General features: G+C 43.8%; 5 protein-coding genes across 6 annotated transcripts in view; 2 read left to right on the forward strand and 3 right to left on the reverse strand.

The window, feature by feature from the left end:
* SLIT1 (slit guidance ligand 1) overlaps window positions 1–2223 on the reverse strand; it is a 164365-nt gene extending 162142 nt beyond the window's left edge. Inside the window, exon 1 of the mRNA XM_059398257.1 lies at window positions 1925–2223. Within this exon, the coding sequence (XP_059254240.1) occupies window positions 1925–2121 (197 nt within the window). The 5' untranslated portion in view covers window positions 2122–2223. The remainder of the gene's footprint in view (window positions 1–1924) is intronic.
* A 32303-nt stretch (window positions 2224–34526) lies between these two features.
* Window positions 34527–101279, reverse strand: ARHGAP19 (Rho GTPase activating protein 19). Of its 2 annotated transcripts, XM_059398255.1 has the most exons (12): window positions 101200–101279; window positions 73859–74124; window positions 72688–72768; window positions 70809–71018; window positions 68239–68465; window positions 65202–65288; window positions 57727–57792; window positions 55156–55347; window positions 48243–48341; window positions 43116–43226; window positions 42541–42619; window positions 34527–38348 (listed from the first exon to the last, which is right to left on the reverse strand). In XM_059398255.1, exons 1-12 carry the CDS (start codon window positions 101253–101255, stop codon window positions 38338–38340), a joined length of 1485 nt encoding a protein of 494 aa, XP_059254238.1. In that variant the 5' UTR covers window positions 101256–101279; the 3' UTR covers window positions 34527–38337. The 2 variants fall into 2 exon arrangements, with proteins under 2 accessions (XP_059254238.1, XP_059254239.1); XM_059398256.1 differs by lacking the exon at window positions 48243–48341.
* On the forward strand, window positions 61927–62611 carry LOC132015349 (ubiquitin-conjugating enzyme E2 L3-like). Its single transcript, XM_059395911.1, has one exon. The coding sequence runs from the start codon at window positions 61941–61943 to the stop codon at window positions 62403–62405; it is 465 nt and encodes a 154-aa protein (XP_059251894.1). The 5' UTR covers window positions 61927–61940; the 3' UTR covers window positions 62406–62611.
* Window positions 101280–117602: 16323 nt separating the features above from the next.
* Window positions 117603–120422, forward strand: FRAT1 (FRAT regulator of WNT signaling pathway 1). The gene has a single exon (XM_059395912.1). The coding sequence runs from the start codon at window positions 118016–118018 to the stop codon at window positions 118847–118849; it is 834 nt and encodes a 277-aa protein (XP_059251895.1). The 5' UTR covers window positions 117603–118015; the 3' UTR covers window positions 118850–120422.
* An 8767-nt stretch (window positions 120423–129189) lies between these two features.
* LOC132016662 (proto-oncogene FRAT1-like) overlaps window positions 129190–130921 on the reverse strand; it is a 9139-nt gene continuing 7407 nt past the window's right edge. Inside the window, exon 2 of the mRNA XM_059398259.1 lies at window positions 129190–130888. Coding sequence (XP_059254242.1) covers window positions 130593–130888 — 296 coding nt within the window. The 3' untranslated portion in view covers window positions 129190–130592. The remainder of the gene's footprint in view (window positions 130889–130921) is intronic.

Genomic DNA, 130921 nt, shown 5'->3' on the forward strand with positions numbered 1-130921 from the left:
ACCAGAGACTTTAGTATCAGCACCCCCATTTTCTGCATGGAAAGCAACTAAGGCTCAGAGAAGTTAAGTAACTTGCCCAAGGTCACACAGCAACCTAGGCAGCTGGACCTCTTTCTTTTGCACCAGGAAATTTAACTTCCATTCCACTCTGATTGCAAGAGAGCTCATGAGTTCCTGAACATCAAAATAGACACTGTCCTCAGAATTAAAGATGGAGAGAAAGAGCAAGGCATGAGATGACTTCAAGATTCAGATCCAAAAGCAAAGGCAAGGGGCTGCTGTGTCTCAGACATAGGCTGCTACCAGGGTAACAACTGCAGGAGAAACACCCTGTGGGCAAAGGAACAGAGAATAGATCCAGAGTGAACAGGTATAGAAAATGACCCTGCAGCCTCAGGGGTCCTCTGGGCGGATTTCAGACCCTCAGTCCCTCTCTACAGCCACACAGCATAATGCACAGGAAATGTGACTTGGTCCACCCTCTCTCCACACCAGCATCTCTCCCCAGCCCCACAACACACAGTGTACTCACACACACACACACACACACACACACACACACGTTCCCATCTAGATTGCATCTAGATTGCAAATTCTCTGAAACCTCCACGGGAATTTTTCAGACTCAGCCAAGAAGAGTCTGGGGCAAATGTGTGCTCACTAATTGCTGACCTTGGTACAGAGTTTGATCCAAGAGACAGCTCTCCCCAGGGTCAAATTTCTGCCTCTGGCCAGCTGGAAGCCATGAAAATGTGCTCAAGTTATCGAAATCTGTATGCCTTTCCTGAGAGCCACTGCAGTCGCCCAGGAGTGTGGGAAGGAGCATGCAGGTTTCAAAGGAGCCGGCAGCCTTCTCCGAAGTCCAGTTCAAAAATCTCCTGAGGCAGTCAGCACAAAGGCCCAGCATGTGACCAAAAATCACATACAGGGACTCGCACAACCTCCCATTACTGAGGTGACACCACAGATACTAGGAATTCACACAGATGTACATTCTGCAGGAGAATCTAGGAAGGCAAATTATATTGGTCCATAAACACACACACACACACACACACACACACGGTAAACACACACACACACACACACACACACACACCCTACAAAGCTCGGAGGGTCTGGAAAGAGCCGAGTTTCCTCCAGAATTTAGAAGTGGGAGAGAATAAGAGAAGAAAAATTATTTTTTAATGACTTTTCATGGTCAGTGTCTCCACTCCAGGCTCCTGACCGCTCGGCATGATCCTGGGGCTCCCAGGCAGGATCACATCCACCCCTTCCTGGTGTCCATGTAACATACCCCAGGCCCCGAACCCAAATCCCTCAGGTCCCATTGTCTGCCTGGGTTGGGGACGGCTGGATGTGAGTTGGGGGACCAATGCCTGACACCTGCAAGAGAAGAATTCTTAAGGCTCTGGGGCAAACAATGGGGAGGAAGGGGAAGACTGGAAACTTCAACTCCATTCCATCTGGCTGCCCATCACCTGCCTGCTGGCCCTCAGAGTCCAGTCCACAAGCGCTGCTCAGAACACTGCCCAAGATCATGCCCCCGAAAGGAGATGTGGTGCCTGGCAGTGTGAGGAGTTTCCCCACCCTGGGTGCCAGGAAGGCTTTCTGGCACCAATACACAGCACCCTGGAGGAATAAAGTGCTGGCGCAGTGGGAACGACCTGTCAGGGCTGAGTGCAGGGTGCAGGTGTGAGGCTAGGAGCTGACAGCCCCACCAGGGCCCTCTGAATCTCAGCAGAGGGAAACAGTGATGCTGCAGGCTCCTGGCTCCGGAAGGCCCCTGGCAGGCACTGACCCCTCTATTGGCTGCAGAGCCCGGGGCCCCAACGGTCCTGCCCCCACCCCAGCCCCGAACTGCGTCTGGGTAGGAGGGCAACCTCGGGGGCTCCTTGCGCACTGGGGACGGGGCCATACTCACAGGCGCTCGGTGTTCCGCGGGATGTTCTTTGGGATGGCCTGCAGCCCCGTGCCGTGGCAGTCCACCGTGGTGCCGGTGCAGGTGCAGAGGGCGGGGCACGCGGTGGCACCCAGGCGCCACGCGGCTGCCCACAGCAGCAGCCAGAGCTCGGGCCGGACGAGCCCCGCCGAGGGCCCCCTCCGGGGCGTCAGCGCCATGGTGCCCTCACCGCGTCCCTCTCGTGTGCCAGACGGCGGCAGCCGCTTACCATCCCCGTCCGGGGCGGCCTCCAGGTGCAGTCCCGGGGCAGCGCCGCCGAGCAGGCTCGTGCGCGGCGCCCTTACGGGCCGGGAGGCACCTCGCTCCTCCAAGCGACGGCGCTTGTGTGCGAACCGAGGGAGGGCGCCTTGGGCGGAGGGCGCTGGGCTCCTCTCCGGTTTCTCGCTGGCTGCGTCTCCCTCACTCCCTCCCTCCAGCTCCCAACTGACTGCTGCGAGGAGGAAAATGGGCAGGCCCCGCGCGCGCACGCACCCCGCGCACACACACACACACACACACGCACAATCACACACTCACACCCCCACGCTCGCTCCCACCCGGCAGTCATCCATCAATCGAAAAGCACACATCCAGAGCCAGACTCCTCCCCGCCCTTCCCCAGCATCCCCCTCCCCCGCCTCCCGACGACCCCTCGGCGGCTGCAGCGAGTCGCGTACAGTTTCAAAGGTGGAACCTTCGAGGCGCCAGGCGCGGGCAGGGGACTGCGCGGGGGATGGGAGGATGGCCACGGCCCGACCTGCCCAGTCTTGGCCCTGGCCGGTTGCAAACACACACACACACACACACACACACACCACGAGTATGTGCACACTGAGACTCCCGTACTCAGAACGCCGGCCCAGGCAGTTGGGCCAGAGTGGGGAGGGAGATCTTATTTGGCCACCTGGACCCCTTCCCTGGGGCCAAAGACCTGCTTTCCCCCCCCCCCCCCCCCCCCCCCCCCCCCCGACGGCAGAAACTTTTCCCCCGGCCCACCAGACTTGCTTTGTCAATACTTGGTGAAAACAAGCCCCCTGCCCCAGGACTCCAAGCCGCCTGCTTTACTGAGCCTGGGACCTGGAAGACAGAGCTTGGGAGTGGGGAGGGAGGAGTGTATAAAAGCCCTAAATCGAGTACAGTCTTCTCCCCTCTGCCACCAAGATGGCAACAACCCCACTTGTCAGAGAAGACTGAAGCTAGCTGTACCGAGAAGAAAATGACCCTGATTTGGACATTTGCCCCGTGGAGAGATGTCATTTCTGCCATTCGGCTATACTGGCTTCCCAGGTCAGGGTTAGGGGGTTGGCAGAGTAGCAGTGGGGGATGGAAATCCAGCAAATACCTTCTTCCACTCGCACCAGCATTCTCCCATTTCTGCAGGTGCAAAGGAATATTCATTCCTGCCATCAAAAGACAGCAGAGACAGCTGGAAAAGGGCACAGTGGCCTGCTTGGGAGAGTAGCTCCACGAACCACCACTGTCAGACCCCAAGATTTTACCCTCCTTCCGGCAGGGACTCTTCTTACTCTAAGGAAGATGTAGACATAGAAGTGGGCGTGGGTGTAAACAGGAAATCCAGATCGGGAGAGAACCACCCTCAAGCCCAGAAGAGATGAAGGACCTCCCCAAAATCAAGAACAGCAATGGCTGGCCTGGGCTCTGTCGGACCCAGACGTCCTCTGTCCATCCGTCCCCTGATTCTGGGCCGCCTACAGGCTGGCAAGAAGAAACACTTGAGCAGCTCAATAAGCATCTTCCTTCCGAGGAGTTGGCTACCTGGGTTTCCGCGTGGGAGAAACCAGGAAGAATGGTAGCTGGTCCAAGAGATGCCAGGAGAAGGCACAGCATGGATACCGCTTGTCACAGGGGTGGTGGACACGCTCCACAGGATTAAAACCTTATCCACCAGGTCTCCAAGAGTTGGGGGTTTTCTTTGTTTTTCTTTTCCATCTTGATGGAAATCTTACAGTTTTTTATCTCTACGGTCATAGCGCAGAGAGAACTGTGGCCAGCATCTCACAACTAATGTGGCTGGTCTTATGGGCTTTTGACAGTTCTTTTTTATTTAAAGTTTTTACACACTTCTGGCATGACCTCCATCCAAGGCCATGGGTTCTTCAGCATCAATTCAAAGACAACTGAGGAGGAAGGGGCTTTCTCACGGGTCCCCAGGGGGTGTGATCTTAGAGAAACTTTCCACAAATGAAGCCAGAGCTCCTCACTCCTCTCCCTCACAAATTTCCACTGCTTCTCCGCAGGATGCTCAGCCCCCCTCTCCTCACGGGCCCTCCCCAGCTGCCTCAGGCAGCGTTAAATCCTCATTCCTCAGAGCCTGCTGCTTTGTTTATCCCCTCTTAGCTGGAGCTGTTTACACATGTGGCTCCTTCCCTGACACTCCTCCGGGGGCAGAACCCGCCCCTTCCCCCAGAGCTTACTCTTTTCCTCACTTTGGAGATTAACCAACCCAGCACCTGGCACTTAGTAGGCGCTCAGATTATTGAAGCTGTCCGGTTTCCAACCTTTGGCTCCAGCGGTGTCTCTCCAGCCCCGTAACCTCAGAGAGCTCTTCAGAAGCCAGGACCCATGTGGAGAAGAGAGAGAGTGTTGATTAACTGGGCCACATGCCCTGGGGGCTGCAGAGTAGTCCGGTGAAGCAGCGGAAGGAGGGGTGGGGTGGGCAGGGGGGCGGCAAGATCACCCCTGCCTGTGTCTCCCAAGAGTCAGCCAGTGCCCGAGAAGCTTCCAGACTAGACTGGACAGTGAAGCCCAAATGGTCACCACCTGGCAAAGTCTGCTCTTTCCTATAAAGGGGAGGGAAGGAAGGAGGGCTCCCTCAGATCCAGGACAAAGACTCCCTACGCCAGCCTAGTCATGAGAGGCCCTGCCCCAGCAGCCAGGCAGCTCCCCAGCTTGGCTCCTAGCCCCAGTTCCTCCACCCCAGAACCTGGCTGGATCCCCAATTTGGGAGGCAGCTAGCCATGAATGAACGCAGCTCATTAGCGTTCCTAGCACATTTACTCGGAAACTACCGCCTGGCCAGCAGCTCACCCTCCACCCCCCACACCGCTTTGCCGTTCAGTTTCCTCTCCCAGGCCCCTCCCTCTGTTGGATCTCCCTACCCCCTCCCTACAGCAGGGCCACCTGCTCCTTCAGCACGGGTGGGGAAGAGGTAGCCCTGTCACATTGCTTCTGCCAAAGCCCACTGGCCACCATCAGGGCAACCCCTGGGCGGAGGGGGGAGCGGGGGAGGGCAACTTGGGACTGGGTCTCCCCACCCTGGTGGCATGAATCTTCTCCAGTGCCCTCAGGCACGGATGCTCAGTTTTGAGGGCCACCACCTCCTGCCTGTGACTTGGGGAGATTTGGGGGAGTGCCTTGTTCCAGCTTTCTGCACAGGGCCCTGTCCTCTGCCTCCAATAGCCCTTCTGAGACACCAAGAAGCAGAGAGGCTGGGTGAGACTGCAGAGCCCAGTGTCTTGGATCTCTGGGCTGCAAAATGCAAGAATGAGACAAAATGCCTGCTGAGCATTGATTAAACACCATTTATTAAGTATCCATGTATTATGTGCCCAGAACCGGGACTGGGCGATTCAACAGGGCGTAAGAGCTGCCCGGGCCTGCACTGGGCTCACAGTCCAGTGGGGAACAGAAAGAGGAAAGCCCACTCTGCATGGTTAGTTTGGTAACAGGGAGTGTGGAATTGCAGGGAAGGCCCAGAGTGCGGGGCTCAGGGATGCGCCCGAAGGGTCCCTGGAAGAGGAATCACTTGAGCTGAATCTTAAAGGATAAATAGGCATTGACTGGGCAAGAAAATAGCAAGAAATGTTTTCCTGGGCAGAGAGAAGTACAGAGGTAAGGCACACAAATGATAGCGGTGTTCCTCAGTGGCTGAGCTAGGGCAAGTTCAGCAAGGCTAGAACATGGCAGGGGTTCATGTAGGCAGAGGTCAGAGAGGTGTGGGGAAGGAGAGGAGGAGCACATTCCAGATGCCCTGGTGCAGCCATTCTGGCTTTACCGGGTTTGCAGAATTACTCTGGGTGCCAGCAGAAGCCCATATACGCATGCGCCTGCAATGCACTATCTCGGGACCCAGTGGCTGTGGTTGCTCCCATGGAAGGGCCTGGGATGATGGCAGGGAGACAGTTTCAGCATATGCTTCTACTGCTAGGATTTTTTAACCTATATAGTATGACTTAACCTCTCCATCACCACCAATGCATTTTTTTTTTTAAATCACCAATACATTTTTAAATCCCCTTGGATGCTTATTATAAATGCCAGTTCTCAGGACCTTCTTAATCAGAATCTTCACTATTAGCACAGAGGGGGCTGAGGCAGTATGATTCTGATGCAAGATGCCCCAGAGACCATGGTCTGGAATCAAGGCCTGGTGTGCTGGATTAATGAGTTTGAACTCAGACCTGAAAACTCTGGGAGCCACTCAAGGAAGGGGCCCAGCAAGGACAAAGGGTCTGAGGCCTGTCTGCCTCCCTCCTCTTCATTTTCCACATGTTCTTAGCAAGGATGAGACATCAAAGAAAAAGATAGCCACAAGGGACTGGAGGGGAGGGAACAGAGCCATGTGACACTGGTACATCGCGGAGACAGTTTCAGCATATGCTTCTACTGCTAGGATTTTTTAACCTATATAGTATGACTTAACCTCTCCATCACCACCAATGCATTTTTTTTTTTAAATCACCAATACATTTTTAAATCCCCTTGGATGCTTATTATAAATGCCAGTTCTCAGGACCTTCTTAATCAGAAGATTAAGATGTCAGCGCTGCAAGAGGATAAAGAAATGATCAAATCCGGGGCGCCTGGGTGGCTCAGTGGGTTAAAGCCTCTGCCTTCGGTTCAGGTCATGATCCCAGGGTCCTGGGATCGTTGGGCTCTCTGCTCAGCGGGGAACCTGCTTCCTCCTCTCTCTCTGCCTGCCTCTCTGCCTACTTGTGATCTCTGTCAAATAGATAAATAAAATCTAAAAAGAAAAAAAAGAAAAAGAAAAGAAATGATCAAATCCAAACACCACCATACAGCTGGCAGCCCAGAGAAGTGAAACTAGCAACCTAACCTCACATGGCAAAGGCAGAGGTGAGCCATGAATGAGACTGGATCTTGCTCTGCTGGGCCATGCATCTGGGGAGAACCCAGCATTCAATCCAACCTGGGCACTCCTCCTGACCCTGCAACTCCCACAGGAACTGAAAAGCCAGGGGTCTCTGGGAAGTAGTGCGAGCGGTGCTCAGGATATTTTACCTTTAATCCCTGAACGCCTCAGCTTTGAAGGAGGCTGGCTGGATTGCTTGAGGCTTTCAATGAAAAAGCCTAAAGCAGAAAGAAACTATTACTAGACTTAAGATCAGTGGCTTTTACAGAGGCTACCATATGCATGCAGGACAAATCTGACAGATAAGAAGCAAGAGAGAAGCAAAGAGGGGAGAGAAGAAAACAGGAGAGAAAATGAAGGAAGAAAGCAGTGGGGAGAGTCTGCAGGCAGCAGTTTGCTCATTCATTTATCAGACATAGATTGCATGCCAACTAGGAGCCAGGCATTGGAATATAAGAGATTTTTTGCTTGGGATTCATTGGGCTTCTTGTATCTTGCTCATGGCTTTCATCAAATGTGATATTTCAATCATTATTTCTTCAAAAGTTTTTTACATCTCCTTCTCCCTCACCTCCGGGCACCCCACTTACGCATATATTAGGCCACTTGAAGTTCTCCCAAAGCTTACTGATGCTCTGTTCATTGTTTTAGTCTTCTCTGTGTGTTTCATCTTGATGAGTTTCTACTGCTGTGTTTTCATGTTCATTATCTTTTCTTCTGCAGTGACTCATCTGTGGGTAAGCCCATCCAGCGTAGTTCTATCTCAGATATTGTAGCTTTCATCTTCAGAAGATCTATTTAGGTGTTTCTTTCTCTTCCATGTATCTTCTTAATGTGTTTATGTTTCCTCTGCCTTCTCATGCACAGGGAATATAGTTGTAATAACTACGTCTATGAAAGCTAATAACAGCATCATTTCTGGGGGTGCCTGGGTGGCTCAGTGGGTTAAAGGCTCTGCCTTTGGCTCGGGTCGTGATCCCAGGGTCCTGGGATCGAGCCCCACATTGGGGTCTCTGCTCAGTGGGGAGCCTGCTTCCTCCTCTCTCTGACTGCCTCTCTGCCTACTTGTAATCTCTGTCTGTCAAATAAATAAATAAAATCTTAAAAAAAATCATTTCTGGGTCAGTTTTGATTGTTTGCTTTTTTTTCTTCATTTTGGGTCATATTTTCTTACTACTCTGTATCCTGGTAATTGCAGATTGGATGCCAGACTTTGTGGATTTTACCTTATTGGGTGCTGGATATCCTTGTATTTTTAAAAAATAATCTTGTGCCTTGGTCTAGAACAAAGTCAAGTTATTGGGAACAACTTGATCTTTTCAAGGCTTATTTTTATACTTTCTTAAGCAAGACCAGTGGAGCCTTTAGTCTAGAGCTGATTTTCCCACTACTGAGGAGATACCCTTCTGAATATTCTACCCAAGGCCCTGTGAATTCAGAGGCTTTCTCCTCTAGCTGGTGGGAACATCAAATCTGTGGGAGCGCCAAGGATTGTTTCTGCCTACTCCATTTGGGTGGAACTTTCCCCATCTTCAGGTGGCTTACAGTATTCCCTGATTGGTGCTCAGCTGAAGACTAGGGGTGGGATGGATCACAGGAAGGAACCATCTGCAGATCCCCGGCTGCTCTCTCCGCAGCAATTTCCTCTCCCACCTCCCTGAGAACTCTAGCCACCCCGACCCTCCCAAACTCAGCTTCAACTCTTCCACTCAGCTTTGTGCTGTGCTACACTTGGGCACCCCTCTTGCCCTGTGTCCTGGCAACTCTAACCTATATGCCAGGTCAAATATAATGTTCACCATACTTGTTTTCCCTCTCGAAGGAATCACCATCCCACATTACCAGTTATTCAACGTCAGAAAACAGTTGTTTCATTTGTTTGTTTGTTTGTTTTAGTTGTTTAAGATAGAAGGGTAATTTGGCCCATTACTCCATCCTGCACAGAAGCAGAAGTTTGTAAGAGATTTTTAGCAACACTTTGTACCCTTTAAATATTCCTAGCATGCAAGGGAGCTACAGCCAAGCAGTCACTTGACTCCGACAAGTACCATGAAACTGGCCAGAGAGGAAGGGGACTCAGCCACACGGGGCTTCTCTCAGTTCATAAAGCACCTCACACTCCTTGCATAGCACAGTGCCCATGACAGCATGTTCTTTCTGCCGTTCTCGACCTGGCTTAGTCCTTTTCACCCTAAGCAGCACCTCCTCTGGGAAGACTCCTCTGACCCTGGGTTGAGTCCACCTTCTCCCCTGTCATGCAGTCTCCTGGCTCCCTGTGACCCCTTCAGAGCACTGATACTATTGCTTGTAATGACTTTGTTTATACAAGATCTCTCCTCCCTCTGAGGTGGGAGCCCCACAAGGGCAGATTCTCATTGATCTTGTTCCCTGATGCCAGGTTTAGGGACTGGGATGCAGAAAATGCTGAAAAAATATTTTTTACGGAAGCATAAGGAAGGGCTCATTCAGGGGAGGTGTATCTTGAGAATAAAGGTGCAAAAAAGGCAGGTCTCCTGTCAAAATCAGGGCAATGAAGAGTCACATTTGTCTTGAAAAATAATTCCCCAGGGAGCAGTGAGTTAGGGTGTTGGGGAGAGACCCGGATGCTGAGGGACCCAGAGGCCAGGCTGAGACCCTTGTATGTTATTCTGGAGGCCTTAACGAGCCAGTGGATGGATGGGAAGAGTCAGCACAGAGCACAGATTGGGTTCCCTAGGAAGAGCCTCTGGGATGAAGAAGAGCTTACAGAGCATTTATTAGGGAATGCTCTCAGGATCAAGGTTGTGGGAGGAAGGGAAAGGGCAAGATTGCACAGAGGTGATGCTGACCTACAATGCCGGTTCAATGGCAGACTTGATAAGCTCTACAGAAAGTTCTGAAGAAAGGCTCCTTTGCAGCCGTCCCAAGTTGTGGCAAGAGTGCTGGACCTTTATCCCGTGGCATTGACTAGTCACTGGACCAAGGCTGCTCCTGAAAGGAGATGTAGCCTTGTATGAGGCGGTTTTTCAGCTAAGGGCAAACACCAGAGAGGACTGACAGCTGAGAACCATCCTCAGGCAGCTCTTCCTGCAGCTGGGGGAGAAGTCCTTCATTCCTGAATGTAGATCGGGGAACAGGGTAGGAGAAAGCCCAGAGGCAAAAATAGGTACGGGGGCCTTTGGCATGACTGGGAGTAGCTTTCCAGGATGGAGATGAGACTGGAGTGGTGGTCAAAGAGGGACAGATCTTAAAGCGCTGAGTAGATCTGTTGAGGTGTTGGGTCAAATCCCAAGAGGAATAGGAAGCCATCTGGGGGGTTTAAGCTGAGGAGTAAGCTATGATCCATTTCTCTGCTCTACTTCTCCTCTGACTCAGCCCCTCTGCCTCCTTGGCATGTAAGAAAGGAACAGCCCTGCTTCAAAGCCCATCCTGTACCCATAACCATCCATGAAGAGGAGGAGGTATTCTCTATTCTCTCCAAAACTCAAGAAGATGGCAGACACTGTCACCAGGGAGCTCATTAATCCTCCCAAGTTTCAGGGCCATCATTTGTTAACAGCTAACCTAAAACTTCCATCGTGCCTGTACATTCTAAGAGTTTATACTATTCCAAGAGTTGTACATCTTAAATCATTTAGTCTTCCCAAACAAACTTATGAGGCAGGGACTATTTTTACAAACCAGAAGCTAGAAGCACAGAGAGGTTTAGTAACTTGCCCAAGGTCACACAGTATTTAAGTGGCAGGGGCAGGATGTAAAATGGGGTAAGTTCTACCTTCTGGAGAGGAAGTGGAATTGAATGAAAGGTACATATGAAAGTGCCTTGTGTGGTGTGCAGACCCATGGTAAGTGTGTTCATTTTTTTCAGAAAACCAAAACTGGTAATAATGACAGCTTAGAGAAAAAGTCCATCTAGAGGAAGTTCTTTCTGATAAACATTGTATGGTTAATTTTAGAGGATTCCCTCCTCTCCTTTTTCCTCAGCTGCTGCAAATGATTGCCCTCTGAGTCTGCTTGGCAACATAACCCACACAAAGACCCGATATCCTCAGATGTGGCCGTCCTTCTCAAACTGGCAAAGTCCCAAGTATATAACCTGGGGCTCGATCCCAGGTTATAGCCTAAGAACACCAAATGAATTAAATGTAAATCTAATTTTTTTGCATATGACATAAACTTTTTTAAAATTGTAGTTGACATATTATTTTAGTTTCAGATATATAACAGTGATTTGACAATTATATGCATTACAAAATGCTCACCATAATTAAGTACAGTTGCCCATCACCATACAAAGTCATGACAATATTATTGACTTTATTCCCTATATTGTACTTCTCATCTTCGTAATTTATTTTATAACTAGAAGTTTGTCCCTCTGAATTCCCTTCATCAATTTCACCTATTACCCTCTGAAAATCACCAGTTTGTTCTCTATGTTTATGTTTTTCTTTTTGCTTGTTCATTTGTTTTGTTTTTTTTAGATTCCAATATAAGTAAAATCTTACGGTATTTTTCTTTCATCTAGCGTGAATGTTGCCATCAATGGCAAGATTTTATTCATTTTTATGGCTGAATAATATTTGATTCCATATATGTATGGAATGTATGTATGTATACACACATATGTATGTGTGTATGTATGTATGTGTGTGTGTGTGTGTGTGTGTAGCATCTTTATTCATCTACTGATGGACACTTGGATTGTTTCCATCCCTTGTAATATATTGTAATAATTGCATTGTAAATAATTGTAATTTAATTGTATTGTAAATAATTGCTGCAATAAACATAGGGGTAAATATATCTTTTTGAATTAGGGTTTTTTGTTTTGTTTTATTTTCTTTGGTAAATATCCAGAAGTGGAATTACTGAATGGTGTGGTATTTCTATTTTTAATTTTTTGAGGAAACTCTATACTATTTTTCATAGTAACTGGGCCAGTTTACATTCCCACCAACAGTGCATTTGGGTTCTTTTTTCTTCATATCCTTACCAACACTCGTTCTTTTCTTTCTGGTACTAGGCATTCTGACTGGTGTGAGGTGATACCTCACTGTAGTTTTGATTTGCCTTTTCCTGATGATTAGTGATACTGAGTATGCTTTCATGTATGTATGTCTTCTTCAGAAAAATGTCTATTGATCCCCTGTCCATTTTTATTTTTTGTAAAGATTTTATTTATTTGACAGAGAGAGATCACAAGTAGGCAGAGAGACAGGCAGAGAGAGAGGGGGAAGCAGGCTCCCTGCTGAGCAGAGAGCCAGATGCGGGGCTCAATCCCAGGACCTTGAGATCATGACCTGAGCTGAAGGCAAAGACTTAAGCCACTGAGCCACCCAGGTGCCCCTCTCTATCCATTTTTAAATCAGATTGTTTGTTCTTTTGGTGTTGAGTTGTAGGATTTCTTTATATTTTTTTGGATAGCAATCCCTTATCAGATATATCATTTGCAAATATCTTCTCCCAACCAGTAGGTTACCTTATTTTTTGTTTATATTTTCCTGTTATGCAAAAAGCTTTTTAGTTTGATATAAGCCCAACTATTTATTTTTGCTTTTATTTCCCTTGTCTGGGGGAGACAGATCCAGAAAGGTATTGCTGAGTCTGATATCTAAGTTTATTGCCTATGTTTTCTCTAGTTTTATGGTTTCAGGTCTCACACACAGGCCTGTAATCCATTTTTAATTTTTATTTATTTATTTGAGAGAGAGAGAGAGAGAGTGGAGAGGGGCAAAAGAATCCTAACCAGGCTCCATGCCCAGTGAGGAGCCTGATGTAGGGCTCTACCTCACCACCCTGAGATCATGACCTAAGCCAAAGTCAAGAGTTGGTCACTTAACCAACTAAGCCAACCAGGAACCCCCACTTTGAGTTTATTTTTGCATACAGTGTAAGAAACTGATCCAGTTTCATCCTTTCACATGTAGCTGTCTAGTTTTTCCAGAACCATTTGTTGAAGAGACTCTTTCCCATTGCGTACTCTTGCATCCTGTGTCACAGAATAATTGGTCATATAAATGTAGCTTTATTTCTGGGCTCCCTATTCTATGTGTCTATTTTTACACTAGTACCCACTGTTTTGATTACTATAGCTTTGTAGTAGATCTTAAAATCTGGGATTGTGATACCTCCAGCTTTGTTCTTTCTGAAGATTGGTTTGGATATTCAGAGAGGTTTTTTCCATACCAATTTTAGGATTATTTGTTCTAATTCTGTGAAAAACACTGACATTTTTTAAAGAGATTGCATTGAATCCATAGATTGCTTTGGATTGTATGGACATTTTAATAATATTTCTTCCAATCCATGAGCATGGTATATCTTTCCATTTATTTGCATCATCTTCAATTTTTTTCATTAACTTCTTATAGTTTTCAGAGTACAGATTTTTTACCCCCATGGTTAAATTTATTAAGTACTTTATTCTTTTTGATGTAATTGTAAATGAGACTTTTTCTGAATTTTTCTTTTTGCTAGTTCATTGTTAGAACTAGAAGAAATAGTGCATAGAGGAAATGCACAGATTTCTATATATTCATCTTGTACCCACAAATTTACTGAATTCATTTATTATTCCTAATAGTTTTTTGGTGGAGTCCTTATGGTTTTTTATAAAGTATCATGTCATCTGCAAATAGTGAGAGTTTTACTTCTTCCTTAGCAATTTGGATGCCTTTTATTTCTCCTTCTTGTTTAATTGCTCTGACCAGAACTTCCAGTACTATGTTGAGTAATCATAAATCTAATTAAAAAAAAAAAACTTTCCAAACATTAATGTTATTGGGATAGCCTCTTCTTTTATACTTTTATATTTTCCATATTTTCTACAATAAAAAGGCTGTAACAAAAAATATTATTTTAGAAATAAAGATATAATCACTAAATCTATAATTACTGCCTAAATAAAATTGCCACTAAACTTAATATTCCAAATTTATTTTATAAGCAAACTAAATACTGAATAAATACATTTTACACTCCTGCATTGAAGAGCTGTTATAAATCTGTAAAGGATGCTTTAAAAATAAGTGATGTCTTCTATGAAATATCTAGAATAGGCAAACTCAGACAGAGAATAGATTAGAAGTCAGCAGGGGTGGGAGGGAAGGAGGAATGGAGAGTTATTGCTTAATAGGCACAGAGGTTGTTTGTTTGAAAATTGGGTGATGTTGCACAATACTGCAAAAGTAATTGATGCCACTGAATTGTACACTTAAAAATGGTTAAAATGGGGACGCCTGGGTGGCTCAGTTGGTTAAGCAGCTGCCTTCGGCTCAGGTCATGATCCCAGCGTCCTGGGATCAAGTCCCACATCGGGCTCCTTGCTCCGCAGGGAGCCTGCTTCTCCCTCTGACTCTGCCTTCCACTCTGTCTGCCTGTACTCGCTCTGCCTGTACTCGCTCTCTCTCTCTTACAAATAAATAAATAAAATCTTTAAAAAAAAAAAAAAAAAAAAAAATGGTTAAAATGTAGATAGATAGAAAGATAGCACAATAACAAATAACAAGTGATGGGGCCGTTAAGGGAGAAGCTGTGTTATAGAATGTCTGTCCAATCACTGGTCTGTCACCAGCTGCCCAGAATGGACCCAATAAATGAAAACAGCAGTTATCACTAACAATAAGCAACTGCTACCCAGAGGTAAATAAGCTGATCATCCTCACTCACAGACAGGGACAGGGGACAGAACCCAGGCAAGGTGACTCCCGATGTCACACCTTTAACCCATCTCCCTGCACTCCGCAACGGAAAAATGTCTGCTGAAGATTTCATTGGACATGAATCATCTGTAGGTGACCCTGCAAGGGAGGTGTGCTCTTTGCAGACAGAAGTCGGAGGCTCAGAGCCAACTGCTTGCTAGCTTATTTGGCTGGTGGGGTCAGGGTCCTATTCTCAGGCCCAGGCCAATGCCTGCAAAGGCCTGACAACGGTGTAAAATGACTGCAGATTAAAAACAACCCACCCAGTATTTAAATTGAGTTGGGGAGGGATGCCTGGGTGGCTGAGTGCCTTAAACCTCTGCCTTCGGCTCAGGTCATGATCTCAGAGTCCTGGAATCGAGCCCCCCATAGGGCTCTCTGCTCAGTGGGGACTCTGCTTCCTCCTCTCTCTCTCTGCCTGCCTCTCTGCCTATTTGTGATCTCTTTCTGTCAAATAAATAAAAATAAAAATTTTAAATTGAGTTGGGGAATGGGGCGGGGCTGGAGCTGGAGGAGGCTTGGAGGGTTTCCAGGCAGGGCAGAAGGAATTTTTTAAATCAACTGTTAGGTTGTCTGGGGCTCTGCCAAACCAGGTTGGATCCTTGCAGTGTCTCTCGTCATCAATGAGTGTTCACCAACTGGCCCTGGGTGGCCAGGGCAGCGTCCCAGGAGCCAGCGTCCTGAGCAGGTTCGCAGACACTCGCTCCTGCAAGCTCTGTCTGTCAGGGCACGGATGGGGTGCTGCTGCGCGTTCCCCGGAGAGAGGGAGGCAGGTCAGGGTGGCAACATGAGGACGTGGGAGGGCGGGGTGAGGCCATCTGGACCTGCCCCCTGGGGTGGGCAGTGTCTGCTAATGGGGGGGCTCCCAACACAAGGAAAACACGTACTTTTCTCGGATCAATCAGGACAGCACCCCTGGACAAATGGTGATGGGCTCTGCGCAGAGGCCCTCTGGGTGGTTTCAGGCACCATCTGTGAGGAGCTGAGGGCAGGGAACCCTCAAGGAAGCACCGAGCTGGTTCAGCTCTGTGACCAGTCCTGACTCCAGCCACCACATCTTCAGTTTCCCTCTGTGAAGACAGATGCATAGCACCTCAGCATAGCATAGCCCAGTGCTTCTCCAGAGATAAACACTGCAATCCTCCGGCTTCAGGACCATTTTACAGATAAGGAAATAGAGCTCCTACAGGAGAAATAACTAAACCAGGGTCACAGAGCTTATTGGCTATCTATCAGCTTGTGCACTGTTCATGTGTGCTGTCTAGCACCTTGCCCAGTACCTGGGACCTAGCAGATTCTCAGTAATGATTGTGAAACCAAAATTAACCTGAATGGGAACTGAAAACACAGGTCCTCAATCCTTGAGGAAAGACAAAATTTAGAAATCCAGTGATAATGACAGTTCAGAGACAAAGCAGCTAGTGGCTGGATAAATGGGCCCAACCAGGGACCCTGGACTGCTGCCCAGACATCTCCACTCTATTCTGCTGTGAAAATTAGTTATTTACCCTTCTCCAGCGGCCTACTCCAGGGGCTTAGGGTGAGGAAATCACCTGAGGGCTTTGCCTTAAAAACTTCGAGCGGGGAGGAACCTTCCACAGCCTCCAGTTACAGTTCTGTATAATGTTTTCTTAAATGATTTTCACTAAGTTCGTTCAATAAATATTTATTGTGCATCCACCATGAACAAGCCTCTGTGTTACTGAAACAAGAAGTGTGATCTTTGTTAAAATTAGACAGAAGTTTGTAAGTCGATTTTCTCCAGCCAACGGTATTTAGTGAGCAAACGTAATCAACATTCAATATAAATGGTATACACAGCAGCTCATCGTTCCAAAAACAAAGCGTTAAAGTTAAAAAGAGGTCGTTTTTTTAGAGAAACTACTGCTTTCTGGATGCAAAGAAAATCATAATTTCCAGGCATAGAGAACTGATCAGTGGACCCGGGAAGTATCCCAAGGCTTTTTCAAGCAGATATGGGCAAGACCTACTCTAGGACAACAACTCAAGAGAGCTAAAGATTTGACATCTGGCAAAGCAAAACTAGACAAAGCCCCTGAAAAGTCAAGGAAGAATTAGAGGTAATTCCAGATTTATGCAAGCCTGCAGAAAACCAAAGTTTAATCATGTGATTGAAAGTATGAAATATTATGGGGCGCCTGGGTGGCTCAGTGGGTTAAGCCGCTGCCTTCGGCTCAGGTCATGATCTCCGGGTCCTGGGATGGAGTCCCGCATCAGGCTCTCTGCTCAGCAGGGAGTCTGCTTCCTCCTCTCTCTCTCTGCCTGCCTCTCTGCCTACTTGTGATCTCTCTCTGTCAAATAAATAAATAAAATCTTTAAAAAAAAAAAAGAAAGTATGAAATATTATAAAAATATTAAAATAGTGAAAGTTTAGAAAAGGAGCTGCCTGGTTGTATAAGTGTTTGCTTTTAAGTCTTGTGCGAAATTGATGTCCAATCTCAGAGTCAGAGTTCAACAGTTCCACGTGGACTGAGAGCCCAGCACCACATCTGATGTGCACAGAGGCTGGGTTCACATTTGATGCAGTTCAGTGCTTTGTGAGTAGAAATCCAGCTAAAAATTCACCCACCTATGAACCAGCTAGTTCTCTTCTAGGTAGAATTATAGATATAGATATATCTACAGATAGAGATATCAATAGAGGTAAATTAATGTCTTAGCTTCTGGCTGCTATGATAAAATATCACAGACTGGGTAGAGTGGGTGGCTTGAACCACAGACATTTATTTTTCATCATTTTGGAGGCTGCAAAGTCCAAGACCAAGGTGCCTGCATGCTCAGGTCCCTTTTCCTGGCTAGCAGACAGCTGCCATCTTGCTCTATCCTCACATAGCAAGAGAGGAAGGTCTGGAGCTTCTTCCTCTTCTTGTAGAGACACTAATCCCATCAGGGGCTCTCTGTCCAGTCTTCATCTTAACCTAATAGCCTCCCAAAGGCTCCACCTCCTTATACCATCGCATCAGGGGTTGAGGCTTCAATACAGGAATTTGGGGGAATAGAAACACTCAGTCCAGAACAATACCCAAAAGAAACAAGGGGGTTGGTCAACCAAAAGGCACATAGAAGAATAGTTGCAGCCGCCTCATTCATAACAGCCCAGACTTGGAAAAGATTCCAGTGCTCATCATCAATGGGGAAATGGATAAACTGTGGTGTGTCCATACCGTGGAATAATGAGTAAGAACATTAATAAATCACACAGGCATTATGCTGAAAGAAAGTTTGACACTAGAAGACTGTTTAATTTTTTTGTTTGTTTGTTTAATTCAGTTTATAAGAAGTAAAACACAAGCAAAAGTAATCTATGGTGATAGAGGTCAAAATCATGGTTGCTTCTGAGGGAGGAGTGGCAAATTCTTCCAGGCTACTGGAAATACTCTGTTTTGATCTAGATGTAATAACATGTGCGCGTGTAAAAGACACCAAGTGGTGCACTTAAATTTAATGTACTTTATGGAGGTTATGCCCCAAGAAAAAAGGAAAAGGATGTTTCTATCAGGGATGACAAGTACATGGTTGGCGGGCTGCCCTTATCCCCTCCCTGGGGATACTGATTAACCACCGAACTCCTTCTTCTCGCTGAGCTCAGTTCAGAACCGTTCTCAGTCCCGCACTCTGGCCAGATCGTGCTGACTCAGAAACTACTACCTTCTCCTGGTGTGCACACACGGGCTCCTTAATTAAGATAGGCCATCCTCTTTGATTCGTTTGGCCATGCTTTGGAGAAGCCTGGCTTCTACTCACTGACTTGTGGCAACCACTCCCTTCCAGGTGCAGTTCCCAGGAAGAAATGGCTTCGGAACAGCAGGCTGGGAAGCTGGAGAATGAGAGCGGGAGGGACCACAGCTATCCCAGGCCGAGGTGATGACTCAAAGCTACAGGTTAACACCGGCACCTGGCAAAGGCTACAGTCCGACGGGGGCCGGCATTCTACTATGTAGAACAAACTGGCTTTTCTCTAGTAGCAGAGAACAGAGAGGGACAAGATGGAAGAAAAGGCTGGACTGCGGGAAATGACAGCCTCGTGATTTGTGCTAAGTCTTCTAGCAGCTGGAAATATAGCCTCCCTGTCAGATCTTATCAGGGATGCTAACTTCCTGTGGTTTCACGCCTCACGGTTCCCCAAATCCCCTCCATCCTCCATCAAACAACCACGTGATCTGGACAGAGTGGGAATCTCCACCCCATTTTAAGTAAGAAAACTGAGGCTCAGAAGCAAAGATGTATGACCCACAAATACCCTCTTAGGCAAGTAAAGGATTCAGGATTCATACACAGGTCTGTCTTCCCCCAAAGCCCATGCTCCTTCTTTGTCTTCTCTTTTTTTATTTTTACATCAAAGTGGTACATGCGCCAAAATGGCCAAGTCATCCTGTAAGATTGGTTTTGAAAATGGCAGGTGTCCCCACCCCCTACCACCACCACCACCATTTCCCCTCCTGAGAGCTACCAAATTCACCTCTTACGACTGGTCTTCTTGGAACTTATCTCCACAATCTAAGAAAACAAATCGACACCAAGCTAAGCCACTTGTAACATCTCAGCATCCTGAGAACACAAAGAAGATCCCACAAGCTTCCAGAAATAGTAAAAACAACATCCCCTACAAAGAGCTAGGGATGAGAATGGTCTCAGATCTCTCGACAGCAACAACACTAGAGCACAGAAGGCAAATTGTGAAGGAAAAGGATTCCCAACTTAGAATTCTATACACAGCCAAACTATCCATCAAATGTGAAGGTAAAATAATGACATTTTCACATATTAAATGTCTGAAAATATTGACTTCTCGTGTACCTTTTTCTCAAGAATCTCTGAGGATGACGAACCAATTACAGTGGATCCACAGTTGTGTTGCTATTATCCCTCTTTTCTCTGTCTTGCACCTTCAAAATATCCTTTTTCTGTCAATTTAGTAGAATTTTAAGAGGGTGAAAATGGACATATTCAATCAATTTTCATTACCCATCATCTCTCTCATTCTTTGTTTTTAAAGCAGTGGACCCTTTCTTCAAACAAACCCTCATCCAAAAGACAAATATCTAAAACACACCAAACCAATATCACATTGGTTGCAGTATTGTTTCTCTCCAATGGTTAACTGTTAAGAAAGTTGCTGCAGCTAATTAATGAAAAAGGAATGAGCAAATTAGAACAACAGTATTTTGTGCCCACAAATTAATTAATGTACCCAAGTATTGAATATCAGCTGCTGTTAGCATCCCCCCTTATATGCACACACATAAAATGACAGCACAACATTGTGAGCACCTTTTTTTTTTTAAAGATTTTATTTATTTATTTATCAAAGAGAGAGAGTGAGCACAGGCAGGCAGAGTGACAGGTAGAGGCAGAGGGAGAAGCAGGCTCCCTGCAGAGCAAAGAGCCCGATGTGGGACTCAATCCCAGGATGCTTAACCAACTGAGCCACCCAGGCATCCCTGTGAGCACCTTTTGATGGAAGAACACGCCACCTATAGTGGCCAAAAAATCACAACCTGAATTGATCAGGCCTCTGTATCCCACTACCCACTGATTGGAAATACAGATGCTGAACTTCATGCATCACCAGTATGCAGTCAGCAAAATCCAGACTGGGGAAGGCCAACTGGTCCAATGCCCTGGGATCGTCACCATATAATTAAAAGAGGGGGGTAAGGGATGATGGGAGAATCTTTGGGTTAAAAGAGACTTTGAAGACATATCAAATAAAAAAGTAGCTAAGTATACACCCGTGTTCACAGCAGCCTCATTCACAATGGCCAAGCGGTAGGAGCTACTCAAGTATCCTTCACACAGATGAACGGATAAACAAAATGCGGTCTATAAACAAACGGATAAACAAAAAACGGCCTATGATGCAGCCTTAAAAAGGAAGGAAATCCTGTCATGTCACATGCAGCAATGTGGATGAACCCTGAGGACAGTAATGCCGAGTGAAAAAAGCCAGTCACAAAAAGACAAACACTGTGTGATTCCACTTATGTGAGGTAATCAAATTCATAGTAGAATGTAGAATGGAGGTTCTCGGTGGGGAGGGGAAGGAAGAGGGGATAGAGAGTTGTTCAACGGGTGCAGAGTTTTAGTTCGGCGAGATGCAGTTCCGGAGAGGGACGGTGGTGATGATCGCACAACGTGAACGTTCCGCGGTGCTGCACGCTTGCACGCTTGAAATGGTTAAGATGGTGAATTTTAGGCTGTGTGTTTTTTACTACAATTTTTACTACTAATTTGCAAAAGCAGGTAAAACTAAATGGTAGAGTTTAAGAAGGTGCTCTTGGGCGATGAAGTTATAGAGAAATGCAAGGCAATGATCAGCATAAAAGTTGGGATGGGGAGCCACTTTCTGGGGACAGGAAAGATGTGCCTTCAGGACAGAGCACAGAGAGGTTGCCGTGGGCCCACTTCTTGATCTAGGTGCTGATTTACCAGAATGGTCACCTTATACAAATTCACTCTGCCTCTGTCTTCTGTGGTTTTCTCTATCTGTTTCAAGTATAATTTAAAAGTAAAGGGGGTTAAAAAAAAAAAAAAAAAAACACCACGAAGAAAGAAACCTGCTACAATCCTGTCAACCAACACCAGTAAGACAACCACTTAAGCTGAATTAACAGAGGAGGATTTGGGAGTGAGGCCGCCTGAAGCCAGGCCTACCAGCTCTTCCTCAGCTCCCCCTTGCTGAACATCTGTGACAGCCCCGTGTGTTCCCTGTCCCGTCCCTGTATCTGAGTCCCTGGTCCTGCGCACCACCTGCTTCTGCCCCTGGGGACTTGCTCACAGAGCTTAAACAGCTGAGCTCTGCCAGGGGTCACAGGGAAAGGACTCAGCACCACGACAACCAGGGTCTTCCCCAGAGGAGCGCAAAGTTTTAAGACTCGTACACCTCTGTTGTCAGCTGTCAAATTCCATTTTCTGGTTCCCAAATTCTCTAACGTGAATTCCAGTAACATCTTTGTGCCACCATAATGTGCCGTCACAGGGTCAGGATTGGAACAGCTTCCTGTCAGCCTGTGGTGAGGAGCAACCCAACACGGGGTCCCTGAAGCTCAGGCAAATGGTATGGTGGGGCAGCGGGTAATGCAGGGTCCAGATCTGGGCTCTGCCACCTGACCTCACACAACAGGCTACGTAGGATCTCTGGGCCTCTGTTTCCCCATAGATGAAGTGGGTGGTTACAACAGTGTTTATTCTCTGGGGTTGGTACAGGGCCTCGATACGCTGAAATATGTCAAGTCTTTAAAAAAGAGAGCCTGGTTCTGGGTAAGTGCTCAGTGCCTGTCCTTACTTCACTTAAGGACCAAGCCTCAAGCTCACAAGGGCCAGGGACAAAAAACTGGCAAGAGTGGGATCTACCCATCTACAGAACTTCCCCGTGTCCTGGGGATGGGAGGGCTGGAGAAGTCTAGCTGCTTCCAGACCTATTCATCCAGCTGGCTGACGCATAGCTCAAACTCAACAGGACTGAAAGCCCAGTGCATGAGCTCCCCCTGCTCCTCTCCTCTAGCCTGACCCTCTTCCAGTGTTTTCCATCTCTCTGAATAGCAGCCGTATCTATCCAATTCGATGAGCCAGAAACCTGAGGGGCGCCCCATACTCTTTCCTCTTTCTCACCTCACTGCTGACCTGTCTCCAGGACCTTACCTTCTGAGCACATAACAAAGTCTTTCTCCTGTCTCCCTCTCCCTGCCATCTCCCCCGGGGGCTCATGCCGCTCACCTTGTCACTCCTATGGCCACCATTTAAATTCTCCCCTTTGGTTGTTTGACTAGGATCTGCTTCCCCCACTAGACTAGCAGTTCCAGAAGGACAGGCACCATGCTGGTGTTACTGACCTTTGAGTACTCACCAGATTTCAGCACATGCTGGGACATCGCAGGTGCTCGGTGAAGATACATGGAATGAGCTAAATACTGGAGTAAAAAAGGAGCAGGTTTCCCCCATTCACATGCTGTGGCCCAAGGGAGCCTGCTATCTCTGCAGCCCTTAGGGCCTTCCCTGGAGGAGCCACCTTCACCTGCTCCCTCCTGTCCACCCGCCTGGCCTGCCCCTCGGAGCCTCCAGACCAGAGTGGGTGGACCTAGATTGTTTCCTTGAACTGAGGCAGCTGTGGAAGCCTGGCCCCTCTAGCCCTACTGCAGGCCCCACCCCCATCCGTGGCAGACCAATGAGTTCGGGTACCTCCCCAAAGGCAGGAGGAAAGACACGGAGCCACAGTCATCTGAGGAACCTTGCTCCATGGCAGAACCTCATGGAGCTGCTCTGCTCCTGCTCTGCTCTGACAGCTGGAACAGCCGGCTCACAGAGTCACTTGCTCAGTGAGTCCTTACTGAGCACCTACTATGGCCGGGCGCTGTGGATGACAGTTGGGGCGTCTCAGTGGACAAACACAGCAGACGCAGCCAACGGCCATTCTCCTCTTCCTCCTCACTAACAAAACCAACGGTGTTCAGTCCCCTGCCCCAGATCCCTAGGGTGGGGTTACTCTATTCCTCTTGTAGATGCTGGTGTAACAAAGGGCATATGACAGTTTCAGCCCACCGAACTTGAGGGGGAGTCCACTGGGGACCTGCTAGGAAAGTCTCCTCGCACGTACAAGGGGAGATAAACAGAAACGCCTCCTCCTCAGGCCTCCACCAGGTGATGCCTGCAGCTGGCTGGCCACCTCGAGACCCTGAGGGAAGTGGACGACGCTCCGAGAATGGCAGGCTGAAAGACAGGAAGAGCCTAGACCCCTCACGACTCTGCTGAGCTTCTGAATCCACTGCTCTGGGACTGCCCAGCCCCTGGTCTATCACATGGTGATTAAAAGCCTTCATGGTTTAAGCTACTCTCCCATGAGTCTTCTGTCCCTTGCAGCCAAAAGCCACCTAGAGGGGCAACACAGGCCCACAGGCCCTTCCTGAGGCCTTCCCTCAGGAAGCCAGAGCTTCCTGAGCAATTGCGGGAGGGCAGGCACGGAGAGCTCCTCTCTCAGCACTTCCCACTCCTGCCGGAGAGCTGAAATCAATCATGCCCATTGCACAGCTGAAGAAACTGAGACCCAGAGGTGGAAGACAACTTGCTCTGTCACATACCGAGGGCCAGTGCCGGTGCACTTGGAACCAAAGCCCAGGAGGTTGGCTCTTGCCGCCACACCAGCAGAGCAGCTGAGTTTGACTGCCATGTTGGGTGGAATTCTCCATTACAAGTATGACGAGTGGGAGCCAGCCAGCCTAAGCTCTAGAGACATGTACGGGCTCCGTTCCCACCTGCAGACAGGGCAAAGGGATGGCTGGATCCAGGAACTCAGACCATTCCCTCTCATCTTTGCTTCTCTCTGACACCATGCCTTCAGACCAGCTCCCTGCTAGACTGGAATCATGACCACCAGTAGACTTGATCTCACATGCCAACGGCCAAGGGCCAAAAAGGACAGGGGCCTCCCTTTCCCCAGTTTGAGTTTTATCAGCTCCAAACTTGGGCCCCACACCTTCACTGTAAGTCTGGATGCTGAGTGCCACCTTTGGGTTCCATGGCTTGGCCCCTCCAACCTCTCTATGCCTCGGTTTACCTGTCCTGAACTAAGCAGAGTAGCAGCAGCACCTGCTCTGCCAGGAAGGTCATTCATGTGTCCAGCAAACACCTCGTGCATGCCAGTTACCAGTCAGGCGGCATGGGAGGTGCTGGGACCCAATCCCTACCCTTGTGGGACCCAATCCCTGCCCTCAGGGAGTTTATAGTCTAGCAGGAAAGACAGATATTAAATCAACAAACACAGGAAATGATATCTCTGTTTTAACTCTGCTAAGTGTTCTAAAGGACAAACACAGAGCACACTAGGAGTGAAAGAAAAGAACTGAGCTCAGATTGAATGCGTAGCCTTAGAAAGACTGACTCCGGGCATGGAGTAAGCATTCAAGTCTAGGGTAGCTATTACCTAGGTTTTCACTTGGCCTCTTTCCTGTCATCTCCCGCCCACAGTGACTTACTGTGAGGAGAAGAGCTAGGTGACCTGGTGGCCCCGCTCTCCATCGCTGCAACCAATTACAAGCCTCCTAGGGGCTGGAGCGCAAGTGTGACGCACGCACTGGGACAGCAGGAGCACAACAGGTCCCAGGGCAGCCTGCTCCTGGTGGATGGCACACACCCAGCTCTCGGCAGCCCCTTCCTGGCTCCGGCTGAGGCTCCAGGGGCTTCTCAGGCTCCTTCCGCTGGCTCCGTGTCAAACCCTAAATGAAGGAGTGCTGGAGAGAGATTTACTGCTTAACAAGCCAACTTTCCATTCACTATTGCCAGGCTCTGCTGTCCTCACAGCTCCTGGCCATAGGGACAAGGGCCCTGCCCCTGTTCCAAGCCTCGGGGCCGTCTAATCATGTCCTGGTGACTGCCTCTGGAGGGACCATTTGCGAAAATCTCTTTGTGATCAAAGGAACACACTCAGGCCCCTCTGGGTTTCCACTGCCCCCTCTCTCTCGTACAGACATACTGTTTTTTCAGGGAAGAAGAACAAAGAGCTGCTAGGTTAGATTAATTGCCACAAATGCTAACTCTATACCTATATCCAGGACCCTAATCAGGATGGTGGTGCCAGCCCATCTGACCTCCCGGCCCCCAGCTCTTCTTTTGCAACCATGGAGACAGACAAAGGGGTTGACTGGCACACACATCACTCCTCCATTTGCCACCTTCTGTGGTTCTCTGGATCTGAACAATCTGAATCATCCCCTGTGATCCGGTCCCCCTAACATTTCCAATTCTGTGTTCTCAGGAAACCAGGAGGGGTTTTCCCAGAACATCATACACTTCTTTCATCCAAGATGTTTCCAGCACATGCCTTCCTCTTATATGAATCTGTCCATTGAATAATGAATGCTTCCTATCTGCCAGCCTCGGTGCTGGCTCTGGGATGCGACAATAAGTCATACGGAACATCCCTGCCCTCAGGAAGACCATGATCTCGTGGGGGCAACAGACATCAGTGAAAAACAAAGAATCGCCAGAGATTATAATTCCCAAAAGTAGCAAGAGCTGTGACAGAACCACGTAGGATGCTGGGAGCCCAAGAAGGCTTCTGTGAGATGACGTTCAACCTTCAACCTGCCATGGGATGACACATAGGTCCCTCTGGGTGGGGTCTGGGGGAGGGACAAGTCCTGATTATGGGACAGACAAGTCCTGAGCCAGAGGGCATCTGCAAGCTCTGGGATCCAAAAGTCTGGGTAGCAGATGGGCAGAGAATGTTCAGATGGGCTGGAGAAGAGAGTGGGAAGAGCCCCGCAGATCATGTTAGAAGACCTTCCTGACACAGAGGACCTGGGGGATCACTGAGCTGTTATAAGGAACTCAAACAGGGCATGAGTCCTCTGGACTGGAAGGGGGTAAGAATGACAATAAGGAAGGCTAGGGTGATATGTCGGGGACTGGACTGACATCACCACAGTTGAAATGCTGCGTCAAAGAGGACTTCATTTTTTTTTTTTTAAGATTATTTATTTATTTATTTGACAGACAGAGATCACAAGTAGGCAGAGAGGCAGGCACAGAGAGAGAGAGGGAAGCAGGCTCCCTGCTGAGCAGAGAGCCCAATGTGGGGCTTGATCCCAGGACCCTGGGAAGGTAGAGGCTTAACCCACTGAGCCACCCAGGCACCCTGAGGACTTCATTTTTTAACTCTGTATTATATACAGAGATTTTCTACTGTGTATGTGGGGGTGTGGGGGTAGCACCCCAGTCCCCACATTATTCAAGGGCCAGTTGTACTCAGAGGTACCCTAAAGTTGCAGATATAGCTCTTTTGCCCCCACTTTGTAGCAGCAACCCAACTTCCTTTGGTTCAGAGGCACAAGGAGCCCAGCATGGCTGGATGGTGGTCTCAGTTCAACAGACTCACTGTTGTGTTCCCTGATGGAAGCATACCTCCCTCACAACTGAGGCCTTCAAACCAGCTAAGCTGTAAGTTTCTGCAGGTAAGTTAGAGGAGTGACTTGCCTCAAGGTAACTCGACTAGCTTAACTAACCTTGACTGAGGGTATATTAGAGGGTAAGGATAGCCCTCCCCTTCCCACCCCTTGACAGCTATGGGAGACAGTCACAGATTTAGAGCATAGAGTGTGCATCCCTTACAGCAGAACTCAACCTTTCGGGACAACTGGTCCCGTAAACAAGCCTTTAGAGCATCAACCCACGTTCCATCAGGCCAACTGCTTCCGGGTTACAGGGCATGTGGCAAGACTAGTGAACTCCTGTGAGCACAAATCTGTTGTTCCCCTTACACTGCTCTGGGAGGAGACCCCCCTGGTCAGAAGCAACATCATGTAGAATATCAGGACAGTGAATGGGATTCTGTGAGCACACAGATGGTTAAGCTGGTGGAAGCATTTCAGGAAAGGGTGGAAATCCACATCCAGAATAAGTGTTTATTGCAGTGATGACCAAACCGATGCCTTCCATGATGGGAGGAGTCCAATGTGATCAGTCTGCCACCAGATGACGGGTCCCTGTCACCTTCAGGAAGGATGAGCTTCTAAAGTATCTGGAGGGCATTTCTTTCCTTCCTTTCCTCATTCATACAATGATTTTCTGAGTGTCTCCCTGCACCATTGGCCCAGCCTTAACTAACCTTGACTGAGGGTAAATTAGAGGGTAAGGAATAGCCCTCCCCTTCCTACCCCTTGACAGCTATGGGAGACAGTCACAGATTTAGAGCATAGAGTATGCATCCCTTACAGCAGAACTCAACCTTTTGGGACAAGTGGTCCCATAAACAAGCCTACTGGCATCTACTGATGAGATGGCACAGCAGGGGCTGGGCTCTTGGCCATGGTGTGAGGCTCAGGGTTTTTGTACACAGACACAGAGAAACAAGATGGCTGCAGCTGCCACCGCTTCTCAGATGGAATGACATGATGGAAAGAGCCCTAGACAAGGAGTTGGAGTGCTTGACTTCTAGTTTTGACCAGCCATCAGCACTCCTCTGATGTGGAGAGAGGCACATTGCCTTGTCAGCCTCCGTTTCCCCATTCTTAAAACAGAGTAAGGGGCGCCCGGGTGGCTCAGTCAGTTAAGAGTTGACTCTTGATTTCCGCTCAGGTCGTGACCTCAGGGTCATGAGATCAAGCTCCACAGCAGGCTCCGTGCTCAGCAGGGAGCCTAAGATTCTCTCTCTCCCTCTCCTACGGCACCTCCCCCCTCTAAAATAAACAAATAAATCTTTAAGAACAAACAATGAAAGCCCCAGAACAGCAGGTACCAGTGGTACCAAGTGTGGGATGGTGGGATGGTCAGATTGGTTCCCCTTGGGTACAGGCAACAAGGGAATCAGTTGTTTATGGAGAGTTTTTTTGTTTTTAATAATGAACTAGGAGTTGGTCTGCTTTTTATTATCACCAAATACCTGCAATTCTAAAGTGAAAGAATACTCCTCACCCAAAAAAGCCTTTTGTTTGCCTAAATTCTAAACAATTGCTACTGTTAGTAATAAATTGTAGTTTTATAAATTTTATATATGTATATATATTATGTATTTTATATATATAACTTATTTGTAAATAAACACATTTTTTACTACCTGTTTTTTCTAATGAACACGGCAATTTACATGGTTGTCATTGTGGAGAAATCCCAGTTATATAACTGGCCCCAGACGTACACAGATCCAGCTGCAGATGTTTATTTCTAGAGTACGTTCATAATGGTTTGCAATCTTTCAAGCTCACTTCTGACTAAAATATAAACAAATAAATTAAAGACAGGGAGATTTAAGAGAGGTCCCCGCCCACCCAACCTCTAAGGCCGGATGCATTAACTGGGGGAAGATCACCTGCGCCATCTAGTGGTAGAGATGGTGATTACAGGTACACACTCTTCATAGGAAAAAAAAAGAACAAAATGGATTGCACGTGGAAATGATAGTATTTTGGTGGGGGTGGGAAACAACCAGGAGACTTAATTAGTCAGCCCCAGGGCTGACAGTATCATAGCTTTGCCTAGATAACAGTGAGCAAGTTCCTTCACTTCTCAGGGCCTTCCTTTCCTCATTCTTAAAATGGATTAATGATACCTTTATCATGGAATTGTGATGATTAAATGTGATAAGGTGTATAAAATTCCTGAGATGCAGTAGGTGCTCAGAAGGTGGTTCCCTTCCTCTCAGAGCTGATCAAAATGGGAGAACTAGAGCAGACGGTCTCCCCAGGTACTGTCAGAGGCTCTTGCCTTACTTCCCTCGTCCCACGCTCTCATTAAGCTGTGGGTGCCACGGCTGGGGACCAGCTCCAGCAGTAGCCCTCCTGGGCACCGCGCCAACTCGCTCCCCACTCCACCAGGCCAGGCTGAATCTGCCTCTGCCTGGCTGTCACCACATCCATACACCTGCTTGTCCCCTCCCATACAGCTGCCCCCTGCCTCTCCAGCCCCCATATTCCACACCTATGACTGGTCCCAAATTTCTCACCCAGTGCCACCTCTCCATTAGCAGCTTTCAGGGTGGTCCCTAGACCAAAAATATTAGCCTCCCCTGGGAACCTGTTAGAAAAGCAACTCATCAAGCCTCAGACCAACTGACTCAGAAATGCCGGGGGGTGGGCCCAGCAATGTTGTTACATATCCTCCAGGCGACTCTGACATGCGAAGTTTGAGAACCGCTGCTCTACAAACTCCCCCCCACACACACACCAGGCCTATTCCTCTCAGATTCCTGAGGTTAGGTCCCACCTACTCCTTGGCCACCCCCTCCATCCGGTGACCCCCTATCCTATTATGGAGAAACTCTCCCAGCACCTAAAACCATCCTACACTCTTCCCCTCGCCCACTTCACCTACAGTAATGTTGAGCAAACCTGTCATTAGCAAACCTTCAATATATTTATCACACAAGCAGACCACTTTCTTATTTCTTGCTCAACATTTTAAAATTTGACACTAATTCAAACATACACCTTACCCTGGTCCTAAACAATCTATAAATTCTGGTCCTAAACAATCTATAAATTCGGATAATATGTGAATTATATTTTTGTTATGCATTGCAATACACACTATTAAAAATTCGAGCAGTTCATCCAAAGTACCACCTAAATGTTACTTGGGGGGAAACAATGCCTTAAGTGTAGGCTCTCTCAGAACACACAAAGACCCACCCTGCCCAGAACTTTCTGGAAGGATGGCAATGCCCATCTTAATTGGGGTGGTGGTTACAAGGATGTATACATCTTATCAAACTGTATGCTTAGAATTAATTGCTTTAAAAGGAAACAGGTTCAAGTCCACACACAGGGACTCGCAGCCACTCATTGGGTGTATCACCTCATTTCTATTTGTAAATCTCCATTTCTATCTGTAAACATGGTTTGTGAGCTAGTTCGATGACTTTCGGGCCCCTTGTTTAAATAAATTCTTGCTGTGAACCAGAGACAAAGGAGCTAGCTCCCTGGCTGAAGTGGGCAGGGGCAATCTGATGGTGTCCTTCCAACCCCTTCCCCTCCTCACAATGAGAGGGCGCCATTGTCTTCAAGTCCCACCTAGCTCTGACAGGCACTGCTTCTGTCTCTGCTGGGGATTTGCCTCAGGCTAAATATATCCCTTCTTTCTCCAAACCATATGGTTTCTAGATTCCTCTGGAAAGAGTAGGCTTTTATGCTCCCATAGAAGAGGGAAGCAGGGACAAGAGAAGGGCTATGCCTCTCTTCTCCCTTCCCCTCCTCTTCCTGGTTCATTCCACACAATACCCGTAGCGAGTGTTCAAGAAGTGGCTGCAACACGAGACCTCTCATTAATGGTCAATTCCAGTTACATTAAAGTACTTAATAAAGCCTGGATTACTGGGTCATTAGGTTTCTCGTAATCCCAGTGGTCTTTCAGCAGGGAGAGGCAGAAGGCCTGGCCCTAGGCCTCTAAGCTGAACAGAAAAATTAATGGGTCTTTATGCCCAAGGTAGTTGGTCATGGGGAGGGAGGTCACATTTTTAATGTTTCTCTCCTGCTCTGACCAGCCCAACTTCTGCTCATTTTGCTTTTAGAGAATTTATCACTAGTTCCCTGCATTTGGGAATATGAAGATCCTTCTTAACATCCACAAAGCTCAGTTTCTACACTTTAACAGCTGCATTTTGATCCATATTGAAACTTGAGGACACACACACCCCCCCCGATTATTAGTTCATTAACTTAAAAAATATCTTGATGGATCACAACATGGATAAACACTGAAGGACAGAGTCACCTCTGGAAGAGGCAGGCCGTGTTCAGGACACACCTTGACTTGAAGTCCCCAAGTAGCCATCAGCGCCCGGGACCACGCACACCCACCAGCTGGATCTCACAGAGGCACACTCCCATAACCAGCCATGGTGGGCAGAAGCCAGTCCCAGAAAAGCCAGTGGATAAACCTTTCACCACTTTCCTTGCGACCTTCGTCCCCTCTCCAGGGTGGTCTGTCTCATGGCTAAAGGACAAGAGAAGACGTGGCCATAAGTGCCAATGGAGTTGAGGAGTAGGTTGGCGGTGGGGGAAGGAAGGATAGCCTAGGATTAGAGTCCCAGATGTTCTAGAACATACCAGTCTAACATGAGCCATTTATGTATTTAACATTTTCTAATGTTTAGGTTTCTAATGTCTAATAACATTTTCTAGTGTTAAAAAGGTAAAAAGAAACAAGTAAAATTAGTTTTAATAATATAATTTACCCAGTATGTCCAAAATATCTTTTTGATGTGTAATACTTACAAAAATTAAGACATTTTAACTTTTTTGTTTTTCCTAAGGCTTTGAATTCAGGAGTGTATTTCACATGGAGAGCACATCTCAGTTCAGGCTGCCACATTTCAAGGACTCAGTACCCACATGACTAGAGGCTACCCTATTGGTGAGTGTGTACGAGAAAGCAGGGAAATGAGGATAGACTCACCCTCACAGTTCCCAGCAGCGGCAGGCGTGGGTGGAGGGCAGGTAATAGTTGTGGCGGACGCCACCCTCCTGTAGTTCATCACCACTCCCAACAGGCACACCTACTGTGTCCCAGAGCCAGCACTGAGCAGCTCAGGAGCACGGCCTGCGCAGACCTGGAGCCCAGCCAGAAGATGTGTAGCACAGTGTCCTATAGACAATGCCGAGTGCAGCTTGTGGGCAGGCCATGGAGAAGCTGCATTTGGCTCCCCCCAGTGTTTTTCAATCTCTTGAAGTAGTTGTTGTATTTATAACCTTGTATTTCCTTCTTGACTCTTGCAAACACTGCTGTTAAGGCCACAGTTCTTGAAGACAGACAGTCCTGGATTAATCTTGACTCTCCCACTTTTTAGCTGACATTGGATACATTGAATTCTTCATGTGTCTCCTACTATAAAACTGGAGATCACGATACTTCACAGATGTTTGACTTTGGTGAGATGAGGAATTAATTGGCTAGCACAAAGCTGGGTAGTAAGTACTCAATAAATGATGGTATTAGTTTTCACTCACAGGAGGCTTGAACTCCATAGAGCCCCTACCACGGTCCTATTTCAGTATGGGAAAATTGGGAAGTATGTGCACAGCAGTTCTCAAAAACAACCCCACTTACACACACAGATGTTGGCCAACGGTTCCTGTACTCACAATTTTTAGTTTGTTTCCTTTCTCTGTTGCCCCCAGGTATGGTTCAACTGAATTAAGCAATCTTCACTACTAAGGCACTACAAATTTTAAAAAGCTTATTTCTGGGCGCCTGGGTGGCTCAGTGGGTTAAAGCCTCTGCCTTCGGCTCAGGTCATGATCCCGGGGTCCTGGGATCGAGCCCCGCATCGGGCTCTCTGCTCCGCGGGGAGCCTGCTTTCTCCTTCTCGCTCTCTGCCTGCCTCTCAGCCTACTTGTAATCTCTGCCTGTCAAATAAATAAATAAAATCTTTTAAAAAAAAAATAAAATAAAAATAAAAAGCTTATTTCTGGGAAGGAAAGGGGAAAGCTAGCAATGACATCAGCAGCCCCTCCTGCTAACCTCCTTCCTGCTTCCAAGGTGGAAGACTCTTGGAATTGGCACTGAATGCTGCTGGTGAAAGATATTAACGACCAACCTGGACCAAGACTTAGCCATTGTTCGATCCCCATTTTTGTTTTTTGTTTTTGTTTTTGCTTTTTATGGGGGAAATTAAGAGTCAGGGACTTTAAAACATCTAAACCAATCATGATAAACTCTATCATGATATAATCATGATAACCTCTAGCCTGAGGTTCAGCCTTCCTGACCGTCTCCACCGCCATATGCTTTAAATTCATAAAGGTAGGTAGGAACAAAACATGGGCAGCCAGTCACAGGGAACAGAGGCCACAGAACTGGCCCATGAGGGAGACTAAGGAAAACTCTTCCCAGGCAAACTGTTTTCCCATCTTCCCTTTCTGCTCTTTAATGCAAATTTGCTTCTTCATTCCTTTCTACAATTCACTTATTGACTATGTGCTCAGCCCTGTCCTAGGCATTTTGATCCTCCTATTTTTCAAAATAACTCTTGTCCCCTCTACCACTTTTTCTTTTCTTTTGCATTACTCAGTTTCCTGTGTTGTTGGTTTTTTTTTGAGTCTCCATGCTTCACTCTCAAGAAAAAGACATGGCTCCTTTCTTTACAATAAATGAGTTGCTCCTGGGGGATTAGAAGAGGGACAGACAGTCTGAGCAGCACCTAGAAAGCCAACATAAGAAAAAAAAAAAAAAAAAGGAGCACGTGGGTAGATAATGGAGCAAAGACAACTGCAGGGTTTTTATCTGTGCTCCAGATTTAAGTAACTCTTTTGTTATCAAAAATAACTATGTCAGCATCAATAACCTGCTGATTACAAAATGCATTCTTTGCAGAGAGGGGGAATTAACATCTAATGAACACTTGCCATCTGCCAGGCACTGTGCAAGGCTAGTGATTCTCAGTATTTTAGTGGTCAAGGACTCCTCTGGGATTCTTGTGGAAACTATAAAATCTCTCCCTTAGAAAAACTCAAATGAACACAAAATTTTACAAAGAATCACAAGGGCAAACAATGTTCCAAAGCATAATCACAGACTCCAGATTAAAACCCTTTGTGTTAAGCCCTTAGGATCCCAGAGCATGTCATTATTGAGACAAGATACCATTATCCCTACCTTACAGATGAGGGGCCATCCCTAAGGTCACATACTAAACATCAGAAACATTTCAGACAGAGTTGTCTGAACACTACTTGCTGTCCTAGATAAAAATGTCATTTGATTTTTAGTGTTATTATAACTGTCACTCCTTATTTTTAAACAAAGATTATGTGAGAAACTGAAATCTGTGCAAAATATTCTAGACTCAGCCACAGCACATCAGAAAGCTCAGAATTCCCAGGGGTTCCAATCCCATATCCTATCAGCCAAAAGCCCCACTCCTCCTGAACTCACCTGCCCAGAAAGGAAACAAGCCGAAGAGGTGCTTTTCTTAGCCAGGTTTCATAAGCCTCAGAACAGAAGCAACCTGTCAATAATATCTCAATAAAACTACAGGGAAATTTTTTAAAGAGGCAACCTCTCTTTAAGACAATCTATCAGTCAAGGGCGCCTGGGTGGCTCAGTGGGTTAAGCCGCTGCCTTCGGCTCAGGTCATGATCTCAGGGTCCTGGGATCGAGTCCCGCATCGGGCTCTCTGCTCGGCAGGGAGCCTGCTTCCCTCTCTCTCTCTGCCTGCCTCTCCATCTACTTGTGATTTCTCTCTGTCAAAAAAATAAATAAAATCTTAAAAAAAAAAAAAAAAAAAAAAAAAGACAATCTATCAGTCAAAATGGGAATTGAGAGACCAGTCAAAGCCTATGGATATGAAACAAAAGAAATTTAATTTCAGAGTATTACATGAATAACAAAGACAATGCATAGGATTGTTTCTTTACAGTTACATATATATATATATGATATATAGTCAAATAAGAATGAAAGACAAAAAATGGTGAAATAGTTAAGAAACCTTGTTTCGCTTGCTGAGCAAGCTCAGGGAGAGCCAAGGGCGACCCCTGCTACGAAAGGCCCTAGGGCGGGAGTGTTTTTCCCAACAGGCTCTGCCAGTCTCCAAGTCTGGGGGAGTGCTCAATGGCTCTTCAGCACCCCTGGCTGTGGCCTCGCATACTTTAGTTTCCATGGCAACCCAAGCACTCAGGCTATTATGTACTCACCTCCTCACTAGCCCCTCCACTGACTCTCCATGAGTGGAAAGATGTCGGTTGGCACTGGCTGCCTGGGAAAACTAGCTTTTCCGTGGGGAGTTTTAGATTGGGTTAATTACCACTGGTTTGAAAAGCTTGTCCATTTTAGGGACCCAAATTTTCCCCAAATTCTACAGCAATCTTGCCAAATGCCAATACCCAGGTTTAGATCAAGGTCCTGTCTTCAGTACAAAAGCTTCAGGGTGGAGGGGACAGGGATGAGGATCTCCCTGGGAAAAGGAGTTCTGTTTAGAAAAGACCTTCCAGCATTTGTGTGAGGCCCTGTACAATGCAAGGAAGCAGCGAAGAGTCTAGAGAAGTCTGTTGCCAAAGATGGCTTCCCTGGCTATGCATGGGCCACATGGCTGGTCACTGCAGGGCACAGGTGCAAGGACCACAGGTTCTCTGTATCCAGAGGCTCCTGGGAGGGAAGCTACACAAAACCACCATTGTCCAGGCGGAGAGAAGGGATTTGCTGGCTTCCTTACAACCCAAGAAAATCCACCTCTGGATCACCCAGCAGTCACCAGAGTCAACTGCCCTGTACTACTCCATTTCCCAAAGTGCTCCTGAGAAGGACATTTAGGGTGATGAGTTGGGGAAGGAGCGGCTGCGGTTTGTTTGTTACAATTTGTTAAGTACCAGCTCCTTGAGCATGTTCTGGCACTCAGATACAAAAAAAGTACATGGCACTCAGATACAAAAAGGTATAATCAGTATCTTCTAACCTTTCACTGTGACACTGGAGTTTTTCAAACCAGATTCCCTGGTCCCAGGGCAAAAGTCTATCACACTAAAAGGTTAGAAACTCCAGTGTCTATGGTTTTCCCGGTGATCTGAATCGAGGAGGTGCTCTTGTCTTCACGTTTACGCCCGCTGGCACAAAAACACTGCCCTGTGCTGACACCCCATCAGAACCATCACAACCGCAGAAAGAAATGAAATGTTAAAAGCCATAAAAGGAGGGATTTCCAAAGAGACTGTTCCAACATGAAAAACAAACAGATCAGATTAAAAAAAAAACTTATAGATTAAAAAAACTGTTAAATACTGGCTCAAAAATACCCACCCACCAAGTCAAAAGGGAGACAGTACCCTGCTGTGGCAAATGATAAAGGGCTTTTGTCTTGTAGTTAGTTCTCTGTAAGATTCCACAGGATAGGAACACTTACATATTGCAAGGCAGAAAGTTATACTGTTTATTTCTCAAATTTGGATTCCAACTGGATCACAGCTTCAACTTAAAAAATGACCTATCACACCCTTTAAGCAAGGGAAAGTATATTTAATAAATAACTTAAATGAAACACACATGCCCAAATTCACACACAAAGTGCCCAAGGGGGCGAGCTACACAAAATCATGTGTGCGTGGCAAGCACCTCTCCCACCACTCTAGGCCCGGCACACTTCCCTGGGGTACCAACCCATTCAACCAGTGAAAGTCTCCTAAGTCTTAGCTGCCTCCTCAGATAGAAGCCCAGGACAAAGCTGGTGACAGGAAGGTATCAGGTCACTGCTCTGCACTCTCCACCTGATGCCACGCCATTCTGGGAGGAACCACTTAGTAAAGAAAGGAAGCTTCGGGTTAGGGAGAACACTATTTCAGTCTGGTCCTATCAAAAGCAGTCTCTGTCTGCATTCACTCGTAGCAGGTGCTTATTTTCTTAATAAGGAAAAGCTAACTGGAAACCTACACAAATAAATTTGCTAACAAGTATTTTTAAGAAAGACATATAAATGCTCTGAGAAAGGGCCTTATACTCCTCACCATCTGTTGTTCACAATCCATCAGGCTGGAAGGTCAAATCTTACACTTCTCTTCACTATTGTTGGAGTAGCCAGTGAGACAAGTACGGAAGAGAGGACTGACAGCTGGACACAAAACCAAACCGTGCTCTGCCAGCATCATCCTCCCATTTCAGCAGAAATGCAGCTTTTTCAAGAGTTCAAAGATAACAAGTCCCACTTTGCAGGGCAGCCACTCCCCAGGAGCCTGACTGGGCTCTGGCACAGGGTGAGGGCAGCTCAACGGCTCCACAGAGCAGGCCCACTCAAACGCTCCCGCCTCTGGCCACACGCCCCCAGGCAGTGAGTTTTTACAACAGATCAAAGCCACGCTGCTGCTTACCTCTAACACACATGAACATCCTCAACCCTGTCAAAGCCCCAGCCCCACCTCCAAACTACCCTTTGCCCACCTTGACAAGGAGAGGGGCGGTGCTGCAACCCCCCTCCAACACTGGTGATCAGCCACAACCGCTTCTAAAGGAGAATGTGCTCTTTCAAATCCTCTCAGCCCTGCAGAGTGACGCGCCCTTCCTCCCGGGACTCCAGCTTGCCCTCAGCGGACAGTCTGACCTGCACACCTGATCCCTTAGAAGGATGCAATATAATCCCACCCACCAGCAGTCACCCTGGACACAAAACCAGCTGGTCCCATCCTAGTCACACTCCAGAGTTTCCAGTACATTCAGATATTTCAGCAAATCTCTATCGAGCCGTCAGTGACTTCCCTTGAGTCACAGGGATCTGGCACAGAATATTGGCACCAGAGATGTTTTAGGCGAGGGGAGGCTGAATGAAAGGCGACGAGTTTGGCAACCGCACAATCACTTTGGCACCACGGAAGAAAGGGGAAGAGAGGGAAGGAAGGGAGAAGAGACAAAGTTTAATAACTGACATTTGTTAAAATATGGTATCATTCTGAATTCTCCTTTTTCAATAACGCAGGTCAAATATCCTATACCCTCAGGTCCAAGAAATTATTTTTGTAATTCCAGGAAAGCTCGAAGTTCTTTGGACAAACGGTATTGAGGAATACGGCCTCATGAGATTAAGAGCTTTCCCAAAGCTTATGGTGAAAAAACAAGGGAAAGTTATCTGTCTTAGGCATAATTTAGAAGACCTATCCAAAAAATGGCTTTAAAAAAACAAACAGCAAATTAACAAGAAATAACCAAAATAATACCTGTACTATCAAAACAGAGAAAAGCCCCAAGTATCAGTTAAAAATAATATCCATCCACCAGGACTGACAGCACTTAAAAAAAAAAAAAAACTGGTAGTTGAGAGAACTTTCAGATTTTTAAAAATAATATCTGCTAAAACAAATTCATGGAATGAGCACTGGAGCCCAGCTGGTTCTGCCCATTTACTGCGCTGTGTGAGCAGGCTGACTGCTTAGTGGTTTCCCCAAAATGCTTTCAAAGACAAGAGAAAGAGAGATGCCAGCACCCAGTCAGTAGACAGAGTCTGCAGACATTATCCAGTGAGTGCGGTTAGAGGTATCAGTCAGGTCACAGGATTAGTTGACTTTCACGATGCTAAACACAGCAAGCTGCAAGTCCAAGCTTCTCTGTGAGCAGTAATGACGTCTGGCCCACTAAAGAGGAAATTCCGGGTGGACAACAGGAGCACTCTGGATCCTTCAGAGGAATCCTAGGTTGAAGAAAAAACAAGAATATTAAGCACATTCATAAATATTTCTTTTTGCAATCATCCCACCTGAAAGCTAGCAAGGTTGTACTTAATATATTCTACAAACTGAGGATTAAACAGCTTAATTGAGAATTTGTGAGTGTGACTTCTACCAAGTAAACATTACTTTGTCTATGTGCTTTAATCTCAATGCATTAAAACAACTTAATGGCAATAACAGCTACCGCTGTACTAAGTGCACATTTTGCACCAGACTCTGCTCTGAGTTCCTGGTGTATATGATCTCATTTATCTTCACAACAATCTGTACATGAGATAAAGCTCTTGCCATGTTACAAGTGAAGAATCTGAAGCCTACACAAATTAACTTTCCCCAAGATAAATAGATACAAGCAGAAAAGCTGGGAGTTGAACCAAAGCCTAAGTGAATGCAGAGCTCCTGGCCTTCCCACCACTATGCCTCTTGCCAGCAAATGTTTACTAAATGCCTAGTTCACGCAAGGTACTGTCAGCACCAGGAGGAAGAGAAGAACAGAAAACAGGAAGTCACAAACCTAGTCTTAAGTCAGGCCCTTGTCTTCCAGAAGAGAAACTAGCTATAGATACCAGACAATACATGTGAAGTCAATAACTATAATAAATCATACTAAATATCAACGTTTCAGTACCATCAATAAGCAATGGAAAAGGTACATCTGGCTGGATTAGCTAAAGAAGGTTTCAAAGAGGAGGTATGGTTTAGGTTGGGCTTTGAAGAATGGGCTTCTCACTACTGCATACTGAAATAATGCCCATTAATAAGAAAATAATGAAAATAATGCCCATTAATAAGAAGGTGCTAAATGGGGAGTTCTCATCTGGGAGTAAGGTTTCCCTCTCCTCCCCAGGAGATACCTGGCAATGTTTGGAGGCATTCCAGTTGTCCGAACTGAGGGAAGAAGGGTGCCCTGGCATCTAATGGGTAGAGACCCATGGGAAGCTGCTAACCATGGTACAATGTATAAGGCAGCTCCCCACGACAAAGATCTGACCCAAAATGTCCACAGTGTCACATCAAGAAGCCCTGTGCTAAAGAAATGCCTTTATGGAGTATGTGCTTGATGATGATAATAAAATTACATTATTGCCTTCAAATAATATTGCTTTTACAAGATCACCATCAAAAACCTCCAGTTATAGGGGCGCCTGGGTGGCTCAGTGGGTTAAGGCCTCTGCCTTCGGCTCGGGTCATGATTCCAGGGTCCTGAGATCGAGGCCCGCATTGGGCTCTCTGCTCGGCAGGGAGCCTGCTTCCTCCTCTTTCTCTGCCTGCCTCTCTGCCTACTTGTGATCTTTGTCTGTCAAATAAATAAATAAAAATCTTAAAAAAAAAAAAAAAAACCTCCAGTTATATTCATTGCATAAAAGAATTAGATGGCAGGTAAGTAGATCTCTGGCCTTGGAAACTGGAAGAGAGTTCAGATCTGGAGATTCTGGTCTGGGAGCAGTTACCCTACAGAGAAAATAGAGCTGTGGGTTAGCCCAAGTTGCTGAGAGGTAAAAGCAAGAGCAAAGATAAGCAGAGAATTCAAGAGAGAACACAAAGAGGAGGGGCGCCTGGGTGGCTCAGTCAGTGGAGCGTCCAACTCTTGGTTTCACTCAGGTTGTAATCCTGGGCTGGGGAGAGTGAACCCTTCATTGGGCTCTGGGCTCTGCACAAGGTCTTCTTGTCTGTCCCCTTCTCCTCCTCAACCCCATTCACGTACTCTCTCTCTCAAATAAATAAAATCTAAAAAAATTAATAAAATGAAGAGGGGAGGGGTAGGCCAGCAGTAGTAAGCTACGACAGAGATGAAAAAGTCACAAGGAAGAACAAGAATAAGGTAGCATCATGACAACCAAGGCAAGCCTTTCGGGCTGTAGGTGACCAAGGTGAGAACAAAATGGAAATGTCACTGCCTAATCTAATTCCAAGTGTTCGTTATCTGTAGACCCCCACTTTTCTGAATCACTAACATTTTTTTTTCTAATTTTAAAGTAGGCTCCATGCCCAACGTTCAGGGCAGGGGGACTGAACTCAACCCTGAGATCAAGAGTCACATGCTCTGTTGACCAATCCCTGCTGGGCGCTCCTGATTCACTAACATTTTTGAGAATCTAATAAAACTATACATTCTGTCCTCCAAAAAGGTACCTACACATAAAACGACATCAACAATATCAGGAACTTGAGGGGTGCCTGGGTGGCTCAGTGGGTTAGGCCACTGCCTTCAGCTCGGGTCATGATCTCAGGGTCCTGAAATGGAGCCCTGCATGGGCCTCTCTGCTCAGCAGGGAGCTTGCTTCCCTCTCGGTCTGCTTCTCTGCCTACCTGTGATCTCTCTCTCTGTCAAATAAATAAATAAAATATTAAAAAAAAAAAAAAGAAAAAACAATATCAGGAACTTGATCAGAGCCCTTAGGAGGTCCACACAACAGCTCAAGAATCCCAGCTCTAAATCTTTTTTTTTTTTTTAAGATTTTATTTATTTATTTGGCAGAGAGAGAGCGTGAGCACGAGCAGGGGGAGGGGCAGAGGGAGAAGCAGGCTCCCTCCTGAGAAAGGAGCCCAGTGTGGGACTCGATCCCAGGACCCTGGGATCATGACCTGAGCCAAAAGCAGATGTTTAACCGACTGAGCCACCCAGGTGTCCCTGCTCTAAATCTTCTTGCTAAAATGAACTTGGCTTATTTCCTTAATACATTTCCCTCTCCTCAAAGTATAACTGTCAATATAAAAAGACTTACCATTTCTTGATTATTTTTTTTTAAGATTTTATTTATTTATTTGAGAGAGAGCATGAGTGAGAGAGATCATAGAGGGAGAGGGAGAAGATTCCCTGCTAAGCAGGGAGCCCAACACAGGGCCCGATCCCAGGACCCTGACATCATGACCTGAACTGAAGGCAGATGCTTAACTAACTGAGCGGAGCCACTCAGGCTCCCTTTTTATTATTTTCAAAAAGGAAAGGTATATATGTCTGATACAAAACAAAGTATACTTTAAAAATAACTTACGCTTAGGTTTAATTCACCGACACCCATGTAGAAATACTTAGACACACATAACTCAAACACCCAACTCCCCTCAATCGGACAGCCCTGCCTACAAGTCAGAAGCAAGATGGAAAGAAAAAAGTGCTAAGATCATTCATTCAAGGATAAGGACTGAGACCCTACCAAAATCTAATCTTCTAGAGAAGAATAAAGATTTCTCCATAAGGACTGGACTTTAGTTCTCTTCCAACTGCTAATGTCTCAAATCATAATTACGTTCCTGTCTCAGCAGTAAAAAGCACATGTCAAACCCGGGATCACTTCATCTGCCATGTTCTTGCTAGTCCTAACAATTGCTACTTGTTAATGCTTCTAAAACATTATTTCAATTAAGACTCATAAGAAATCTGTGAACTCTTATAACTATTATCCTTATTTTCAGAGGAGGAGACGGGCTCAGAGAGAATGAATGGTTTTCCTGGGCCAGAGGAATGATGACTCAAATCAGGTTTAACAGCAAATCCCCTGGTCCTCCCCATGGACCACACGGCTTCTTCAGAGGCAAGTACAGCAGCTACTGCCTTTTACCAGAAGAGCCTGGGGCAACTGGCACTCTCCACGCCAAATAATCTTTTTTGTCCTAAGTATCCTCAAAAATATGTTGGAAAAAGTATCCTCAAAATACGTTGGAAAAAATATGCTGGAAAAAGTATCCTCAAAAATATGTTGGAAAAAAATATGGAAAAAAAATATGTTGTACGATATGATTTCCAGGGTGCGTCAGCTGTTTATTAGCTAGAAAGCCTCACTGAAGTCTACACAGAAAAAGAACATAGCTATTCCATGTTTATGGAGCATATTCTTAGCACTTCTGTACTTGGTTTCACAAATTAGTTTACACTTGCTTTTAATTTGCTTAACAAGTGTTCTTAAGATCTCTTTCACATGTGTCCCATCTGTCCAAGAATGCAGGGACTGTGTGGGTCTGTCTTCACAGCTCTACCCCTCAGCACCTGGGACAGTGCCGAGCAGATGATCAAGAACCATCTGCTGAAAAAGACCCAGGCTGGCAACCTGATGTTGCTTCTGACACTGGGAATTCAAACACTACGACTGACGGACTAGACGCAGAAAGGACTTACGCTCGGTAAGAACACAGAATAAGTAAAATCAATACCTTTTTTCCCTTCTTTCTTCCCCTCAGGCCATTTCAATCTTGTTGGTGTCATCGTGACAGCTGGAGAGCCAGAAAATAACTGTAACAAGAACATTTTATAGTGGCTTAAATCTGCTAATGTCATTCCTACAGACAGACTTTACTAACAGAATTATTCACTTGTTCAATTTCCATGTGAAGAGTTTTACTGAGCTGATTATATTTATATGTCATTAGTCTTAACTGATTTTATTGCTGGCTTAATGAAGCCACATGTGTGGGGCCCCTAGAAGGACTACCCAACAGATACCACAGTGCCAGCCAGGCCCAGCTCAATGGTACCGGCCCCACAGAGTCTCCCAACAGGAACTATTCCCTTCAGCACTGTTTGTGGAGGTCCTTCACTGTATTTGGCATCGCTGCATATGACTGGCTATATCCTTCCGGAACTCTGCGTGTTTGTTTTGACCATCAGCATAAATGAAAGGATTTAGAAAAAGGCACCAGAGAAACACAGTAAAACAGGCCACAGTATATCAATATTTCTCCTTTCTACAAATGTGCACAAAGAGGAAGGCCAAAGAATAGTATCTTACTAAGTTCATATTTTCTTTGCTGGCTCTCTTCATTTCACCAATGGCTACAGATTCCGGAGTAGGATACTTGTTTTTCTTTTCTGACATCATCTGATTTCCCAGGACCTTCCGCTGATTTAGGAAGAGAAAATATGTGATTTATAAAGATCTACTATATCTGTATTGTAGCTAAACTGGCTGGTCTTTAAATCTATAGTTTCTTAGTTTAGAAAAATTTCAGATTTCAAATAAATTTCAGATTTCTGATAAATTCTCCCAGGCCGTCTTATACAAGGGAGGCCAAAGCATGTTCCAAAAAATTCTGAAATCATTGCCTTCCTTTAGGTGATCCCTTTTCCTCTACATTTGAAATACCTGAAATATAAGAAAGTTTTACAGTTGATTTAAACTAGCTAATGCAGGCAAGTTACAGTGTGCTTCTAAGACCATTAAAAAAAAACAGTTATTTAGCAGTATAATTTTTTTAAAGTTTTATTTATTTGACAGAGAGAAAGAGCGCAAGCAGTGGTAGCAGGAGAGGGAGCAGCAGCCTCCCCGCTGAGTAGGAAGCGAGATGCAGAACTCGATCCCAGGACCCTGAGATCATGACCACACACAGCCAAAGGCAGATGTTTAACCAACTGAGTCACTGAGGCGTTCCTAGCAGTATAATTTTTTTCCCCAAAGATGTGTTGTCCCTGGCAGCTGTTAAGAGCCCCCTCCCGACAGGGATACTTCTGCTAGGTCCACTCTAAGTCTGCTTCCCTGACATGTCTTTGTACAGGATTAGAAAACTTGGAGAAATCTTTAAGAGTTTCTAATATAGCACAAGAGCGTACAGGCCATCTTAAGGGGCTCACATGACTATACTGTCATTCAGAGCACAACTAAAATCGCTTTCATCTATGAACAGCTTAGAAGCTGACATAACCTACTGTAATAGCTGATAGTGACAATTCTACCATCTTTAGGGAAATCTTCCCTTTTTTCTTCTTAGAGAATAAGTTTAAATCCCCAGAAAAGAATTTAACAAAGCTAGAAGATGAAACCCTGCAATATAAATCTTAGCAATTTTTTTAAAGATTATTTACTTATTTATTTGACAGAGAGAGACAGCGAGAGGAACACAAGCAGTGGGAGTGGGAGAGGGAGAAGCAGGCTTCCCGAGGAGTAGGGAGCCCAAGGCAGGGCTCGATCCCAGATGCTTAATGACTGAGCCACTCAGGCACCCCTCTTAGCAGCAATATTAAGAATATTCCAATATAGGGGCACCTGGGTGGCCCAGTGGGTTAAAGCCTCTGCCTTTGGCTCAGGTCATGATCCCAGGGTCCTGGGATGGAGCCCCGCATTGGGCTCTCTGCTCTGCAGGGAGCCTGCTTCCTCCTCTCTCTCTGCCTGCCTCTCTGCCTACTTGTGATCTCTCTCTGTCAATTAAATAAATAAAATCTAAAAAGAAGGGAATATTCCAATATAATAAATTATTTACATGAGAGAAATTCTGGAGGAAAAACTTTAGCCCAAAAAAGGGATCAAAGAAGAATATAAATTGAATAGCTAAAACACAGAAAAGCTGGAAAAATGAGACTACTACATCTTCCTTTCAGAAATCAGCTATCACCTCAGTAAGCTGAAATGGGGATGCCAGGAGCCACAGGACCGGCTGTAAAGCTTCTAATGAACATTTTTTTTTTTTAAAGATTTTATTTATTTATCAGAGAGAGAGGGAGAGAGAGCGAGCACAGGGAGACAGAATGGCAGGCAGAGGCAGAGGGAGAAGCAGGCTCCCCGCTGAGCAAGGAGCCCGATGCGGGACTCGATCCCAGGACGCTAGGATCATGACCTGAGCCGAAGGCAGCTGCTTAACCAACTGAGCCACCCAGGCGTCCCTCTAATGAACATTTTTTAAAAAGATTTTATTTATTTATTTGCGAGAGAGAAAGAGCAAGAGAGAACACAAACAGGGAGGAAGGAGAATAAAGAAGGAGAGGGAGAAGTGGGTTCCCCACCTGAGAAAGGAACCCCATGTGGGGCTCACCCTGAGATCATGACCTGAGTCAAAGGCAGCCGCCCAGCCAACTAGAAACCCAGGAGCCCCTCCAATGAACTTTCACTTTTTTTCATTTTTTTTCCATTTCTTTGTTTTAAATTTTTTTTATTATGCGATGTTAGCCACCACACAGTACATCATTAGTTTTTGATGTAATGTTCCATGATTCATTATTTCCAACAAACTTTTAAAAAGACATTTCGGGGGCGCCTGGATGGCTCAATTGGTTAAACATCTGACTCTTGGTTTCGGCTCAGGTCTTGATCTCAGGGTGGTGAAATCGAGCCCCAAGTCGGGCTCTGCACTCGGTGCAGAATTTGTTCAGTGCAGAATCTGTTGGAGATCCTCTCCCTCTTCCCCTCCCCCAGCTCTCTCACTCTCTCTCTGAAATAAATAAAATCTTTTTAAAAAGGGGAAAAAAAGGAAACTATCTCCTTAAAAAAAAAAAAAAGATATTTCATTACTCTATCACTATTGAGCAAAAACAATTATCTATTAATAGCTCAAAAGTCTCTTCATTCATAATGAAAATATCCTGTTTCATAAAATTCGGTAACATTTATATTTAAAATTACTGTTCTAAAATGTCTTATACTGAAAGATTGATAAGCTCTTTTATAATTCTAAAGTCCTAAATTCTCTCTCCACAAAGAAATGGGCAGCTGCCAAGAGGATACTCCATATTCACATTTCAGGCCACACTAAGCAATACATCTAGAGCCACTGCAGAACTTTCTTTCACTAGGATGAAAAAACTACACCCCTCTAGCTTCAGTTAAAGAAATATTTGACTAATAACTTTTTAGTTTATTTGACTAATAGCTTTTTTGTTATCAATCAGCTCAATGACAGGAAGTCAGAGGGAATGACAGACTTCCAAGTAAAATGAACCAACAAGGATATTCATTTTATGAACTACATGTCGCAGGTGAATATACTGCTAGGGTTCTAGAAAAATAAATGAATTTTTAATTATAATATATATAAGACAAAACTTACCATTTTAGCCATATTAAGTGTATAGTTGAGCAGCATTAATTCCATTCATACTGTTGTGCAACCATCACCACCAGCCATCTCCAGAACATTTTCATCTCCCCAATAGAAGCTGGATACCCACTAGACAATAATTCCCAGTTCCCCCCATACTCTTAGCCCCTGACAACCACCATTCTACTTTCTTTCTCTATGAATTTGACCATTCTAGTTATCTCATATAAGTGGAATCATATAGTACTTGTTCTTTGTGACTGGTTTATTTCATTTGACATAATGTCCTCAAGGCTCATCAATGTTGTAGTATATGTTAGAATTTCCTTTCTTTTTAAGGCCAAATGATATTCAATTTTATGTATATACAATATTTTGTTTATCCATTCACCTGTCAATAGATACTTGGAGTGGCTTCCACCCTTCACTTACTGTGAATAATGCTGCTACAAACATAGGTGTGCAAACATCTGTTTATGTCCTTGCTTTCAGTTCTTTTGGGTGCATACCGAGAAGTGGAACTGCTGAATATTTAATTTTTTGAGGAACTGCCATCCTGTTATCCATGACAGGTACACTGTTTTACATTCCCACCAACAGCGCATGAGCGTTTCCAATGTCTCCACATCCCCACCAACACGTGTTATTTTCTGGCTTTTTCCATAATAGTCATCCTACTGTGACTTGCTATCTCACTGTGGTTTTCATTTGCATTTTCCTAAAGATTAAGTGATACTGAGCATCTTTTCATTTGCACATCTTCTTGGGAGAAATGTCTAAGTTCTTTGCTTATTTTTTAATTGTTTTCTTGTTTTTGTAAAAGTTCATTATATATTCTGGACCTTAACTCCTTCTCAGATATATGTCTTACAAATGTTTTGTTCCATTCTGTGAGTTGCCTTTTCATTCTGTTGATCACAAAGGAAATTTTGATGGTAAGCAAGACTAATGCCTCAGAGGCTACTGGCCCCCACAGAATTGAGAGTGAATTCTAAATTTCTATTAATGATAATAGCTAAGACCAAAATGAGATTTAGATACTGTAGCAATGGTTAATGACTGCAGCTTAAAGAAAAATATATATATTTTCTTAAAATATATATAAATATATATTAATTTTATTTTTCATTTTAATCAGAGCTCCTTACTCTTGCTGGATTTATAGATTTTAATAATGTTAAAACAATTTTTTTAAAGATTTTATTTTTTTATTTATTTATTTGACAGAGAGAAATCACAAGTATATGGAGAGGCAGGCAGAGAGAGAGAGGGAAGCAGGCTCCCTGCTGAGCAGAGAGCCCGATGTGGGACTCAATCCCAGGACCCTGAGATCATGACCCGAGCCAAAGGCAGCGGCTTAACCCACTGAGCCACCCAGGCGCCCCTGTTAAAACAATTTTAAAAAGAAAAACAGCAGAACACAGAACTGTGCTTAATCTCTCTCCAAGTTAACCAGAACCTTGCTTTAGTTTATGCCTGAAAATTCGAACCCCATTATCATGTTATCTACTGCCATCTGATGGCAATATGCAGTAGCTACAAGTTCAGATCGTCCACAAGGATGTGTAAATCAAACAAGCATAACGATGACATCAACAGCACAGAAGCAGATATTGTACTTGTTTTAAAAAATATATTTTTAAGTAATTTGATACAAAGGAAGAGAATATACAACTGGATTAAAATGTTAAGCTTACAAAAATTTCAGCTACCTAAAACTCACTAGTCTATTGGAAAATCCATTTCCTAACCATTTCTGTAAGACTGTCAACTCCCTCACTTCTCCATAGCTTCTACAAATTGTGCAGTGAACTTTGTGGCACAAAGCAAAGAACTCTCCACACTGCTCAGGAATGGGGACTCTGTCCTCAGTCCCAAAGAAAAGGAAGGACCTTTCTTTTACTCTCTAATCGTACAGCCCCTTCTCCAATTTGAAACACAGCAAAATGCTATAAAAATTAAAAGTTTTTCCAAATTCTATCTTTATCTTCTTACAAATGAACCCTTTACAGGGTCCCAAAGAATAGAAGAAAATTGTTTATGCCTAAAAAAAGTCAGACTGTTAAGCTTTCTCAAAGTCAATGCTAAAAATGACAGCATGGCATACCAACCTTAATAAGGCCACTGAAGGAACGTGAACGGGCTCTTTTCTGTACCTGAGGAGTAGAAGATTCTCGCCCTGGCGTCTGGGTCACAGACTGTTTATTAAACTAAGAGAAAACAAACATTTTATTATTATTTCCCCCCATCAAGAGCTAGGATTCTATGACAACAGCTAAGTGTAAATATCCAGACAAGACCAGGAATAAGTAAGTCTGTACACATATGGATTAGTAGGTTAGAAAGCAAATCTCAAAGGCAGAAAATATGTTGCCAAAAAGTCAAAATTTATTAAATTACTCTAAGGAGATGGCACTTTATTTTCCTTTTTCTTATGTACTACGAAGTTGGAAGTATTGCCCCTATTTTACAGATTAGGAAACCAAAACCCAGAGAGTTATGTAATTTGCCCACGATCTCAGCTGGTAATCAAGATTTTTTGGCAGAAAGTATCTTGGACATAGAGAGTGACTAGCACAACAAAAACAGTTCTTAATTTAAAATAAATTGCATGCATGGGATGCCTGGGTGGCTCAGTGGGTTAAAGCCTCTGCTTTTGGCTCAGGTCATGATCCCAGGGTCCTGGGATCAAGCCCCACATCCGGCTGTCTGCTCAGCAGGGAGCCTGCTTCCCTCTCTCTCTCTGCCTGCTTGTAATCTTGTCTGTCAAATAAATAAATAAAATCTTAAAAAAATAAAATAAAATAAATTGCATGCAGAATAAAGAAGTTACTAAAGCTCTTTAAATGGACATCTATCATGATTGCCTGCCAGTATTATCAGAGGAAATACATCAAAATAAAAAGTGATTAATTTTATCAATATCAGCTGTCTGTTTGATAGTATCTAACATGGAGAAATGCAAGATATAAAACACTGTATTGTCTCTATGTGGAAAACACAGAAGTCTCCACCCCCAAATTACTAGAATTCGTATAGCAATTCAGTAATGTGGCAAGATACAGTATCAATGCACAGAAATCAGCTGATTTCTTACACACTAACAATGAAACCATAGAAAGAGAAATTAGAAAATTGATTCCATTTACAATAGCATTAAAAACCCTAAGACACCTTGGAATAAACCCAACCAAAGAGGTGAAGGATCTATACTCTAGGAACTTATGAAAGAAATTTAAGAAGACACAAAACAATGGGAAAACATTCCATGCTTGTGGATCAGAAGAAAAAACATTGTTAAAATGTCTATGCTGCCCAGAGCAATCTATACTTTCAATGCCATTCTGATCAAAATACCAATGGCATTTTTCAAAGTGATGGAACAAACAATCCTAAAAATTGTATGGAACCAAAGAAGACCCCAAATCGCCAAGGAAATGCTGACAAAGAAAAACAAAGCTGGGGCATCATGCTGCCTGATTTCAAGCTCTATTACAAACCTGTGATCACCAAGACAGCATGGTACTGGCACAAAAACAGACACATAGACCAATGGAATAGAATTGAGAGCCCAGATATGGACCTTCAATTCCATGGTCAACTAATCTTCGACAAAGCAGGAAAAAATATTCAGTGGAAGAAAAACAGTCCCTCTTCAATAAATGGTGCTAGGAAAATTGAACAGCTATATACAAAAGAATGAAACTAGACCATGGGGCGCCTGGGTGGCTCAGTGGGTTAAGCTGCTGCCTTCAGCTCAGGTCATGATCTCGGGGTCCTGGGATCGAGTCCCGCATCGGGCTCTCTGCTCAGGAGGGAGCCTGCTTCCCTCTCTCTCTCACTCTCTCTCTGCCTGCCTCTCTGTCTACTTGCGATCTCTCTCTGTCAAATAAATAAATAAAATCTTTAAAAAAAAAAAAAAAGAAACTAGACCATTCCCTTACACCATACACAAAGATAAACTCTAAATGGATGAAAGACCTCAATGTGAGACAGGGATCCATCAGAATCTTAGAGGAGAATATACACAGTAACCTCTTTGACATTGGTCACAGCAACTTCTTTCAAGACACATGTCCAAACGCAAGTGAGACAAAAGCGAAAATGAACTTCTGGGGCTTCATCAAGATAAAAGGCTTCTGCATGGCAAAGGAAATAGTCAACAAAACAAATAAGCAACCCACAGAATGGGAGAAGATATTTGCGAATGACACTACAAAGATCTATAAAGAACTTCTCAAACTTAACACCCAAAAAACAGATAAGTCAAAAAATGGGCAGAAGACATGAGCAGACACTTCTCCAAAGAAGATATACAAATGGCTATCAAACACATGAGAAAGTGTTCTCATCATTAGCCATCAGGGAAATACAAATCAAAACCACACTGAGATACCACCTTACACCAGTTAGAATGGCAAAAATTGACAAGGCAAGAAACAACGAATGCTAGAGAAGTTGTGGAGAAACTATTACACTATTGTGTAATAGAGAAACTATTACACTATTGGTGGGAATGCAAATTCGTGTAGCCACTTTGGAAAACAGTGTGGAGGTTCATCAAAAAATTAAAAATAGAGCTCCCTATGACCCAGCAATTGCACTACTGGGTATTTAGCCCAAATATACAGACATAGTGAAAAGAAGGGCAATATACACCCCAATGTTCATAGTAGCAATGTCCAAAATACTCAAAATCTGGAAAGAGCTAAGATGCCCTTCAAAAGACGAATGGATAAAGAAGATGTGGTCCATATACACAATGGAATATTACTCAGCCATCAGAAAAGATGAATACCCAACTTTTGCATCAACATGGATAGGACTGGAGAAGATTATGCTAAGTGAAATAAGTCAAACAGAGAAAATCAATTATCATATGGTTTCACTTATTTGTGGAACTCCTAGTGTCCTCCATTTGTCCTCCACAAATGGAGGACACTAGGAGTAGGGAAAAATATAGGGAGAGAAATCGGAATGGGAGACAAACCATGAGAGACTATGGACTCTGGGAAACTGAGGGTTTTAGAAGGGAGAGGAATGGGAGGGATGGGTGAGCCCGGTGATGGGTATTAAGGAGGCATGGATTGCATGGAGCACTGGATATTATACATAAACAATGAATCATGGAACACTACATGAAAAACTAATGATGTACTGTATGGTGACTCACAATACAATTTTTAAAAAACCACTGTATCGTCTTATTTAATGCTTTGATTCGCCATTCATCTCCCCAGTTAAAAAAATAATGACCTAGTACTTAATTCTTCTATATATCTGCTTTTTCTAACTATAGTTTTTAAATACGTGAATTGTAATTTTGCAAATTTTTATCCATTCAGATTCAGTTCTGGAGGTTTAAAAAAATGATCATTTTCATACATATTATATGAAAAAGTTCTCAAAGTTAATTATCAGAAAATTTAGTCACTTCTAAAGAGCTTAGAAAGCAAGCATCCCTCCTGGATATATTGAGACAACTGACAAACCATCATTTCTGATAATGTTGGCCAGGTAAAATAAGAGGGGCTCTCTTGTATCCAGCTGGCTGGAGCATCCATAGTTTCCTAGGAAGCTGTTTATCAATGTGTGTCCAATGTCTTTTCAAAACACATACTGTAATCCCCCTTTATTCATGATTTGCTTTCTGAGGTTTGTTACCATAATCAACCACAGTCCAGAAGCAGATGGTCCCTCTTCTGATGTATTTTCAAAAGGTCAGTAGTAGCTTAATGCTATGTCACAATGCCTATATATCATTCAGCTGACTTCAGCTAATCACATAAGCATTTTACCATTTTTTTTAAAAGATTTTATTTATTTATTTGACAGACAGAAATCTCAAGTAGGCAGAGAGGCAGTCAGAGAGGGGCGGGGGAGGCAGGCTCCCCGCTGAGCAAAGACCCTGGGATCATGACCCAAGCCAAAGGCAGAGGCTTCCACTGAGCCACCCAGGCGCCCCAAGCATTTTATCATCTTACATCATCACAGGAAGGATGAGTATAGTATAGTAAAATATTTTGAAAGAAAGAACACATTCACATAACTTTTATTATAGTATACTGTTATACTTGTTCTATTTATTAGTTACCATTGTTAATCTCGCATTGTGCCTAATTTATAAATTATACTTTATTATAAGTATGTATGTATTTAAAAAATCATACATCCATGGTTTTCAGGCATATACTGGGGAGTCTTGGAATGCACCCCCCACAGATAAGGGGCAGGAACGACTATATTAAAAAAAACACACCACCTATGAAGTCCTTACTCAAAAACTAACTAAATAAATAAAACTAATTGGTATTCAGATCAAGTTTGTAGAACTGGATCTAACTACAAATTTCTCATAAATACAGTGAACTGAGGAACATGTTCAATAACACCACAAGGGTGCAACCAACAAAATCTAGACTGTGGAAAACAAACTATATGGTTTCTTTCACAAATAAAGGGCAGAGAGAGAGAGGGAGAGAGAATGTGAGAATATGTGTATTTAAACGTGATGTAGTAACCTGGATTAGATCCTGGCACAGAAAAAGGGCATTAGCAAAAAAAAACTTCTAAAATCTGAATAAAATCTCTAACCTTAATAGTAATAGACCAATGTTAATTTCTTAGTATTAACAATGTTAACATTAGGAGTGAAGGGTTCCTTGGTAAAGGATACATGAGAATTCTTTGTACTATCTTTGCAATTTTTCTCTAAACCTAAATTATGTCAAACTTAAGATCATTCAAACAGGGGCGCCTGGGTGGCTCAGTGGGTTAAAGACTCTGCCTTCAGCTCAGGTCATGATCCCAGGATCCTGGGATCAAGCCTCACATGGGGCTCTCTACTCCGCAGGGAGCCTGCTTCCTCCTCTCTCTCTCTGCCTCTCTGCCTACTTGTTATCTCTGTCTGTCAAATGAATAAATAAAATCTTTAAAAAAAAAATCATTCAAAAAAACTTTGGCAATTTTTTAGGGGGAAAACAAAAACAGGGGAGAGGAAGAAGCACCTATACATTAACAGGGACCCAATAGCTATATCCAGCAAAAAAAAAAAAAAAATGCATACCCTTTGGTCATGCAACTTCTAGGAAAACTCTGCAATGAAAATGCCTATGAAAATTTATAAGCTAAAAAATAATCTAATTCCCAAATATGTCCAATAGTAGGCAAACTGTATACACATTAGGTTATATGTGATGAAATATTACACAGCATTAAAAATGTTCACAGCCTTTTGGGGCACCTGGGTGGCTCAGTGGGTTAAGCCTCTGCCTTCGGCTCAGGTCATGATCCCAGGGTCCTGGGATCAAGCCCCACATCGGGCCCTCTGCTCTGCGGGGAGCCTGCTTCCTCCTCTCTCTCTGCCTGCCTCTCTGCTTACTTGTAATCTCTGTCAGATAAATAAAGAAAAAATCTTTAAAAAAAAAAAATGTTCACAGCCTTTTAACAACATGGGAAATGATCATGATATAATGTTAAAAGGATGGGAATTTTAAAAACTGAATATATATTATGACCTCAAACAAAAGAAAAAAATGTTAAATACATATATTCATGGAAAGAAAATACTCCAAAACTTTTATCAGTGGTTATCTCAGGATGATTACAAGTGATTTTTCTTCTTTATACTCTTCTGGAGGTTGCACTGCTTCTATAGTGAATATTTACTATTCTTATAATCACAGAGAGAAAAATCAGGAAATAGTAAAATTATAGTTTCACCAAGACAAAGTGACAGTATTTTAAATGTAGGCAAGGAGTTCACAAGGAAGCATGAGAAAATGTTTATGCTATAATGTTTAGTGAAAAAGAGAGAGAAAAGAAAGTATGTGGTATGACCCAAACTATGTAGAAATTTATTGACAGGAAAAAGTCTGAAATACCGAAAAGGTAAACCCTGGTGGGATGAATGATTTATTCTCTTCTTAACCTTCCTCATGATGTCCTATTTTTCTAAAAAGAGCAAAAATGATGTTAGTTTTTCCTTTGTATTATCTCTAACCCTCTGCTTTCTTGATGACAAAAGTCATGACACTTGGCCCTGAACTGTTGTCTTAGTTTCCAACAAGAATTAAATCACTTCACCACTTTGAAACTGCAATAATACTCAGCCAACACCCTTGAAAATTCCAGTCATAACACGATTTACTAAATCTCAAAGTAACTTCAAAGAACGTAACAGAAAACTTCTCTTGAAGGACTCTATCAATTGTTAAGAACAGCTCAGTTCAACATTTTTCTGAGCACATGGTTTTGTCTGGCCCTAAGCTTCAGATTAGGCATAAAAAAAATAAAAACACAGATTTCCCTCAAGAAGGTCCAGTTGAATAAGAAGCCAAGAGGCTGACTATGCCTGTTCAGCTAAAATTCAAGAGGGACTGAGACAAAACAAATTTCCCAAGAAAGAAACTAACGAAGTCACGGGGATTTACTCAAACTACACTTTAGTCTCAAAATGGCAAATGAGAGACCTAATTTTGCTTCCATTAGCTCCAAAATAAACAAACTTAGCTACCAGAATTTCTACTTTCTAATATCGAACTAGGTCCCTGAATTTACCACTTTTGCTCTACTGTGCCAGCCACTTTACATAGACTCTAATCCTTATATAGTCATGAAACATGGATATTTCAATTACTATTTAAAAAACAAGGAAATTGAAATCAGAAAGATTAAATTATTTGCCAAGAAAATCTGAAGGATTTAAACTTTGGAACAATATATTGCAACTGCTGGTTCTCTCTCAGCATGCTTGGTACATGACCAAAATTAGAGAAACTCTAACCATACTTGGATCCTTCTGTTTAACTCTAAAAATCCAAGAGCCTCCACTCCTTTCTTTAATGGGACAGTAGTTCAGAGACGGCCATTGAGGTTCCACTGACAAGTCTGCTTTCCTGACCAAGCCAAGCTTGGGCCAATAAGAGCCAAAAATTAAACGAGATTCTTAGCAGTATTCATTAGTGATTCCACAACCTCGATCACATTCCAAAGCCCCACCACTGTTTCCCTGCCTTCATGTACCTGTCTAATAAGTTGTTTCTTCTTTGCTGACTCTGGCATATTGTGAACATGTTGGAACAACTCTCTCAATGCCTCTTCCGTACGCTGCTGGGTCTCCTCCTGGTGAGAGCAAGAATCTACCCAATTCCGTTTCTGAGATTTTGTCAATTGGAAGGACTTGGTAGGACATGAAGCTATCAGATCAAGATCATCCTAGAGAAAATTTAAAGAAAAGCAAATTAATATATCCTGCCAGCTTTGTTTTCAGGTTTCTACAAACCTGAAATAAAAAAGGAGAAAGAAGTGGGGAGCATGTTATGTTCATACCTAGGAATAAGAAAAAATTTAAATAGAATTATCACATGAAAAGAAATCTATTAATTACAGATGATATTAATAGCCCACTCCCAAAAATCTGCCTAGAGAACCTAAATTTATTTAGCATATTGCTATTCTAAATAGCAATGGTGGCTCAGTTGGTTAAGCGCCTGCCTTCAGCTCAAGTCATGATCCCAGGATCCTGGGATCGAGTCCCACATCGGGCTCCTTGCTCAATGGGAAGCCTGGTTCTCCCTCTGCCTGCCTCTTCCCCTGCTTATGCTCTCTCGATCACTCTCTCTCTCCTCTCTTTCTTTCCCTGACAAATAAATAAAGGCTTTAAAGAAAAAAAGAATATTGCTACCAAAAATTATATTTATGTAAGAGTACAATTTTCAGGGATGCCTTGGTGGCTGAGTGGGTTAAAGCCTCTGCCTTCGGCTCAAGTAATTATCCCAGGGTCCTGGGATCGAGCCCCGCATCGGGCTCTCTGCTCAGCGAGGGAGGCTGCTTCCCTTCCTCTCTCTCTGCCTGCCTCTCTGCCTACTTGTGATCTCTCTCTGTCAAATAAATAAATAAAAATCTTAAAAAAAAAAAAAAAAAAGGAGTTCAATTTTCAAAGCATCTTTTTATTACATGTAACTCTCACTGCTTTCCTATAAGGTAGCAGGGAAAGTATCATTTCCATCTGATAGAAGAAAAAACTGAAGTTAAGCCCTAAGTTTAAAGTCATTTAGATACTAACACGATGGAGCCATCTGGAGACCAAGTGCAAAGGCTCTTGGCTGGTGCTCTTTCCTCCCTCCAGAATATGATGGGATAACTACATAAGAGTGGTTGGTGGGAAAGAAACAACTCTCTAAGAAAAGCTACACTCCAGTTAAACTAGTTGACTAGTTGCAGTATAACTGTTTTCCTGGTCACACCAAATATTTACTGAATGAAAAGCGGAAAGAAAGAGGAGCAGACACAAGAGCATAAGATGACAGCGTAAGTTCCTAACCAAGAAAGGCTAAATAGAGATCATCAAAAAGTACTTGTGAAGTTTTTTAAACTGCTCAGTTTTGAAGCTTAATAATTATACAGTCTTATTTTTTTAAAAAAGATTTTATTTATTTGACAGAGAGAGAGTGAGAGAGAGTACAAGCAGGGGGAGCAGCAGAGGGAGAGGGAGAAGCAGGCTTCCCGCTGAGCAGGGAGCCCAATGCAGGACTTGATCCCAGGACCCTGGAATAACGACCCGAGGCGAAAGCAGAGTTAACCATCTGAGCCAACCAAGCACCCCTATAGTCTTATTAATAAATACCACACATTTGCTTTCTAAGCCCTTGTGGTCTCAAGTCTTTGAGACATTTGATAGAGTGTTACCACTGAACCTGAAACAAGAATGTATTATAGAAAACTGTGATTTATTGCTGTAAAATATTTAATACATTTGCTATTTACAGCCTGTTTATATCGTATGCTATAAGAATGCACAGGGGGTGAGGGGCACCTGGGTAGCTCAGTCATTGGGCATCTGCCTTCGGCTCAGGTCATGATCCTGGCATCCTGGGATCGAGCCCCATATCTGGCTCCCTGCTTGGCGTGCAGCCTGCTTCTCCCTCTCCAGCACCCCTGTGCTTGTATTCCCTCTCTCACTATCTCTCTCTGTCATAAATAAATAAAATCTTAAAAAAAAAAAAAAAAAAGATGCACAGGTGCTTTATGGAACTCTTTAAGCAAGCAGTCTACACCATCACTCATATGTACAGGATACCATCCAGCAGTGGTGTATCTCTGAGAGGAAACAAGATGACTATGTGGGGGCCCTCTTATTTCAACATGTAACTTTCATCTCAGTCTTTCACCTTATCTCAAACTGAGTAGATAACTTTGAACTATAACAGTAACAATATTTTGGGGTCCCTGGATGGCTCAGTTGGTTAAGCATCTGCCTTCGGCTCAGGTCATGATCCCATGGTTCTAGGATCAAGCCCCACATCAGGCTCCCTGCTCAGCAAAAAGCCTGCTTCTCCCTCTCCCACTCCCCCTGCTTGTGTTCCTTCTCTTGCTGTCTCTCTCTCTCTCTCTGTGTCAATTAAATAAATAAAGAAAATCTTTAAGAAAAACAAAAAACAGTAACAACATTTTATTTTCCATGTTCCAAAAACATTTATTTTCCATTTTTACTTTCCATTTGCCTTTACTCTGATTTCACACTTCGTTTTAAAACTCCACTAATCTTAATTAACTCTCTCATTGTTTGGGCTAAGATCAATTTCCTATTCTTACCTTTGATGCTTGAGTTCTGGAGCCCAAATAGTGCAATCTGGCACATTCCCGAATATAAACAGGAGCCTGGGCAGGATATAAAAAGAAAACCAAGAACAAGTAGTTAGCAGTATCTAAAATTCTTTCAGACCACAAGAATAGTGATTCTTGAAATAATCTGACTGGCAATCCTTAAAATGCCCTATTCCATAGCTTCCTTTCTCTTGCCACCAAATGGTATCTCAACAGATTTCTGATAGGAAAACTGTTTTTGAAAAGATAGTACTATAGTTTAAAAAATCAAATATGGCATGTATATACTCAAATGAGCCAGAAACAAAAATACAGACATTTGTAGTAATGTTTATCTTTGACAAAAACTACCCCAAAAGGGGCACTTTGGTGGTTCAGTCAGTTAAGCAGGCAGCTCTTGATTCCAGCTCAGGCCACGATCTCAGAGACCTGGGACTGAGCCCCATGTGGGGCTCCAAGTTCAGTGGGGAGTCTGCTTGAGTTTCTCTTCCACTGACCCTCCACATTCACACATATGCTCTTTCTAAAGAAAGAAATCTTTAAAAAAAGAAAAAGAAAAAAAAACCTTACAAATTACAAGTGGTCCCTAAGTCACATTTTAAAATCACTGTACAGAAAATACCATTTAGAATTACTATGGGGTAACAAGAGAAAAGAAAGAATTTAGTTTATTGATACATTGCACAGAATTCTATGACACCATACCCTGAATCAATCCCAGCAGAACTGTCAAATAATACAACTGCTATGGGAGAGAATTCGGTAACATCTAAGAAAATTACATTTGCATTTACCCTTAAACCCAGAAATCTCACTTTTGGAAAACCATCCTGATGATATATCTCCAGAAATCAAAAACATACTTGGATGATATTAATCGAAGATTAAATACAACCTAAACGCCTATTAATAGAGAACTGGTTGAAGTGAATTTTTACACATCCATATAACATATGACTATCTAGTCATTAAAAATGAAAGAAGAGGGGCTTCTGGGTGGCTCAGTGGGTTAAGCCTCTGCCTTCGGCTCAGGTCATGATCTCAGTATCCTGGGATGGAGCCCCGCATCAGGCTTTCTGCTCAGCAGGGAGCCTGCTTCCTCCTCTCTCTCTCTCTCTGCCTGCCTCTCCACCTACTTGTGATCTCTGTCTGTCAAGTAAGTAAATTAATTTAAAAAAAAAAAGTGAAAGAAGAGGGCAGCCCTGTCGGGACCCTTCTCACTCTTCAGAGCTTTTTCTGTATATTCACTTAATAAACTTCTATTGCTTTACTCATAAATAAATAAATAAGAAAGAAGAGAGGGAGTAAGGGACAGAAAAAATACTTTATGAACTAATAGGAGTAATTTCCAGTATCTACTGTTGAGTGAGACAAGTTAGAAACAGTATATAAAGTACCTGTGTAAGAAAGAAGAGGAAATAGGAACATACATACACATACACACTTATTTGTTTTTACAAAAAGAAACACAAGGGGCGCTTGGGTGGCTCAGTGGGTTAAGCCTCTGCCGTTGACTCAGGTTATGATCTCAGGGTTATGGGATCGAGCCCCACATCAGGCTCTCTGCTCAGCAGGGAGCCTGCTTCCCCCTCTCTCTCTCTCTGCCTGCCTCTCTGCCTATTTATGACCTCTGTCTGTCAAATAAATAAATAGAATCTTTAAAAAATTAAAAAAAAATTTTTTTTAAAAAGAAACACAAAGAGAACCAGGATATAAATGAGAAAATCATGAAAATGGTTAGGACAATGACTGAGATTTATCTAAGTACACCTTTTTGTGAAGTTTAGACTTTTGAACCATATAAATATTCTAGAGATTCAAAAAAATACAATTAGGGGCACCTGGGCGGCTCAGTGGGTTAAAGCCTCTGCCTTTAGCTCAGGTCATGATCCCAGGATCCTGGGATCGAGCCCCGCATTGGGCTCTCTGCTCAGCAGTGAGCCTGCTTCCCCCCATCTCTCTCTCTCTGCCTGCCTCTCTGCCTACTTGTGATCTCTGTCAAATAAATTTTTTTTTTAAATCTTTAAAAAAAATGAACTAATCATTTCTTTTTAAAAAGAATTTTAATCTACTTCTTGCCCTCACAGAGACTAAATGCAATGATACTCCAGAAACAATGAGTGTAACTAGTGTCACTCAAAGAAACCAGGGCTCCTTGAAGAAAATAAGTGATTCCAGGCCCAGGGCAGAGCAAATGCAAAGTGAGCTGGGGACATTTTTATGCCAGGAAGGAAACAGACTAATGGAATCCTGTCAAAGAGACAGAGCAGGAAGAGCTTGCCAGGGCTCTCACTGGCCAAATCTGAGACAAGTTGAAAATTAAAATGAACTGAAATTGACTTAAGACTTTGAGTAACTACAAGCCTATGAGTCTATAGAAACAGAAGAAAGGAAAGCTCTCTTCCAAAGAAAAAAGTCAACTAATAAAGATTAAACAGTAGAATTAGAAAGCAACTATTTTGTAATACCGAATATAATCATAGATTCCAACAGGATTATCAATGGATGCTAAAATTATTACATTAGGTAATCACCCTCCAGGTTACTTACTAATTGCGAAGAGAGAAGTATACCTTTATAACTGAGAGATGTGGCAGTTAGCAAAATTAGCATCCCTGAGAGGGAGACAATCCGACATCCTGTACCTCCTAATGTGATGCAATCTGACGCAATACGATGTACACAAACACCAGCTGTGAAGCTTCCCCAAATACCTTTAACGTGAATCTAATCAAGCCTCTAGACCTAACTTACAGTTTACAGGAACTACAAAAAAAAAGGGACAGAGAACAAGTCAAATAACCTTGAGAAAACAAAAAGACAAATTTAGGATATGGAATATTCTATAACTCAATTGGCCTGTATGCGTCAACAAATCAATGACATGAAGGAAAAGCATCAGGACTGTTCCAGATTAAAAGTGTGAAAATCAGGGGTGCCTGGGTGGCTCAGTGGGTTAAAACCTCTGCCTTCAGCTCCGGTCATGATCTCAGAGTCCTGGGATCCAGCCCCACATCAGGCTCTCTGTTCAGCAGGGAGCCTGCTTCCTCCTCTCTCTCTCTGCCTGCCTCTCTGCCTACTTGTGATCTCTGTCTGTCAAATAAATAAATAAAATCTTAAAAAAAAAAAAAAGAAAAGTGTGATAATCAAAAGCAATATATAAACCTCCATTACCTTATGTTATTAAAAACAGCAGCTATGAAATACACTCTTAGGATTTACTGGGGGAATTTGAATCTAGACTGAATATTAGCTAATACGCAATTCTTATTAATCTTCTTAGGATAATGGTACTGTGACTATTAGGAGAATGTTCGCAGAAGATGCATGCTTCAGTATTTTTTTTTTTTTAAGATTTTATTTATTTATTTGACAGAAATCACAAGTAGGCAGAGAGGCAGGCAGAGAGAGAGAGAGGAGGAAGCAGGCTCCCTGCTGAGCAGAGAGCCCGATGCGGGGCTGGATCCCAGGACCCTGAGATCATGACCTGAGCCGAAGGCAGCGGCTTAACCACTGAGCCACCCAGGCACCCCATGCTTCAGTATTTATATATGAAGTATTACGATGTCTGCAATTTACCATCAGGGGTTCAGCCAAAAACAAAACAAACAAACAAAAATGAATATATGGAATAAGATAAAGCAGATATGGCAAATGGTAACATTTGTTGAACCTCAGAACAGTGAGTGTTCAATGTTTTACAACTTTTATCTATATTTGAAAAACTTCAGAATGAAGTTTTAAAAAAAGAGTCTTGAGACAAAAACCTTAAGACACCTACAGTTCAATTTTCTTTTTAAGATTTTATTTATTTATTTGACGGAGAGACAGCAAGAGAGGGAACAAAAGTGGGGGGAGGGGGAGAGGGAGGAGGCTTCCCGCCATCAGGGAGCCCTACGCAGGGCTTGACCTGAGCTGAAGGCAGACACTTAAAGACTAATTTAATTTTTACCTTGGTAAACTATAAAGACAGAGCTCAAAACCAAAAGAAATTTCCTCCAAACAAGACTATGACAGAGCCCATACCCACTTATTCTACGAAATTCACTTTTAAAAAAAAAAACAGGTGTCTGGTGGCTCAATCAGTGGAGCATGCGACTTTTGATTTTGGGGTTGTGAGTTCAGGCCCCGTGTTGGGTGTAGAGATTACTTTTTAAAAAGTTAAAATTAAAAAAAAAAAAGAGAGCAGCACCAGATCCAAGATGGCGGCCAGCAGGAGGCTGATGAAGGAGCTTGAAGAAATCCGCAAATGTGGAATGAAAAACTTCCGTAACATCCAGGTTGATGAAGCTAATTTATTGACTTGGCAAGGGCTTATTGTTCCTGACAACCCTCCATATGATAAGGGGGCCTTCAGAATCGAAATCAACTTTCCAGCAGAGTACCCATTCAAACCACCGAAGATCACATTTAAAACAAAGATCTATCACCCAAACATCGATGAAAAGGGGCAGGTCTGTCTGCCAGTAATTAGTGCTGAAAACTGGAAGCCAGCAACCAAAACCGACCAAGTAATCCAGTCCCTCATAGCACTGGTGAACGACCCCCAGCCCAAGCACCCACTTCGGGCTGACCTAGCTGAAGAATACTCTAAGGACCGTAAAAAATTCTGTAAGAACGCTGAAGAGTTTACAAAGAAATACGGGGAGAAGCGACCTGTGGACTAAACTCTGCCGCGACCGATTCCAGCGAGTGTGAGCGGAGACCCTGAACAGCGCATTCAGACACCCCGCAAAGCAGGACTCTGTGGAAAATTGACACGTGCCGCCGCCTGGCGTTTGCTTGTGGCAGTTACTAACTTTCTACAGTTTTCTTAATCAAAAGTGGTCTAGGTAACCTGTAAAGAAAGGATTAAAAATTTAAGATGTTCTAAAAAAAAAAAAAAAAAAAAGAAAAAACAAAAATAGTTCTGCCCCCAAAAGTCACTCTCTCTAAAAACAAAGCAAAACATGGGGTGCCTGGTGGCTCAGCTGGTTAAGCATCTACCTTCAGCTCAGGTTAGGATCCCGGGGTCCTGGGATCGAGCCCCACATTGGGTTCCTTGCTTAGCCAGGAATCTGCTGCTCTCTCTCCCTCTGACCCTCCCCCCACTCGTGCTCTCTTTCAAAACCTTTAAGAAAGTAAAATATAATTATAAAAACAAAATAAAACAAAAAACATTCTTTGTCCTGTTGTCCTTTATCTACTGTTCTAATCCACTTATCTAGATCTTGACCTCTAATGGATGAAAATCTTTGACCTGAGCACCCAAGCCTGTGATGCAGCCCTCTGTTTGCCAGCCTATTAAGATTCTGATTTTTCATTTCTAAACTCTAGACTCTGGATCACTCACCATCCTACAGTCAATAAATCCTAGGATGGCCTCTATGTTCACACCCTGCATTTACTACAGAACTATAGTCATCACAATAGTATGCTACCAATATACAGACAAACATATAGACTAACTGTATAGAACAGAGAGTCCAGAAATAAACCCTCACAGATATGGTCAAATGAGTTTCAATAAGAATGCCAAGACTATTCAATGGGAAAAGGACAGGTTTTCAACAAATGATGCTGGGAAAACTAGATATCCATAGCAAAAGAATAAGGCTGGACACTTACTTAATACCATATAGGAAAATTATCTCAAAATAGATTCATAACCTAAATATAAGACCTAAAACTAAAAAAACTTTTTTAAAAGCATACAACAAAAAGTTTTGCAGCACTGGATTTGGCAGTGATTTCTTAGATGTGACACAAAAGGCAGAGTCAACAAAAAGAAAAAAATAAACAAATGGGAGACTTCACTAAAAATTTCCAATTTTGTGTACCAAGACTCTATTAACTGAGTAAAAAGGCAACCCACAGAATGGGAGGCAATATTTGCACATCATATATCTATCCAGATATATATGAAGAACTCCTACAACTCAACAATAAAAGAGCAACCCAATTTAAAAATGGGCAAAGGCCTTGAACAGACATTTCTCCAAAGAAGACAAGCAAACAAGCAATAAGCACGTGAAGATGCTCAACGACTCACAAATCATTAAGGAAATGCAAATCAAAACTACAATGAGATACCACCTCATAACTATCACCAAAAAAAACCACAAAATAACAAAATAACTGTTGGTAAGGATGTGAAGAAATGGGAAATCTTGTACATCACTGGCAGGAATGTAAAATGATACAGTCACTATAGAAAACAGTATGGCAGTTCAGTGAGAATTACCATGTAATCTAGCAATTCCACTTCTAGATACCCAAAAGAATTAAAAGTAAAAGCAGTGTCTTGGGGCACTTGGGTGGCTCAGGGGGTTAAAGCCTCTGCCTTTGGCTCAGGTCACGAGCTGGGATCCAGCCCTGCATGAGGCTCTCTGCTCGGCGGGGAATCTGCTTCCTCCTCTCTCTCTGCCTGCCTCTCTGCCTACTTGTGATCTCTGTCTGTCAAATAAATAAATAAAATCTTAAAAAAAAAAAAAAAAAAAGGAGTGTCTCAAAAAAGATATTTGTATACCCATGTTCATAGCAGCATTATCCACAGGAGCTAAAACATGGGAGCAACCCAAGTGTCCTCAACAGATAAATGATAAGCAAATGTGATATATACAATGAAAGGGATATTACTGATCCTTAAAAAAGGAAGGAAATTGTGACAAATACTACAACGTGGATGAACCTTGAAAACATGCCAAGTGAAATAAGCTAATCACAAGAAGTGTGATTCCACTTATATGAAGAACTTAGTCAATTCTCTCTCAATTCTCAGCTTTTCCAGATGGCAAGACACTACAATTGAGAAATTCACTATCAGGAAAGTTTGCTCTACATAAAAGACCAAGACTATGACTGTGCAACTTTTTGTTTGAATCTTAGAAACATCAAAAGGTCAAAATTTCCAGTCATACAAAGGGCCCATTCAAGAGAATAAAGATTGTCTCAATCAAATGAGAGGGCCTCTAGGAAGCAGAAAAGGTACTATTCCTCAGTCTTCTCACCAGGAGACCATGGTAGAAAAGGGTTTGTCTTCAAAAGATCTGTATATGTGGGTTTTGTATAATGGAGTGACTCCCTCTGAAATCCACAGAACCACAAAGTTGAGAAAATTATGTGGCCAGAAATATTGACAGTTTGGACTAAAAGGGACAAGGTACAAAATGAAAAGAGACTGTCAGAGCCTCAAAATCCTACTGACAGGAAGCAGGCAGGATAAATTCACCCAACTGCAAATACACACCGGCTTTCATGAAAAAGGAAAAATGACTCAGTGGAGCCAATTAACCTACTCAGCCTCCAGATACCTTCCTATTCCTCCTCACCTTGGCTATTTTCTCTGGGTTTTGCCACTGTCCAACCTGGTTTCAAGTCCCAATCAGGACCTTTTTGGTTGTCATCCTTACATCCCTGATGAGAATCCCACCATGCTTCAACCTCCTTATCTTGTTACCACCCAAATCCCAGCCCTTACTTACCTTAAAAAGTTTCTGGGAGTGTTTGATCATAAAAGCCATCCCATTGTTTAACTTTGTGATATTTTCTTGAAGGTCATTTGCAGTGACCTATTCAGAGGAAAAGAAATCAAAAGAGGGGGATTAAGAGCTGGGAAATGGGGGCACCTGGGTGGCTCAGTGGGTTAAAGCCTCTGCCTTCGGCTCCGGTCATGATCCCAGGGTCCTGCGATCAAGTCCCACATCAGGCTCTCCACTCAGGGGGGAGCCTACTTCCTCCTCTCTCTTTCTCTGCCTGCCTACTTGTGATCTCTATCTGTCAAATAAATAATAAATAAAATCTTAAAAAAAAAATTAAAAAAGAGCTGGGAAATGGAAGAGATACTCCATTTACTTACCAATAAGCTTATTTTTTCAAAGATACAGTGGCTTTTTTCCCTAACAACAGTGCTTCTAATATAATGTTTAATTCTGGAAAGGCCTTTTGGTTCAGCAGGGTTTCTACTGAAAATGACATAACCTAAGAGAAACCAGGTATCCCTGAAGTTACCAAAAAATCCTTGAAAAACAATCTTTGTTTCCTAATTCTGCTCGAGAATTATACATGCAAGCAGAGCTGCTAAAGAGCATCTAGTCTGGGGGATGCCTGGGTGGCTCAGTTGGTTGGACAACTGCCTTCGGCTCAGGTCATGATCCCAGAGTCCCGGGATCGGGTCCCGCATCCGGCTCCCAGCTCCAGAGGGAGTCTGCTTCTCTCTCTGACCTTCTCCTCGCTCGTGTTCTCTCTCACTGTGTCTCTCTCAAATAAATAAATAAAATCTTAAAAAAAAAAAAAAAAAGAGCATCTAGTCTGGGATTCAAAATGGGCAGGAAGAATGGAATCTATACCAACCATCAAAGACACTGCCTCTTCAGAGAAACTGGAGTTTCTCCAAAAGGTGAGAGAACTGTCACTACTAGTTGATACCAAAGGTGACATCTGTTTCTTAAAAACACATAAGTTCATTGATTTTCTTCTTGTTTCTCCTGCCTCTAAAAAAGAGCACTTGAGCATCTCTACTATCCCAAAGCCTCATATCTCTGTTACTTAATCTGTTTGCTTTTACCAAGATCTCTTAATATTTTTTTATAGGCAGAGATTACTCACTTTTTTCATAATTTCAGCTGGCTGGTTCTAAAATTCTTTCATTAGGAGGCTTGACCTCCTTAATACAGACAAATGTTGGTGTGTCCTTTTATTCTTACCCACCTCCCCCGAAACCTTTGTCTGGGCAGAGGTTCTTCCTGGCCTAGAAGATCACATTTTTTTCACTCGTTACTTGTTATGTAAAATATTGGATACTACTCCTTTCCCTTTTTTTTTTTTTTTTTTGGTAAAGTAAACTCCATGAGCCCATTGTGTGGCTGGAACTCAGGACCCAAGATCAAGTTTCAGCAAGCTCTACTGACTGAGCCAACCAGGCATTCCACAACTGCTCTCCTTAATCTTCCTTTTCTCATTTTTTATAATCCCAAAAATCTTTTATAAGTCACCATACCCTATCTATTTCTAGTCCAACAACCTTATGAGGTAAGTGATAAAGTACTAATTTATGCCCAGTTTACAGAAGAAGAGCCTAAGTATAAAAAAGGCAAAGGATGGGCACCTGGGTGGCTCAGTGGGTTAAGCCTCCGCCTTCAGCTCAGGTCATGATCTCAGGGTCCTGGGATCAAGTCCCGCATCAGGCTCTCTGCTCAACGAAGAACCTGCTTCCCCCTCTCTCTGCCTACCTCTCTGCCTACTTGTGATTTCTCTGTGTATGTGCCAAATAAATAAAATCTTAAAAAAAAAAAAAAAGGGAAGGGGCAAAGACACAGATAATATAGCTGGTTTACAGCTTCTAACCCAAATATTCTGGCTTCCAATTCCATCATGCAATAAAACCCACATTATGAATGGGCCGGAACAGGGGCACCTGTGTGGCTCAGTCAGTTGGGCATCTGCCTTGGCTCAGGTCATGACCCCGGAGTCTCAGGACTGAGCTCTGCATCAGGCTCCCTCCTCAGCTGCAAGTCTGCTTGTCCCTCTGCCCCTCACCCTGCTCATGTTCCCTCCCTGCCTCCCTCTCTGTCAAATAAACAAATAAAATCTTAAAATATATTATATATTTATATATATCATATATATATATATACATATTATTTATATATATATATATATATGGGCAGGAACATAAAGGAACCTAAAGCTACATGCCTCCAGGTCAAAAATTAGTTCAAAAGACTTTTAATAATTTATTTCTCACTTAAGTCACTGAGAAAGCCATGGTCTCAATAATAAAAAACACATTCAGCTTTTTCCAAGGAAAGCATATCTACAAGAAACAGAAAAGTCAGGATAAGGCAGGACTGTTCTATATCATCTTACCTAAAAGCTTAGTGACATTATCCTGTAAAACTATATGGTTCTTGGGACGCCTGGGTGGCTCAGTTGGTTAAGCACTGCCTTCGGCTCAGGTCATGATCCCAGTGTCCTGGGATCGAGTCCCACATCAGGCTCCTTGCTCGGCAGGGAGCCTGCTTTTCCCTCTGCCTCTGCCTGCCTCTCTGTCTGCCTGTGCTCGCTCGCTCTCTCTCCCTCTATCCCTGAAAAATAAATAAAATCTCAAAAAAAAAAATTTTTTTTTAAAAGAAAAAAACCAAAACTATATGGTTCTAGTCTAAATTTATACTACACAATCTTCAGAAATTAACCTAATTTTTCAAAAGCCCTTCCTGTTAAGAAGGAATATGACCAGCCAAAATGAGTATTCTAGTTTAGTTAGTAGCTACAATTTTCTACTAAGAGCTTCCATTAATAAATTATCTTTCAAGTTTATCAGAGATTGATTTATACATGAGGTTACAAGAATTGGCCCCTTCAAGTTTAATGACTCCCAAATGAACTAACAAAGTATGTTCCTAACATTGTAAAGCTGAAGAGTAGACCTTGGACCCTTGATAACCTCACCAAGGTACAGCCCCAGGATGAGGCCAACCCCAAGAAAACCAAGCAATCTTTGCTCTTCCCCTCAACACTCACATTTTTCGGCCACAGGACATGGGGTGCAAACATAAGGGCAAGGTTATAGGCAGACATCTTATTCTTGTCTTGTTTCTTTGCTGTCTGGTACAGGAGATCAAGCAGTAACTTCAGCAAGTTACGATTGGGTGGAGGGAGAATGAGGAAGAGCAACTGGAGAGCCTCAATTTGCCGCTCCTTATCTGGAACATTGGTCTTGTTTCCTTTATCATCAAACTGCATCAAATCTTGAGGACAAAAGAAATGATTGCAAAGGAGGGAGAAAATACAAGGAAGAAAAATCAACATGCCTACTATTATCCTCCCCTCAACTCCAATCCAAAAAAGGATGAAAAAAAGAATCAGGCATAAACACAGATTATAACAAAATATAATAGTGTCAGTATTCAATAATAAAAAAAATAATAAAAATTTTAAATAGGCACAAGACTTGAAAAAACATTTCTCCAAAGAAGATATACAAACGGCCAATAAGCATTTGTATATTCTATATCACTAGCTATCAGGGAAAAGTAAATTAAAACCACAATGAGATACTACTTTATACCCACTAGTATGGCATAACCAACAAACTGAAAATAACAAGTGTTGGCAAGAATGATGAGAAAATTAAACCCTCCAACATTGCTGGTAGGAACGTAAAATGGTGCATTTCGGAAGACAGTTTGGCAGTTCCTCAGAAAGCTAAACATAGTGTTACCATATGACCCAGCAATTCCATTCCTAGATAAATATTCTTAGGGATACAGAGAAACAAAAACATGTCCACACAGATCTTTGACAATGCCACCGCCTCACTTTTCCTTACCCAGATATTTTACTGTTAGAAGAAATATGACAATGAATTATGTGGGAATAGGAGGATGATCCACACAGCTCCCCCATGGAATCAGAATCACTGTTTCTCCCCAAAGAAGCTACACACATTATCAATAAAAACAATCCCCTTGATAATCAGAACTTCAAAGGTCACAAATAACCATTTGGATATAATTCTAAATCCTGAAAATGATTATGCTGTGTTGTGTTTTAAACTATTTAACTTCAATAATAATTCCAAGTTTAGGAAAGGCAGACAATATTTCTAAAAACTATTCTCTGTTAACATGAAACTGAAAACAAAAATCCCTTCCAGTTATCAGCAAGGCATACCAAATGCTACAATTGTGCCACACCTCAATATGATCACAAGGAACAGTGAGTCATGGGGTGGGGGAGCAGAGGATTTCAAATATTGCACTAAATTAACTCAACAGAAAAGTGAACAGAATAAGCATTCTTCATGTTAACACTTATAAAAAAAGTATCACATTTTCTATATCTTTTTCGAGATCCAACTTTATTTCTCTCCAAAATAATTATAAAGTTATATAACATTCTAATAATATTTATTCATTTGTATAATTCAGATTGCCACTGAGAGTGCTAAAAAAAAACAAATCTACCCTTATGAGATTTTACAAATTCAAAGCTAGTTTTTTAAGTAGTAAAAATTAGAGACACCTGGGTGGCTCAATCACCTGAAAGTCTGCCTTCAGCTCGGGTAGTGATTCCAGGGTCCTACGATGGAATCCCACATCAGCCTCCTTGCTCAGCAGGAGGTCTGTTTCTCCCTCTGCCTGCAGCTCCCCTGCCTTGTGCACTCCCCCTCCCTCCCTCTCTCTCTCTGACAAATAAATAAATAAAATCTTAAAAAAAAAAAAAAGTAGTAAACATTACTCAACAGAAAAACTTATATTTTCCTTAAAATTAGAAAGAAAGAGGAAAATGGCCAAGGGCAGAAACCAAGTGAATGCAGTACGGATTTTGATGCCCCGTGCTCTGAGTGCCTATAGCAACCTAAGAGCTGTGCAGTCTAAGAATGAATTCCCCACCGCACAGACATAAAAGAGAATGAGGGAAATATGAGCTGAAAATGGAACATCCACAAGAGAAAAAGAATATATGCAAGTATTTGTTTGTAAATGTGTAAAATACCTCTGAAAGGATACACTAAAAATCAATTGCCCTGGTTGCCTCCAGGAAGAAAAACTGGGTATTGGGAAACAGAGGTGGGAGAGGGGCTTTTTGTTCTATACTTTTATGAATCTTTTTGAATTTTGAACCGTGTGAATGTACTGCTTATTTAGAAAACAAATAAAATTATTTTCACGAAACAAGTTTCCAAGATTACAGATGATCTCAACTGAGCCATATTAAGACTTAGCTAAAGCCCCAAACCACTGCAAATATAACAAACCTGCAACCACCTCAGGTACGTGAATCAATCCACAGAAAAGCATTCATTTATTAAGCAACTAAAATATTCAAAGCACAATGCTTTGTGACTCATCAGGGATACAAGAATAAATAAAACCCAGAATTTATCATCAAAGAAGCTGATTTAACAAGAAAAACACCTGAAAACCTAATTAGCCAATACTACCCAGAAAGCCCAAAATACCATGAAGTCTTAACCAATTTTGGCAGAAGTACTGCTATGGGTTACAAACAACAGAAAATGCCAAACAACTTTACTCAATCCAAAGAAATGTATTCATTTACACCTCCTTCTCACCCCCTATACTCACCAGCAATTTTGAGGTGTGCATGGAAATGTTTATGAGTCAGCAGGGGCTCAGGTAGCTCTCCCAGAAACATCTTCAGCAAGGTAGCAACGTCATTTGAATGAAACTCTCCTGATTCCAAGTCAATATCAGTTCCATTATTGAGAGCATCTCTTAAAATCTGCTGTCGGACACTATTCCCTGGAACTCTAAACAAACCCTCTACTCTCAAGTCTGTTTAGCATGGAAAAAACAGAGGACATGCAAAAAGAAGTCACAATTAAAATAAGTCATCTAAAAGACTATGCTTATAAAACCTTTTATAAAGACCTTGAAGGAGGTTTTCTCCCCATTTCCCAGAAAAGTTTTAAATCTACTGGCCTATAAGGAGACTTGTCTGAACATCCCTGAGCCTTGGGGACAGTATGCCCAGGACTAGGCACATTCAGAGACTGAATTTTACCTAAACAGTGACTGGAATGAGCTTGAAAAATAAGTTGGAAGAAAGCCAAATCTCCTAGAAGGCTCCTTCCCTTTGGTTATCTCAGATTTTGTCTGGAAGGAATGAATTCATCTGTGGTAGTCTGTTGCTCCTATAAATGGTTTCTCAGTCCAAAATGAATCTAGAGTCTCTGCACTGCCCCAGAAATCAGAATTCTAACCTATCAGATCACCTTTCGGACTGAGACTCCCAGAAGCTTAGGATCGCCAACTGAACTGTTTTTCCGTTCCAACTAGGTTCTAAACTAATATAAGAGGATTAAGAAAGATGAGAATTAGAGTTTTGGTTCAATCTGGAAGAACCATGAGAGTTCATGTTTTCAACTTAGGTACATATTTATTTTTGTATAGCCCCCTAATTCAGGGGTTCAAGTTCAAATGCCTTTAGAGGGCCAGACAGATAATAATAAATGAATGAATGGGAACCAGAACAAACTAGAGAGTACATACTTGTGCTCCAGCTGATTGTGCCCAAGGGAGGGTCCCAAGATACTAGATCTTCTTATCACCCAAAGAATTAAAAAACCTGGACATTCCCCATTCCCCACTGATAACTGATTTGATTTTTACTTTAATCCTTTCCCAACCAAACAAAATGTGAATGTAAAGGACTCAAGTCCTTACCCCATCAGTTTGCAACCTCTGCTCTAGCTCCTACCAGAATGCCCCACATAAAAAAGTCAAAAATAAGCATTTGTATTGAATTTGTCAAAGTATCACATACACCACACATTTCACAACACTCAACTGTACCAACCACTTACAGCAAGACATAACCAGCATGACCACAAAATAAATAAGCATTAAGCAAAGAATATATTTTAATTATAGAATTCCAGAGATGAAAACTATCTTTAGTGATAAATCATAGTCCCTTGAGTAAAGATCATGATTCTTTATAATTTATTTTTCCAGAAAAAAAAAAAGCCTGAGTCTAGAAGAAAATGTGATTTTATAGATACTATCTAATTTATCTACATCTTTGAGAGTATAAAACAAACCAATATATGAGATGAAATTTAAAAGGGAATATATTTAGGGGAGCCTGGGTGGCTCAGTGGGTTAAAGCCTCTGCCTTCAGCTCAGGTCATGATCTCAGGGTCCTGGGATAGAGCCCCACATGGCGGGGCGGGGGGGGGGGGTAGTCTCTGCTCAGCAGGGAGCCTGCTTCCCCCTCTCTCTCTGCCTGCCTCTCTGCCTACTTGTGATCTCTCTCTGCCAAATAAATAAATAATAATCTTAAAAAAAGGGGGGGGAATATATTTAGAAACATGCCACCTAAAATTATCATTGGTTAGTATCTTTTGTTCATTGGCACCTACTTACTCAAGGAAGTTAGCTTTCAACAGAAAACTGACAATTCTTCATTAACAAAGAATAATAAAATCTTGAGAACTCTTACTTTTGTGTAGATACTCAATTAGTTGGTATATCTGGGCAATGCCTTCCTCCGTCAATGGGGATCCAAATACCACTCCTTTTTCTAAAAAATCATACAACAGGAGAGAGCTATATTTTCCATATATAGTATAAAATCATCATTCTTAAAGCCACTCACGCATCCTATATTACAGTTCAGCAAATGCTTTCACAGATTCAATAAACAGAACCTTAAAGCTAGAAGTACACCCAAAAATTCAACAACTCTCAATCAACTCTCCACAAGTTTAATATTAGTCATAGCTTCCTTAAAGGCAAAGACCATCTTCTTAGTTAAGTAACAATACCTAGTGTGTTGATATTTAACTTAAAAGAAAAAGTGAGGTGCCTGGGTGGCTCAGTCAGTTGAGCATTCCACTCTTGGTTTCAGCTCAGGGCATGATCTCAGGGTCCTGAGATCAAGCCCTGCACTGGCCTTCAAGCTCTCACAGAGTACATGAGATTCTCTCTTTCCCTCTCCCTTTGCCACCTCCCCCACTCCAGCCCATGCATTCTAAGATAAATAAATAAAACCTTCAAAATAGAATAATAAATAAACAAAATTTAGAACCAGGACTGTCGAAGTATGACAGAATAATAAATAAACAAAATTTACAACCACGACTGTCAAAGTATGACATATACATTGGTATATGCGTGATCTGTTATAATGTTCAAACTTTTTTTCTACCATAAATGATTTTCTTATACTTAATAAAATAGTACCTCTTTAATATCTTATCAAAAGCAGTCCACAATTTATTTTCTAGGAAGGCTTTTATTTTGGATGACTCATAGGTATCTGCCTTATCAAAGCAGTCCATAGAATGAAAACATTCGAAAACTGCAGTAAAGAAAGTTCAAACTTTCTTTACTGTACTCTCCAGCTATGTCATAGGGCATGAAAATCAAGGTAACTACCTAAACTGAATCATGTCACCTTTCTCAGGGACTGATATACTTGCTTTAGTTTAGCTACTTTATAAATTTTTATTGCTAACCTGAGATTTTACTACTTAAGAAAATGAGAAAAATGCCCCCCCCCCCAAAAAAACATCTTTACATAATAGCAACTCAGTGAAAGTACAGATATGAGGAGGTGAAGCCCAGGGAGCAGCTGCAGCCTGCCCGCCCTTCACAGACACGTGCCCTACCCTTTCGCTTGAGAGACATTAGAGACCGGAAGAATCCTGACGCTGGGCCGGCCCCACCAGGCAATTTAAGGTCCACTTCCCCCATCAGCTGAGCCAGCTCAGTTCCAGGTAGGTCAATGAGCCTTGTGATATTGCTGACCACCAACTCGGTGAACACCTCAGGTTTCTCATGTCGGAGTTTCTCCACAAAAAAGTCAGGATTGAAGATAATGGGCTGCCCTCGAAGGGAAGAGTCATTGCAGATAACAAAATTGCAGATGGCATCACTGAAAAAAATGAAACAAGAAACTTTAGGGGATCATTTGTGCATGTTTCTCATGCTCTGTAAGTCATACAATTATTCACTGTTTCTGTGGGTTAACCTACAAATTGGTTTAAAAAACCTAATCCTTAGTCTGGTTCACTGTACAAAAGAAGACAATTTGAGCTTGTTGCTATTTAGGTTATACCCACCTAGATACTTAGGAATTTCATTTAATGAAAAGATACTAAATAACCTCTAAATACAACTTGACTCCCTGCTCAATGGGTCCGCATCTCCGTCTCCCTCTGCCCCTTCCCCTCCTCCTGCTCCTGCTCATTCGTGCTCTGATAAATAAAATCTTTAAAAATAAATAAATAAATACGTAAGACCCGATTCTGCCCCTTAATTTCAGGTGTACACCATAAGACATAGATCCTTAGAGCCTCCCAAGCCCAGTGGTATATTAAATTTGGTAGTCACACAGAGCACATTTCCTTATTAAAACAGCAAAACCCTAGGGGCACCTGGGTGGCTCAGTGGGTTAAAGCCTCTGCCTTCGGTTCGGGTCATGATCCCAGGGTCCTGGGATCGAGCCCCGCTTCAGGCTCTCTGCTCAGTGGGGAACCTGCTTCCTCCTCTCTCTCTGCCTGCCTCTCTGGCTACTTGTGATCTGTCTGTCAAATAAATAAGTAAAAATCTTAAAAAAAAAAAACAAAACAGCAAAACCCTGAATTTTTACTGTTAAATACTAGTAAGATGCCAGACTTGCCGCTGTTCTTCCTAACACAGCATGGGTAATAGTTAAGACCTTGGGACTGTAGCCAGTACCGTACAGTATTTCCCATGCAGTGTCCCAACTGTTGACAGTACTACATTTAGGCCAGTCTCAAATGCCACGGAAATCACATGACAGCAAGCATGAAACTATTCAAGAGCTAAAACTACATCTAAATAGTGTAGTAGACATTTTGGAGACATTTACTTGACCCATACAGTTCTTTGGTTCCTGGGTCCATACACAGGTGTCTGTTTTGTTTTGTTTTCTTCCTTTCTTTCTTTCTTCCTTCCTTCCTTTCTTTCTTCCTTCCAGCCCGCCTTTTTTTTTTTTTTTTTTTTAAGATTTAATTTATTTGACAGAGAGAGATCACAAGTAGGCAGAGAGGGAGAGAAAGAGAGAAGGAGGAGGAAGCAAGCTCCCTGCCTAGCAGAGAGCCCGATGTGGGACTCGATCCCAGGACCCTGAGATCATGACCTGAGCTGAAGGCAGAGGCTTAACCCACTGAGCCACCCAGGCAGCCCCTAATCACCCCGCTTTAATTGAAACAGCTGCCCTTGGATTCTTTTCCTCATAATCAAAAAGCCTTCACCAGAATGGAAGGCATTTACAAGTACATAAAACAGATATTAATTCCACCTTACCCGGGTCCAGAAATAGATTTTATTTTAAAATCCTTCAACTCTGGATGCCTCTGCCCCTCATCTAAGTCCAACCTTTATTCAGGCAGGTTCTTCTCTCTAGGCACTTGGAAAAACTCTGTATCTTGCTCCTAATTTCACTTCTCTGTCACTGAATAATGCTAAGCAGCTAAGTTCTATTGGCCTCTGATCCTAGCTGATTTTCCACTCCTACACTACCTGGACTATATTCCTGGCAAAGCTCCTTTGACTCTCAAGAAATATTTTCTTCCCCATTCACTGTTTTCCAATGCCTAACTACTATACTGCTTTGTACTTTTAACATGTTATGTTAAAGTACACAACACTAATTGTTTGTACCCATTATCAATCATCTCTAATAGCTTATTCTAATCCTTATTATATAAAGTCATCTATTATATAACCAATGAGTAGACAGAACACAAACCAGAAAGAACAAGTCATCACATCTGTCAGGCAAAGTTGAAATTCACCTGACACATATAAATATTCCACGATAAAAACAACAAAAAAAAACAATTACAACTTAAAAGTCTTCCACAACATCCTAGGTACCGAAAAACTGTTCCAGGAAAAATGACACTCTAAATATTAAATATTAGTAATCTATAATCTACTTTGTCAACACTACACAGATAATTTCTAATAATGATATAATGAAAACAAGGCATGGGAAAACTTCAAAGTTCATCACTTCTTCCTTGAAAAATTACTACATAAGGGCACCTGGATGGCTCAGTGGGTTAAAGCCTCAGCCTTCGGCTCAGGTCATGATCTCGGGGTCCTGGGATCGAGCCCCGTGTCGGGCTCTCTGCTCAGCAGGGAGCCTGCTTCCCATCATCTCTCTCTGCCTGCCTCTCTGCCTACTTGTGATCTCTGTCTGTCAAATGATAAATAAAATCTTTGAAGAAAAAAAAAAGGAAAGAAAAATTACTACACACGGTCCAAATTTTCAAAAGATAGCTACTAAATTTTCTTTTCTCTGAAATGATAATAAAAGAATTCACATAAAGATTTAAAATTATAAACATGTATTCTTAAGTCAAAAAGTAATTAAGAGGGGCACCTGGGTGGCTCAGTGGTTTGGGCTGCTGCCTTCGGCTCGGGTCATGATCTCAGGGTCCTGGGATCGAGCCCCGCATCGGGATCCCTGCTCCGCAGGAAGCCTGCTTCCCTCTCTCTCTCTCTCTGCCTGCCTCTCTGCCTACTTCTGATCTCTGTCTGTCAAATAAATAAATAAAATCTTTAAAAAAAAAAGGTCATTAAGAAAGAGATCTAAAACTGCTTACCGACTTAACATTTTTATATACATGGAAAGGTTATTTTCCTTATTAAGGGTGCAAATGATTATAAGGCAATTACAATCAAAAGCAAGTGTATCCTAAACCAATGACAAAACCTCTTTTTCTTTTAGTGTACGCTTATTTCAGTGAAGAAACATGAGTCAATATAAAACTACTGTTTATAATCACTGCCAATGAGAAATCACTACTCTGAGAGAGCCAGAAAAATCACGAAACGTGTTAGCACTGAAAAGAGTCTTATAATTTACTGAGTCTAAACTATCATTTTATGGACTTCAGATCCCTTTTAATTCTGAAAAACAGATTTCAGATCAAATTAGTTCTAACAAATAAATATGCATAAATAGCATCCATTAGGGGCGCCTGGGTGGCTCAGCCAGTTAACTGGCTGCCTTCTGCTCAGGTCATGATCCCAGGGTCCTGGGATGGAGCTGTGCATCAGGTTCCCTACTCAGCAGAGAGCCGCCTTCTCCCTCTCCCTCTGCCTGCCCCTCTGCCTACTTCTGCTCTCTATCTCCCTGTCAAATAAATAAATCTTACAAAAAAAAAAAAAAAAAAAAAAAAAAACCACAGCATCCAGTACATTCCTAAAGCAGAAACACACAGAGACATATACCTTCAGACTTTAATTTTACTACATTCCTGAAGCAGAAACACACAGAGACATATACCTTCAGACTTTAATTTTATTAATATCCCAGAGCAATATTCAGTTAAGATCCTAAAACTTGCATCACAGGGATGCCTGGGTGGCTCATGGGTTAAGCCTCTGCATTTGGCTCAGGTCATGGTCTCAGGGTCCTGGGATCAAGCCCCGCATCAGGCTCTCTGCTCCGCAGGGAGCCTGCTTCCCCCTCTCTCTCTGCCTGCCTCTCTGCCTACTTCCGATCTCTCTCTCTCTGTGTCAAATAAACAAATAAAATATTTTTTAAAAATTAAAAAATTAAACTTCCATCACAAATGACACTCCAGCACTAAACTGGATCAAATACAAAAATGAGAAAGGAGCTAGAAGCACAAAGCCCTAGCTACATAGTTTCTCAACAGAGTCCTCCCTACCTGACCATCACCTTCAAGTCTGTCCCCTCCTAAACAGGTAGAACAGATAGAAGAATAAGTAAGTTCAAGTCTCCCTCTACCCATTCACAAAGAATACCAGAAAAAGTTCCCTTGAAAGTCCTAACCCACAGGTAATAAGCAATCTGTTTCTTTTCACCTTCTGCTTTTTCTCCCCTTCCTTCCCATGACCATTCATCCTTGTTTTGCCCCACTTGAAAATCTTTAACCTAGTTTTTTATTTCTCCTTTTTCACTTTTTCTGAGTGGAGCACCTATCTGGTAAGATAGGATGTAAGAGAGAAAAATGATTAAAAAGGAAGTAAAATGGAAGATGGGAGATGGAAAAGACAGATACACAGTGGGTTACATTTTTTTAATTACCCCCATACCACATAGCCTGCTAATCCCTTTCCACAGAACACACAGTATCACAATATAAAGTTGAGAATATCTAGGAACATGATTAAGAACTTAAGAGATTTCTAGGACTAAAGAAAATACATTTAAGTAAAAACAACTTCCTACTCTACAGTATCTTATTTTAAAACTAAGTCTAAGTTTGCTCAAGTTCAAGAAAAAAAATTTAATTTCTTACATAAGTGCTGAAAGCTTCTGATGAGGCATTGGTAAAGCGAAGAGACTGGAAAAAAAATTTTCTCCTTGTTTGTTGTGACAAAGGAACCCTCCTTTCCCTGCCCCATTACAGCCTACACAAATTCCAGACATGTTAGAGGACACAAGGACACATTATGGGGCCTGAAAGGCAGTACTTATCAGGACTCTAAGCACTCATTTGCAAGCAGGAACAAAACAGAAATAAAAAATTGGACCAGTTCATTGTATTTGCCAACGTGTAGATAAAGCTCAACAGTAGTCTCCCATCACACTAAAAGTTGTATTAGACAAAACAATCATATAATGTAAGAGTATAAGGACAAGTACTCTTGGGTCCCTGGGTGGCTCAGTGGGTTAAGCCACTGCCTTCAGCTCAGGTCATGATCTCAGGGTCCTGGGATCGAGTCCCGCATTGGGCTCTCTGCTCGGCAGGGGTCCTGCTTCCTCCTCTCTCTCTGCCTGCCTCTCTGCCTACTTGTGATCTCTCTCTGTCAAGTAAATAAAATAAAATAAAAAAAAAAAAAAAAAAAAAGGACAAGTACTCTTATAGTATGGAGGGGAGAATGATCCCTACCTCACATCATACACAAAAAATACAAAAAAGATCAAAATATGAAAAGCCAAACTTTAAACAGTTTAGAAAAGAAGAATGAATAATAAATGAGGCAGAAGAAATGTGTCTTAAACAAGGCATAAAAAGTACAATCCACAAAGAAAAGACTGACACATTTAACTACATTAAAATTTTAAATGTGTGTACAACAAATGACATTATGAACAAAGTTCTTTAAAAATGAAGTCAAAATGCCTCTGGAGAGAGATGAAAAAACAGGAGTGGGAGAAAAACTTTTTACTATATGTTCTTTCATATTTTCTAGATTTTTTTTTGAAGATTTTATTAATTTATTTTACAGAGATCACAAGTAGTCAGAGAGGCAGGCAGAGAGAAAGAGGGGGAAGCAGGCTCCCCACTAAGCAGAGAGCCCAATGGGGGGCTCGATCCCAGGACCCTGAGTTCATGACCTGAGCCTAAGGCAGAGGCTTAACCACTGAGCCACCCAGGTGCCCCCATATTTTTTTGAATTTTTGATTCCTGTGAACATAGTGCCCATTCACAATAAATACATAAATAGATTTAAATTTTAAACTAGAAAGCCATAAACTGGGGGGAAAAACTTGTCATGCATATAAAAGAATTAGTATTCAGAATTTATCAATCTAAAAATTTATATCTAAAATTTAGAAGAAAAACACACTCAAAGAAAATTAGACAAATGATCAAGTAATTCATAAAGGAGGAGCCCTACGTGACTAACAAACATGAAAATAATCTCAACCTTAAAAGTTACAAGAGTTGGGGTGCTTGGGTGGCTCAGCTGTTAGGCGCCTGCCTTCAGCTCTGGTCATTATCCCAGGGTTCTGGGATTGAGCCCTAGATCAGGCTCCCTGCTCAATGGGAAGCGTGCTTCTCCCTCTCCCACTCTCCCTGCTTGTGCTCCCTCTCTTGCTGTGTCTCTCTCTGTCAAATAAATAAATAAAATCTTTTAAAAAATAAAAATAATTAAAAGTTACAAGGTCAGGGCATACTGAGTGAGCATGGAAACTAGTTAAGATTCTCTCTCTCGCTCTCCCTTTGCCTCTCTCCCTGTCATGCAAGCACGCACACTCTCTTTCTCTCTCTCTCTCTTTCTAAAAAGGGGGGGGGGGAAGTTACAAGTATAAGCAAACTGAAGAATGGTGTCTTTCCCCATCCATCATTTTGGCAAAAACTATCAGATTCAGGCAATATCTTTTTACTCCTAGTTTGCTGAGGGTGACTTACTATCATGAGTCAGTTTAATTTTATCTATTTGTTGTGCAGCAGTTGATATGATTTGATTTATTTATTTGACACAGAGAGAGAGAGAGACAGTAAGCGAGGGAACACAAGCAGGGAGAGTAGCAGAGAGAAAAGCAGGCTCCCCACTGAGCAGAGAGCCCAATGCAGGGCTCCATCCCAGGATCCTGAGATCATGACCTGAGCTGAGCAACCCAGGTGCCCCAATCTTGCATTTCTATAATGCTGTTATATTATCATCTTTATATATTGCTGAATTTGGTTTGCTTATAGTCTGGGTTTCCATATAGATTCATAAGTTAGACTGTCATGGAATTGCTTTCTCAAAGTAGAGAGTTCCTGTGAAATCTTTCATGAGCCAAAATGGCATTAAGTGAAGAAGCCATTACCATTAACTTACATGGAAAAAAATTTTTGCATCCCCAGACCCCAAAAATAGCCCCTCTTAGCATTTTTTGACCCTACATTCCTGGTGGATGTACAAAATAAATCAAGATAAAGTACAGATACCCACAGACACAGTTCAAACTCATGACAGCTTGCTGCTGAGATGCTGAGTATAGTTCTCCGGGAAGGAGCTTGGGGGTGCCGCTCGCAGGGTATGAGCTGCCTCTATATTGGCTCGCTGGAAAACAAACGCTAAATGCTATTCTCACTTTTTATCTTGCTTTGTAAAAGTGGAAATCCTCTCTGGGTTTCTTTCAGTTAGTGAAAACAAGCTCTAATGTAGGTCCCTCCTAAAAGCAAAGAGGTCTAACACAAACGTTCAAAAAGCAGGAGGATACCTGTACAGAGCGCGACCTCCTCTTCCACAGTTTCACTTTCTGTGGTCCACAAGCAGATAATCCCCCTCTTGACCTACCATCAGAAGGTCAACAATAGCCTGACAATGACCAAAGATCCCTACATCATTCACCTCACTTCATCTGATAATATAGGCATTTTATCATTTCACATGATCACAAGAAGGGGGACTATAGCGCAAAAGGTATTTTGAGAAAAAGACCACATTCACCTAACTTTCATTATATTGTTTTTTTTAAGAGTTTATTTATTTGACAGACAGAGATCACAAGTAGGTAGAGAGGCAGGCAGAGAGAGAGGAAGGGAAGCAGGCTCCCCGCTGAGCAGAGAGCCTGATGTAAGGCTCAATCCCAGAACCCTGAGATCATGACCTGAGCCGAAGGCAGAAGTTTAACCCAATGAGCCACCCAGGCGCCCCGATTTTATTTATTCATGAGAGAGAGAGTGCATGCGCATGAGATCACAAGAAGGTAGAAGGGCAGAGGGAGAGCTGAGCAGGGAACCTGACACAGGGCTTGATCATGACCTGAGCTGAAGACAGATGCTTAACCCACTGAGCCACCCAGGTGCCCCTCACTATGTAACTTTGTAGTTTTCTTTTCTTTTCTTTTTTTTAAGATTTTTATTTATTTGACAGATCACAAGTAGGCAGAGAGGCAAGCAGAGAGAGAGAGGAGGAGGAGGCAGGCTCCCTGCTGAGGAGAGAGCCTGATATGAGGCTCCATCCCAGGCCCCTGGGCTCATTACCTGAGCCGAAGGCAGAGGCCTTAACCACTGAGCCACCCAGGCGCCCATAACTTTGTAGTTCTTAAGAGAAACCATTAAAAAGTTCCTAAGAGGGGTGCCTAAGTGGCTCAGTTGGTTAAGCTTCTGCCTTCAGCTCAGGTCATGATCTGAGTCTGTCTTAGGTTCAGGGTCCTGAGAAGGAGCCTCCCCTACTTTTCCCTCTCCCTCTCTCTGCCACTCCTGTTTGTGCGCTCTCGCGCTCTCTCTGTGTCAAGTAAATAAATAAATAATCCTTTTTTAAAAAGTTATCTCCTCCTCTTTATTCATGATGTTGACAATTTTTCTCTTTTTATTAATTTATGAATCTTATTAGAGGTTTATCAATTTTATTAGCTTTGTCAAGTTTCCAGCTTTTGATTTTGCAGAATCCCTCTATTACATGTCTGCTGTTTACTTGATTAATTTCTGCTCTTATCTTTATTACTTCCTTTCTTTACTGGATTCAGGGTAAAGGTGGTGCTGCCACTCTGTGGAATGGATGACCTTTTCACTATGTGGTGCTGGAACACTTGTGATACATACAGAGGGGAAAAGTGAAATTTGATTATCTACCTCACACTATACACAAAGATCATCAATTCCAGGTAAATGGAAGATTTAGAGATGAACAGAACGATAAACCTACTAGAAGGTAATATAGAAAAATACACTCTTGAACTGAGGCTGGGGAGATTTTTTAAATAACTTTAAAATAACACATTAAAAATATTAACCACAAAAAAGATTAATACATTTGAGTTCATTAAAGTAAGAACTTGGGGTGCCTGGGTGGCTCAGTGGGTTAGGCCCCTGCCTTCGGCTCAGGTCATGATCTCGGGATCCTGGGATCGAGTCCCACGTCGGGCTCTCTGCTCAGCAGGGAGCCTGCTTCCCTTCCTCTCTCTCTGCCTGCCTCTCTGTCTGCTTGTGATTTCTCTCTGTCAAATAAATAAATAAAATCTTTAAAAAAAATAAATAAATAAAAATAAAGTAAGAACTTGTGCTTATCAAAAGACATCCTTAAGAAAGCCACAGAGTAGGAATACAGCCCAAAAAGGGGCTCACCTTAATATACTAAGCATTCCTACTATCAGTAAGAAAAAACACAACCCACTAGAAAAACAGGCATGAAATTTCAAAAAAAATCTCATAAAAAAGAGTAGCCAAGGGGCACCTGGGTAACTTAGTAGGTTAAGCACCTGACTCTTGTTTTAGGCTCAGATCATGATCTCAGGGTCAGCATGGAGTCTGCTTGAGAACTCTCTCTCCCTCTGCCCCTCCACAGGCTAGCAAACATGCACACATGCTCTCTCACTCCCTCTCAAATAAATAAATAAATAAACAAAATATTTTTAAAAAAAAGTAGCCAAATGCAAAAAAAAAAAAAATGCCCAATATCATTAGGTATCAAGGAAATGCAAATTTTAAAACAATGACATACTACCACCCAACAGAATGACTAAAATTAAAGAGAATGACCAAAGTTTAGAGAAACTAACAGTTAACTCTTTTATACTGATAGCAAAGCTATAAAACTGGTACAACCACTTTGGAAAACTGTTTGGTCTTATCTACTAAAGCTGAACAAAAGTGTGTCCTATGACTCCATCAGTTCTAAAATATGCTTAATGTGTGTAGCCACAGGTGCACCAAAAATCACAAACAAGAATGTTCACTGAGGTGCCTGGGTGCTCAGTGGGTTAGGCATCTGTCTTCATCTGTCTTCAATCATATCTCAGAGTCCTGGGATCGAGCCCTGAATCCAGCTCCACGCTCAGTGGAGAAGTCTGCTTCTCCCTCTCCCTCTGCCCCTCACCCAGCTCATGCTCACTCACATGCTCTCATTCTCTCTCATTCTAAAATAAATGAAATCTTTTAAAAAAATTAAAAAGTTCACTGAAACATTAATTTATAAACAGCAAAACATCCAGCAGAATGCTTCTATTAGGGGCGCCTGGGTGGCTCAGTGGGTTAAAACCTCTTCGGCTCAGGTCATGATCCTGGGTCCTGGGATCGAGCCCCACATTGGGCTCTCTGCTCGGCAGGGAGCCTGCTTCCTCCTCTCTCTCTGCCTGCCTCTCTGCCTACTTGTGATCTCTGTCTGTCAAATAAATAAATAAAATCCTTAAAAAAAAAAAAAAAAAGAATGCTTTTATTAAATTGTGGCATATATAATGGTATATTTTACAGCAACAAAAATGGACATACTCCAGTCAGATGAGCCATCATGGATGAATCACATAAAATGATGAGAAAAGAAGTCTCACACACACCCACCCGCCCACACACTACTTACTAAGTATGTGCTGACATTTACATCAAATTTTAAGAACAGACAAAAGCATATCATTTAGCAATACTTGTTTAAGTGGTAAAATTGTAAAGAGAAGCAAAGATAGATTTACTATAAAATTCAGGATAACGGCTACCTTTGGGGGACAGTGATTAAGAGTAGGCAAGAGGGCATGAGGGGAATTTCCACGGTGCTAGCAATATTCTTGTGATAAATCACTGAGCTATGGAAAAAGGGAGATTCATTGGAAGTAAATATGGCAAATGTTAAGGTATGTTGAAGCTGAGCAATAGGAAAATATTAACTATATTATTCTACATACTTGCATGTAGAATCACATCTTTCTAGACACATTTTTTTTTAAAAGAACAAGTAGCTTTGACCTAAATCTTGCTACTACTTGATGTAAATATCCTAGTTAATCAAAATTAAAAGTAAAGGTTAATTTCCTCATCAAAGAAGTTTTTGCATAGGTGACCAGAACCAGGAGAATTAGTAGTGAGGTATGTAGGCATACAGAGATAGCAAGGACTCTAGTATTTTTTTTTTTAAAGATTTGATTTATGTATTTGACAGACAGAGATCACAAGTAGGTAGAGAGAGGCAGGCAGAGAGACAGAGAGGGAAGCAGGCTCCCTGCTGAGCAGGGAACGTGATGCAGAGCTTGATCCCAGGACCCCAGGATCATGACCTGAGCTGAAGGCAGAGGCTTAACCCACTGAGCCACCCAGGCGCCCCAGGACTCTAAATGCATGTATTAGGTAACCATCCCAAAGAAGGATAAGAGGCAAAGCTGATCAAAAAGAATAATTTGGTAGGCGCCTGGGTGGCTCAGTGGGTTAAGCCGCTGCCTTCGGCTCAGGTCATGATCTCAGGGTCCTGGGATCGAGTCCCGAGTCGGGCTCTCTGCTCAGCAGGGAGCCTGCTTCCTCCTCTCTCTCTCTGCCTGCCTCTCTGCCTACTTGTAATCTCTCTCTGTCAAATAAATAAATAAAATATTTAAAAAAAATAAAAAGGATAATTTGGGTGCAGGATAATTTGGGGGGAGCTGGCTGGCTCAGTCAGTAGAGCATGCAACCCTTGATCTCAGGATCATAAGTTCAAGCCCAACGCTGGCTACAGAGCTTACACTGGAAAAGAAAAAGAAAGAAGAAAAGAAAAGGGTAATTTTTATTACCTACTTGACTGCTATGATTACTCTTAACCACTAGATGGAACTCTACATGCAAGGCGATCTGTGATTAGTGAAAGGACCAGAAAGAGAATCCACAGCTGAAAAATCAATTACAGAATACTGAAATTCAAGTGCTTTTCAGGCATGTTGAACCCATGAATCTGCAAAACTGAAGGCAGTGGGGGAAAAAAAAAAAACAACTTATCCTGCAGATGTATCTTTTGGCTGACTGCTACCAAAATGCTACTGCATACCCACAAAACTAAATGTTTCCTCCCTAGTGAATTGCTTAACTCGATTTGTTCTCCAAGAACCACAACCTTGGCAACATCTATCAAAATAGGAGCTATATTTAAAGCTGTCTAAATCTGACTTACCACCCTAAGAGAAGTATGCACTCTCTTACTACTTTTTCAACCCTCTGGCTCTGAAACATGGCTTTCATTGTGTTGCTTTCTGGGAGAGCTGTTAATAAAAATACATATAAATATTAAAGAAGTTATTATTCTTCCTTTTTCTAAATATGTCATATATATATATATATATATATATATATATATATACACACACACATATATATAAAATTTAAACTGTTATCATGAAAGTTGTATATAGAGAGAAAGGATAAAACAGGTCCCATGTGCAAAAGCTGGTAGAATTTCTAAGTAACAGAAACAGTTCAAGGTTGATTAGTATCACAAGATTTCTGGAAATTATACCCAATTTCTTATACAAAAGTTTTGAAACATTTACATTCTAAGGGCTGCCCTTTGAGTAGTTGTCCACGGTTTTGTAATTAGGATATCTTATCTCTAATTTAGACTCCAAAAGTCTGCAAAAGCATATCTGACCCCTATATTTGATCTCAAACTCATTTCAAAGTACTTAATTTCAAGGCAACTTAATCTGAATTAAACTAGTTAGAAATTAAAGAATTCCTGATTGCTTATCTTTTCTTAAATTATTTTATTAACATAAAATGTATTATTGATGGCTTATCTTCTTAACCTTAACATTTTTTGGAAACCTGACCTAAGATTTTGTCCTATGGAATGACAACACAATGTCCTCAGTCAAGAAAGTGAATTATACTTCCTCCAAGTATCAATAACACAAATTTATTGTTATCTATTTACTTGTCAATCTTTATCCTTTTGGGTGTCAAGAGAATTGGTATTAGTTCTTTTTTCTTTTTAAAATTGTATTTATTTATTTGATAGAGACATAGAGAGAGAGCACAAGTAGGCAGAGAGGCAGGCGGAGGGAGAGGGAGCCCGATGTGGCGCTCAATCCCAGGACCCTAGGATCATGACCTGAACAGAAAGAAGGCAGCCGCTTAACGGACTAAGCCACCCAGGTGTCCCGAATTGGTGTTAATTCTGTTACCATCACCTCTCTTAATTTTTCTCCTTCAGGCAAGCGTACAATAAGAAAGTTTATTTGTATTTATTTGTATCTATTTGTATTAGAAAAATAACATCTTGAACCTGGGTGGCTCAGTCCTTAAGCTTCTGCCTTTGGCTCAGGTCATGATCCTAGAGTCCTGGTATCAAGCCCCACATCAGGCTCCCTGCTCAGTGGGAAACCTGCTTCTCTCTCTCCCACTCCCCCTGCTTGTGTTCCCTCCCTCACTATCTCTACCAAATAAACAAACAAAATCTTTAAAAAAAAAAAAAAGAAAGAAAGAAAGAAAGAGAAAAAAGAGAAAAATAACATCAAAATTCCCTATTTGGAGAAATTTCTATAAAATGCTTTGTTGACAATACAGTATCTCTCTTATTATTACCTAAAACAACTTTTACCTAAAAGTTGTTTACCACTCAGAAAAGTATAGTCCAAACTTCAGAAGACTCTTTCCCAACAGACTTTAAATGACACGAGCCTCAGAAATACACAAAGTATTTCTATGTATGATCAGATTAGGTTCCAAAAGACTACGTCTAAATCGTTTGTTCCAAAGTCCAGAGTCATCCTATCCAAGAGAGATAGCAAGTACTTTTGCTCTGGCACGTGACATTCATCTCTCACACAACTTCTTAAAAAGAGCTTCTATTACCTAAGTCAGTAGTCATAAGTCTCTTCATCAACTAACTTAAGAATGTGAAATCACAGTTACTCAGGTGTCATTTAAAATCAAACTAACCACGACCTACTGAGTGCTTTGTACTTTTATGAAATTCTAAGGTATAGGTACAAGAATCTAAGCTAGTTGCTGGTCTCCGGAAGCTTAAAATTCACCAAGCTTTTATTCTTTTTTTTTTCCCCACTATCTCTAGATAGCCAAGATACAAGTAGCCAGCTGCAGGTACAATTAGCACATGAGCACCTAGGAAGCCCAATGAGATAACTTTGAAAATTAGGAAACAATTTTTATTTTATTGCATTTGCATACACACACACACACATTAGCCTTTGAAACATCACTATTTTTTTTAAAGATTTTATTTATTTATTTGACAGAGATCACAAGTAGGCAGAGAGAAAGGCAGAGAGAAGGAAGCAGGCTCCCTGCTAAGCAGAGAGCCCGAAGCGGGGCTCAATCCCAGGACCCCAGGATCATGACCTGAGCCGAAGGCAGAGGCTTTAACCCACTGAGCCACCCAGGTGCCCTGAAGCATCACTGTTTTAAAGAAATCTTAGGGCAACTGCTAAAAATCCTTTGAAATTGGAAGTGTTTATGAGACTTTTTCCTCTGTAGTTAGTCTTAAGCAACCTCCACTTTGGGGAAACACAATATACATTCCCATTCAGTCTAAATGATACCAACTGTTGAGATGATGTAATGTTGAAAAGATGGAGTTCTAATATATGAGATTTTTTTTTTTTTTTAAGATTTTATTTATTTGAGAGAGAGCATGGGGAGGAGGAGCACAGGGGGGAGTGCAGAGGGAGAAGCAGACTCCCTGCTGAGCTGGGAGCCAGGGGACATGGGGGCTTGATCCTAGGACCCTAAAATCATGACCTGAGTCGAAGGCAGACACAACCAACTGAGCCATACATATATGAGATTTTATGGTTCAGGTCTCAATCCTTTATCAAGTATGTAATACTTTTGAAATTTTTTGAAGTATTTCAAAAAATATTTTTTTTAATTTAAACATTCTAACATCTTTTTAACACTTCTATTTCTCAACATCTAAAAAGAATGTATTGTGCTGGTTAAAATCTTTACGCTGCCTCTGCCTTTGGCTCAGGCCATGATCTCGGGGTCCTGGGATCCAGGCATCAGGCTCTCAGGCTCTCTGCTCAGCAGGGAGCCTGCTTCCCCCACCCCACCCCCACTTCTCTGCCTACTTGTGATCTGTCTGTAAATAAATAAATAAAATCTTTAAAAACAAAAAACTTTACACTTTAATAAAATTTAGGCTTTATCCTCTGTACAATCTTAATATACATACCCTGTATTTAAATAGTCAATAAAATCGTTAACACACTGATATAAGTATATGTTTAATCCTGTAATTGTATTCAGCATGAAAACAAAACAAGTGAAGAACTTTTTAATTATATTATCCCAGTATCTTTAGGTTAATTTCTAAATTAATGTGTTTCTTCCCTCCCAAAAGGTATAATTAAAATACATCTAGCAAATGTAGCTCTCATTATTGCATGCAATTATAAATTTAATATTAATAACTATGTGATTCTATATTTCACTCATGAATTTTTCTTTTTATTGTTACTGATAGAACCCAGCTAAGACACTTTATGTCTATTCAGATGACTTATTATCTTAAAGCTGTCAAATCATGTTTTACTTCTTTATTAAGACACATCTCAGAAACTTGGACAAAGCTCAACCAAACCATTCTAATTTTATATGGGAAAAAATAAGAACAAAAAAAGAAAATTGGAATCCTATAATCAGGAACATTTTTAAAGTGGATATAGCTTTATGTGATATCTTGGACATTTACTGTTAAATTGGAAAAGGTTTATTTGTTATGGTTTGGCTCAGATTATTGTAGGTTTTTTTAAATGTTTATTTTTGAGAGAGAGTGAAAGAGAGAGAGTAACTGAGCAGGAGCAAGGGGAGGGGCAGAGGGAATCTCAAACAGACTCTCCACCAACTGGGGAACCCAAGGTGGGGCTCGATCTCCCAACCCCAAGATCATGACCTAAGCCAAAATCAAGAGTTGGACCCTCAACCAACCCAGGTGCCCTTATTACTGTGTTTCTGTAATCTGAGTCCCAAGAACTTAGTTTTATGCTATATAATACACTATATAATTTTATATTATATTATATATAATATAATCAAGAAATTTGATTTATTTGAAACTGATCTATATGCCTTTAAAGGAAACATCTCTTTTCCATACTTGTGTATATAAGCAATATTTTAGTTAAAAAACCCAAAGGGTTAATACTTCAGCACAGCTAAATTCAGCAGCGAGGTGACCAATTTTTCTGTGGTTCTATTTCATTCTTGCAGTAATAAAACACTGGTGTCTAGCTTTCAGGTAATAATTCAGCTTGACAGGTGCCTGGGTGGCTCAGTGGGTTAAGCCGCTGCCTTCGGCTCAGGTCATGTTCTCAGGGTCCTGGGATCAAGTTCCGCATCGCGTGCTCTGCTCAGCGGGGAGCCTGCTTCCTCCTCTCTCTCTCTGTCTGCCTTTCTGCCTACTTGTGATCCCTCTCTCTGTCAAATAAATAAATAAAATCTTTGAAAAAGAAGAAAAAATAATAATTCAGCTTGACAAATCACATATATTTAATCTGGCAACTGATACTGTTATTTATTATGTTTTCATCTGATTATCTTAAAAGCTATGGCTTTATATAGTATTATAGTTATGAATTTGACATTAACACATTTCCCATTATAAAACATATTATCATTAACCCACTTCATACTTGAATAATTATTTATAAGGTAGAACACAAAAGTTGTGAGCATCTGATAAAATTGTTTTCCCCCCACTATATCACCATAGTTTTATACTTTTTTTTAAAGATTTTTTATTTATTAATTTGACAGAGAGAAATCACAAGTAGATGGAGAGGCAGGCAGAGAGAGAGAGATAGGGAAGCAGGCTCCCTGCTGAGCAGAGAGCCCGACGCGGGACTCAATCCCAGGACCCTGAGATCATGACCTGAGCCGAAGGCAGCAGCTTAACCCACTGAGCCACCCAGGCGCCCACCATAGTTCTATACTTAATTACAGAAAAGAATGATAGTTTTCCTACAAGATTTTAAGTAATAACTAAAGACCACAACACAAAAGATAATACAAGATCATTAACTGCTAAATCCATGCTACACACAATAAAAGATGTACAAATTCAGAAAGAGAAGAGAAACTTTCACCCTTATACAGGAGTTGAGATTTGAGGTAGGTCTTAAAGATGAGTAGGGTTTGGACAGTGGAAAAAATAAATAAGTACTTAAATAAGGGGCCCTTTCTTTAAAAAAAAATTTTGTATTTATTTGTCAGAGAGAACGCACAAGCAGGGGGAACAGCGGGTGGGGGGAAAGCAGGCTCCCTGCTAAGCAGGGAGCCCAATGCGGAACTAGATCCTGGGACCCTGGGATCATAACTTGAGCTCAAGGCAGAAGTTTAACCCACTGAGCCACCCCAGTATCCCAATAAGGGGCCTTTTTGTTTGACTGGTTTCTTAAAAAACGTAAAATGTGTTCTCCATATATTAATGGCAAGTCCTTTTCAAAACATAACCTTAAATAAATGGGGGTGTACAGGGGGGGTCACTAAGATTAGTGCAGTGGACATCTGTTATTTTTTCATCCCCAACATCTATCTTCTCTTTCCTCTGATAACATCATACCCATTTTCTTTTGGGCAAGAACCTCTCCCCCTCTTTCACTGGATGTGGTTTGGTGGGTTGACCCTACTCCCTGGGCAACAAGTGTGAGCACAAGACCCAGGCTTAACTAACCGAAACAGTCTATCCTCCTCATTGATTGAGCAAAGGCCCACAAAGTCAAACTAGAAAAAAAAAGACTCAACTCCAAGATTCTCGATGGATGCTAAGATTGTTAAACCTGTGGAATGTCAGACTGAAGCAGCTTGTGGTCCAGTAATGCTATCTTTGGTGAAGAACTTGGCTTTTCAAAAAGAAAATACACAGGAAATCAGATCTAAGAAAGTAAGAGGCAGATGCCTAGTGACATTGAGTTGAGAAATACGATAGGGATTAACCATGCTTAATCTAGCCTATGAACTTTCCAGTTTCTTGAGCCAATCAACAGCATCTCTTTGCTTAAGCTAGTTTAAGTTGCTGTCACATATAGCTGAAAGAATCCTAACAAAACCATGTTTAAAATGTCAGCTGCTGGGGCGCCTGGGTGGCTCAGTGGGTTAAAGCCTCTGCCTTCGGCTCAGGTCATGATCCCAGGGTCCTGGGATCCAGCCCCGCATCGCGCTCTCTGCTCAGCAGGGATCCTGCTTCCCTTCCTCTCTCTCTCTTTGCCTGCCTCTCTGCCTAGTTGTGATCTCTGTCAAATAAATAAATAAAATCTTTAAAAAAAAAAAAAAAATGTCAGCTGCTAGGATAGAGCCGAGCCCCTCTGGTGGTTTTGGTTATTCTGCCTCCCTTCCTCCTTCTTGGGAAATCTCTGTTCTCTGAGATCACTTCTTTTTTTTTTTTTTTTTAAGATTTTATTTATTTATTTGACAGATAGAGGTCACAAGTAGGCAGAGAGGTGGGCAGAGAGAGAAGGGGAAGCAGGCTCCCCACTGAGCAGAAAGCCCGATGTGGGGCTTGATCCCAGGACCCTGGTATCATGACCGGAGGCAAAGGCAAAGGCTTTAACTCACTGAGCCACCCAGGCGCCCCTCTAAGAGATCACTTCTTGCTGGGCTCATTCTCACCCCTGCCTCCAAAGTCTGCCCCATGGCTGTGGCAGGCAGCCTCTACTAGAAAGTCACCCTCTCTCTCCTTTTTTAATTTTTGTCTGATCTCCTGTGCTTCTCCCTGCTGTATCATTTTTCCAACGCTTCTCAGTTTTTCATAAGCCAGTCTTGGTTTTCCTTACAGATGTGAACTTCTGTTCAGCCAAATGCACCAATCGCAGCATATGGCATGCAGCCTTTCTTTGGTTCTTCAGCTCAACTCATTTCAGCAATTTCAGCAATTTTCATTGTTCTACATTATTCAAAAATTCTTTTTAAAAATAGCAAAACCATCCCGTGCAGCTGAGTAGCTCAGTCCATTAAGCATCTGCCTTCAGCTCAGGTCATGATCTCAGGGTTCTAGGATCAAGCGGCTGGAGCACAGCATTGGGCTCCCTACTCTGCCGGGAGTCGGCTTCTCACCTCTCTCTCTCTGTTCCTCCCATGCTCATGCTCTTGAGCTCGCACTCTCTCACTAATAAATAAATAAAAGCTTTTTTTTTTTTTTTTAATAGCAAGTAACTGTCGTTGATGTTAAATCTAAATTCAGGACAAAAGGGTATTACTCTGATAATTATAAAAACTACACTTGTTCCAAAGATTCAGCCACAATACCTAGTCCTAGAACAAACCCCCCCCAAAATTACTGTACATTAGACCCTGGCAGAAATGCAGTAACTCTTTTGAAGTTATATATATTTCATTATATATAGATCATTACAAACACCAATTTCTAAAACTTCATATAACTACATATCAGAAGTTCCAGGTAAAAAGGGAAACGTGAAACTAGCTTGCTCAAAGACACACACTGCTTTCATAGAGAGGAAAGTATCTATAAACAACACACCCTCTGGGATCTTCGCAAGTTTGAAAATGCCAAGATGGATAAGGTAATACTAAGTACTTAAAATACCAGCATGCCTCAAAAAAATAAAATACACATGAACAATAGTTATTAGGTTAAATATAACTTAACAGTCTTACCCCAGGTTCTTTAATCCGGGAAACAGTTATTCTATTTGGAAAGCATATAGGCTTTTACAAATTTACATGCAAATAAGTGTGTCATTGCATATTTAACTACCAATCATTTTCTCATCCTCACTGACTTGTTCCTGCCCCTCCTCCTCCATTCAGATCCTACACACTATCTTCCATACTTGTCTATAAGAGGCTTAGGAAGTGCTGCAGCAAGGGAAGCACAGAACTGGAGGGAGAGGATTCTCCACATGTGCCAGTTACGGATTTAAGGTCTCTCACCCATCCTTGCCTACTCTGCAAAAATGGAGCTGGAGCCTTTAAATACATTTCCTTCTCCAGTTGGCACAATGTTGAGCATTATTAACAAAGAACACTGGAGACACACTGCAGGAGGAAGAACGTTTCCCTTTCTGGTTCCAGGGCACTCCGCTGGGCAAGCTCCTGCAGTAGGCAAGCTCTGCCAGCACCCAGTCCCCACAGCAAGGGCAGCATCTCTTGATAGCCTCCTGCAGTCTACAGCTCTCAGCAGCATCCATAAACCAGTAACTTCCCTCCAAGACACCTCCCTATGAACGGCTTTCCCCAGTACCCTCAAGGGTGGATTTCTAGTAGGTTCTATAAGATTAATTTCCAACAGGGGCGCCTGGGTGGCTCAGTGGTTAAGCCGCTGCCTTCGGCTCAGGTCATGATCTCAGGGTCCTGGGATCGAGTCCCGAATCGGGCTCTCTGCTCAGCAGGGAGCCTGCTTCCTCCTCTCTCTCTCTGCCTGCCTCTCTGCCTACTTGTGATTTCTCTCTGTCAAATAAATAAATAAGATCTTTAAAAAAAAAAAAAAAGATTAATTTCCAACAAATTCTACCACAGCAATTTTCTGCCATTCAGTGTGATAAACAGCCATGCCTTAAACAAGGTCTGGACCTCTTCCTTGTACATTCTACTTCAGCCCTTAGGATTATAGTAGATTCTTTTTTTTAAACCAAGGTATAATTAGCAAATAAAACTGCAAGATATTTACGGTATATAGCATGATGAGTTTGATATATATATAAGCTAATTGTGATTATCTACTGTTTATATAATCTTTAGAGATTCTTTGTTCAAATTACTGTATAATTTCTGTGTCCTAGTTGAACCCTGACTGATACACCAAGTAAAACTAGCAAACCAACAGCACAAAAGAGATGGACTCTGGCATTTCTAGAAACAACCTATACTAAAAGATGGTTAATAAAAGTATGGTTAAGGGGGCTCAGGCAAGGTAACCAGAGAGTATCTTCAAGAAGAAAATGCTGATTTGGGGCACCTGGGTGGCTCAGTGGGTTAAAGCCTCTGCCTTCAGCTCAGCTCACAATCCCAGGATCCTGGAATCCAGTCTCGCATGGGGCTCTCTGCTTAGCAGGGAGCCTGCTTCCCTTCCTCTCTCTCTGCCTGCCTCTCTCCCTACTTGGGATCTCTGTTTGTCAAACAAATAAATAAATAAATAAAATCTTTAAAAAAGGGGGGGGCACCTGGGTGGCTCAGTGGGTTAAGCCGCTGCCTTTGGCTCAGGTCATGATCTCAGGGTCCTGGGATCGAGCCCCGCATCGGGCTCTCTGCTCAGCAGGGAGCCTGCTTCCCTCTCTCTCTCTCTGCCTGCCTCTCCATCTACTTGTGATTTCTCTCTGTTAAAATAAATAAATAAAATCTTAAAAAATAATAATAAATAAATAAATAAATAAAGGGAAGAAAATGCTGATTTAAAAAAGAAAAGAAAAAGCAATAATCTAACCAACTGTAATATGTCCCTCCCAAAGATAAAATGGGACAAGCTAAGGGGCACCTGGGTGGCTCAGTTTGTTAAGCATCTGCCTTCAGCTCAGCTCGTGATCTCAGGGTCCTGGAATCAGCCAATTGAGCCCCAAATGGGCTCCCCACTCATTGGGGAGTCTGCTTCTCCCTGTCCCTCTGCCCCTCCCTCCAACCCCTCCCTGCCCCCTGCCCCTCCCTCCAACCCCTCTCTCTCACAAATAAATAAATAAAAGCTTAAAAAAAATGAAGCAAGCTCATATACGTACCTTGTATATTCTTCATGCAAATTACCAAGTTTGCATTTATCAGTTGGCTTCTTGTGAACCCAAATGGAGTTAGTCTCCTCAAACCCATCTAATGAAGAAAATAGGGTCTCGACTTGAGATAACAAGAAAAAGACTGCAACTCTCTGATAACCTTCCTCACAACCAACCAGCAACCTCCATCTTTAACATTTGTTAATTTCACAAATGCTACCAAAGGTTAGAAGCAAAGAAAAGTAAGCCACTTACTGGTTTATGAGGATTAATTTCAAAGATTTTTAAATTTATTTTTGCGAGAGATTGAGAGAAAGAGATCTAGCATGAGCAGGAGGGGGTAGGCAGAGAGAGCAGCAGACTTCCCTTGAGCAGGGAGCTGGACATAGGACTAGATCCCAGACCCCAGGATCATGACCTGAGCCAAAAGCAGACACAACCAACTGAGCCACTCAGGCGCCTGAATTTTAAAATTCTATTCTTCGTCCCCTTTTTTTGCCAACACTGGCCCTGTCTATAAGTATAATGATCAAATTCTCTAAGCCAGGTAACTGATAAAAATATCAAATAAAATTACTCAGATTCAAGAAAGACCACTGAAGAATCTATTCAAGATTACCCTTCAGATAGGATTTGACAGCACAAATACAAAACTGGATTCATATATTTTATTTTTTTTTTTTAAGATTTATTTATTTATTTGACAGAGAGAGAGATCACAAGTTAGGCAGAGAGGCAGGCAGAGAGAGAGGAGGAAGCAGGCTCCCTGCTGAGCAGAGAGCCTGATGTGGGACTCGATCCCAGGACTCTGAGATCATGACCTGAGCAGAAGGCAGCGGCTTAACCCACTGAGCCACCCAGGCGCCCCAAGGATTCATATATTTTAAATCATGTTTACCCACTTGTGCACGTAAGAACAGGCAAGTCTTCCTAAGATCAGTAAATATTCCATCTATCACTTTTCTTGAAGGGCCACACTGCTGTCTTATTAGAGAAAGAACACTTTAATTTAAAAAATCTTCAGGAAATTATATGTTTAGTAACCAATATTTCATATCTAAGGTGTATGTAAATTAGCAGAATATAAGATCCTTTTCCCATCTATAGGCACCTCCCTAGTCCTCCAAAACCACTTGCAAAATGGGATGCAAGCATCCAAAAGTCTGTTCCTAAGCTTCCTGATGTTCCTAAGTTCCAGAAGCAGGCTTGGGCCCCAAAACTTTGACACCGCTGACACAAGAATGACAACTTATGACAAATGTTATCACTACCACAGCTTGCTTTGCTTCCCTACAACCCTGTACATTCCCCTTTGCTTTTCCTGGTTCACAGCAGGTTTCTTTTTTCCCTGTGAATATTGAGGTTAAATAGCCTGTGACTCAGGGCACCTTGATGGCTCAGTGGGTTGGGCCTCTGCCTTCAGCTCAGGTCACGATCTCAGGGTCCTAGATGGAGACCCAAATCGGGCTCTCTGCTCAGCGGGAGTCTGCTTCCCCCCATCTCTGCTTACTTGTGATTTCTCTCTCTCTCTGTCAAATAAATAAATAAATAATCTTAAAAAAAAAAAAAAGGCCTGTGACTCTTTGTCATCAATTTTCCCTCTTCATCTAATAATAGTTAGCACTTTCTTTATATATCTTTTCAATTCAAAAAGTACCCTACTGCCAATTATGTAGGGAGGTGGCTTTAATTCCTTCCTGCTTTATTTTCTTATGATTTTTAATTTAATTTAAAAAAATTTTTATTATGTTAGTCACCATACAGTACATTAGTTTTTGATGTACTGTTCCATGATTCATTGCTTGCATATAACACCCAGTGCTCCATGCAATCTGTGCTCCTCTATACTCATCACCAGGCTCACCCATCCCCCCACCGCCCTTCCCTCCAAAACTTTCAGTTTGTTATTGAGTCCATAGCTTCTCATGATTCATCTCCTACCCCAATTTCTCCCCCTTCATTTTTCCCTTCCTTCTAAAGTCCTCCATGCTATCCCTTATGATCCACAAATAAGTGAAACCATATAATAATTTACTTTCTCTGTTTGATTTATTCCACTTAGCATAATCTCCTCCAGTCTCATCCATGTTGAGGCAAAAGTTGGATATGCATTCTTTGTGATGGCTGAGTAATATTCCATTGTGTGTATGGACTACATCTTCCTTATCCATTCATCTGTTGAAGGGCATCTTGGCTCCTTCCACTTTGGCTTTTTCTCTCTTTGGCCTTTGAAAGTTTTAACTATTTTTATATTGCTCTTGGTAAAGTGGATAGCTTCTATTTGTGGATTCCCCCTTAGAACTGTCCACTTAAGAGTAACTTGAAGGTATAATTAAAGTTAGTAAAATTTTAAAGCATTATTCTACCTGATAAAGACCAGAAACAAAGGGGAAAAGGTGTTTACCATCAACAGGTCAAAAGAGAAAATTCTTTACAGGCAGAGCAAATTTTTTTTTTTTACACAATTTATTTACTTATTTGAGAGAGAGAGAACACACAAGCAGGAAGGTCAAGGAAAGGAAGAGAAAATCTCAGACAGACCCCACACTGAGTATGGAGCCATACTCAAGTTCATGACCCTGAAATCATAACCTCAGCGGAAACCAAGACACATAACCAACTACGCCACCCAAGCACCCCCAGAGCAACTTTTTCTTATTTAATTTGATTAAAATTTAAAGCATTGCTAATTATTAGGAACAGGCTTAAAATAATGATGAAGAAATAGAAAGCTAGTTATTCTTTATGGAATGAATACAAGGTGCCACACCATCAATAGAACATTAGAAATATCTTCAGAGAAAAAAAATAATATGTATGGTATTTATCACCACAAGGAGTATTTTATGTCTTAGAGAGGACTACTATTCATTCAGTATTGACCATCTACACAAAACTAAGCATTGGGAATATGTAATAAAAATATACGTGTGTCCTGCCCTCAAAAACCTTACAGAAATCCAAATTCTCTTTTACAACATGAAATTAATAAAAGAGTTTCAAATTCAGATAAGATTCTGTGGATACCTGTTGATCACATAACTAATACTAGCAATTAAAATTTAAATTCTGGGGCGCCTGGATGGCTCAGTGGGTTAAAGCCTCTGCCTTCGGCTCAGGTCACGATCCCAGGATACTGGGATCAAGTCCGGCATCGGGCTCTCTGTTCAGCAGGGAGCCTGCTTCCTCCTCTCTCTGCCTGCCTCTCTGCCTACTTGTGATCTGTCAAATAAATAAATCTTTTTTAAAAAATAAATAAATAAAATAAAATTTAAATTCACTTGGCAACATCGTTGAAAGAAATTCAAACTACTCCTGCTATACAATAATGTTTGGTGTTCTATCTTCTTATCACAATTCAAGATTTTAGAGCAGGATGAGAGATGAGCTGATCGAATTTAACAATCACCTCTAGAGTTTCCAAGCAAAAATGATCATTTATAGGCACCTCTAAGGTATCAACACATTCAAACATTCTATCCCAGCTAGGGAAGGAATCCAGTGGCCCCTCATAAACCCAGCTTCCCAAGACTTGGAATCTCCCATTCAAGACAGAGGGTACCAAGGGACACCAAACCAAAGGGTCTGCACTTTACACTGAGACAATGTAAATAAGCTCACTCTACTAAATTCTCTTATATGTAACCAGTTAAGACATGTACGATCTCAAGAGTGTGGCCAGATCACCTGGAAATTCTTTCTAGGAAAAGCTACATTTTGCTGTGCCTGTAAAAATTATGATTTCCTAAACTACAGATCTATTCTGTTCTTTACTTCTACCAAGAAAAAGAAAATCTATCATGTACTGAATGGTTATTACCTGCTAGGCTCAGTGCTACGCACTTTAAAAAGACTGTCTAGGGGTGCCTGGGTGGCTCAGAGGGTTAAAACCTCTGCCTTCGGCTCAGGTCATGATCCCAAGGTCCTGGGATGGAGCCCCATATCAGACTCTCTGCTCAGCAGGGAGCCTGCTTCCTCCTCTCTCTCTGCCTGCCTCTCTGCCTACCCTCTGCCTAGTTGTGATCTCTGTCAAATAAATAAATAAATAAAATCTTAAAAAAAAAAAAAAGAAGAAGAAGATGATGATGATGACTAATTTAATCCTGACATTCTCCAGAGTAGACATCTAATGTCCATTTATAGGTAAAGAAATTGAAGCACAGAGAGGTTTAAAAATTGGCCTGAGTATTTTATTCTTTTTGGTGCTATTGTAAATGGAATTGTTTTCCTAATTTCCTTTTCAGACAGCTCATTGTTAGTATGCAGAAATGCAACTGATTTTTGCACGTTGATTTTGTATCTTGCAACTTTACAAAATGTGTTTATTATTTCTAACAGTCTTTAGTCTTTAGGGTTTACTATATATAAGATCATGTTGTCTGCAAACAGGAACAATTTTAGTTCTTCTTTTCCAATTTTGAAGCCTTTTTAATCCCTTTTCTTGCCTAGGTGCTCTGGCTAGGACTATTTGCCTCATTCCTTATCACAGTGGGTTATTATTACCTCACACCTGTCAGGATGGCTATTATCAAAACAAAAACAAAAACAAAAGACAAGTGTTGGTGAGGATGTAAAGAAAATGTAACCTCTATACTGTTGATAGGAACAAAAAATGATGCAACTGCTAGGATAAATAGTAAGCAGGTTCCTCAAAAATATCAAAATAGAATTAACTGTATGATCTAACAATCCTGCTTCTGTGTATTTAACCAGAAGTACTGCAATCAGGATCTCAAAGAATTGCTAGCACTCTCATGTTTCCTGAGGCACAATTAATAATCACCAAGATTATTCATGTCCATGGCAGAAAAATGCAATAGCAAAATGCGGTATATACATAGAACGGAATATTACTCAGCTTTTAAAAGAAAACTCTGCAACAGGTGACAACATGGGTGAACCTTACAGACATTATGCTAAGTGACATAAGCCAGTTACAGGAAGACAAATGATTTCAATTACATATATGAGGTATCCACTGACATGAGATTATCTAAAATAGCCAAATTCATAGAATGAAAGAGTGGAATGCTGGTTGCCAGGGGCCATAATAGAGGGAATGGGGAGTTACTAATTAATTGGCATAAAGTTCTAGTTAAGCAAGATGAATAAGCTCTTGAGATACGATGTACATTGTACCTACACTCAACAGTACTATCTTGCACACTTAAAAAATGTGCTATGAGGGTAGACCTCATGATAAGTATTCTATATATATATATACATATATATATGTATATATATATATATATATATATAGTGTTTTTTTTGTTGTTTTTTTGTTTTTTGGGTTTTGTTTTGTTTTTTTTTTTTTTTTTTGACAGACAGGGATCACAAGTAGACAGCGAAGCAGGGAAGCAGGCTCCCTGCTGAGCAGAGAGCCCGATGCGGGACTCAATCCCAGGACCCTGAGATCATGACCTGAGCAGAAGACAGAGGCGTAACCCACTGAGCCACCCAGGCGCCCCTCATGTTAAATATTCTAAAGCACGGTAAAATCGGTCCAAGAACTCAAATCCACTTCTAACGGACACTCCCTTGCTCCTACTTTAACACAATAAACTGCCTCGAAGCAGATTAGAATGTACTAAGAGGACTCTCTCCCAGCAATGTGTGACGTTAGGGAATTCGCTTAACAGCTCTGAACATGAGTTTCCTCACCACCAAAATAAGTCTCTGCGCAAACACAACTGGTCGGTCTGCAGTCTTGGCTACCGGCCGACCTCGCAAGAGCATCCGCGGGACCAAAAGGAGGTCACGCTGGATCTCAGCTCCTGAGCCAGACCGCAGGCATGAAGGGGCGAAACGCTGTAGGAGAAAAGAAAGCCTCGTCCCGCTGGGTCACTATGACCCAAAGGAAAAGCGTCAGTAAGTACGACCAGCCCACGGCCTCGTTTCCTAGGTAGCTGGACCAAAAACTGGGCTCACCTCGGGCGGGAATCACTGGCTGGCACCTCCCCTTCACCCTGCGCCTCAGTCGCCATCTTAGTCAGCAAACTTCTCTCACCGCCCCTATCTCCGGCCCCGCCCCCGCGCATTTGGATTGGCTAAGGAGTTCCCCCTCTTCAGTGCGATTGGATGACTAAACAGTTTCATGATATTATTGGTTTATTCAAATAGCTAACGGTCATTGGTCACCCCCAGCCCGGGCGGAAAAGGGTTGGGGACCAGACCCAGCCCCGAGGCTCCTGGGAGTTGTAGTTTCATGTTTCGATGAGACTTTCCGATTCCACCCACTTTTTTTTAACTTTCTGGTCAGAAATCCCCAGCCTACGCTCAAATTAAGTCTGGATGTGAACTCTCAGAATCACAGAACTGTCGAATCTGAAATTGACTTTAAGAACAACGTTCTAGGGGCTCCTGGGTGGCTCAATGGGTTAAAGCCTCTGCCTTCCGCTCGGGTCATGATCCCAGGATCTTGGGATCCAGTCCGGCATCGGGCTCTCTGCTCAGCGGGGAGCCTGCTTCCTCCTCTCTCTCTGCCTGCCTCTCTGCCTCCTTGTGATCTCTCTCTGTCAAATAAATAAATCTTAAAAAGAAGAAGAAGAACAGCGCTCTAAAATGTAAGATTCATTTTCTGTCTGGACACAGAGTATATCTAGAAGAGTAGGTACGCCGGGGCAATCAAGAAGTACTTGACTATCACGTTTAGCTCACATCCAGCCACACAGCTTAGCGGTGGGTCACTTAGGCTTCTTTCTACACGCGCCCTTCCGGCTACCCAGAGAACCCATAGGCTTTGCCTCTATGATCTGAAACAAGGAACGAACAGCACCATAACCTTGTCCCTGAATGAGCTTTAATGCTCAATGGTAGAAATAGTCGTAATTATGCTTGTCCTGGGATCAAGCCCAGTATCAGGCTCCCTGCTCAGCCAGGAGCCTCCTCCTCTCTCTCCAGCTCCCTTGAGCTTGTGTTCCCTCTCTTGCTGTCTCTCTCTGTCAAATAAATAATTTTTTTTTAATTATGTAGTTGTTTATGTGACTATTTATTTCATGTGAGGGTTCCCAGCTAGATTTCCTACCACTCTTGGGTGGAGACGACCTCTATTTTGCTCCCCATGGCTTGTGGCTCATAGTAACCTTTTCAATAAATAGTTTTTGAACAAACGAGTAAACAAGTCCTCAGATTATAGGATCCAAAATAAAAGTTGATTCACGGGGCGCCTGGGTGGCTCAGTGGGTTAAGCCGCTGCCTTCGACTTAGGTCATGATCTCAGGGTCCTGGGATCCAGTCCCGCATCAGGCTCTCTGCTCAGCAGGGAGCCTGCTTCCTTCTCTCTCTCTCTCTCTCTGCCTGCCTCTCAGTGTACTTGTGATTTCTCTCTGTCAAATAAATAAATAAAATCTTTAAAAAAAAAAAAAGTTGATTCACGTGTTCTAATAGATTATTTCAGTCGATGAATTTATATTAAAAGTTTGAAGAAGGTGTCAAAATAAAATTGCTTTATGTTTATTCTGTGTTTTATGTTTAACAGAGTTTCTTTGAGCAAATAAATACATGAAAAGTAACACGAAATTCAACAAACACGTATCAGTGAGATTATTCATTGAACCCAAGACACTCTTGGGAAATCCAGGCTGCATATTTGGTGTATATTTACAAAGCAAGGCGTATAATTACAAGCAAGCATTTCTCCAAAGTATGAACAAGTTTTTGTCCCAGCCTCCTGATACTCCACATCAACTGACTGACTGACTGACTGACTGGATTGAACTGATGCTTTCACACAGAAGAAATGTCCAAAACTTTAAAGTATTACTGCTACAGGGCACCTGGTTGGCTCAGTGGGTTAAAGCCTCTGCCTTCAGCTCAGGTCATGGTCCCACATCGGGCTCTCTCCTCGGCTGGGAGCCTACTTCCCCTCTCTCTCTGCCTACCTCTCTGCTTACTTGTGATCTCTATCTGTCAAATAAATAAATAATCTTAAAGTATTACTGCTACATCCAAGTAGAATACCACACAACGCTATTTCTGGTTTACCTGTTTGGATGAAAAAAATTTTTTTAAAGATTTATTTATTTATTTGACAGAGAGAGATCACGAGTAGACAGAGAGGCAGGCAGAGAGAGAGAGAAGCAGGCTCCCCACCGAGCAGAGAGCCCGATGCGGGACTCGATCCCAGGACCCTGAGATCATGACCTGAGCCAAAGGCAGCGGCTTAACCCACTGAGCCACCCAAGCGCCCCTTGGATGACATTTTTATACAAAGTCCTTAATGTCTGGAGAAATGTTGTTCTGTAGTTAAGAGCAGTAAGCCTACTTTCAAATCCTAGCTCCATTACTTCTAACTGTGTGACCAACAATTTAACTTTGATTCCTTTTCCTCCTCTGTAATATAAGGATGATAATAATTCTCAGAGCAGTATTGTGAAGATTGAAACGAGATAATCTCTGAAACGCTGCTTACCTGCACAGTGTCTGGCACGTATTGAAACTAGATACATAGTCAAGGTAATGTGATAAATGCTAAGAATGCTAAACTCCCTTCTCAGATAACATTTCTATCTCCATTGCTGCATGATAAGGACCATACTTTACACTTATAGTTACAGCTTAATCAGTTACGCTGGAGAGGAGAATGTTTCTTCGGAAAACCAACTATTCCGCTGTGACTTCTGATGAAAAGCAAGTATTGTTGCTGAGTACTGTAAAAGTACTCCCCAGCCAGCAAGACTGCCCTGTTTCTGCGAGGATGTCCTGGCCCCCCTGAAATCTCACTCCATCGAGGTACTACTGCTGGCCAGCCTCGTGATAAGCATGGCTGTCCAGCAGATATTCATGAAAAGTTCAGAAAGTCATCTTGTTTCCAACAGTCTGGCTGAACAAAAGGTCACAGGATAGTGGCCCCAGCCCTCAAGGAGTTACAGACTCAGAGATAAAATGAATATACATAAATCACATACAACAGAAGGCAGATTAGAATTACCAAGAACGAAATAGTAAAGCAGAGAAAAGACTTCTAGGAATTCAGAAGTACGAAGAAGGGAAGAAGGCCAAGCCTCCAAAGGATGGTTTATGATCCCGGGCATGGATTAGAATCTACCCCAAATGTCATTGCACATCAATCTATCTACCCCCAATGAACTTCAAACACCTTTTGCATTGTTTAATTACACAAATAACACGTGAAGATGCTTCCCTTGCAAATAAATAAGTAAATAATACAGACAAAAGCTCCCTTGTCAACCATCCCTACATTCTAGTCCTTCCTCTAAGAAAATGCCATTTTCAGTTTAACATGTGTCCTTTCAAGGGCACTTGGGTGGCTCAGTGGGTTAAAGTCTCTGCCTTCGGCTTGGGTAGTGATCCCAGGGTCCTGGGACCAAGCCCCACATCAGGCTCTCTGCTCTGTGGGGAGCCTGCTTCCTCCTCTCTCTCTCTGCCTGCCTCTCTGCCTACTAGTGATCTCTGTCAAATAAATAAATAAAATCTTTGAAAAAAAAATAATATGTGTCCTTCCAGATCGTTCTCTATTATAGTACATTCCTTCAAAAAATATTTACTGAATGCTACTATGTGCCAGGCACTGTTCTAGGCCTGGAAATAGAGATGTGAACAATGCATTTGTTCAAGCAAAGAATTGAGGCATTTCTTTCCTTTTCTTATTTTCCCGTTAATCTTTTTTTTTTTTTTTTAGAAATCTCAACACTCAACATGAAGCTTGAATTCATGACCCCAAGATTAAGAGTCACACACTCTACCAACTGAGCCAGTCGGGCACCCTTTAATTTTTAGATACATGGTGATATATTGTACATATTATCTTTGTAGGAGCATCTCAGAGATCTATGTCAGTTACACTTTTTAACTGCTATGTTTGCCGTATAATGCTCTGCCATCACCCTTTTGAACTGCTGTGTAGCATTCCACCTTATAGATGCTCCCCAGTTTACTTAAACCACCTCCTCCAGACATAAATTCGGTTTACGTCAATCTGGATTGCAAGCACTGGAAGCTGACTTCGGCTAACATAACAGAAACTGGATTTGTTGGAAGGGTACTGGGGTAAGAGCTGGTGGAAAGGAAGGGGCTTGGGGAGCCAAAAACCCAGCCAAGGTCACACCATTCAGTACCACTTGACTCAGCACAGTGACCCCTCCACTGATTTCCCAGCTACGCTCGGATCTCCGTATCACTCCAGGGAGAGGAAGAGTCATAAGTGAAAACATCTGATTGGCTGGACCACAGTCACCTGCCTCCATCCTTTTGCATGGAGGAAAGCCCTGTCTCCCACCAAAGTTCTCCCAGTGGGGAATTACCCACAAAAGGTGGGGGGGAATCATAAGACAAACGTGTGCTACACATTTCTTGCTTCCTGGGACACCTGTTTATTGTGGGCTGGGGCAAAGTTTAACCAGTCATTCTCCTTCAGACACACCGGAGACTAACACTTACATTACTCCATATGCAAGGGGAAAAAAGCTACCTGCAGCTTTGCTGTAGAATCCCCTTCAAGACTGGCCATAGGGTGAGTGGAAGAGGGAATTCAATGAGGTGAAGAGAAGAGCAACCCATTCTGTGCAGCTAAAAGCGACCCAGGTCAGGGCTGGAACCGTAGGGGAAGAACCCCGGAGGTCATTTTCCCCAGCCAGGATAACAAGCTGGGAAACAGTCAGGTCACAGGCAAAAAAGGCTGGTGGAGAAAAACACTGGAAGCACACTCAGTCACAGAACGTTCGTGATTGGATTCACCATCAGTCAGGCACTGAGCTCAGCGTTGAGCACTGAGCCATGAATCCTACCTCTGAAAGCTCAGACTGGTGCTATGGGGCACCGGGGCCAGGCTTCCTGGGCATTGAGAGAGGCAAGGAACACACTCTCTGAAAGCCTGAAAATACAGGAAGTAGCCGGGCCCGGCGCAGGGAATGGATTTGAGGGAGGCTTGAGGGGGTTCTGAGTCTTGCAGGGTGAGTTGAAAGTCCTGAACACTGGCCCAATCATTTTGGGGTTTTTGTTTTGTTTTTTTGTTTTTTTTTTTTAAGATGTTATTTATTTATTTGACAGAGAGCGAGATCACAAGTAGTCAGAGAAGCAGGCAGAGAGAGAGGGGGAAGCAGGTTCCCCACTGAGCAGAGAGCCCTATGCGGGGCTCGATCCCAGGACCCTCAGATCACACTACCGGAGCTGAAAGCAGAGGCTTAACCCACTGAACCACCCAGGCGCCCCAGCACCGCCAAATCATTTTGAATTGGAATGTTTCTGGCCCTCTAATCAAAAACACTCGGGCCTCAGGTCTGGAGGCCCCAGGTGCTGATGGTAAGTTTCAAAGCAGTAACATGTATGTGACATTCAGGAATGGGCAGGTTCATTGTGAACTCACTGTGTGGGGTGTTATCTCCGCAGTCATGTGAGCTGAAGCCTGAACGGATCCTTTTTTCTGCCACTACAGCCCATTCTCATGGAGATGGTTTTGATATGGAGAGAAGTTTTGCACATTAAGCCTATACAGCTATTAGGAGGCAGGGTAATGGTCAGAAAAGGCTCCAACCCTTCCCCAACCTATTTCTTCTCTAGACAGGAGCCTTCAGAGTCAGCTTCCAAGATCCACCCATTCAAAATCAGGAAGTAAAGGAAATTGTCCTTTAGCCCCCTGTAGACCTGTATAGTCATCCCCACCCATATGACCCATCTTCTTTCAAGGATATAAGAAGAAAGGATTCCCTTGTTCATTCATTCTTTCATTTACACACACTTCAGTGTGAATTAAGCCCAAGGGTACTTCATTTGGAACATGTGAATGTAAAAGACCACTTCTAATTGTAAGATAAAAGGGTTCTTGCGCAGTTAAAATAACTTCACACGGTCATTTGGATTAGGAAACATGAAAACCTTCTGGGGACTCAGTTGTGTCTCAGATTGCCATGGCTGCATTTCTAGATTTGTTTTCAGATGGCTTGGTTAGTTTTGGCTTACCCCTCTAGACTGTAAGCTCTGTGAGTTAAGGACTACATTTGGTTTTGCTATATGTTGAACTATACGTAGAAGGAATAAAGGATCAAATCAATCAATGAAATCAAGGAAGTAATAAATGAAACAATGAGATTACTCAGGCCTTATGGAAAAACTACATCCTGCCAATACTGGATGTATAGGTTTTTATTTTGATGTACCCAGCATCTCTTAAGGGGTCCTCTGTTTCCCTAGGTTTGACTGACCCTATTTCTGGCTATAAGGTGAGCAAGAAGTCAGGCTTGGCCAATCAGAGGACTCTAACCTCTAGACTTAAGAGTCTTACAGTCTAGACCAGCCCAAGTAACTACTGAAATGAAGAATGCTATAAGAGCCCCATTGAGGGAACTGAATGGGATGGGAGAGCAGAGGGCAGAGGAACCACGACCTACTGGGGAGAGCAGAGACAGCTTCATGAAGGAGCCTCATGGACTGAGCAAGACTTAAATGGCTGGAGATGTGGGAGAAGGCATTCTTTGCACAAAGAACTGGACCAAACATGGGAGAGAGGAATATATCGGATGTGTTTGGAAGTCGGCAAGGGCCCAGTCCAATAGCACCATGGGGGTGAAGAAGAAGAGAATGTTAGAAGAGTGGTTCAGGGCCAGGTCTCTGAGAGCTCTGGATACCATGTTAAGGAGCTGAAGGTTTTACTCAGGAGCCCATGTGGACATATTCAGAGTGGGAGTGGTGAGTCACCTGAGAAGGGTTGGCCATTAGGAAATTCATCTTCCAGAAGAGTGGATTAAAGGGAAAGTGGCTAGGGTCCAGACACAAGTTGCTCGAGCTCAGCCAAAGAAACATGAAGGACGTCGGCAATGGAACCAGAAATAGGGCATGACTACTGGCATAGGCACTGAAGGCCTTGGGGAATAAGAGCGAGGCTGAGTTAAAGGACCAGATTGCAGCGCTTGGGTAACAGCCTTTGGATAGTGGTTTGAGAAGGGCAGGTTTTTGGCATCATCCAAAACTGAATCCTGGTTCTTGCGCCAGTGTGATCTTGGGCAAGTTTTCTTATCGGCCTTGATTTTCTTATCCATAAAAAGGATAAAACCAAACTCAGAGGTTATTGGAAGACTAAAGGAAATAATATCTGTAAAGCACTTTTTGGTATTGCTAATAGGTATGAAGTTTCTTTTGGGGGTAATGCAAATGTTCTTAAGTTAGATTATGGTAATGGCTGCACAACTCCGGAAATAAACTAAAAGCTACTTAACTATACAAATGAAATGGTGAATTTTATGGTATGTAAATTAGATCTCAATAAAACTGTTACAAAGAATAATCAGTATGTGGCAGCTGCAATTATGATCTATTTCAGCTCCTGATCAGAGTACTTCTTATAGGCCTGCCTCACTGGAATTGCTCTCCAAACCACCTCTGTAGATTTTCCTGTTGTTGTTGTTTTAGAGAGAGAACAAACAATGGGGAAGGAGCAGAAGGAGAGGGAGAGAGAGAATCTCAAGCAGTTCCAATACAGCGCTTGATCTCAGGACCCTGAGATCATGACCTCAGCCAAAATCAAGAGTTGGACGCTTAACTAACTGAGCCATTCAGGTGGCCTCCTGCAGATTTTCTGATTATAGCTGCATTATCTTTAAAAAGTATCTGGGTGGTATCAACAAAGGAGAATGTTATTTCTTCCTCACATAAAAAAGATCCAGAGGTAGGCAGTCTAGAACTGACTTTATGTCTTTTTTTTTTTTTTAAGATTTTATTTATTTATTTGACACAGAGAGACACAGCAAGAAAGGAAACAGAAGCAGGGGAAGTGGGTGAGGGAGAAGCAGGCTTTCCTCTGAGCAGGGAGCCAGATACAGGGCTCAATCCTAGGACCCTGGGATCATGACCTGAGCCAAAAGCAGCTGCTTAACGAAGACTGAGCCACCCAGATGCCCCATCCTTTGTCTTCAGAAATTGTTTGGGATTCCTTCAAATGCACTGCTCTCACATGGTTCAGTATGGCTGCTGGAGCTCCAGCTATCATATCCACATTCCAGGCAACAAGATGAAATGAAAAAAGAAAGGTTTGCCCCCGCTCCTACTAGGGAGACTTCTGACATATCTCACTGGCCAGAACTGAATCACGTGGCTCCATCTAGCTGCCAGAGAAGCTGAAAATTGTCATTTGGGGGCTCTGGTGCTGCTGCAATGTGGGGCTCATTGAGGGGAGAGTGGTACTGGGAAGTGAGCAACAGCTTCTATCTAACGAAGGGAGGCAGAATACAAAGATGATAGATAGATAGATAGATAGATAGATAGATAGATGAATGACAGATAGATCTTTGAAAAGAATAAATATTGCATAGTTTGCCTCCAGGGAGGGAGGCTGAAGACAGGGATGGGGCTGGACTTTTCACTTGGTTCATTTTGACCTTTAGAATTTTGAACCATGTGTCTGTATTACCCTCTTCAAATAAATAAAACTAGAATATTTTTTTGAGAAGACTGAATTGTGCTACCTGATCTACCTGATTTCTAGTTCTGTGGATTCCGCGGCTGTCCCAGGCATCCAGGCAGGCACAAAACCTCTGCAGATTAACCTCTGAGCTCAGGTCATGGTCCCAGGATCCTGGGATCTAGCCTGCATCAGCCTCTCTGCTAAGCAGGGAGCCTGCTTCCCTCCCCCGCCCCCCCCCCCCCCCCAGCTTGACACCTTCCTAGCTGATCTGCAGATCCAAGACTGCCTAGCTCTTCCCTTCCTGCTGTCATCCGTTGGGCAAGGGCAGCTCAATCTTTTCTGCAGTTCCATAAATGGGAGTGCTAACTGCATCAGCCTAGAGGGGGTCAGCCTGAGGAAATGGGCTCCCGATTGGGCCACTGTTTACCTATGACAAACACTCAGTAAGGGTTTATCGGACCCTTGTCTTTTTATCTCTTCATTCTTCTCCTGTGCCAATGGTAGATGTCCCTGAGCCTAGCGTAACTCAACAGCTAGCAGACAGGCCCTCAGCCCTCAGCCTCAGTTTTTCCATTGATTCTTAGAACTCCCCCAGAACCTCAGTAAATTTCTCCATGGCTTACACATGTTACACAACCCCTTGAAATGACTCACTCTAGTTCCCTAGCACAGCTCCAACAAATCTCCAAAAACTTGGGAGACATCTAGGTGACTCAGCCGGTTAAGCATCTGCCTTCAGCTCAGGTCATGATCCCAGGGTCCTGGGATGGAGCCCCACATTGGACTCCCTGCTCAACAGGGAGTCTGTTTCTCCCTCCCCCTCTGCCCCACTGTGCTGTTTCTCAATCATGTTCGATCTCAAAAAAAAAAAAAAAAAAAAAAAAATCTCCAAAACTTGGTACCTTATAACAATAGAAATTGGGCACCTGGGTGGCTCAGTGAGTTAAAGCCTCTGCCTTGAGCTCAGGTCATGGTCCCAGGATCCTGGGATCGAGCCCACATCAGGCTCTCTGCTCAGCGGGGAGCCTGCTTCCCCCCACCCCCACCACCCTCTCTCTGCCTGCCTCTCTGCCTACTTGTGATATCTGTCAAATAAATAAATAAAAATCTTAAAACAAACAAACAATACAAATTGATTCTCTCAAAGTTGGAGGTCAAAAGTTGAATATCAAGGTGTCAATTAATAGGTTTGTTTCCTTCTTGGGGACTCAGAGACAGAGGCAGCTCTGTGCTCTCTGTAAGCTTCTAATGACTGCTGGCAATCCTTACCATTACCTGGCTCGTAGCGGGATCTCTCCAATCTCTGCCTCTCCAGACACACAGCATTCTCCCTGGGTGTCTCTGTGTCCCAATTTCCCTCTTTTATAAGGAGGCCACAGGGCGCCTGGGTGGTTCAGCCATTAAGCGTCTGCCTTCAGCTCAGGTCATGGTCTCAGGGTCCTGGGATCAAGTCCCACATCAGGCTTCTGCTCAGTGGGGAACCTGCTTCCTTCTCTCTCTCTGCCTGCCTCTCTGCCTACTTGGGATCTCTCTCTCTCTGTCAAATGAATAAATAAAATCTTTTAAAAAACAAACAAACAGGGGCACCTGGGTGGCTCAGTGGGTTAAAGCCTCTACCTTCAAGTCAGGTCATGATCCCAGGGTCCTGGGATCAAGCCCCACATTGGGCTCTCTGCTTGGCAGGGAGCCTGCTTCCTTCTCTCTCTGCCTGCCTCTCTGTCAAATAAATAAATAAAATATTTAAAACAAACAAAAACCTAAAATAATAATAATAATAATAAGGAGGCCAGCCACTGCAATTGAGTCTACCCTCATCCAGTTTGACCTCATCCTAACTTGATTACATCCGCACAGACCCTCTTTCCAAATAAGGTCCCATTTGCAGGATCCTGGCAGACAGGAATTTGGAGGGGACTCCTTTCAACTCAGCGCACTCTTCAAGTTTCCACCTGCCCTGCTGTGTCCTTCTCAACCCCATCCTGTCTTGGGTCCTTTCTGCTTTTATAAAGAGCAAATTATTTCACACTCCGGAACCCATGCTCGCCCAGAGCCGTTTATCCATTTTAACCACCGAGTTACAGACCCCGCTGCTCCTAGCACCCTGCTTAACCAGCAGCCAGTTATCGTCTCTGTCCTATCAGCAGCCTCAAGACATTTTCAACTTCTGATTTCTCCGTTTCCACCTTCCTCAGCTGCTACTCTGCTGAGAAGTGTTTAATATCTCATTAGCACCTCTTCGTAGCTCGGTGTGAATCCCCTCATCTCTTAAATTCTCTGTGTACAGGGGCACCTGGGTGGTTCAGTGGGTTAAGCCTCTGCCTTCGGCTCAGATCATGATCTCAGGGTCCTGGCTGGGATCAAGCCCCCCTTCCCTCTCTCTCTCTGCCTGCCTCTCCACCTACTCGTGATCTGTCAAATAAAATCTTTAAAAAAAAAAAAATTCTGTGTACAAATCCCTCCTCCCCAACCAGCTCAGCTCCTAGAGCCTCCGGATCTGGGCACTGGGCAGCAGTGAAGGGACTGGTAAGGAGGGGATCCCATGTTTGCCTTGCTGCGGCAGAGGCCCATCGCTCAGCCCTCAGGGATGCTGCTGGCCTCTGAAAACAATGTCAAGCCTCATTCCTGCACAGAGAGGCCAAGAACTTAATCAAGCTGCAGCAGACTGTCTACACATCCTTTCTGCACTGGAGAATGAGTCTACATGGTTCCCAAGCTGGGTGACAGGCAACCCAGCAGCCGGATGTCTCCTCTCTTCCTTCCCTCTGGCCAGCTCTGCGCCTCCCAAGCCCCGGGGTAGTTCTCAAGGAAAGTCATAAATTAATCAACTCTTTTATGTGGCTTATCTTTTTTCTAGCATTTGATCCTAAACAATGTCCATCGACAGAATTGAAAGAATTTGACCATGGGGCGCCTGGGTGGCTCAGTGGATTAAAACCTCTTGCCTTCTGCCCAGGTCGTGGTCCCAGAGTCCTGGGATGGAGCCCCACATCGGGCTCTCTGCTCAACAGGGAGCCTGCTTCCCCCTCTTTCTCTCTCTGCCTGCCTCTCTGCCTACTTGTGATCTCTGTCTGTCAAATAAAATAAAATCTTTAAAAAAAAGAATTTGACCATGATCTATCCTATTACCCAGCACCTAGATTCTACCATTAATATTTTTTAGCATTTAAAGAATTGACATACACTTTTGAAGTGTCCGCTTGTGGTCTTTACTATATTCACAACATTGTACAAACATCACCACTAATACCGAAACACTTTCATCACCCCAGAAGAAACCCCCTACCCATTAGCAGTTAGTCCTAATTCCCTTCCCCTCCCATCCCCATCAACCATTAATCTACTTTGTCTCTACGGATTTGTCTTTTCTGGACATTTCATATAAATAGAATCATACAATTCGTGGCCTTTCGTGTTTCATCTCTTTTATTTGGCAAAGGTCTTCAGGGTCCTTTGATGTTGTAGCATAGAAGAGTACTTCATTCCTTTTTTTTTTTTTTTAAAGATTTTATTTATTTATTTGACAGAGATCACAAGTAGGCAGAGAGGCAGGCAGAGAGAGAGAGAGAGAGGAGGAAGCAAGCTCCCTGCTGAGCAGAGAGCCCAATGCGGGACTCAATCCCAGGACCCTGAGATCATGACCTGAGCCGAAGGCAGCAGTTTAACCCACTGAGCCACCCAGGCGCCCACTTCATTCCTTTTTATGGTGAATAATATTCCATTGTATGAATAGATTACATTTCATTCTTCCATTCATCATCCAATGAACATTTGGGCTGTTCTACTTCTTGGCTATTACAAATAAGGCCATGAATGTTTCTGTGCAATGTGTCGTGGGGACACAGGTTTCCAATTCTCTCAGGTACATATCTAAGGAGTAGAATTGCTGGGTCATATAGTAACTAACGTTACATTTCACTCTTCGTGCTTTACCCTCTATCTACCTGTCTCCTGTCTCAACCATCCTTCTAACCAAATATTAATCCATCTCACATTTGTATACACTTGAGAATAAGTTGCAAACATCAGTACACCTCATCCCTAAACTCATCAGCACGTCTATTAACTAGAATTCTAGTATTTGTTTAGTTCTTTTCTTTGCAGGTAAAATGTACATCCAATGAATTCTATGTGTACGATTCAATGAGTTTTAACAAATGCATACACCTGTGAAACCCGACCATCAGGCCCCTTCCAATCCAGTTTTGCCCCCACACACCCTCGCCAAAGGCAATCTGTCTTCTGATTTTTTTCCCACCAAAAGTTAATTTTGCCTGTTCTGGAACTTCACATAAAGCCATATAGTACGTACTCAGTATATTGTCTCTGAGATGCACCCGTGTTACAGGATGTAGCAATATTCCAGTCCTTTTGGCTGTGGAAGAGGATTCTGCCACCATCACCAGGTGAATGGGCCACCATTGAGCTGCTGTTTTTATGCTGTTTCCAGCTTTTACGGATAAAGCTGCTGTGCTCATCAGCCATCGGCTTCAATGTGAACCTAAGTTTTTATTTCTCTTAGGTAAATGCCCAAGATTGAAATTCTTTCATTGGTTAAGTATATGTTCAGCTTTCTAAGAAAACTCCAGACCTCTTCCCAAAGTGGTTGTACTATTTTTCATGCCCAAAACGATGTATGAGGGACCCCTGGGTAGCTCAGTCGGTTAAGTGTCTGCTTTTGGCTCAGGTCATGATCCCAGGGTCCTGGAATGGAGCCCCACATCAGGCTCCCTGCTCAGAGAGAAGCCTGCTTCTCCCTCTCCCACTCCTCCTGGTTGTATTCCCCCTCTCTCTGTTCAATAGATAAAATCTTAAAAAAAAAAAAAAAAGTAACATCAAAAAAGAAAAGACACATTATTTAAAAAAAATGTGGGGCGCCTGGGTGGCTCAGTGGGTTAAAGCCTCTGCCTTCGGCTCAGGTCATGATCCCAGAGTCCTGGGATCGAGCCCCGCATCGGGCTGTCCACTCCGCGGATAGCCTGCTTCCTCCTCTCTCTCTTTCTACCTGCCTCTCTGCCTACTTGTGATCTCTGTCTGTCAAATAAATAAATAAATAAAATCTTAAAAAAAAAAAAATGTATGTGGCTTACCAACTTTGAACCAAAGAATAAAAACACTATTTCCATTTAAACTTCCAAATAATTAGGTGCAGAATATTGTAGCTAATGTCTGTCTATCTTGACCATACTTTCAAAAGAATAATGACTTAAAATGAGGGGATGGGGTGGGAGGTTGGGGTACCAGGTGGTGGGTATTATAGAGGGCACGGATTGCATGGAGCACTGGGTGTGGAGAAAAAATAATGAATACTGTTATGCTGAAAATAAATAAATTAATTTTTTAAAAAATTAAAAAAAAATAAAATGAGGGAATGCCCTTTCAAGATAAAAAGTGCTCAACAGGGGGTCCTGGGTGGCTCACTTGGTTAAGCATCTGCCTTCAGCTCTGGACATGATCTCCAGGTCCTGGGCTCTAGCCCCACACCAAGCTCCCTGCTCAGCAGCAAGTCGGCTTCCCTCTCTTTCCCTCTGCCCTTCCTCCCTGCTCATTCTTTCTCTCTCTCTCTCTCAAATAAATATATATTTTTTTAAATTCTCAATAAGCCAGGAGTAGAAGGGAATGTCCTCAACCTGATGAAGCCATCTTTTTATAAAAACCCACAGCCAACATCATACTTGATGATGAAAGACTGAATGCTTTTCCCCTCACCATTTCTACACCACATTGTTCTAGGTCTAGACAACTGGACCAGAAAGATAAAAGGCTTCCAGACCAGAAAGAAAGAAGTAAAACTATCTTTCTTTGTAGATGTTATGATCATATAGAGAGAAAATCCTCAGGCAGCTACTAAAAAGAAGTAATGAATTTTTTTTTTGAAGATTTTATTTATTTATTTATTTATTTATTTATTTGACAGAGAGAGAAATTACAAGTAGGCAGAGAGGTGGGCAGAGAGAGAAGGGGAGGCAGGCTCCCTGCTGGACTCTGAGATCCTGACCTGAGACAAAAGCAGAGCCTTAATCCACTGAGCCACCCAGCCACCCCAAGAAGTAATGAATTTTATGAAACCCCATAGAAGTCCAGATTTCCAGGGCACCTGGGTGCTGAATGGGTTAAAGCCTCCGCCTTCGGCTCAGGTGGTGATCCCAGGGTCCTGGGATCAAGCCCTTCATTGGGCTCTCTGCTCAGCGGTGAGCCTGCTTCCTCCCTCTCTCTCTGCCTACCTGTGATCTCTGTCTGTCAAATAAATAAATAAAATCGTTTAAAAAAAAAAGGAAGAAGAAGAAGTCCAGATTTCCAAGATGTAAAAATTCACTGGCTTTCTTCAAACTGCCTCTTCCTTTATCCCCACATTCTTCTCTCCACACTTGGCAAGAATAACGCAACTCTTTTTTTTTTTTTAAGTTTTTTTCTTTTTTTAAAGGTTTTGTTTGCTTATTTGACACACACACACAGAGAGAGAGAGACCACAACTAGGCAGAGAGGCAGGCAGAGAGAGAGGGGGAAGCAAGCTCCTGAGCAGAGAGCCTGATGTGGGGCTCAATCCCAAGAACCTGAGATCATGACCCGAGCAGAAGGCAGAGGCTTAACCCACTGAGCCACCCAGGCGCCCTAACTCAACTCTTTTTAAACAACTACCCAGGGGTGGCTGGGTGGCTCAGTGGGTTAAAGCCTCTGCCTTCAGCTCAGGTCATGATCCTGGGATGGAGCCCGGGATGGAGCCCTCCATAGAGCCTGGCATCAGGCTCTCTGCTCAGCAGGGGAGCCTGCTTCCTCCTCTCTCTCCCTGCCTCTCCGCCTACTTGTGATCTCTGCCTGTCAGTAAATAAATAAAATCTTAAACAAACAAACACACAAACAAAAAACAACTACCCACCTATTCCCTCCATGTCATTCCTCCATGAAGGTTTGCTCCTGTTATTACACATCTTGGAACTGCCCACCAAAACCCTTGTTTCTCTTCATCTGGACCCCAGAGTTCCCCTGGTACTCCGTTTCTGAATTAGATTACTCAGTATTTTAAGCAGCTCCCTACTGCCTGGCTTCTGTATTTGTGTGTCCATGTACTGTGGCTAATTTTTAAAACAGCTTTATTGACATACTTTACATATGAAATTCACTCAGTTTAAGAGAACGTTCAATGATTTTTAGTAAATTTACTAAGTTATTCAACCATCACCATAATCTGGTTTTGAATATTCCTCTCACCCTAATAATATTATCTCCCCTGGTTGGCTCCTAAGGACTGGACCACCAGAAGTCTATCTACAAGCTTAGAGTTTGGAAGTTAGGCCTGAGGATTTGGGATTTTGAATAAAGGTCTAACATCTCTGGGCAACAAGACAGCAAAGGATCATTTTTCCATCCCTCCTACTTTCTTTTTTTTAAAAAAAAAGGAAGTTCTGGTTAATCATTAAGCCAACCACAGTCTCTTGAAGGGTTAAACTCATCCGCATCTCCATTATCATCCAAATAGTTCATTTTGCCCTCCCGCTTCCCCCCCACCCCCAAGAGGATACTCCCCTGCTGATCTGAGGCATTTTTAAAGAACTTTGTAGCTCACTTCACACCCCCGCCCAAGACCGACGACCTCCTCTCTCCTGGAATGCCAGCCCCGGCCCAGGCCCGCTTGTGCCCTGCTCCCGGTCAAGAAACACTCACTGAGGCCTTTCTTCCCAATTCTAACTCTGCCACGGCTCCCCCGTCCCCGCCCCAACTCCCATCGAACCGCTAGGGCCCGGTCTTCCTTTTTATCCCTGTCGGCCTCGTTTCCCTAATCTCCAGGAAGATCCCGAGCCTGAGAGTTGCATCCTCGCCTCACTCGCCGGGTCAGCACTTCCCAGACGCTGGCACCCGCACCTCTCACGCGCAAATGCCAAAACCAGACGAGTTGACGCGCCTAGAGGAGGGGCGTGTGTGGGTGTAAGCGTCGGTGCTAGTGTGTGGAAGAAACCAACTAAGTCCACGCCGGTGTTCCTTTCCGGGAAATGCCACCCACGCCCGGCTGACAGAGCGAGCATCCGCACCCCAGCGCCTCCCGCACACACCATTCCAGGTTGGCGAGCTCAGAAGCAGCTAGACTTCCCCCTGCACGCGGGCCCAGTGGGCGCCCCGCCCCCCAACGGAACGGCGCACCCCCGGCTCAGCGCGGTGGTAGGGCCCGGCGGCGACGTCACCCATTGTTTACAAATCAACCCGAGCCGGTAGGATTCCGGCTCCCGCGGCTGCAGGCGCTCCCCGCGAGTGTCTGGTGGGCTCCCGCTTCCGCGTCCGCCTCGGCCCCGGCCCCGGCCCCGGCCCGGTCCCCGCTTCGGCCTCACCCCCGCGCCCCGCTCCGCCGCGACCCACCGAGTCCTGCCCGCCGCCGAACTCCGGGTGCCCGGGCGGGGGGCCATGCCGTGCCGGAGGGAGGAGGAAGAGGAAGCGGAGGGGGAGGCGGAGGAGGAGGAGGAGGACAGCTTCCTCCTGCTGGAGCAGTCGGTGACGCTGGGCGGCTCGGGCGAGGTGGACCTGCTGGTGGCCCAGATCGGCGAGACGCTGCAGCTGGACGCGGCGCAGGACAGCCCGGCCTCCCCGTGCGCGCCCCCGGGGCCGCCGCTGCAGCCCCCGCGGCCTCCGGCGTCGGTGCGGGCGGACAAGGCCCGGCCGCCGGCGCTGCCGCTGCTTCTGCCGCCGGCGCCGGCCGAGTCGGTGGGCCCGGCGCCCCCGGGAGCCCTGCGCTGCGCCCTCGGGGACCGCGGCCGCGTGCGGGGCCGGGCTGCGCCCTACTTCGTGGCCGAGCTCGCCGCAGGCCCCAGCGCGCTGTCCGCACTGGCCCCTCAGCCCGGCCTTGACGGGCCTTCGGGAGCGGACAAGCCGGGCGCCCCGCAGCCGCTGTCCGGCCCGTGCCGCCGAGGTTGGCTGCGGGGCGCCGCCGCCTCTCGCCGCCTGCAGCAACGACGCGGGCCCCAGCCCGAATCCCGCACCAGCGACGACGACCCGCACCGGCTCCTGCAGCAGCTGGTGCTCTCGGGGAACCTCATCAAGGAGGCGGTGCGGAGGCTTCATTCGAGACGGATGCAGTTACACGCAAAGCTTCCCCAGCGCCCGCTCACCGGGCCTCTCTCGGCCCCAGTGCATGAGCCCCCTTCGCCCCGCAGCCCTCGCGCGGCTTGCAGCGACCCCGGAGCGAGCGGGAGGAGGGCGCAGCTCAGAACTGGCGACGGCGTTCTTGTCCCTGGCAGCTAACACCCGGGGAGTGGCCACAGGGCCAGCCTCTGCCTGGAGGGCAAGGCATTCCCCAGAGGGCTGCATCCCTACTCCGACAGGTGAACTCGCGTTTTTGGAAGCGGGAAAATAAGCTAATGCAGACGGGGAAAGGAAAAACCGCGAATATTTTCGTGGGGGAACTAATGGGGGACCCCGATGCGTTTGAAAAACCGAAGGACTTGGCCCTCTTTGAGGCGGATTACAGAACGCACCCCAAGCTCACATTCAGTAGTGCTCCTTATTTGGCGTGACGAGTCCCAGCGGCGTAGCGTGCGATTCCACGCAACCTCTAGGGCCCTCCATCCCGGCGACCATGTGGCCACACTCCACGCGCCTCAGGATCGCCGAGCGCCCAAAGGACGAGGACGATCCCAGTTACTTGCTTTACCTTTTCAGGGCTGGTTCCTGATCCACTGGGGGGAGGGAGGGGAACAGGAGTAGACCATGATTTCAGGGAGAACCTCAAACTGCCAGACTTGAAAATTTACGACTCTTTAAAAAACCCATCTCGCGTCTTGTGGGTGCTGGTTCTTAATACAAAACACGCGGTACCAAGAAAGGACCATTTGGGGAGTTGGATAGGAGTAACGCGTGTTCTGCCTCCACTTAGCAGCTGGCTGCGGTTCTCAGAGCGGCGGGGGAAGGGCTCGCGCTCGGTGGGGATGGGAGGCGGGGGCGGGCGGTGCTGCGGAAGGGTAAGGTGAGGCTCGGAGAGAACCTTCCTTCCTCTCTCAAGTGTTTGCGCAGCCGACCCCCTCCTCCTCGGGTTCAAGGTCACCGTTTTCTCCGCGCGCGCAGGGTTCCGGGGCTTCAGTAGTGCACAAGAGTTGCCGGGTTGTGCCTGTACTCGGGAGAAGTGCTGGGTGTTCTGCAAGTGCTGGAGTCTCTTAAGGACACGCGCACCGCGGCCACCGCGGGTGTGGGGAGGCGGGGACATGCTGGGCGCCGGTGCCTTCCGCGGCGACCGCGCCCTGGGCTTTCATAGAAACGGCCCAGTCTTACCTCGGGTCCCGGCACTCCCCCGCCCCCTCGGCTCTGCTGTCCTACTCCAGGCGGGTGGCGCTGGCGCTCCTGGGGGCCCGGGCTGGGGGTTGGGGAGACGCCACGTGACGGGCACTCCGGGGACACAGCCTCGCACAGCAGCTTATAATGGACTCTCCGGGGCCATTTGCAATAACAGCTGCAATTCCCTGGATAGACGGAGTTGATTTCCTCCCTCTGCCCCTCCCCCAGCCATGCCAGCTCGCCTTTGTAAGTGAAGGAAACCGAGTAGAAAATGTGACCCTCCAAACGGAGAAGCTGCAGGCTTTGCCATTGTGAAGCGTGGTGAAGTGTTTTTTAACATACCGTTCGCTTACTCTGAGGGATCGAAAACCGTGTCGTTGGTGTTTTAGTTTTAAACAATTCAATGGCTTGTTCATCGTCCAGATGTGGCTGTTGAGGTATCTACACTTCGCACCGGAGTGTCAGGAATTGTGGCTGTCCTGATTATAGGATTTTAACTTAACTGAAATAACTTGTTTTTAATAAATGCATTGAGGTTTTTGTTAGGGCTTTTGTTTTGTTTGGTTGGTTGGTTTTATCCTATTCTTGCCTCGGGTGGGAAAGATGCACAAAACACATTTCTCTAATCCATAAACCTAAAAACACTTGGAATCCTTGTCAGCCTGCCTTGGGGATGGTAATTAGAGCGCCTTTGTGTCTGAGCAGCTCACTAGTTAAGCAGGGTCTGTGGCTGGGTGTGTATTGGTGCTGGCAGGAAATTAAATGAAAGTGAGGTCAGGTTTGGGACCAATCCCATTCACTAAAACCTTAGAGTCTTTGGATTACTAGTCCATGATGGAGATGTTTTATGAAGGGGCCTCTGACTGTATCAGCAGAGGACATCAGATCAGGCCATCACAGCAGACTGGGAGGCTCATCACCTTTTTTTTTTCCCTTCTGTGGTCATTGAAGACTTGTTTCACAAGGCAGTTCTTAAAGCTGGGGCAGCTCTTGGTTAGGGGCCGATCACGATACAAACCCACGGTGGGAAGGCTGGTTGGCAGTGTCTGAAAGGACTCCTCTCTCTGCCCTTGGCATGTTTGCTGCCATTCTCTACCTAAGCCGTGACCTAACAACCCGTCTCTGTCCCTCCCTCCCTGAGTTACTTCAGTCTATTCCCTCCTGGAAGGAGCCACACTAGGCGACAGATTACCCAGGGTTTGAAGCCACTTATTAAATGGGGTCCTTGGACAAGTTGCCCAACTTCTGTGGTCTCTGGTTTCCTCATCCGTGAAATGAGATGAGGAAAAGGTTCTCGGCAACTGGCAGGTGCTGGAGATGAACAGCCTCGTCCCTACTCCTTCCTTCCCAGCACTGCCTCTTGGCAACCAGACGACTGGGTCTTCAGTTTCTCATGAAAGAGGAGCATGCCATCCATGGTCCTAACAATGCTTTCTGGATTGACTGCTGTATGATACAATCTTAATTGTCTAACACACTTTCGGACTCTGTGCCTGGTGTCCGTACATCCCCATTCTCTCAAATACACCCACCATCCCCGATGGCCTGTGAGAAGTTCCTCCTGAGCACCCCAAGCCAGCTGTTTCCCACCTGTCCAGGAAGTGTGGGAGGCTTGTCCAGTGCTGCTCAGTAAGGGAAGGCTGATTACAGAGGCTCTCAGACAAATGGTGGGGAGGGGGAGGGGTGCTCCAGCCCTGCAGGAGGCTGCCACCTCTGGGCGCTAAGCAGGAGGAAAGTGGTCAGGTGCTGGCTGCCCCTGGCATTGCAGTAGCCCTGAGCTCCTTGGCTCCACTACTTTAGTGGGGATGGGATTTCCTGGACGTCAAAGGGTTAGGAGCAATCCAGGGCTGAACTGGCCCATGATTTGATGCCCCTTGCACAAACCGTGCTGGCTTGTAATGACCGGTTAAGGCTCGACTCAACCATGGGGTTCACTACTCCATAAAAAAGGAAGACCGGAGAAAACAAATGCCTACTATCACGCACTTTAAATACCCTATAGCCCGGGGACGCCTGGGTGGCTCAGTTGGTTGGACGACTGCCTTAGGCTCAGGTCATGATCCCAGAGTCCCGGGATCGAGTCCCGCATCGGGCTCCCAGCTCCATGGGGAGTCTGCTTCTCCCTCTGACCTCCTTGCTCATGCTCTCTCTCACTGTCTCTCTCAAATAAATAAATAAAATCTTAAAAAAAATATATTTAATAAATAAATAAAATAAATACCCTATAGCCCTAAGTGTCCCTCTTTTTAAAAATCCTGCAGCTCTTACTAGCCACCCCCAAATCCTCTTTTGGAATAAGTCAAGGTTCACACAAGTGATTTTAAGTTATTAGACCTTTTTTTTTTTTTTTTTTAAATATTTATTTATTTGAGAGGCAGAGAGAGACAATGAAAGAGAGAGAGTATGAGAGAAGAGAAGTCAGTGGGAGAAGCAGACTTCTGCTGAGCAAGGAGCCCGATGTGGGACTCGATCCCGGGACTCCAGGATCATGACCTGAGCCGAAGGCAGTCGCTTAACCGACTGAGCCACCCAGGCGCCCCTATTAGACCATTTTATAAGTGGAAAAATAGTATCGAAAGGGACAGGGTAGAGTGACCTACTGAAGTCACTTATGAAGTCAAAGGCCTGTGGGAGTCGAGAACCCAGGTCTCTGGGCTCCCAGCTCGGGCCTATCTCCAGGAGCCTAATACCATCACACACAGTCCAGTACTGTCCACTGCACAACTCCACACATGAATGACCCCTCTGTTGTCCAACTCGGCGACTCTGCCCCCAGAACCCAGAAAACCCTACCCCAGATTCCTAGGCTGAACTAGGGAAAGCCAGGTATGGGCCACAGTCATTTTCTTACAAAACATTCAGGATCCTCTGAAGACAGCTAGCTGGCCACAGAAAATGGCCTGGACGAACTAAAAGACCAAGCTCTAAAGTGAATGAAAAAAAATACAAAATAAGTTAAAACACAGAAAGCGGCAAATGACAACAAGCACCATGAGGAAAAGAATGGCCCATCTTAAGGAGGACTGTAAAGTCTGCTGCCCCAAAATTTCGTTCTCAATTAGGTGCAAATGCTACAATATTTGGATTCAATTTTCACCCTTCCTTTTTCAGCTCATAAGCAGAGACATAGAACGAAGATCAGACACCACTTTCCTATCCAGCAAAGTCTGTATTGAACCCTGTGATCCCTTCCTTCCAATCAGGAAAGAGTTACCCTGGCAACCAAATTACTAACTCACTCAATTAGCTCCCCCCTCTTCCCCCAATGCTCAGTAATCACAGAATGTCAGCCCAGGGAGAGCTAAGCCTTAGGCGGTCTAGTGCTATTGCCTCATTTAGGCACGGAAGCCCAGAGAGGTTTCCACTCAGAGATGCCCTCATCGGAACACCGTGCAGACTGGTCCAGGCAAAGGGTCAAGACCTGTCCCACACAGCACGTCCTTCTAGTCTTCCATCCATAACTAAAGGGAGAACAAGTGACCTGCCCTTTACAGTTTCCCAGAAGCAGGAGACAGACAGGCGTGGGCTCTGCAGGCGGCCCTCCTCTGCCTCCACACAGGCAGCTGTGGGATTTGGGGCAGGGTCCTTAATCTCCATGAGTTCAATGAACTCATCTGCAACATGGGGTAGGAATGGAGCCTACCTGGAAAAATCATGTGAGTGTTCAACTAGATAATATAAGGGAAGCAAATAGTAAATACTCAAATAATGAAACATCAATTCTGCTATTGCATGAAGGCCACTACTTTGTTTTCTGTGGAAAACCCTGCTTTTTAAAAACTTCTTCAATCTGTTTCTTAAAAGGCATAAACCTGGGTGTCTGGGTATCTCGGTCAGTTAAGCGTCTGCTTTCCCCTCAGATCATGATCCCAGGGTCCTGGGATTAAGCCTCGAATCCGGCTCCCTGCTTAGCAGTGATTCTGCTTCTCCCTCTGCCTGCCGGTCTCCCCTACTTGTATTCTCTCTCTCTCAAATAATAAAAAAAAATTTTTTTTTAAGATTTTTATTTATTTGACAGACAGAGATCACAAGTAGGCAGAGAGGCAGGTAGAGACAGAGGAAGGGAAGCAGGCTCCCCGCTGAGCAGAGAGCCCAATGCGGGGCTCGATCCCAGAATCCCGAGACCATGACCTGAGCCAAAGGCAGAGGCTCTAACCCACTGAGCCACCCAGGTGCCCCAATAAAAATTTTTTTAAAAAGAAAAGTATAAACCTGTTTCCTCTGAAGATCAGGTGCTTGAGCTTACAACCCTGTTGTATAGGTAAGTGCTAAGGCAAGTACAGAGGAAGGGAATATTCAGTATAGTAGAGGTTTAATCTCAAAAGTGTGGCAATCCCTTTGAGCCCAAACCTTGAATGCAGATCAGGATTGGGACTGGTAGAGTAGGAGCTGCAGAGAATATTAACAAAGGGGAGGGTCTGTGCTGAGGACAGCCTGGGACCACGGCTCTTAATGCCCCCATCAGAAAAACCATACCCGGGGCGCCTGGGTGGCTCAGTGGGTTAAGCCACTGCCTTTGGCTCAGGTCATGATCTCAGGGTCCTGGGATCGAGTCCCGCATCGGGCTCTCTGCTCAGCAGGGAGCCTGCTTCCTCCTCTCTCTCTCTCTCTGCCTGCCTCTCTGCCTACTTGTGATTTCTCTCTGTCAAATAAATAAATAAAATCTTTAAAAAAAAAAAAAAAAGAAAAAAGAAAAACCATACCCTTCTAATTCAGATTCAGTGCTCGGCTGAAGGTCTGCGCGCCCACCCTGTCCATTCCCATTCCTAATTTGTACTGAGAAAATCATGCGATTTCATCACAGGGAGTGACTTTATGGTTCATTTTGTCCTTACTTTTCATTTTATTTACTGTCATTAGAGGGTTATCTTAGGAGCTCATATGTGAATGTCTTCTTTCCCCAAAGAGATTAGTCTTTGATGGCAGAGGACAAGAGGAGGAGGAGGTGTTGGGCAGCTTATCAGGCTACTTGGCATGGGGGACGGTCTGAGGTTGGGGAGAACATCCACCACATCAGTCAGATCGGTTGAATGGCTGTTATAACATCCAGGCACAAGGTGATAAGGGGCTTGGTGGGAAGAGAGGAAAAGACAAGACACACTTTGAAAAGGAAAAAAAAAACAAAAACAAAAAAACGAGCAAACCCATAGGCCTCCTGTAGTACGTTGTGGCATCTCAAATGTCAGTTAGTTCTGGAGCCAGACTGCCTGGGTGGCCACTTCTGGCTCTTTCCTTTAAAGCTCCTTCTGGTAACTTCACATCACCTAACCTCACCTCCAGTTCCTTGTCTGCGAATTGTGGTAGTAATGAAGCCCCCGCCTCATGGGGTTTAAGGATTCGCCGAGCTAATGCTAGTAAAAATGCTGAGACCACTGCCCAAAACATAACTGCATTGAGTAACGCTGCCTGGGAACTGGCATGTAGTAAACATTTGCAGAGCAAACAAACAAGGAGATTTCAACACACTTGTAGAGCCTAGGGAGTGGGGTGCTTGGAGTGAGGAGCTGTGGTTCCTAGAAGTTCGAGAAGAGGGAAAAGGAAGGACAGCAGCTAAAAGGGGAAAACTGGACAGAGGGACGGATCTGCTCAACCAGGAGGGACCTGTGCTTGATGGTCTCCAGGAGGGACGTGCAGAGGGAGAAACTGAAGGGAAGGCGCTCAAAGGGACAAGGCCACCTGAGGTGGTAAGAAGGAACAGCGTGCCTTGAACGGCAGGGTTTTGGGGGGGTCCGAGGGGTGGCTGTCCCACTTGACAGTGCCTTATGTCACAAACTGTTCTGCTGCGGTGGGCCAGGGACCTGACTGCTGGCCATTGGAACCACCGTGTATCACCCTTCGTGCCCAGGATAGCTGCATATGCTTGTGCTGTCCCTGTGTGAAGGAATCCTTCCCTGCAACTTAACGCTCCAATAGAACGGAAGCTCAATTTGCTCTCAAGGAGTTGATTAACTGCTGCCCCTTATCAATTAACTGACTCATAGGAGGTAAAATTCACAACCCCCAACTGATAGGCTGCTCAGGCAGTTTGTTTGACTTATTGATTTGAGTGGGTTAAAAAAAAAAGAAAATCACAAGCTGGTTATCGTCTTGTTACCTTTGGCCTGCCTTTGCCTGTTTTCTTTTTTTACTAAATAAGATTCCACAACCTAACTTGGTTAAAAATTGATCTCCTAGGTTTTTCCAAAAATCTTCCCCGGACTGGAGTCATAATCGCCTTTCTCCAGACACAACAGGCACAGGACTTTGCTTCAGCGGGGCTAAGGAGGCAAAGAACTCACAGTGCACATATCCAAGACACACGGCTTAATGGTGCCAAGGAGGGTGCAAAAAAGATAGTGAAAGTCACTGAGCACGTTCTGATTCCATATACTCTGGACCTAACCACAGAGGATGTATGCAGACATAACGTAGCTACAGCTGTGTGTGTGTGTGTGTGTGTGTACGTCCATGCACCTGCGTAGACCCACTCACACAGCCACCGTCCCTTACCGTCCACCCTTCAGCCTCCCTCAGTTCTTTTACTTTCCGTCCCTTTCTATTAGTTACTTTTCTTCCAGCCACGTAGTTGGGAAGCGTTGGTCTTCGTAAAGTACTTCGATCGGAGCCTGGCCCCTGGCAGGCACTGTGTCCATTTGCCAGTGTTAGTACTGCTTCGCGAGGGCCAGCGTCTCCCCGGCTCCTTCTGTCCCCCTTAGTTCTAACTCCCGGATCCTTAGCCCAGCCCTGCTCTCTCTCTCCAGCTTCTAGTCATTTTTGAACCACAAGGCTGCTGTCCCTATGGCTTCCCACACGAAACTCCTCATAGAGCCCCATCCCCCCACTCCAACAACCAGCTTCTGCTTGCCACTTCCCTATTGTTCTGGACCTTCTGGGCTCAAGACTTGCAGAATGTTACCAGGGAAACCTAGGCCCCAGCTCCTTCAGAAGATGAGAGCTGCCTCAATTCTGCCGGCTCCCACACCCCCAGTTCTGTGCCCAGCCACTCCAAGGGCTAGGGATAGCCCAGGCATAGTCATTCCTGGGCCAGGTGCTAGGAATGGGCGATCCCACGGTTCATCCCCTTGAAAATGGCCATTGCCTCAACACAGACACACTTGCCCAGGCCCAGGCTCTCTACATTCTTTGCAAATGGCTGAATCAGTAGCAGGGGCTGCTCGTGAGATGTGTGGTAGGTTCAGGCAGGAGGCAAGAGGATCAGCTCAAGAGCCATGAGTACAGATCCTGCTCTACCACCAATAATTCCTACCTCTACCCATTATAAAGAGCAAAGTAACGTCTTATAAAAAGTGCCCGCACAGTACCTGCTCTGAACAGGTATCACTTTTTCCCTCTCTCTCCCTTGCTTCTCAGGTCCTAGAGATCCTCTCTCCTGGTCTGCAGACACAACCCTATCTTCATGCCCGAGTGCTGTTACGGCTGTAATGTAGAGACTGCAGCATCTCAGCCCTATGCCCTCATCCTACAATCTTGAGGTTCTGCAAACAGCAGCCATATACCATTTGTTATCTGTGCCTCTCTGATGTGATTCCTACTACCTTGGCCCCAAATCTGCTGGTTAATCCTTCCAGGATGTCTCAAACCCTGCCCCATCCCAGATCCCCCAGGCTCAGGACCTTGCACATATGTGGCTGGCATTTAAGATAAGTTTGAGAAAAGAGATGCTACTGTGTTAAGGTACTTAGTGGGTCAAGGTGTGTAGGATGCTCTTAAGAAAACTTAATAAATCCAACATGGGAGAAAATGGCGTCAAGAAAAGTCTCATACACGTGGTACAGTATCCTGGACAATCCGGTTGAGGAACAAGAGATCCCAGAACCAGGCTGCCTGGGTTCAAATCCCAGCTCATCCCCCTAAAAGGTGGTGACTTTCAGCAAGTCACTCAGTCTCCTGGGCCCGATCTATAAAATGGGTCCTCATCTATAAAATGGAGAAAACAGGGGTGCCTAGGTGGCTCAGTAGGTTAAAGCTTCTGCCTTCAGCTCAGGTCATGATCCCCAGGGTCCTGGGATCCAGCCCTGCATCAGGCCCTCTGCTCAGCAGGGAGCCTGCTTCCCCCTCTCTCTCTGCCTGCCTCTCTGCCTACTTGTGATTTCTGTCAAATAAATAAATAAATCTTTATATATATAAAAAAAGGAGAAAACAGTGCCTACCTCATGGCCCATCAATCCATGACCTAATGAAATAACAGAGTGATTACCCAGAACAGTACTTGGCACACGTGTGCCCAGTGAACACTACTCCCAGAATGATGAAAGCAGGGGGACACTCTGGTTTAGGCCATGTGGATACAGCCTTCTGGGAGTTACAGGGACTTGTAGGGTACAGTAGCAAAGGCTGGGGACAGCTTGTGCTCATGGTAGCTGAAGTTAGTGAGGGCAAGTTGGGACACATTTAGGACAGATTAGGGCCCCCCCTGGGAGGAAGGGACAGTGGTGGTGCCAAGAATAAACACTATCACTTTTTGAACATGTAAGTTATCTCAGACACCCAGATCATCATTTAATCCTGCCAACCACCCTAACAAGTAGTTATTGTTTTATTAACGAGAAGGAAAAAGCACAGAGCAGGGACTTACTTGCTCGTTGTGACATGGCTGATGAGCCGCAGAGCTGAGTCAGTCACAGAGCACCAGCTTTCTCTGGCGGCCTGAGCGTGGGTGAGTGGTGGGCAGGCCAGGGAGGAAGAGCTGCTAAGCAGACCACCACCTAATGCAGCTGGCTGGCAGACCTCTGGGCTGCAGCAAGTAGGAACTCAAGAGTTCCACGCCTGGGAAGATGGGCCTGAGGTCAGGAATTCAACCCAACCTGCTCTATTCAATTCAATCCAACCCCCACCTGCTCTAACCAAAACCATTTACAAGACCAAATGCATGGCTATGAAACCGTTTTTCCTTTCCTGGCCCATAGCTCAAGACTGGGTCAGTGGTGAGAGAAAGGAAACAGGGTGGCTTTGCCTGTGTCCTCCCCATTCTTCACATACAAAAATTCAGATGAAAATCAGCTTCTTCCACCCTCTCCAGACAGAGCGAGTCACTTGGCCTCTGTCCTCCAGCTTGGAAAACATTTCTGGAATATATTATTTCACAAAAGGTACAAAAGCCCATCTAGCAGTTTCAAAAACCTGGACTCAATCCTCTGATCTTGTGGAACATCAACCCGGAAAAAATGAGGGACAGCAGCCCTACCAATATTCTACACTGCGCAAAGGTGGCTCCCACCATTTGCCCAGGTGCACCACCCAGGACACTCTCCATTACGAAGATAGCCCCTAGGTGTTCCCCCGCCCCCACCCTCCACCAAAAAGCCAAAGCACGCTCCAAAACAAAAACCAAATTTATTCAGCAGACATTTTAATTAAGAAATCCTATAAATCAGGACCACCACAATTTCTGACACTTCGGTGCGAAGTGTACGTCAACAGCTACATCTGGAGGATGAACAAGCCATTGAATCTGTTTTTTAAAATTGGTTTAGCTACCTTAAGAGTGGGGGTGGCACTTTATACTTAAAGTGCCGTCAAGTTTCACAAGGGTAAAGCCAGCGGGTTCTCCTCTCGGAGAGTCACATTTTTGAACACGGTTTCACTCACAAGAAGAGCTGGTGACAGGAGGAAACTGTGAAGGGTGAGGACCCACACCAAGGCTCAGGCCCACAGCTCCAGAGACGGCCAGAACGGAGCAGAAAAACGGCCAGGGTCTCATCTATCCCATGCAGACCCCAGAACGGGTGGAATAAGAAAGTCTGGCTGGGAGGACAGGGGAGACTGTCTATGACTGTTTCTGAGAAATCTCATGGCACGGCCAAGAGTGGCCCCACGGGAGGAGGAGGAGTTCTGGAAAGAGGAAAGCACAGCAAAACACAAATAACTCTCTCCCATTTGTCCCTCTCTGCCTGCTTGTCCTCCACGGACTCCAAGAGGTAGCAGGTAGCAAAGCACACACATGGCTCTTCTTGGAGCAAGAGAAAGAAAAGTCACAGGGGTGAATTTAGCTCTCCCAGGAACCCCACAACCTTTTGCACACAGCAAACTGTGACCTTGAACCACAGGTGGCAAGGTCAAGTCAGTTAAAAGTCCACATTCAACTCCCAAGTCTACCCACCTTTAAAATTCTCCACCTCCCTCCAACCCCCAACAGGACCTCCCATCTCCCACCCCGACCAAACACCAATTAGGTGGGAAGAAGGGGGTGATGGCAACCCACACACCAACAGGCTTTGCCGTTCTTCTTCCCCCCGGAATTTCTTTGCACAGCAATTGTAGCACCGTTTCCACTAAGCTCTTCCACCGGAAAATAAAGAAAATGTATGCGTATCATTAGTTTTCAAGTATTGTTATAAAGCCCTGGCGATACCCGCCCCTTGGAGCCCAATCTTTAAACAATCCAGTACACGACGCCCCCAAGGGTTAAGTCAGGTACAAGTCGATGCAAGTAGCTGCCAGTTCTCCCAGTTTATCCCAGGTCCTTGGCGCCGAGGTGGCCAGGGAAATTCTCACGCGGCACGTCTGCGCCCTGGCCGGTGCATTTCTCCATGCTCTGGGTCTCCGACAGCCTCGCTGGGGCCGGTAACTTCTCGCTTTGAGGTCTCTCCCCACGCGTCTCCCGCAGCCTGGGCGGTTACTCCCAGGACGGCGACGGCGGCTTCAGCTCAGTGTTGGGGAGGGCAGGACGCTGTTGGGTCTGCGCAGCGGCGTCTTCTTCCTCCTTCAGGGCCCCGGGTCAGTGTAAGGCGCCGGAAGGCTGCAGGGCGACAGGGTCCAGTCCGCTGCGGCCGCCTCCGGGCCCAGAGGCGCCCGCGGGACTCGTGGCTGCCACGGCAGCGACGGCTCGCTGGAGCCTCCGCACGGCCTCCTTGATGAGGTTCCCCGAGAGCACCAGCTGCTGCAGGAGCCGGTGCGGATCGTCGTCGCGGGCGCGCGTCCCGGCTGGGGGCCATCGTCTCTGCTGCAGGCGGCGGGAGGAGGCGGCGCCCCGCAGCCATCCTCTCCGGCACGGCCCCGGCAGCGCGCTGGGGCCTGCGGCGAGCTCGGCCACGAAGTAGGGCGCAG

Source organism: Mustela nigripes, chromosome 4 (assembly GCF_022355385.1).
Source record: "Mustela nigripes isolate SB6536 chromosome 4, MUSNIG.SB6536, whole genome shotgun sequence".
In the NCBI taxonomy this organism is placed as follows: domain Eukaryota; kingdom Metazoa; phylum Chordata; class Mammalia; order Carnivora; family Mustelidae; genus Mustela; species Mustela nigripes.

What these genes read in the sequence shown, in the direction of transcription:
- LOC132015349 (XM_059395911.1), top strand. Translation starts at nt 61,941, where the DNA reads ATGGCGGCCAGCAGGAGGCTGATGAAGGAGCTTGAAGAAATCCGCAAA.
- ARHGAP19 (XM_059398255.1), bottom strand. Translation starts at nt 101,255, where the DNA reads ATGGCGACTGAGGCGCAGGGTGAAGGGGAGGTGCCAGCCAGTGATTCC. An exon ending in GCCAGTGATTCCCGCCCGAG is followed by an intron (nt 74,125 to 101,199) that starts GTGAGCCCAGTT and finishes CATTTTTTTCAG; the next exon opens with TGATGCCATCTGCAATTTTG. An exon ending in AGAAACAACTTATTAGACAG is followed by an intron (nt 48,342 to 55,155) that starts GTACATGAAGGC and finishes GTTTTCTCTTAG; the next exon opens with TTTAATAAACAGTCTGTGAC.
- FRAT1 (XM_059395912.1), top strand. Translation starts at nt 118,016, where the DNA reads ATGCCGTGCCGGAGGGAGGAGGAAGAGGAAGCGGAGGGGGAGGCGGAG.